This window comes from Alexandromys fortis, unplaced genomic scaffold (assembly GCF_014885135.2).
Source record: "Alexandromys fortis isolate MF-2015 unplaced genomic scaffold, M_Fortis_MF-2015_v1.1 scaffold_170, whole genome shotgun sequence".
In the NCBI taxonomy this organism is placed as follows: Eukaryota; Metazoa; Chordata; class Mammalia; order Rodentia; family Cricetidae; genus Alexandromys; species Alexandromys fortis.
Window position 1 is genome coordinate 491,174 of NW_026068084.1, and position 140,916 is coordinate 632,089.

General features: G+C 41.8%; 3 protein-coding genes and 1 long non-coding RNA gene across 10 annotated transcripts; 2 read left to right on the plus strand and 2 right to left on the minus strand.

The window, feature by feature from the left end:
- Positions 1–24,855: 24,855 nt before the first annotated feature.
- On the plus strand, positions 24,856–32,745 carry Ccdc179 (coiled-coil domain containing 179). The gene is made up of 5 exons (XM_050122127.1): positions 24,856–24,911; positions 25,676–25,720; positions 26,990–27,094; positions 31,895–31,975; positions 32,668–32,745. The coding sequence occupies exons 1-5, from the start codon at positions 24,864–24,866 to the stop codon at positions 32,743–32,745; spliced, it is 357 nt and encodes a 118-aa protein (XP_049978084.1). The 5' UTR covers positions 24,856–24,863.
- A 2,949-nt stretch (positions 32,746–35,694) lies between these two features.
- Svip (small VCP interacting protein) lies at positions 35,695–46,556 on the plus strand. Of its 7 annotated transcripts, XR_007588737.1 has the most exons (6): positions 35,784–36,083; positions 36,986–37,177; positions 37,698–37,748; positions 38,195–38,305; positions 43,016–43,184; positions 45,460–46,556. XR_007588737.1 is itself a non-coding variant. In XM_050122107.1 (5 exons), the coding sequence occupies exons 1-5, from the start codon at positions 35,837–35,839 to the stop codon at positions 43,096–43,098; spliced, it is 684 nt and encodes a 227-aa protein (XP_049978064.1). In that variant the 5' UTR covers positions 35,822–35,836; the 3' UTR covers positions 43,099–45,739. The 7 variants fall into 7 exon arrangements, 6 of the variants coding, with proteins under 6 accessions (XP_049978065.1, XP_049978066.1, XP_049978064.1 ...); XM_050122107.1 differs by having other exon boundaries at positions 35,822–36,083; positions 43,016–45,739; XM_050122108.1 differs by lacking the exon at positions 38,195–38,305 and having other exon boundaries at positions 35,695–36,083; positions 43,016–45,743.
- LOC126488567 (uncharacterized) lies at positions 38,261–43,006 on the minus strand. The gene is made up of 6 exons (XR_007588741.1): positions 39,236–43,006; positions 38,959–39,018; positions 38,862–38,881; positions 38,685–38,801; positions 38,431–38,527; positions 38,261–38,390 (listed from the first exon to the last, which is right to left on the minus strand). It is a non-coding gene; the product is annotated as an uncharacterized lncRNA (long non-coding RNA).
- A 3,078-nt stretch (positions 46,557–49,634) lies between the features above and the next one.
- On the minus strand, positions 49,635–120,266 carry Gas2 (growth arrest specific 2). The gene is made up of 7 exons (XM_050122128.1): positions 120,222–120,266; positions 119,081–119,222; positions 108,043–108,106; positions 100,665–100,806; positions 93,766–93,873; positions 80,645–80,698; positions 49,635–51,402 (listed from the first exon to the last, which is right to left on the minus strand). The coding sequence occupies exons 1-7, from the start codon at positions 120,264–120,266 to the stop codon at positions 51,184–51,186; spliced, it is 774 nt and encodes a 257-aa protein (XP_049978085.1). The 3' UTR covers positions 49,635–51,183.
- Between the last annotated feature and the right edge of the window lie 20,650 nt (positions 120,267–140,916).

The following is a 140,916-nucleotide window of genomic DNA, read 5'->3' on the forward strand; positions in this document are numbered from 1 at the left end:
TAAATTTGAATTCCCCTCAAGATGATACTGCTTTTTCCTAAGATAAGCCCCAAGGTCCCTCTAGGGAGAGGACAAAAAATGTTAGTGGGTAAAGCTTGAACCCCCATTTGGGCTATTAAGACTGCTCAGGCAGAGGTCCAGTCCTGCACTTTCTGGGGTGGCGTGGGCAAGATCTGCAATGCAAAAGGATTGATCTGTGGAACAAACTCGATACAGCCACTGATGGGGTGGGACCTTCTGACTCCTGGTGTCATTGCTCCATACAGTGGCGTTCTGGGGCACTGGAAACAGGCCCTCTGCCAATTTCCCTGCTGTTGGCCTTGGACAGGCAAAGGCCTTCCATCTATACCTGTCTTAGATCTACAATCGTTTGCCCAATGGGCTCCCCTTTTGCATTGTGGGCACTTTCCTGGTCTGGCAGTAGCTCCTGAGGACATTTCTTTTTAAAATGTCCAGGGGCACCACAGTTAAAACAGGTTTTATGTTGTCTGGGGTCCTCGCCAAGGCCTGATGACAGTGGCAATCACCTGGCCCTGAATAAAGTGCCCATTAATATCCCTGCAGATCCGGATGTATTCATTTAAGCTTTCTGCCTTATGTGGCCACAAGTCTTCCTTACAGTATTTATTTGCATTCTCAAATGCCAGCTGCTTAACTATGGGCATAGTTGTGGTCACATCACCAAACAATTTTCCTGCCAATTGTAGCAACCTATCCGTGTAATCCTGGAAAGGCTCTGAGGGCCCTTGTAATACCTCAGATGCCTGATCCCCTGTGGTCTTGTTTGGCAGGGATTTCCAAGCTTTGGTAGCCACAGTGGCTATTTGGAGATATATGGCAGGATCGAGCATAATTTGATTGGCCAAGTCAGCATAAGCTCCTGCTCCAGTTAGCATGTCTAGGTTGTGCTGTGCCTGTCCCACTTGAGCATTTAATCTAGCCATTTGTAAACAATTTTCTCCATAGTCTCCACTCCACAATAAGTAATCTCCTCCCAATAGTACTGCATGGCATAGCTGCTACCAATGACTAGGTGTAAGTTTCAATGCCCCAAAAGATTCTACCATGGCAAGAGTAAAAGGGGTCTGAGAGCCATATTCCACCACAACCTTTTTCAATTGCTTCATGTCCTTAAAGCTCAAGGCCACATGTTTTCTCAGTATCTGTCCTGGATTATTTGGATCAGGTACCTCTATGAGCGAAGCAACTATGTGCTGGAGATGAAAACAGACACCTCCTCTTCTTCCTGAGCCCTCTTTGGTCTCTCATTCATCTCTCAGTCCCCAATGAGCCTCCATCCTTCCTCAATTCTGATTATAAGCAGGCAGGGCTAACGGCACACATAAGGAATTCTTCGCCTTACAGAGCTTCAGCTTTTTCTGAAGTACCTTAATTTCCTGTGTTAGTTGTTCTTCCTCATCAGATAAACTATCCTCTGCACTAGAGCTGAGGCTGTCTTCCCCATTTTCTGACTCAAAGATTATTGCTACCTGGTTTTGCACCCCAAAGTGTGCAGACTTTGATGCTAGCCTTGGTCCTGCGCCAGATTCCAAAGTTCCCCCTGGTACCCCTGACTCTTCCTTTTGGTCCCTATGTGACTCCTTTATCGATCCTATGGACTAGCGAGTCTCCTCCTCTTGTATTTCTTTAAGCATTTCTTTAGCCATGGTGACCTCCTGTCTTACTTTCACTTTATCAGTAAGTAGGGTGTCACAGACCAGGCGCCATAGCAAAAAGATAGATATAGAGAAGCTATTGGCACCCTCCTTTTGCAGTCATTTCTGCAAGTCTCTTTTTACCTGTTCCCAGTCTGGGTTGTTCAAACCTCCACCTGTCAAAAACCATGGGCTTGCTGCAGCTATATTCTTAAGAAAATACTCTATAGTTCTCTGTTTGACCACAGTTCCTCATTGCTCTAACAATTTAGATATCTGATATATCAGGTCTCTTTTACTGCTAGTGGATCCCATTTTACCCCAATCCATCCTTACTGGCCTAGGATGATCCTGTCCATTACCTCTTCTTTCTCAGATCTTGGTGGGACCTCCACTTGCTATGCGAGCACAGCAACTGTAGTTCTCTGAGCGAGGGACGTCAGGATTAACACACAGCACAACTTCAGGTTCTTCAGGCAAGCCTTTATTCCACTTTCTCACACAGTCTATATAGCCCTCAGCAGAAGAGACTGAGCCAACAAAAGCAGGAAGCTCATCACCATAACTCACATGGCTTAGGGGTAAACATCCTTCAAAATATTGATGAAAACAACAGGTTGTTCCTGTTTTTGTTCCAGTTTTTAGAACAACCAACCACAAGAGTGCAAAACAGATCATGTGGGGGTGCAAAGGCCTGTCCTCAAGGGACCCAACATTTTCCAACCAAAAGGACCAAAGAAACAAGCATTTGTAGCTATCCTAATACCTGACAAAATAAACTTCAAACTAAAATCAATCAGAAGACATGGAGAAGGACACTTTATATTCATCACAGGAAAAATTCATCAAGATGAAGTCTAAATACTGAACTGCCGTACCAGCACAGCCTGGATGCCGAGTCTGAGTGGAGGACATCAGGATTGATGAAACATGCACTCTGGATGTTTCAGAATCAGAAGCCCTTTATTGTACATCACCAAGGAGGTTTTATACCTAACCCAGACAGGTGGTCAACAGGATGGAGACCTCATCTCCAGATCCTTGGGTTAGGCTAAGGCAATATGTACTCAGGAAGCAGAGTTGGTAAACAACTCTAAGAGTACAGAACTTGTAAGTTTCTCAGAAACCTAGAACAATAAGGGCAAGAAAGGTCAGCAACAGGGGAGGTGAGTAGGAAGGCTAGGACTCCATTAGGTCCCAACACTGAACATCTATGTCTCAAATACAAGAGCACCCACATTTGTAAAAGAAATATTACTAGTTGGGTAGTGGTTGTGTATACCTTTAATCCCATCACTCAGGAGGCAGAGACAGGCAGATCTCTGTGAGTTTAAGGCCAGCCTGGTCTACAAAAGGTATCAAGGTGAAAATTCCAGTTCTGAAATGAGAAAAAGCAAAACAAATCACAATCAAAAAGATATCTTTCCAAATCTCTTTCGGCGGGGCTGCGTCCCCGGCACCCGGCCGCCCGCATGGCTAGTTTATACCCAGAAATAATTACACGGAAACTGTATTCTTTTAAACACTGCCTGGCCCGGCTAGGTCCAGTTTCTTATTGGCTAGCTCTTACATATTGTTCTAACCCATTTCTAATATTCTGTGTAGCCCATGAGCTGGCTTACCAGAGAGGATCTTAACCTGCATCTGTCTGGAGTGGGAGCATCATGGCGACTCCTCCTCTAACCTTCTTTCTCCCAGAATTCTCTTCTGTATACTCCGCCTACCTAATTTTCTATCCAATAAAATGGGCCAAGGCAGTTTCTTTATTAGTAAGAAATCATTCCCACATCATTTCCCCTTTTTCCGTTTAAACAAAAAAGAAAGGCTTTAACTTTAGCATAGTAAAATTACATATAACAAAACAGTTATCAAGTAAGAATTACAGTTACAATATTTATATCTATTTTATCTCTTATCATAACTAAGGAAAACTATAACTATTTATTCTTCAACTCCATCAAAGACTCCAGAAGGATATAATATTATCTAAGTAAACAAGAAATAAGAAAACTCTAGAAATGACAGAGACATCTCGCTGCCTGGACAGTCACCCAAAGTTCCTCTGTACCGTTGGGGCATCCATCTTCGGCCTACAGGCCCATGGTATCCAGATACATTTCCATGAAGCAGGAAATTTTAAAGACAGTTCAGTCACTTTCTGCTGTGTTCTGTAGAATGTCTTGTAGACTCTTTCATGAATCAGGAACCCCGAAAGACCATCTCACCTTTAGGCAAGTTCAGCAGTCCTCTCTCTGAGGGTTCTCTGTGTCCAGTTTATGCAACAGTCCAGGCAAGAGCAGTTTCTTGCCCAAATGACTATCCAACTCCATAAGGATCCTCTTCGATGCCCATCTTCCTCTTGAAGTAGCTGGTGCTGCCAGGAGCAGACGTGTCTCCTTGTCATGAAAAGTCCTAAGTTATTAAAATATTTTAAATGCCATATTCTGCAGTCTTTGAAAGATATGAAGAATGCCTATCTAATTGAAATATATCTCTATATATCTAGAAAATCTAACTAACATGACTACAAGCTTAACTATTAGCAATGATTATCCATTAACAACCTATATTTCCTAATTATACATTACATTTTAAGTGAACTACATAATCACAATACCTTAATCAAGTTCAAAAATACATATACATATAACAAAATTGACCTTAAAATCCATACCAATGCAAATTATTCATATCTATATCATATCCCCCTTTAAATGTAAAAGAACATTTATAAACAATATTTGGGAACATGGGCGTAGTTTTTTCTCTCCAAACTGCTTCCTGCTGAATGGGGGCACTGTTAATCAGATCATTTAGGGTGTAACCTGTGTGTCAGGTTCATCTCGGTTGGCAGTTGAGTGAAGTAATTTTTTGAGGGTGTTCACAGCAACCTTTCAGGAGGGCGTGGTCTATCATACCATACCGGGATAGATGCAATCCATAGGGTCACATCCTCTGTGGAAACAAAAGAAGACCCTCTCCAAAGCATCATATCCTTAGATCCAAATTTTGAAGTCAAGATACCTTTAGAACATATGTGCAGGTTCAGCTTAGCAGCCCATATAATAAAATGTCTCTTTGTACTTAGCTCCTTCACAGTCAAAAATTTTAAAGAAAACACAATGTACATAATCCAGACTCTCTGTGAATTTTTCATTTTTACGTGGCTTATTTTTCTTTATTTCTCTTAATCTATAACTATCTGTACTTCTGTACTCTGTCTCTTTAAAGACTTTACCCTTTTTCTTTTTAAGACATTAACTTTATTCTTTATATTCTCTTTTTTTCCCCAAGCCTACGTACATTCATCCAACGGTGTCTGAATCTGTTTTACTGTGAATCTGTATTTTTTTTTTTATTATCCAGGAGCATTTCTTAAAATGTTAAGCATTTCTTAAAAACTTAAGTTGCACCATGTATAGGTAATACGGTACTGCCTGTGTCCTGCCCAGTCTAAACCTTAACTGCACGGTTTTAAGGTAATTACGGTAGTTCCTGCCTGAGATCAGCACAGTTCAGCAAGGAGCAGCCGCTCCTGCCTCAGAGTCATTTGGTGCTTTTGAGCTGAGCACAGTTACAGGCAAACAGCAGTTTACATTGGAGCCGCAATCAGCAATTTAATTTTGAGACTGAGTGTGCAGCACAGAAACTCTTTTTATCCAAGTTACAGCCAAATCTGACACGCAGAGCACTGCGCAGTCTGAAAACGCGTCTCTGTATGGCAGCAGGAATCCGCCATGCTCTTCCGCCTGCCTAAGCCTGATTCCGCCATCTGCCCAGGTGTAGGCAGGGAACGCTGAGCCATCGGCAGGTCTCAGAGCAATCTCCTCCGATCCCAAGTGGGAACAGAAACATCCAGTCCCATAAAAGCCTTGAAATGCTTTAAAGCCAGAGTTCACGCTGGCAGCATAGCACCAGGAAGCCGCGCTTTAAAATGACGCAGCTTTTTTTCTCTGCTGCTGTTGCTGAATCAGGAATCTCTCTACAGCATGTCACCAACAAAACAGCAAAAATCTGTGTTAAACTCTGTTTCCCTTATTTTTAAGCCTTCTCAGGTTTTTAAGTGGATTTAGCCCCACGTTGGGCGCCATCTGTTGAAATAGGAGCGGCAGGGCTGCGTCCCCGGCACCCGGCCGCCCGCATGGCTAGCTTATACCCAGAAATAATTACACGGAAACTGTATTCTTTCAAACACTGCCTGGCCCGGCTAGGTCCAGTTTCTTATTGGCTAGCTCTTACATATTGTTCTAACCCATTTCTAATATTCTGTGTAGCCCATGAGCTGGCTTACCAGGGAGGATCTTAACCTGCATCTGTCTGGAGTGGGAGCATCATGGCGACTCCTCCTAAGCTTCTTTCTCCCAGAATTCTCTTCTGTCTACTCCGCCTACCTAATTTTCTGTCCTATGAGGGCCGAGGCAGTTTCTTTATTATTAACCAATGAAATCAACAGATAAGATACAAGACCCACCTCCATCACCTCTCTCTTCTCTTCATCTTTCTTCTCCTCTTTTCTCCCTTCTTTCACTTTCTTTTCCTACTCTCTGGCCTCTCCTTTCCATGGCCTCTCTCCTCTCTTTCACTTCTAAATCCCCTCTTCTATCCTCTTCTCCTTTCTTTCCTCTTCCTTGCACAACTCCTTATCATTCGCAGACATTGTGGAACAACTCCTCCTCAACAATTACTCTCATTGTTGTTCTGTTAGAACTTGTCTTCTTTGTCATAGTCCTAATCACCCTCCCTCCTCCCATCTTTCTTCTCCTCCTCCTCTTCTTACCCTTGTATGTGCACCTCCCTCTCTGATTTTCTTTGGATCCCTTTCTTGAACATTGCCCTAATGATACAATGAAATTCAACAATAGAAGAAAAGGGGGAAGAATCGAGCAAAATGTTAGGTCTGTTCAGGTCAATCATTTTGAGGAACGTGTGTGTGTGTGTGTGTGTGTGTGTGTGTGTGTGTTTGTGTGTGTGTGTGTGTGTGTAAAACCAGGGACCCGAGCACCTGTGAGACAATATCCAGGGTTAAAAGTTATTACAAAAGAATTCAGGATAATTCATTGCTTTCCAAACACTAGCTCTGCTGAGGAATTCAAAATACTATGACATTGGGGACATTAAGAGATGGCAATCATGCAGTGTCCGATATGGAAATTCTTCAACCTCTGGTACTTGAGGTCACTTATTGAGGGTTTGCCTTAGAAACCCAGTAGTAGTGACACAAAGTCTTTTAGGAGTATCTGGTGTTAATTAGAATGTACAACTTAAAGTGAGTCTTTTATAGCAATCAGTTAAGATACTCTGGGTATGACTTAATTTTTAAAATGTTCTGTGCCATAGAACATTTTGCTCTTGTACCATTCATACCTGAATCCTACATACTCACTGTTTGTATTTTGGTGAGCACACAACTGCAATTAACTTTGACAGCATTTATTGGTAGCAAAAAATGTGTGTGTGTGAATACACACTAGACAAGAAGGCTGGTTGGGTTAAATGGGCCTGAGAAGACAAAAGAAGTCAAGACTTCCCAATTAGCACTATCCCTGATCCACCAAGAAAGCTTCAAAAACTGGCTCCCACTATGATTCACCAAATCATGCCAGGAAAACAATCTGATCTGCTAGGTGGAGAAGGAAGTGGGAATGATCTCTTTTGTCCTCCTGATACATAAAAGTTTAAAGGGGTAATTACTTCATAGCTGGTTCCTCACTGAGGACAAGGTTTCTTTATTCTTCCATACATATTTATACTGGATGTCTAAATATTAACAATTCCATTCTTTATCCATCATCTTATAGCCTGCCTTTGTTTCCTTCCTGACAACAGGAAACTCTGATTCCATCTTCACCAAGAGTTCCCAGGAGTTTTTTAAGCATCAGTTCAACAGTCTCTCTGGGTCATAAGCCCCCTGCCTTCAATCTAGCCTCTGAGAGCTGTGTGATTTTTCCCTTTTGAAGAGAAGACTAATCTGATGTAGTACTGTACATACTACTGTGGCATTATCTTACCCCTCTCTCCTTCACTTATCTCCCTCCCCTCCTTCACTGGCTCACCAGGTGTAAAGACCCATCAGAAAACTGCATGCCAGGGTGTGAATGAACTTTGCAGATCTTAAGCCAACCAAGTCAGATATAAAAGTCATATATCTTATCATTGTATTTCAAGACACAAGCAGAACTGTAATACTGAAAACATGAAAAGAGGCACACTTAAGATTAACTCTTAAGAAATTGTAGAAGAGATGGTTAGTGCAAGAGTGAAAAATCTCAGAGGAAGAAAGTTGGAAAGCTGTACCAGGCATCCAACAAGTTCCCGATTCCTTCTCTAAGAGGTGTATACACATATATGTTTCCTCAAGGAGGCATTAAACTACACTCTTCATGTATGTAGACATGCAAGTAAGCTATATTTTAAAGTATCAAGCTTTGTTAAACTAAAGGAAGTGAAAGAAAATGTAAAATAAAAAAAAAACAACTAGACAAAATCATGATCAAACTATTTCCCAGTTTCCATACAAGTCAAGGCTCTAGACTCTGTTAACCCAGTTCTGCAAAGAATGGTCTCATCACTCTTTCTTACCCTACTATCTAGGGCCTGGACACAAGCATCAATATGATGGTCCATAGACACTGCACAATAGCCATAAATTTATCACATGATTTTTTGAGCCATGATTTTCCCATATTCCACAGGCTGGTGCCAAAGGCACCATCCAGAAGTCTCACCCGTCTGAGTGCTAGGATTCCAGGACTGTGCCAGTACACCCGGATTTCTATTGCTTCTTTAAATCTTACAGTCTCTGAACACCATGACCTAAAACTCATTAGCTAACACCCTCAATGAGCAGCACAAAATCTGAATCCTCTTCCTTGATGGAGGCTGTTCCTGGGTCACATCATGAATAATTTCTCTCGGTGTCCCTATGTGAATTCTGTGAATCCCATAACCAGTTCTCCTGCAACCTTGTCTCTCTGTCATCCCCCTGTGTTCCTACTCCCTTAATTAGATCTCCTCCTCTACTGTCATTAATCTTCTCTTGCAGACACCAGTACCCAAATATCATGTTTTCTGGGCCAGCTTCTTGCAGAAGCATCCCAGGTCCCTCTCCTGCATTCACTTGGCTTCCAAGAACCTCCTTGTGACAGCCAGCAATGATCTCACAGATGAGATATCTCACCAGTGCTTTAAATTCCACATAGAATAACAGAACCCCACTTCCAAATCAGTCATTCTCTAAATGCTTATCAAAGGATCCCTGCCATCCCTGTGAGCCAAACTCTAAGCTTTCATGCTCATAGACTAGACACCCTCTATTCCTCACCTCCTGGATCTCTGAAATCACACATTCCAGAATACATGGCCATCACCCTCTCATTATCATTGGAAGTTAGTAGCTCCCAAACATCAATTGACTTTCCCACTCTAACCAGTCTTAAAATTCCTTCATTTAGGTTCTGGACTCTGGCTTTGGTCACATCACTGTTCTGCTGAAAATAACCCAAAGAGCTCTCCCTTTCCTCAAAAGGACCACTGTTCTTCCTATGCACATGTGACATTTGAGAGTATGCCCCTGAAGGGGCATGTCAACAAGAATTTGCTACCCTTTTCCAATAGCAACCATAAGTTCCAGCCAATAGGAATGCTCCCCCATGAAGCGCTCTTTTGGTCCTTCTTTACTAGTCATTACAAGTCAGCTCAGGTGAGACTCCGCTTCCTCTGGAACCCACAGTGCTCTGCGTTTACCTCCTGGAGAATAGGGCAGACTGCACTCTGCCCCATGGGAGCTGGTGTTCCTTCTCTATGTGATCCCCCACTTGTGTCCAGGCACAAAGGGCAGATCTCCATCTGCCATGGCATATTATTGTTAGGCAAAGCAGTAAAGGTTTATGCAACTGAAGCATGAAGACACAGGAATCTGTCTCCAACATCAGAATTTCCCAAGTTGTGGGGGAAAAGGTACTTGAGATCTCTCAAAACCTAGAAATAAACACGTGATTGTGGCTTACCCCAGTCTCATTTCAATTTCTGTGTGTTTTAGGTTTTGGAAATGAGGGAATCATTTGGAAGCACTCTCTAGGGAAGGAACTGTGTTTCTTGAAGATCACCACAAGCCTGCACATCTTTTCCAACCACTTGAAAACCCTGCATGAAGGAACATTTGGGTGTTCACAGACCAAGTGTTTCTTCATAAAGACAAAATTCAATCATTAGAAAGAATTCTCTTGACTTAGTTAAAAGACTTCCATTCATAGGCTTTAGCTACATGGTCTCTGCACCATGTTCTCTTACATCCTAGGGAAGCTACCATTCTCCACCCACTCACAAGGAACTGGAACTTTGAAGAATTACTTCGAGTAAGAGACAGAATTAAGAAAGCTAGAAATGCACCAGGAAATGCACCATTGCCTCAACCCTGGAACACTAGTGACTACATGTGCTCAGAGCTGGATGATCTGGCATGGACTGACTCTGTGCACAGAAGGATGTAGGCAGCACAGTGAGAAGAGGGTCCCGCCAACAGGGAGGTCAATTTGCTTACATGGATCCAACCTAGCGTTATAAAGCCCAGTTCTTGAAGGAATAAAATTTCTTCCTTGTTTTGGGCTTAGCAATAGTCAGGTCCTCTGTTCTCCATGGGAATTACTATGTGTAATATGCTATATGGTTCATTTTCCTGTCAAAGGAAAGAAACTGGTTATAATTACCTGGCACTGTCAATCCCCCTTTCTCATAATACAAGGAAGTGAAGCCCCCACCCCAGTGAATGACTCTCTGCCTCCTCCCTCACCTCAGGGTCTCATCACCTTGACTGCTCCAGTGCTTTGCTGGGGTACTGTTTAAAAACACAAGTAATGATCTGAACCTGGAACATCCCTCTTAGCACATCCTGGGCCTAGGGTCTTCCCTGAAGCAGCCAGTAGGTCTCCTCAGAAATCTTAAGGTGTTTAATGTATATTCCAAGGCTTACCACACAGTAAGAACACAGACCAGGCCACAGAAGGAACTGAGTCTTCCTCCTTGTAGAATTAGTCAATTTGCATGTCTCCAGGCTTCATGTCTGCCTTCCTGCCTGCAGCCTGCCTGCTTTTACTTGTGTCTCACTCTGTATGTGAGCTTGGTTTGAAATTGTAGGAAGCCTCCACCCTCAGTTTGCAAATGACTGAGGTTACAGGCATTAATCACCACTAGAATGGAAATTCCCAACTACACTGTTGAAGTCAATTGTTTAATTCAAGGGACTCTGAAAAGTAACCAAATAAAAGATCATCAAATTCAAGGTGATCAGGCCTTGTCACCCATGGTTCCTTCTATGGAGTGATATGTGTGGACACAGCCTGGATGTTTTCTGGGAGCCATTGTGAACCAAGGGAGAAAAAACAGTCTCATGTCAGGAATGAGTTTTCATATCATATACCAGTTTACCACATTTTCTTTCTTTCTTTCTTTCTTTCTTTCTTTCTTTCTTTCTTTCTTTCTTCCTTTCTTTCTTTCTTTGGTGTTCTTCCATGAGAAAGGAAGAACTGCTGGTACAGATCCTTTGGAAGGACCCCATGAAGGCAGCCTTTGTAGTACTGAATTGCAATGGAAAAAAATAGAAAAGTCTGAGGTTACAGGGCTTGGTGTCTCTGAGCAGAGCTCAGCCTGGTGGCCTGGAAGGAAAACACAAAATCTTTGGGATTCAGTCAACATGTCTCCCTCCCCATGGGTTAACAGGGTAAAGCAGGGATGGAGTGTCATCTCCAAGGTCTTCCTACAGCTGAATGGGAGCTGTATGCATGGACTTCACTATCTTCACAATTGGAGGGAACAACATATTTCTGGGTGTGGTCATGAAATTTTTATGTGGGTTCTCTGACTCAGTGGGAAGAATCCACTCTTAACTCAGTATTGCAACATGAAGCCATCTGGGACCTAAACAGGACACACACATAGAGAAAAGGTAAAGTTCCACTTTGTCCCTTATGAGACAGACATGTCTTCTTAATTCATGGTTCAGACATCCAGTTCTGCTAGACTCTGTACTCTCAGGTATGGATGGTTGTTTCTTGCATAATCATGGATCTTCAGACTGAGTCTCCCAAAAGTGGCTTCCATGGGCTATGCCTTCCAGACATAGACTGAGCCAAACTACTAGTATCCAGAATTTTCACCTTGAAGAAAGCCTGCTGTTGGCATGCTTGGTTATGTAGACCATTTTCCCCAAGAGCTGTGTGGGGACAAAATAGCCCATCAAGCTTGAAGAGATTGAGTTTCATGGAAACATACACAGAGACTTTCTCAGTGTCATACCATCATAAATAGCTACACATGTTGTAGGGATGGGGGAGATGCCTGAGACCATAGACCTATAAGGTAATCCATGTGCACATACAACTTAAAAAACCTGCAGCCCAAGTTTTGAAGTGTGAGTGAAGATGGTTTGTTAATCCCAGCAAAGTCCCCAGGACAGGTTATTCAACTTAGCTGGAAGCAGTCATCTCTCTCCTGATTATTTCACCCAGTCCTATAGGAACTGAACAGCTTACCTCTGATCCCTTATTATATTGATGTGGGTGGGTCTTTTGTCTATGTGTTACTTTCATTGGTTTAATAAAGAAGCTGCCTTGGCCTTTTGATAGGCCAGCCCTTAGGTGGGTAGAGTAGATAGAACAGAATTCTGGGAGGAAGAAAGCAGAGTCAGACAGATGCTATGATGCTCTGGCCTGAGATGGACATAGGTTAGAATCTTCCCGGTAAGCCACAACCCCATAGTAATACACAGATTATTAGATTAGGTTAATCAAGATGTGAGAATTGCCAATAAGAGGCTAGAACTGATGGGCCAGGCAGTGTTTAAATAAATACAGTTTCCGTGTAATTATTTCAGGTAAACTAGCCGGTCGGGAGCCAGGTGGTAGGAAAGTGGCCCGTGGCTCCTTTAACATTATATTTTATGCAGATGTGTAGATTGTTGTGTGCATAGGCTCAAGGCTGACAAAGTCTGACTCTGCCATCTCTGTCTAATTGAGACAGAGCATTGCAATTTGGCTTGCCCCACCACCTCATTCAAGAAGAGAATTTGACTCATGCCAGATAACACAAGAACCAACCAATACTTTAGAAAGTTCTGAAAAGTCAACCCTGGTGACATAGACTTGTAATTCTGGCATTTGTGTGTTGAGGAAGGAAGATGTCAAGTCAGGAGTATTCAGGCTGTAAAGCCAGAAGTTACAAATGAAAAACCAAACAAAAATTAAAAAATACATAAAACAAACGAGGTAAGGTATTTGAGAACTATACATACTGCCTTAACAAATCGGAAGAAGAGCAGCCCCTAGAGACATGAGCACCACCTGTACCAACTAGAAGAAGAGACAGGTAGAGGGCAGTGTAATAATACATTCAACTATATCAAGAGCAATACAGCAACACCAGAACCTAGTGTTTCTACAACAGCAAGACCTCAACAACCCAACATAGATGGAGAAGAAAATGACCTTAAAAATAGCTTTTTGAAGATGATAAAGGCCCTTGAGGAAATGAGAAATTCCCTTAAATCAAATGAGGACAAGACAAACAAAAATTGGAAGAAATCAATAAATTCCTTAAAGAAAGCCAAGAAAAAGCAATCAAACAGTTGAAATCAGGGCAAGACTTGAAAATTGAAACAGAGACAATAAGGAAAACACAAACAGGGGGAATTCTAGAAATGAAAAATCTGGGTAAACAATCAGAAAGTACAGAGGCAAGCATAACCAAGAGAACACAAGAGATAGAAGAGAAAATCTCAGGTGTTGATGGCATGATAAAGGAAATAGATTTCTCGGTCAAAGAAAATGTTAAATCTAACATATTCTTAACATAAAACATTCAGGAAATCTTGGACACCATGAAAAGACTGAACCTAAGAATAATAGAAAGAGAAAGGAGAAGAATTTCAGCTCAAATGCTCAGAAATATTTTCAACAAAATCATAGAAGTAAACTTTTCCCACCTAAAGAAGGATATTCTTTTGAAGATACAAAAAGCTTACAGAACACCAAATAGACTAGACCAAAAAAAGTCCCATTGCCACACAATAATCAAAACACCAAACATACAGAATAAGAAAGAATACTTGCTGTGGGAACTCCTTCAGCCAACAACCTTTAAGATATCTGTCACTTTGGGCATGGTCTCATGTATTATAAATGCAGACAAAAGTGTGTGCAGCCCCTTCTTAATCTGAAAAGATCACTTCTTTTACTGAATATAAACATGCATCTCTGCTCTCTACCTCTCCTGTTACATTTGCTTCTTGTCTGAGTTAGTTTACACTCAGCTTCATATTTACATGCTTTTTCATTTCCTCTTATTGAAAATGGATTTTTCACACAATATATTCTGATTATTTCCACTCCCTCTACTCTCTCAGTTCCTCCCTACCTTCCTTCCCACCAAGATTCACTCCCTCTCTGTCTCTCATTAAAACACTAGCAAGTTTATAAGGGGTAAAAAAATATAATAAAACAAAATCTAAGATATCTGAATTGGATAAAACAAAGAGGAGAAGAACCCAAAAGAATGCACAAGAAGCAGAGATCCACTAGTCTACACATTCAAGAAACCCATAAAAACACTCAACTGGAAGCCATAATCAATACACAGAGGACCTGGTACAGAGCCCTGAAGAACCCTATGCATGTGGCCACAGTTTCTGTTAGTGCATATGTGCTTTGGGGTTTGTTCTTTTGGTGTCCTCCATCTCCTCTGGCTCTTACACTCTTTCTGTCTTCTCTTCCACGGGGTTCTCTGAGGGGAAGGTTTTGATGGAGGCATCAAGTTTAGAGCAAAGTATTCCAAAGTCTCTCACTCTCTGTATAATACCTGTCTCTCTGTATTTGTTCCCATGAGATGCAGGAAGAATTTCTCTAATGATACCTAATAATGCCCCCCCAAAAAGCAATGATCTATGAGTATATCAGAATGCCATTGGGAGTTATTTTATTGCTGTTTTCTGTTTTGTTTTGTTTTTTAGAACAGCAATATTTTGGTTTAGTCTAAGTCTCTTGGCTTTCTCATCTCAGGTTTTTGATTATTCAGACAATGTTAGGTATGGGTTCCATCTCAAGGAGTAGGTCTTAGGCCAAGTTAGATATTAGTTGGTTATTCCCACAAACTTTATGCCATCTTTGCCTTCACACAGCCTGAGTTCTCAGCCTGAGACTCTTGCCTTTTAGTCGGTCACATATCAGATAGATATATGATCAGATATTAGATATTTACATTAAGATTCATAACTGTAATCAAATTACAATTATGAAGTAGCAATGGAATAATTTTATGGTTGGAGATCACCATAACATGAGGTACCTAATAATATTATTATTATATTAATTATATTATATATAATATATTAAAGCATCACAAAATAGGAAGGTTGTGACTACCTTAGTATGTCTTGCAGGCAGGACACCATCGTAGAAGAGAGGGTTATGGTTGTCTTGGTGATTATGTTTCCCTTTTAGTGGTCTGCAGAGCATCTTTCTGTACCAAAAATGCTAGAATATTGGGTGAAGCTCTATGTGGACACCAGCTCAAACTCTTCATGTTCAGTGAGTTGTATGTGTATTGTCTTCAGCAATGGGCTTTGCTGTCAGTTTGTGGAGAGCAACCAATTGTTTTGGCAACAGTCTTGGTTGTTTGGGAGCTCCTATGCGAGCACTTTGGTGAACAACTCAATTTATGTAACCAAATCCCAATACTAGAAACTTCATTTGGTTATAGGACATGGGCAGTTGTGACTCTATTGTTCTCATTATTTGACAATACAGTTAGATTGTCTTCTTTGATGTATACTTTAGAACTTTCTACTGTATTATGTTTTCATTGTTGGAAATGTGCTAGTTCCTAACTATTATGAATAGAGCAGCAGTGTACATGGTTGTGCAAGTGTCTTTGTGGTAGGTTTAATTGTCCTTTGGATATATGTCCAAGAGTGATATAAATGGATCTTGAGATAGATAGATTCCTATCTTCCTCAGGAACCTCCACACTAATTTACACAACTTATAAAGCTTGAAGCTTGGGGTGAGTGAAATGTTCGTATTTGGAAATTCTGGGTTTGTTTTCCAGGCTAGGAACTGGGCAAGACTTTATAAAATCCTCAACTTTCATCACATAGTAAACTGATAATGAACCCATGAAACAGAAGGCTCACTCGTACTTTACATTTGTGGATAAAACTGAACATGTTAACATATTTGAAATGCAGAATGTAGTCCTGCACTCAAAATAAGTTGAACATGTTTTATTAACCAAGCCCAAAAATATCATCAGTTTATCAGTGAGGCAGAAAATTTTAGAAGGAAATGGCAGTCATCTGAAGTGGACAGTTTTAGTGATCAGAGGAACATACCTGAGCAAAGACGCTGGTTAACACTCTCTCAGATGGTGTCCTATCAGGGCAGATGACACTTGCAAACCAGAGGCCTTCAAAGTCCTAAACAGGTTAATTCCAAGGCTCTACAGAGGCTTCCCTCACTCAGCACTGGCCTCCACATAATCTCAAAGCACAAAGAGACATAGTAGCTCACCTAACGGTCCCTCTGGCTTCAAACGCAGTATTAATTATCCATGAACACCTGTGGTTACAATCCCTTCATCATCTATCACAGTTTGTTCTATTTTTATATATGTAGTTTATTTTTAATTGTCAGATTAGTTCTACATATAAACTCTGATCTTAGACAGCCCTTGGAGACAAGAAAAGTAGACATCATCGCCCTTCTGACAGCCTTACAGGTACCTGCTGACAGCCACCGTCTGCAACCTGAGTATTCCTGTAGGGAAAACATCCTGTTAATAGAAGACAGTCTAACTCCTACAAATCAATCCCATGCTAGAATCCTCTAAAGATTTCTTTTTTATCCATTCCATTAGGTTACCAACATTTGTCATGGCCAACACACTTACCATGGGAATGTTATAGTTGAGTACATACTCAGGCCTATGGTTTGCTCAAGAATTTGGGCAAGAAGATTGGGACCAATTCTTTCCCTTCACTTGGTGTGTTACAGAGGAGTGTGCCACTGAGAGTTTCCTGCATCCATAGGGGTACATAGCAGGGGCTCTGCTACAGACACAGCCACCTGGTGGATTTCTGTGGGGAGATTCCTGCATCCCATATGAAGAATGTAAGATCCAGGTGGAAAAACATTTTCAGCAAATCAAGAAGAGCATGCAAAAGATTTTTAGGCTAAGGGAGCACCTGAGAAATGTCCCAACCCAGAATGTAGACACTGGCAAAAGTGACATGTAAGAGGCCCAGAGAACTATCTTTGGTGTGTGCTCTGAGCTGCTTCTTTGGGAGCACTGGGAGCTCTCACAGTGCAGAGATAATGGATGAAATTATCAATTGTGCATTGTAAAAGGCTTTTCAGAACCCACGACAAGAGGTGGGAGCATGGGAAACACAGTAGGATAGTGTCACAGGAAGGCACTGTAAAGTCAAGTCAGCAGTTCGGTCTAGGGTCACAGGGACACATGACTGCATCTCAGATTTTTAGCACCAAGGTCCTTAGAATTACAAGGTCTGAGAACTACTTTCAGAAAGTAGAGATTCTGCTAGTAAGTATGAAGTTTAGACATTATGGGCTATTTTCACAGTTCCCTATTGAAATGAGGACTTGATTGTGGTATAGAGTAAGATTTAAGAAATAAAATTGACTAGTACAATAGAAGAACTTTCCAAGATGATTTCCTCATTGGGACACGTCAGAAAGTGCAACTGCGGGCTCTCAGAGTCCCTAAGGGCTGGCTTGTCACCCTAAATGTCCCCAAATAAAGAGAGGAAGGGACAGGACAGCAGAGTGAGGTCCTTTAAAAGGTATAATCGTGAAAATAGAAAAAGTACAATGAAAAGTTAAAACGTTTTCTTCTTTAAAAAGACCACTGGTAATGAAATTTCAAGTAGGAAAACATTTATTGATTTAATCAGGTGGATCAGACTTCATTTGTATTCAAAGTGATACAGTTATAAATTTCAAGATGCTGAAGGCACATTCTGTTTGCAATGCTTAGATGATCAATTTGGATTCAGAAGAATTCGTATACCTTCAAATGTGATGCATGTGTGTATGCATATGTATGTATATGTGTGTGTATGTGTGTGTGTGCGCACGTATGTATATATATTCTTTCAAACATTTTCCAAGTGCAGTTTCCCCTCCCTCCACTCCTACTTTTCCTCACACACCCAAGATCCACTCCTCCTCTGAGCTCGGTCCTCTGCATGTGTTATGGTTGTGTAGCTTGGTTTTTTTGTAGGACTCTTAATAGTGGGTGTCCCTGACTCTTTTACCTGTGCTTGGGACCCTTTTAATCCTACTGGGCTGCCTCTTCCTGCCTGGATATGAGGATTTGTGGCTAGTCTTATAGCAACATGTTATATGATGTTTCCATGTTTTGTTGATATCCCTGGGAAGCCTGATTTTTTTTTTCTGTGCAAAGGCAGCTGAAAAATCAAACAAACAAAAGAACCCAAAACAAACAAACAACAAACACACACACACAAAAATCTTCTAGTGCCACCTTCTGGCTAAAAAATAATTTTATTTCCTCCAGGCCAACAAAATTTTACTTCAGTAATTTTTGTGGCTTTGGTGCCACCTGCTGGAAGCACTAAGAAGATACAGTAATCAAGCTAAGTACTTGGATGTCTCCAGAGAAGACGTTTGCCACCTGTTTACGGAAGCAATTGGTATCTTCAAAGTAGGTAGATTCTGACTTCTAAAGAGTTTTGAAAAATATTCAAATATTCTCAGGAATTATTACAAAGAGACTTTGTGCTTGGGTGATGTGTTCCTCTCTTTATTTAAACCTGAACTTCAGGGAAAAAAATCACCCTCACAAAATTTAACAGAAAAAACAACATTTGTACATGCTTGACTAGATCAGTCCTGAAATTCTACACAGCAGTATAAGCCCCAAATTACCATCTAAAGATGGAGATGCAGTGTATCTATCTAAAGCAGAACACAAGAAGATACTTAAAGGAGCTTGGGAGATGGCTGAGCAGTTAAGAGTACTTATTGCTCTTGCAAGGGATCTGAGTTCTGCTCCCAGCACCCACACAGTGGTTCACAACTATGTATAACTCAGGTTCCAAAGGCCTGGACACTCTGATCTAGCCTCTGCAGGCTGCTGCTTGCATTAGGATTACATAATTTATAAACAGATACGAATATGTAAATTAAGTTGACTTTTTAGACTTTGAGCTAAGAAAACTCTTCCATACTGCAAGTCTGGCTTCTCCCCTTTATCTGTTTTCACTGCTGCTTAAACCTGGGGTAATCATGGACGGCATATAAACACAGCGCTGTGTAGCATATGTAGATTCTGCATATTTTTTCTTGTTGTCAAAATTAAAACTTAGTGTAGAAAACAATATGGCAATCAAAATTAAAGAGTATCTGAATTTTTAAGAGCACAGTCTCTACACGTGCTAAGTGGGACAGTCTGTGACACATGAGTTTCAATATACCACGCTAGTTCTCACCTCATCTTCTTCGCAATTTGAGATTCTAAGAATGACGAGAATTATAAAAAAGGAGCTCTTTTCATCACTAAAACTTAGTTAAAAGTTGTCTTTTTCTCAAATACACGCAAGACTAAAGTGAACAAGATCTGGGAGGAGTCAGGGGAAGGAAAAATATAATCAAAAGGATTTCAAGGGAAATCAAATTGGAAAGGAAGAAGTCAAACTTTTGTTATTTGAAGTTGATATGATAGTTTATATAAGTGACCCAAACAAACGCTACCAGAGAACTCCTACAGCTGATAAATACCTTCATTGATATAGCAGGATACAGATCGACTCCAAAACATCAGTAGCCCTCCCATATACAAATGATAAAGAAGCTGAGAGGAAATCAGAGAAACATCACCTTTAGTTACAAATAACATAAAATCTCTTAAGGTAACTCTAACCAAAGAAGTGAAAGACCTATTTGACAAAACCTTTAAGTCTCTGAAGCAAGAAATTGAAGAAAATACCAGAAAATGAAAAGATCTCTCATGCTCTTAGATGGGTAGGATAAACATAGTAAAAATGGCAATCTGACCAAAAGCAATTTATAGATTCAATGCAATCCCCATCAAAATCCCAACACAATTCCTCACAGAACTTGAAAAACAATAATCAACTTCATATGGAAAAGCAAAAAACCCTGGATGCCCAAGACAATCCTGTACAATAAAGGAACTTCTAGAGGCATCACCATCTCTGACATGAAGCTCTATTACAGAGCTACAGTAATGAAAACAGCTCGGTACTGGCATAAAAACAGTTGACCAATGGAATCAAATAGAAGACCCGGATATTAATCCACACACCTATGAACACCTGATTTTTGACAAAGAAGCCAAAATTATACAGTGGAAAAAAGAAAGTGTCTTTAACAAATAGTGCTGGTACAAATGGATGTCAATATGTAGAAGAATGAAAATAGATTAATATCTATCCCCATGCACAAAATGCAAGTCCAAATGGATTAAAGACCTCAATATAAATCTGACCATTCTGAACCTGATAGAAGAGAAAGTGGGAAGTAGTCCTCAATGCATGGGCACATGAGACTACTTCCTAAATATAACTCCAGTAGCACAGACACTGAGAGCAACAATAAATAAATGGAACCTCCTGAAACTGAGAAGCTTCTGTAAAGCAAAGGACACTGTCAATAAGACAAAAAGGCAACCTACGGAATGGGAGAAGATCTTCACCAACCCCACATCAGACAAAGGTCTGGTCTCTAAAATATATAAAGAACTCAAGAAACTAGACATTAAAATTCTAAATAAACCAACTAAAAATGGGATACAGAACTAAACTGAGAATTCTCAACAAAAGAATCTCAAATGGCCAAAAGATACTTAAGGAAATGTTCAACATCCTTAGCCATCAGAGAAATGCAAGTCAAAACAACTCTGAGATACCATCTTATACCTGTCAGAATGGCTAAGATAAAAAAAAAAAAACACCAATGATAGCTTATGCTGGAGAAAATGTGGAGTAAGGGGAACACTTATCCATCGCTGGTAAGAATGAAAATTGTACAACCACTTTGGAAATTATTATGATGGCTTCTCAGAAAATTGGGCATCAACCTACCTCAGGATCCAGCAATACCACTATGGGAATATACCCAAAAGATGCTCAATCATACTTCAAAGGTATTTGTTCAACTATATTCATAGCAGCATTATTTGTAATAGTCAGAACCTGGAAACAAACTAGATGCCCCTCAACTGAAGAACAGATAAAGAAAATGTGGCAAATTTATACATTGGAGTACTACTCAGCAGTAAAAACAATGACATCTTGAATTTTGCATGCAAACTGATAGAACTAAAAAACACTATCTGGAGTGAGGTAACCCAGACCCAAAAAGATGAATATGGCATGTACTCACTCATAAATGGATACTAGCTATAAACAAAGGATATTGAGCCTATAGTTCATGATCCTAGAGAAGCTATGTAATAAGGTGGACCCTAAGAAAAACATATATAGATCCACCTAGAAAGCGGAAACAGACAAGATTGCCTGACAAAATTGGGAACATGGGCGTTACGGGGAGAAGGAAAGGGATGAGGTGAACTTGAGGGAATGGGATAGTCCAGATGGAGGAAGGATAGAGATGAGAGCAAGGAAAGACATACCTTGATTGAGGGAGCCATTATTGGCTCTAGAGAAATTGCCAAGAATTCACAAGGATGACCTCAGCTAAGACCCTAAACAATAGAAGAGTGGGGCCCGAACTTGACTTGTCCTGTAGTCAGACTGATGAATATCTTAATTATCACCATAGAACCTTCATCCAGCAGCTGATGGAAACAGAGGCACAGACCCGCACTGGATCACTGTACTGAGTTCCCAAAGTCCAGTTGAAAAGTGGGAGGAATGAGATTAATTATTACTTTGGTATTTCTGGCCTTAGCACGGCTAGTTTCTAGCCAGTTTTTCTAACTTAACTATCCAACTTCTCTTTATCTACATTTTTCCTCTGGGCTTTTTACCGTTCTTTATTCTATGCATCTTTCTTTCCTTCTTACTCTATATGTGACTGTGTGGCTGGGCATCTGGTCCTTGGAGTCCTAGCCTCCTTTTCTCACTCCTCCTCTCTTCTTCTTTTTTTATTCTACCTATCAGTTTTGCCTGTCCTTTCTCCTGCCTAGCTTTTGGTCATTCAGCTCTTTATTAGACCAATCAGGTGTTTTAGGCAGGCAAAGTAACACAGCATTACAGAGTTAAACAAATACAGCATAAAACAATGCAACACATCTTTGCATCCTTAAAACAAGGATTGCACAGTATAAGTAAATGCAGCACATCTTAAACACGACATTGTAGAAATATATATATACATATAATCATATATATGATTAATTATCTTGTAGAATATTGTAGAAATATCAGTGAGGAATTATCTTGCTGTTGCATACTTGGGAAATTGCCCTGGAAGAAAGTAGACTGAGCATGAGGCAGGGAACAAGCTAGTAAGCAGCATTCCCCCATGCTTTGGTTCCTGTCTCTAGATTTCTGCCATGAGTTCCATTCCTGATTTCCCTCAACTGATGGGCTGTGATGTGGGTGTGTAAGCAAATAAGACTTTTCCTCCCCAAGTAGCTTTTGGTCATGGTGGGTCCTCATTAGTGTTCTATTGATGTGCATGCACCATGACAAAGGAAACTTGTTTAAAAGAAAGCATTTAGTCGCTGGGCAGTGGTGGCGCACGCCTTTAATCCCAGCACTCGGGAGGCAGAGGCAGGCAGATCTCTGTGAGTTCGAGACCAGCCTGGTCTACAGAGCTAGTTCCAGGACAAGCTCCAAAGCCAAAGAGAAACCCTGTCTCGAAAAAAAGAAAGAAAGAAAGAAAGAAAGAAAGAAAGAAAGAAAGAAAGAAAGAAAGAAAGAAAGGAAGGAAGAAAGCAAGCAAGCATTTAATTTGGGGATTGCTTACAGCTTCAGAGGGCTTCAGTCCATTATCATCATGGCAAGGGACATGGGAGCAAACAAGCAAAAATGATACTTGAGAAGTAGGTGAGTGCTTTACATCCTGACCCTTAGGAGTTACGCAGAAAAAGAGAGACAGTGAACCTGGTGTGGGCTCTTGAGACCTCAAAGCTCACCCCCAGTGTTCTAACTAGTTTTACGTCAACTTGACACAAGCTAGAATCATCTGAAAGGGACTCAATTGAGAAAAGGCCTTCATAATTCAGCTGTAGGGCATTTCCTTAATTAGTGATTGATTTGGGAGACCCCCGCCCATTGTGGTTGATTCTATCTATAGACTGGCAGTCCTAGGTTCCATAACAAAACAGGCTGATGAGAAAAACTATAAGCAACACCCCTCCCTGGAATCCGCATCAACTCCTGCCTCCAAATTCCTGCTCTGCTCAAGTTCCTGCCTTAGCTTCCTTCAGTGATGAGCTGAATTGTAATGTAGAAGTGTAAGTCAAATAAACCTTTCCTTGACAACTTGCTTTTTGGTCCTGGTGTTTCATCACAGCAATAGAAAACCTAAGACACCCATTAACACACCTCCTCCAACAAGGACGTACCTATTCAAGGACACACCCCCTAAACATCCCTAAAGAGTTTATCAGTTGGGAACTAAGCATGCAGATATATCTGCCTATGAGGGCCTTTTTCATTTAATCCACGAGTTGGTGTTTATCACAGCAACAACCACAAAAAAACTGGAATGAGAAGTTTGGGGAGAATTCTGCACAGCACAAATAGAAAATTGTTGGGATCTGTGTGGCTTAGTTTGGGGTCGGCAGATGAATGCTTGTCCAATGAGTTTCCATGAAACAAAGTCCACTGATCAGGTCTCCCTCCTGGCAAGAACCAGTGGGCCTTAGTAATTTTGAGTACACAGAGTATTTCTGGGACCACACAGACTGCACACTCTCTTCTCTCTCATAATGTTGATGATTCTCTTGGTGGTTTTAGTTTCACTTTGTCAGTCATGCATGAGACAGATGTCCAGATTACAGTTTTTTCTCAAAGATTTTCTCCTAAAATTCTTTAGGAACTGATGCTTCTCATGTTTCTTATCTAGAAATAACAGCTGTTACTCCAGACCCTGGGAACTTTTCTGATTCAGCGCTAACAGAATCAGAGGCAATAAAAGTTAATAGGCACATCAATTATGACTCCCAACTCTGGGAAAAGGCAGACATTAGTAATGGTGTGGCATGATGGAAAAAGAGTGCCCAATCAAATTCGCCCTTTGTAGAGAGGCTTAGCATTGCAGGGCCCTTTTACAGGACACAGGAACAGTTAGGAACATACAAGCTCACTCTATGCAAGCAGCTTATGCCAAATCACCCCTATTTCTGTAAATATGCTTTGTTGTGTCTAGTGATATTGTTGTTCTTGGGAATGTGTGCCTATGTCTATCACCGTTTAGCTTTTATAAAGACAGGATGTGCCTGGTTCTATATTTAGCCAAACTCGAAAAACACTGAGCATTGTTTTTGGTTTAAAAGTTGTTTTGAACTGAAAGTTTGGAAACGCACTTTTGTTTTTGAAGTATAAATGAAGACAGGTCAATCTATTCAGAACTTCCACTTGTGTGAAATTCATCTGATGGTAAGATGTTTCTGTGTGCCCATGCTCTTAGCCCTGGCTCAGGATTTGAGCCCAGCTGCAGCAGGACAGCAGAAAATGCCTAGCACACCAACATGAAGTGGAGAGCTATGCTGAGGACTCACCTTGGCAGAAAGCGTGAGCGCAAGGCAGCCATGTTCACCACACCCCAATCCTGGACCACTTTCCACTGAAAGTCACAGGGGGTCAGAGGTAGGGAGCAGGACTGGTCCAGCTGGAAATTGTGATGGGAAATAGTGAGTAGATAGAATTAAGAATCAGAACAGAGAGAGGCTAATGAGACAGACACGGATTAGATGCATTAACCAGGGGCTTGCCTAGAAAACAAGCAGGTGATTTCTGTGACTTTGGAGCACGTGGAATAGTATACAGGGAATGATAGCAGCTTGAGGTTTTGTAGACAGGCAGAAGCTGTGTCTCAGCCTCCTGGGCACTGGATTTAAGTAAAGGGTGGGTCCCAAGATGAGAAAATAAAGAGAATTGTGATGGCAGGGTGGGACAGGGCTGCAGGGACATGAGTGGCCCCATCTTTAGGCAATAGGTGCCTAGGCACCCTACGGCTCTGCAGCATGTGTCTGCCACGTGTTCGAGATGAGGAGCCCGCCCAAGTCTACCCAGTGAGTCCTCTGAGGTCTTAACTCTGTTCTAGCCAAATTTGCCCTATCCCTGCACCCCAAGCAGTCAGCTACAGCCACCAAGGATCCAACTTGAATCTTGAACGAAAGAGACTAGACTCTAGGATCCTAGGAAGACCCCTGAGGAGGAAAATGCACCACAGTGCTTGCTTGAGTTGGGCCTGATCTATTAGTTGTGTTGACTGACACACTGACCCACAGTGGAGGATGAGGGATGGGTGAGGGATTAGAGAAAAGAGGAGCATGGGAAACATGCACATTCTCAATACTGAGAAATGAAGTGGACATTTACCTTCAAGGTTTAAGGTTATAGTTGGATTAAAGTTGGGAAGAGAAGTATTGAAAAGACACTTTATGGGTGGGGCAGGTGGGGACTCCTGAAGAACACCCACTCCTCCCTGTGCCCCATGACTTCAATTGCTCCAGTTTTCTGGATTTGGGAGCCAGATTAAAAAGCAGACCCACTGTTCCATGCACTCAGGGTGGCTGCTCAGAATTCACATGCTGATGCAATTGTGACACTCTTCGGGTTTCATACATCTTCTCCTTCCTGGAATGAAGCCAGCACTCAGCTTGCCCACTGTCATATGGCTCACAGTTGGCTCTCCATCCTCTTTCAATTATGCTCGGTTGCTTTCTCTTGTCCTGCCTCTTGCCTGCAATGATACCTAGAACACAAATTTTAAAGAGGTGTGTCTCTTCTCTGCTTTATTTTAACGTAGTGTGCATTTTTACAAATTGCATAGGAAGGAACACGAAGGCACCACACTTCAGATGTTTCTGCCAGGCAGGTAAATTTTGTTTGAAATGTTTTTAACTTATGCCTGCATGTATGTTTGTCAATAATCAGACACATCGTCAATGCATCCCTCAGACAGTTAGAGTCCTGGGACTACTATAATAGGTCTTGATTAGGTTGTGTGTGTGTGTGTGTGTGTGTGTGTGTGTGTATAACTTATACATGCTTCATTATATATATATATATACAGCATATATAAATTGTAAATTAGAGTAATAAAACAGATATTACTCTTATGGAATTGAAACATTGTGAGTGTCCCCAAATCCACCCAGAGGCAACCTCCATTTTAGCTCGCTGTATCTCTCCCGACATAAACATGATTTCGAATATTTTTCAGCCACTTGCTTTTAATATATTGCCATGTATATGTGCCTCTTTAAGTGCACTGGTGACATTTTCTTAGCTTTGAATTTTATAAATATGATTCCTTAGTAAATGCTGTGCATAATTGCGGTTCCCTCATTCCCATTGCTGCTTAATGTTTTGTTGTGGAACAAACCACAGCTCATTATGCCTTTTCTTGTCTGTCACATTGGGTTGGCTCAACATCCTTCTACAATGGACAGTGCTAGTGTGAGCATTTGAGTACATGTGTCCTCCCCATGCACAGAGGATCTTCTCATTACTTACACAGGAGGGTGATGTTTGGATCATGGGGAAACAAACTTTTCATTGATTTGGGTGCCTGTCACTGTGTGCAGAGCATCACACTGACTCTTCCATCAGCAGTTGTCCCTATACTGTACGCCATCTCTTCAAGGCATTCGATTTTCATTCTTTGGGCTTATGGTACTCACAGATGCCACACAATGGTGACATAAAAGGCTGGATTTTGAAGCCAGATTAAAAAGTAGACCCATTCTTTCATGGACATGGCGTGTGTAAAACGAAGCATGTAATAAGACTATCCATTTGAACATTTGGAATGAAATTACATTTAAAATAAAATTGAAAATACATGACCATGAATCTGGGTTTATAGAAACTGACATAGTTTAATTAATTAATGGGAATCGAGTGAACAAGGCCCTCTGGCAGTCCTCCTGATGCTACAGAGGGTGTCAAATTGAAAAGAAATAGCTTGGGGTTTTGGCTTGTGATTCTTCCCTGCCTCTATTAGCTAAGTAGACTGTGTGTTGCTCTGATCATGTCATTGACACAAACCAAAAATGAAGCACATGTTAGCTTCATATGATCTGAAAAGTTCTTTTTGGGTTTTTTTTGTTTTGTTTTGTTTTGTTTCTCAATGTTCCTTAAGTCTTTGGATAAACGTATCCACTACATGCAAAACCTAAGGAAGGAGAAGAGGAAATTGGGAAAAAGGTTTGCAAGGCCTGCCCCCGTTCCAGATCCAGGAATTATAGTAAGTGTCGAGCATTCCCAGAAATGGACAGTCCTCACTTGCTACCAGCATCCTGCTTTTTAGTGCACCCGATCACTCTTTAATTTTCTCTGCAACAATTTGTAATGCCACTCCAGGCAGACCCTTAATATTCCTTTTACCAAATTATCATGGTTTAAATCTACTCAGCAACTGTCTCCTGCTGAGAACATGGAGTTTGAGCTCTGAAGACATGTTGTCTGTTTATTGTGTGGTCTGAGGTTATTTGTTTAAACCTTAAAAATGAATTACAAAATTTCCTAAACAATAATTTATTTAGCCTATAATTAACACTTGAAATTTTAGAAAATTCTCTACACTGACTGCAACTTTTTAAAGTTTAGAGTATGTATTTATATACATATATACTTTATGTGAGTGTGTCTGTGTGAGTAGATGCTATGTGTGTCCCGGTCCCCAAAGAAGCCAGAAGAGGCTATCATGTCCCCTGGCATGACAGCCACCTAGTGCGGGTACTGGAAATCTAAGAGCTGGAGCCATAAATGCTGAGCTAGCTTTGGGCCTTGATATAAGTTTATCAGGAATAAATGCTTTCAGAATGAGGGCTACATACAAGTCACTTATAATGGCATTAAACTGCTCATTCTGTGGGTCACCAGAAGTCTGACGGCTTTCCCACTTGACAGTCCCTTGGGTACCTGAGGATAGCTGTCACTTTCCTACAATGTCAGAATTACTTTTTGTCAGATTGAAAATCCAGTTTTCTAAAATCTAATTTGCTTTCTGTTGACTGGTGAGCCCTGGCCATCTTCAAACAGAGGGTATGTTCCATACATAAATTTTTAGTTATTTTATCAGTTCCATGCACTTCATATACAATATAGTATTCTCTGTACTCCATCTCAGATCTCAGCCATTTCTCCACATAGCCCTTAGCAGATTGTCATGTAGTAGAAATCACCCAGCATGCAGCTTTTAAGAGTGGCTCTTTTCACTTAGTAATATACATTCAAGGTTCCACCACATGCTTTAATGTCTTGATAATCCAGTTTTAAATGTAAAAATTATTTCTTTATTGTGGAATATACACATTTGGATGAACATGTATGTGCCAAGGGATATATGTGGAAGACAGAAGACACGACCGTAGAGAAGTTGATCTTCTCCTTCCCTCATATGTGTTAGAGGGATTAAACTCAAAAGTCAGGTTTAGCAGAAAGTGCCTTTATCTGCTGAGACATCTCATTGGCTCAACCGATTTTTTTTTATCAGTGAACACTATGTAATTTTCTGGATATCATGTAGTGACTGATTAACACACTGAAGGATGCTTGTTGTAATTAAGAACTGTTGTATGCAAAACTGCTTGCATACAAAGACTTCAATCTTAAGAGTGAGATAATTGGTAGTTTATATAAATTTTTCTTACATAAATTTTAATTCCCTTTTTCTTTTTATCTGTGTGTTCTACTCCTGCTTAGTGGTCATCTGAATAAGCCTGGAGTCTTCTAGGTGAACCTATTCTCTAGATGAAAATATGTGGAATTCTGACATTGAAAAACAAGTCATGGCTTGGCTCCATCTGGAGAATAAAGGAATGTTCCATCATTCTGCAAAATAAACACAGAACTTGCACTCAACAACCAGGCTGTGGGCTTCTAAATTTTATTAAGTTTATAGCTCATCACTGTAGATTTTTTTTGTGGTAATCTGGTATCTCAAAATGTAAAGATTTTGCAAATATATTTGTGTTTCAATTGTTGCAATTAATTAGGTATATAGTTTACTCAGATATTGGGAGTGATCCTTCAATGTTAGGAAAATAACAGCATAATATCCCCTCTAGATTTACGATGATTTGGGTTGGTACTTCAAATAAAGTGTAATATAAACAAAATTGTCACTTAAATAAAAATCCACAGAACATTTTCTATGCAGAACTGAAATGAAGTTCTATTTTGACATGAAAAATAAATAGTAACTGCATCTGGTGTAGGAAAACGACGCTTTTTGGTAAGTAATGTCCAACTTGAAAATGGAATAGTGACTGTTGTCTAAACTATTCACAGCTGTTCAAAGTCAGCAATGGAACTGGCCAGGTTTCTGTAGTTTCAAAAGTGGTAAGTGGGACACAAGGAATTTCATTTTTAAAAATATAGACAAAAATGAGAAACTATGATAAACCGCCAGAAGATAGAATGGAATATCTAAAAGTTATAATTTCCAGAAATTGAACAATATTAGCAAACATGACATGTTTTTCAAGAATATAAGAAGTAAACTTGATCTATCAGGTTGTACCACAGGCTGCCTAGAAGAAGGTTCCATACTGTGCTACAAGCCAGGAAGGGGAGCCTGGGCAGAGCTGTAGGAACTCCTTTAAGTTACCAGCCCACTTGGGCACGGCCTCTTATAATATAAATGCTGCTGTGAAGAACGTGCCTATGCTCTGTCTCTCTTCTGGCTGCTGGGTTCCATTACTGTTTCCCCATCAGAGGACTGTGATCTGTGAGCCCACCCCTAAATAAATAACCCTTTATTATACTCACTTCTGAGCTAGTGTGGGCTTTCTTTTTAGGGTCCCTCTTCAGAGCAGAGTTCATAAATTTCCTGAGTTGAGGATGCACTGAGGCAAACAAGAAATCAAGACACCTAGTTTAGCTGCTGTTGACGGGACAAGCTACAAAGTGTATCGAGCAGGCAGATAACTCACACTGACTGCTGGGGAATGCGTAGCTGCATGTGTGAGGCCAGTCAATACAGGTCAGACTAGTAAACTCCACAATCTACCACATTCGCCTACCAGCAGCATGCACAACCCTTGTTCATCACACGGGGCATTTAGCTGACAACAGAGGAATCAGCTGATAGCAGTAAGCTACTCCCAACTCTCCAAAAATAAGTAACTCTCCAAGACTAGGGTATGGAAACTTTACAAGAAGTTTGGACCTCACCAACCCCCTTACCACTGAAGAGGCAATGCAAGGCCCTCAAAGGACATCTGGATGTGCGCTTAGAGTACCAAGGTATGCAAAGTCTACTTTTTTCTGCATGTGTATGGTGCGGGAGAATTGTCTGTATTCTGTCAATCATGTTTTAAATAAACGCTGATTGGCCAGGCAGGAGGCATAGGCGGGAAAACCAGACAGGAAGTAGAAATGATGCCAAGAGAACAGGAGAATTCTGGGAAGGAGAAAGTTGATTCCCACCATTCCTGCTTAGATGTGATCTGCCCCACTGAAAAAGGTACTGAGCTACATGGCTAATATAGATCAGAAAAATGGGTTAATCAAGATGTGAGAGTTAGCCAGTGAGAGGCTAGAGCTAATGGGCCAATCAGCTTATAATTTATGAAGACCTATGTGTGATTTTCTTTGGGGTTAAACAGTTGTGGCATACCAGGCGGGACAAAAACCCCAACAACAAGCAGGCCCCCGTTCGTGTTACATGTGTACACCCATATCATAAGTTTAACTTACAAATTAGAGAAAGATTAACAACCACATCTAATAACATAGAACACAACAATATGTTGTAATAAAAAATGCTGTGGTTGAGATCACTCCAGCTTGAGAGAGTTAGGGTGAATACAAGTCTGTTGCAGACCACAGGGACCCAAAAGGCACAGGAGGAGGTCTTCAGGAAACTGAGAGTGTAAGAGTGTAAATAGCCTAGGTAAAGAGATGAAAAGGAATATGAAAGCAAAAAGGGTATCTGGGAATGGGAATAGTGTCCTCCTGAATTTTAGAATCTTCTCTTATAGAACACATATTGGGGAATTGGCTGGGGTCATTAGCCAACAGCTGAGAATAAGATCCTTTGACCATAATCCTTGATATCAAGGGAGGGTTAGGTACTAATGTCCAATGACTTTCAGCTTGGCACTACTTAGAGTCAGTGTAGTAAGCAAAAATAGAAGCAGGATCGGTGCTTGCTGCCATCTCTTGTGCCTGCTCATTTTTCTCTGCTTCCTTGTTGGCATCAATTGCCCCAGGTCTGGTGAGATGGATGGGGATCGAGTGTAAGCTGCAGTACACTTTCTGGAAAGACACAAGCAAAGTCTCCCCATGATAAGTAATGGGCTGGTGATTGCCATTTATCTGTTATCCCATCTTTCTGCAGCATCAGAGGTTACCTCACAGACCCTGACAAAGTGTCCAATATTTATGAGCTGCAGTATTTTCTTTGTTAACTGTTTTCAAAACATTCAAAGTCAATAATGCCATAGTGGTAAGATGTTGAGGGGGAGGAGCCTTATTCAGACACATGTTCCCCACTCTGCATTTATCAATTTGTTCTTTGAGTTACTTGTGTGCTCTCTGCACTACAGCTTGACCTTGGGGATTTTAAGAAATCCCAGTAACATGTTGATTTTTCCACTGGAGACAAAATTGTTTAAAGGCAGGGAAGGATCCACATGATACACAAATGCCTTTTAGTCTGGATTCAAATATCTGTAGTTCTTCTTCTGTCTCTCAGGAGACTATGAGAGGAGTGTGCAATGCCACCTCTCCTTCACTGGCATTGGGTATTTAACTTTAGGGCTGCTGCAAGGGCCTCTGCAGACATTGCCAGCATATATCTAAGTCCCTATTTCTTGACATACCAGGATCCAGTCATCCAGGGGGACATTCCTTATCAGACCGAACAGCCTCTGTATCTCTGCTGTGGCTCCATCACAAGCAAGCTGGCATCACAGTAGGCTCCTGTCTCAGCATGCTGCGGTTTCCACTCCATGGAACTTTATACTCTAGCTAGAAATTTAACAAAAGGCTCAGTAGGTTCCTGTCTTAAATCTCTGAAACTTTCTGTGCCCTGCAGAGGGCACATCCTCCTAAGCCCTTAGAACACAAAGATGAACATGGTCAAAATACTGAGAAGGTTCAAGATCTTGCTCAGCAGGTGATAAGGTACTCAGCAGCTGATGCTCTTTCCTGAGTAATGTATTCATATTTAATGGGATACCTGAGTTTCTTTTCTCTCAGCCGCAAGTTCATAGTGATCATAATTATATGCATTCTAAGTAAAAAAGCCCAAAGGCTAGTACATGCTCAGCTCAGCTGTTTATAATCACCTGACATATTTCAATTCATGCCCATCAATTTATATAATTGCATTACACATGGAGAATAACGTCTGTCATCTCGACAAGCAGTCTGAAGGGGCTGGATGGTTGTAAGGTCATGTGGATTCTATGCTCAACTCTCTTCTGGGTAGGATTTATATTTGGTGGAAAAGTTGAGACTTTGGATTGCTGATTCTGCCAGCAATCATCATGCCTTGCCCAAAGCTGTGAGAAAAGAGAAGAATGTGGAGGCACCTGAGATTCTTCACTTTCTAAGCTTCACTGTTTAAGCAATGCATTCAAGGATAGGTATAAGGTTGGCATCGAGAGGAGGTCTTCCATCCCATCACACTTTTGGTGCCTTACTGACTTCCTCCTTCTTGTCAGATGCACACTCTTTAGTGGCACAGCAAGAATTTGTATCAGTGCCATCTTGATTCCCTCCCTCCTCTTCCTTTTCATTCTCCCCATCTCTCTCTGCCACTAGGAAAGCTTGTAATGGCTTAAGAGTTTTCTCTCCCTCACGTAGGTGCCTAATATCGCTGTAATAATAGGATCGAAAGAGTCAGACAAGGAGTGTCCAGTCCTAACTGTGATACAGCTCTGAGGAGAAAGGCTTCCTCAGTACAAGTGTTGCAGCTCTGAAGGGAAATGCTTCTCCAGTGGAAGTGTTACTACTCCAAGGGGAGAGGTTTCCCCTATGTGTCTTAGTCTGTTTTGTATTGCTATAATAAATACATGACTCAAAGCAACTTGGGAAGGAAAGGGTCCTATTTCAGCTCACAACCCTGGCTATTCTCTATGACTGAAGGAGTCATAGCAGGAACACAAGGCACAAGCCTGAAGGCAGGAACTGAAACAGAGGCTGTGGAGGAGTGCTACTTACTGGCTCGCTCCTCTTTTCTCTGTTTGTTCAGCCTGCTTTTGTAAACATCCTAGGATCATGGGCCTAGGGGTGGCACTACCCACAGTGGGATATGCCCTCTCCCACCAATCAGTAGTCAATATAATGCCTGTTAGGTTTGTCTAAGGACAATCTGATAGAAATATTTTCTCAATTGCAGTTTCCTTTTCCCAGATGCTTCTAGTTTGTGTCAAGTTGACAAAACTCTAACCAGCACAGAGAAGGAAGCAGTTGTGCCAACAATGACACTGGGCACACATGGGCTTGTGTCAGAGCTCGACAAAGCCTCATGTTACCTAGCAGGTTAGTAGCTTATCATCCCAGCCTTCACTCTGCTGTACCATTATTTTCCTAGATAATGGCATATCCACCTTACAGAAAGCTCCTCCAAGTTTTCTCCCATAAAACTATCATATAACACTTCTGTGGACTCCTTCATCTCAAGTAATGAAAAGGTTGGAAGTAGAATTACTTTGCATTGCAAATAGTTTCCCTCCACTTATTAAATAAATCTCTCAATTACAATATATCAATTGAAAAACTGATATTAGAATTTTAATAGAAGTGAACAATCAAGAAAATAGAGCTTAAGTGCACTGCAATAAAAGATTGGAGTGATATGCACACCTTGAAATTACTCTTGGTTTGCTTTCCATTGCTGTTATAAAACACTGACTAGAACCAACATGGGAAGAACGGGTTGACTTCATATAATAGCTTGTGGTTCTTCATCATCTAGGGAAGGCAAGCAGAAGTCAAGGGAGGAACTTGAAACAGAAACCCGGGAACTACACTGCTTATTACCTTGCCTGGCTGAAGCCTAGCTATTCTTCTTGCACAAGCCAAGCCCTCCTGGCTAGGGAATGATAGTCCCACCCACAGTAGGAGAGGCTCTCCTATATCACTTGTCAATCAAGAAAATGTTCCAAAGACATGCCCACTGGCTAACATGAAAAAGGCAATACTTAATCGGGTGTGAAGTTGGCAACCAAGATTAGCTGGCACAGGAACCAAAGGGAAAGAAGCTGAATGGCCTCAGGATACAGGATGTCCCATGCCCTTGGACCACCTGCCTCTGCTGACTGGCACTCAGACACTCAGGGCTTCTACAGAGATGGGGAACTAGAGGTGATAACCATTTCTGAGTGTTGTCTTTCAGAAGTGACACTCTGATCCTTGCTAAAGGTCTGGGCTACAGAGCTGCTAAGAGGCTAGGAGGAGAACACCTTAAAGAGGCAGAGAAATAATTTAACATGGAAAGATTTCTAATGTAAACTCTAAGAATAGGGAGGTCAGAGATGAATGACTAGGAAGAAATAGGGATTTGGTTAAGCTGAAGGAAACTTGAGAGCCATGGTCATCAGCAACCTTACGCTTGAGATGAATTTGTGTTAATTGTATGTTGTAGTTCCATGAACTTATTAAAACCTGAAACTATCCAGGTGTAAAAATTCTTAAAAATGGAAGAACTGAAAGTTCCAAGTTGATAATGTGGAAGTAAATTCTCAACATGTCTATAAGAAATAAAAATTGAAATATATTTGTACTATTTTGAAGCACAGTAACTTCAAATAATAGTTTCTGTGTGCTTACCCAAGAAATTGGAAGCATTTGTCCCCTCAACCATAATGTGTAATTCATGATGAAAGCAGAGAAATAGAACCAGACAGAAAGAGAAGGCTGGGAGAAGGAAGAAAAGAAATAATGAAAACAAGAAATGGAAATGGCACCAATTTACACAGTCCAGAAGACAGAACGTATACATACATAACTACTGTCAACTGTCCCATCTAAAAGAAAGAATACACGCGCCGTGTTTGAGTGCAAACAGCTGCATTTTGGAAATGCCTTAAATTTGCAGATTAACTGCAAAGCCTTGATGTGAGGAGACATGGGCTGGACATGAATGTCAGGTGGGCCCTAGCGTTTCTAAATCTAGTTTTAAGCAGTCGCCAGGGGAATCTTACTGTTTGGAAATCTGGGCCGCGTTTCATGGAAGTCTTTCTGGTTGGACTGTATTGCTTTCCCATGAGGGAAACGCGAGTCGCCCGCATCTGTCTCTGAGACGGGAAGAAGAGGCGGCTCTCTCATCCTGCCGACTCCGCGATACAGCACTGACCCCACTGAGAGGCAGACAGGGCAGCTGACAGCAAACTGGACTGCGGGTTTCAGGGATCAGAGGCCACAGTTCCTGCTCTCCCAACTGTCTTCTCAACAGGTGCCTGCAAGAGCATAAGTCCGCATGCGCAGAGCTCCTGGGGAGGGTGGGCTGGGCTCAGACCTGGGCATTGCACAGCCTTAGAGCCTGAGAAATCAGCCTCGAAGGGTGGGGCCTCGAGAGCCGAGGGTGGGACGGGGTGAGAGTGGGGAGGGAGGAGTGAGGGCGGTGACGGAGGGGGTGTGAGGGGGACGGGTGGGAGTGGGGCGTTCTCATTTGGAGGGGCTGACAGCTAAGTGGGTGGGGCGGAGCCGTGGGTCAGGCGGAGCTCGACTGGAAGGGGCGGAGCCTAACGATGGAGACGCAGCAGGGGCGGGGCTTGTCGCAGATGGGTGGGGCTTTGCCAGAGTGGGGATTCAGGACCCAGAGTGAAGACCGTGGGTTGGGCTGTTGTTAAATCCTATTGGGTGGGGTTTGCGACAGAGGCGGGGCTTGATACTGGACCGGATGAATGGAGATTGCCGCCGGGTCAGGTGGAGCTAGTTCGCACTGGAGGCGGGGCTTGCGGTAAGCCTGGAGGGGCGGGGCTTGTTGCTATGTCGAGTAGGATAGGGTTTTGCTATAGGCCGGACAGGGATGGTGCTAGCATTTGGGCGGAGCTTTGGGGGGCGCTGGCCTGGGGCGGGGCTTGCCCCTCAGGTGGGGGCGGGTCTCGCCACAGGGCGGGACTTTGCCGCGGGTCAGGTGGGGGCGGGGCTTGTCGTTGGGCGGGGCCAGCCACAGCCCCCCTGCGAAGATCCCCAGCCGGGCCAGAGGTGCCAGCGTCCCCATGGGGCTGTGCTTCCCGTGCCCCGCGGAGTCCGCACCGCCATCCCCGAGCCCGGTGAGTAGCCTGTCTCGCCCTGCTCCAGCTCGCGGCGGCCGTTGTCATGCAGCCGGGCTGAAGGTGAACCTGCCGGGCGGCCGGACGCTCTCCGCGGCTGTCCTGCGGACCCGTCTAGGGTAGGACAGGTGGGGGCTGGTCTGTCCCCAGGGGCTGCTCTCGACGTGTGCCTCTTCTCGTGTCTTTACCAGCTGTACAGAGAAGGTCCTGGACGCGCCGCTGCCCGTGCCATTTAGTGGATATTTTATTAACCGGCGGCTTGCTTTTACTCAGTTTGTAACAGCTGGGGGCCAGCCCAGCTTTGAATCACACATAAACAAGCAGTACGTTTTAGGTGTAGAGGTTTCCAGTACTGCTGTATTTGGGATATATTTGTGTGGAAGCAGTCATTATTTTTTTTTTTTTTGAAATTAGAATATAAACAAGCCTTATGCTCCAACTGTACGCTTGTGTTAATATTTTTGCCTGTATTTGATCACATAACATAAATTTTTTTTCTCCCTACATCGGTTCTTGATGTGGCTAAAAATTAGTTGAAGCAATGAAGAATTTAGGGAAGTATATTAGTCCGTTAGCCACTAGGCTATAGATACTACCGTGACTGTTTAGACGATGTGGGAAAGTTCAGCTTTCCTTTGTGGCTGTTGTTGATTTTAAATGTTAGTTTTGTTTAGCTCAGAGAAAAGTATCTTTCTGCCAGCGTTTGTTAAGCCATATATCCCCAACGCCATCCTCTTCCCTTAACCGCTGGGCCCACTGGTGTATTTTACTTAGCACCTAAGATTTCCCTGCCCTGGCTGTGGGTCCAGCAACCCCCTGCCACCTCCTTACCCACTGTGATCATTACATCTCTCCCCGAGTACTTACTTTCTTCAGACACACACGTGTGTATTTGCTTACAGAACTCAAACTTTATGTGCATGGATGTCTGTATTTCATGGCTGGCTTCCTAGTGCCTAGAAAAGTTGGTGACAATCATTGGGATGGATGGATGAGTGTACTTGGTGTGGAGAAGGAATGGTTAAAAATCACACCCATGAGAAGTCCCAAGAGAAGTAAAGGGCAGAGAAAAATACCGCATGGTGCCTGCATAGGTAGGACAAGTGCCCCCTGAGTTTCTTGTCTTGTCTTCCCCACTCTACATAGCAACATCAGCCCATTGGTTCTAAATGGTTCCCCTAACTTCATCCTGCTTCATTGTCCTTTTGAACTAAGTTCCAAATTATCCTCAATTTCTACGTGTGCTAATCTGGTATATTGGTCTATAGAGAGAAATTCAGAAAGTCAAATATTTAATAAATACTGTAATACTTGTAGAACTCGGGATTATTCTGATTTATTTTGTTCGGGTGAAGGTGTATTCTTGCCATGTTGCTCAGGCTAGTCCTGAGCTGGGCTCCAGTAATCCTACTTATAGTCCCTCACATTAGTATCTAGGACTACAATTCCAGCACATCTTAGTGGGCTCTTATAGTGACTTTCTATATGAGGCTTTTACACCCATACTAAGTTTTTACAAACTGTTTCAATTTACACATTATTTATTTTTGTTGCCTCTAAAGTGAAGGTGTGTGGGGGTCTGTGATGTTTGGTTTTTCTCTTGAATTTTCTTAGGAAGAGAAAAGAGCAAAGCTGGCAGAGGCAGCAGAAAGAAGACAGAAAGAGGTAAGAGCACGATAGTTTGCCTGTTTGACAAGCGGTTGATTTCACTTTCTACAGTCTACCCTGCTCCCTTGCTGGAACGTGCTTGATGGCATTCACGGCTTTATACTCAGGGATAACCACTCTCAAAATGATGTCCAAGTGTCCAGGAACTGCATGCATTTACATTGCTTACTGTGAAAATAGCCCCAGATGGCTTTCACACTTGAGACTGTCCTCAGGATAAACCCACCATGATGATCAGTGTGAATGATCTAGGTTGAAGGAGGAATTCTGTGTGCTTGAAAATGGCCATGTTTTATGCAAGGCTGTTGTAGCATGCTGCCCTGTTACCCGAACCAACCCAACTTCCCAACCCCAAAGGAAAATCTAAAAAGCAAAACAGGCACATTCAGACACCAGATACTTTTGTTTTCCCCTGTAATCTCCCTTGGTTGAATTTCTTAAAGGCTGCATCTCGGGGGATTTTGGATATCCAATCAGTGGAGGCAAAGAGGAAGAAGAAAGAACAGTTAGAAAAGCAGATGGAAACATCGGGGCCACCAGCAGGTGGACTCAGGGTGAGTGTCACCTGGTGATTTATAGTGTCACCTGGTGGTCCATAGTGTCACCTGGTCCATAGTATCACCTGGTCTATAGTGTCACCTGGTAATCCATAGTGTCACCTGGCAGCCCATAGTGTCACCTGGTAATCCATAGTGTCACCTGGCAGCCCATAGTGTCACCTGGTCCATAGTGTCACCTGGCAGTCCATAGTGTCACCTGGTGGTCCATAGTGTCACCTGGCGGTCCATAGTGTCACCTGGTGATCCATAGTGTCACCTCACGGTCCATAGTGTCACCTGGTGATCCATAGTGTCACCTGGTCCATAATGTCACCTGGTGGTCCATAGTGTCACCTGGTGATCCATAGTGTCACCTGGCGGTCCATAGTGTCACCTGGTCCATAGTGTCACCTGACGGTCCATAGTGTCACCTGGTGGTCCATAGTGTCACCTGGCGGTCTATAGTGTCACCTGGTGATCCATAGTGTCACCTCACAGTCCATAGTGTCACCTGGTGGTCCATAGTGTCACCTGGTGGTCCATAGTGTCACCTGGTGGTCCATAGTGTCACCTGGTGATCCATAGTGTCACCTGGTGATCCATAGTGTCACCTCACGGTCCATAGTGTCACCTGGTGATCCATAGTGTCACCTGGTCCATAATGTCACCTGGTGGTCCATAGTGTCACCTGGTGATCCATAGTGTCACCTGGCGGTCCATAGTGTCACCTGGTCCATAGTGTCACCTGACGGTCCATAGTGTCACCTGGTGGTCCATAGTGTCACCTGGCGGTCTATAGTGTCACCTGGTGATCCATAGTGTCACCTCACAGTCCATAGTGTCACCTGGTGGTCCATAGTGTCACCTGGTGGTCCATAGTGTCACCTGGTGGTCCATAGTGTCACCTGGTGATCCATAGTGTCACCTCACAGTCCATAGTGTCACCTGGTGGTCCATACTGTCACCTGACAGTCCGTAGTGTCACCTGGTAGTTCGTAGTGTCACCTGGTTATCCATAGTGTCACCTGGCGGTTCATAGAGTCACCTAGAAGTTCATAGTGTCACCTGGCATTTTATTCACTAAGTCCCTGGAACTATCTTTGAGAAAGACTCCAGGTAACGTGAAAACACAGGGGGCAGAGATTAGAGGACATGTCAATTTATTTTAATATTGGGATAGGTTTGCTTTTTTTCCCCCAAAATAATAAGTTTTCCTTCTAAGCACATTATCTTATGTTTTATATGTAATGCTAATCATCAATGTGTCAGAAAAGCAAGCAGTATAAAAGACTATCGAAAAGGCCAAGCTCCACCCAATTCTGCCATTTTGACAAATGTGTCAAATATCTATCTACTTGTATGTAAATCATGAAATTGAGTTTTTTTGAAACTTCTGATGTGTAGTTTAATGTCCTCACTCTAGGGTTTGAGATCTTTGGTTTCATGCTTATTTGGTTTTTTGAGACATGGTCTCCTGCAACCCATGTTAGCTTTGAACTCACTACATAGCCAGGGATGGCCTTCAGCACTTGATCTCCCTGCCTGCACCTTCTATTGAGCTCATCCAGGCTTTAGGAACTTTTGGTTCTTCTGTTGTTGCTAATTGCCTTAGTTATGAATATGTGAGTTTAGACTGCGGTGTGTGCAGCAGTGAAGTGGTACATATTTCTCCCAATAGCTATGCTTCTGAATTGAGCCTGGTTTGTCCTTGGTGTACCTGCTAAGTGACAGAGGTCCTTCATCCGCAGGCTGTAGTCTAATGGGAGTTATCGTCTGTGTTGCTGCCCAGGAAAACAACAGTTCAGATACTGTGACTTCACAGGGACTCTTCTTTCAGCCTCAGGATAATTGGGGAAAGCATAGTACCCTTAATTGCTTTCAGCTTTTTAGGTAATTACTCCTTGAAGTTTCATTTGGGTTGGTCTCAGAACCACACTCACATACATAATCTCAGGCATTTATGTCTGTATGGCCAGATGTGGTGGGCAAGAAACGAGGCCCTCCTAAGCGGAGTCGATTCAGGCCCAGGAGAGCCTGTCAGAGACAGCACTTATCTCTGCTGTTTACCACAGTGAATTACCTCATCCAGTTTCAAGTAATGAATTAAATGAAAAGAAAAATGTTTTGCTTTGCGGTGGACCTTAATGATTAATAAAATAATTGGGTTTAGCATTCATCTATGTCATGTCGCCATTTTTATGAATGTCATTTCCTAGACTTGAAAAGAGGACAGAGTATATCTGGTGTAATTTTAATAGATAATGAGATCAAATCATTATGAAAACCATGTTTTTCTTTTTCCTATGAAGTTAAAAAGCTGACACTAAGCTCAATTCCAATTGTGTTCTCAAAAACAAGAAAGATACGGAGTAAATCATAGCACTAGAAAGAATGCTGAGATCCACCCATTCCTAGCAGGAGCAGAGGTGCAAAGTTCCCAGAGAGTGCTAGGCGCTAAGTTTAGTTGAGCCAGCTATCCTACCTGTAGTCAGAATTAAGAAAGCATTTCTTTCACATGTTATAGCCTAGTAAGCCCACTCTTCAAGCCTAGGAATCAGGCTTTCTTCATTAAATCTGCAGCTCCCTCATTCTGAGGCCTGTAGATTGAAAAGATACTAGGCCTCGTGTTACTTCTAGGCCTCATGTTACTTCAGGCTTCTCTACGGAGCTCAGAACAGAAGCATTTCCATGGTTATCCTTCCTCATTTTGTGCTGGTTCTTTTACAAAATCTGATTTCTTAGTCATGAGCATCAAACTGCAAAGCTGCTGCGGAGTTTTCTTAAAGGAAAAATCACGCCCACACCCTACTACTGCTGCCCACTGTGTGGTCGTCCTGGCCACTCTTCATCGGCAGCCTTGGGAGTGTGTCTTTGTCTCTGTAGCCAGCTGGCCAGTGCTCAAAGCACGACGTTCAAAAGGAATGCATTGTGGCCCCAGGAATAACAAAAGGAGCAGCACAGCGCAGACAGTGGCTCAGGTCTAGGCCTGGGTCCTCCAGTGTCTTGTTCCGTGCACAGCTTGGAGGATCCTTCAGACCAGGAAGATTCTTGTCATGAAGAAAATGTTTCCTCCCCATCATCATATATCCAACATCTGCCTGTCTCCTGGGGTAGCATAGATAGTGTTCAAGGTTTTATAGAAAGGGGCTTACCTAACCAAGGCTGTGACACCCACTCTGAGGTCGTGCCCACACCAAGGACCGTGACCCCACCAGATCTATAGCAGACATTCATGCAGGAGCAATGGCCAAGGGGCAGTCTTGAGGTCTCAGTGAGGGCTGTGCCTGTTAATTTGAAGTGTCCCCAAGGGTGGAGTAGTTCACAGAGATATTTATTTTCCCATTGTAGTTTCAATTTAAAGCCTGATTGAGATTTCCCAATGTTAAATTAACACTAATCTTGATGTCGAACAGTCTACAATACATTTGGGGTATATTCTGTACTATCAAAGATTTTTAAGTTTTTTTTAAGATTGGATTTTTAAAAGGTTTATTTTTATAATTTTAACTACATATATGGTGATGGGTATGTATATCTAGGTGAGTGCAAGTGCCTTCACTGGCCAAAGGCGTTGGATCCCCAGAGTTGGAGTGACCACCCAGAGTGGGTGCTGGGACTGAACTCATGTCCTCTAGAAGAGTGGTGTATGCTCTATACATTGGGCTCTCACTCCAGCCTGTACTTTTCTTTTGCAAACTATGAGACACATGATATTTAAGGCTCAAAGAAGTCGTGTAATAAAGAAAAATGAGTTATCTCCTATCAACCCTTAATTTTCCAATGTATTGAAATAGTGGTAAAAACATCTTTAGCACTAAATATTTCTTGGATACAGTTTGAAATACTACCTAGATGACCATGAATACTTATCGTCCTTACTTGAAGGATTTTCTAGAACTTACTCTCAAAGATTTCATAGACTTTGCTAAACAAACTGACACAGAGTGTTTTCTCACTCAAGAAAGGGAAAGATCTTAACACAAAATTATTTAATAACTACTTTTTTTGGGGTCCTGGCTCAAGAAGAAAAGTATTCTTTTTGTTGTTGTTTTGTTTGCATTTCGTAATCTCACTGATGCTGTTTTTCCCCTTACTGTGTTGTGTGTCTGGGATGTAAGCTAATGAAGCTTACTCAGTGTCTGCCAGCTTCTGAGTCTGGTGAAGAGCCACTCACATATATGACCAGGTACATGGCATGGGGTTATTGCTCATGGACAAGCTTCACGGGACAACAGAAGCCTGGGGATGACTTCTGAGTCAGGGTAGCTTTTCAGGTCAATGGAGTCTGCCAAGGAAGGGCATTGGAAAGCAGCTCACTCTGGGTCCCATTTCTTGGAGACAACATAATGCATGTAGTAGTGTACCATTGAAGGATATCTAGGGTACCAACTCTTCTGTCCAGTCCTCACTCCCATTCCAGGATATTATTACCATTCCTAACTCTGACAGATTCTGACTGATCACGTGGGAGCCTTGGGCAGTCCAAGAGACTGGGCACATTTAAGGTCACCCTTTTATCTCCTCCAAAACATTATCTTTCCTTTATTTTTAGGCAGCTCTCTTATTTCATATTTTTGTGTATAATATAAAATTGTATTATTCATGGATATTTGCAAAGAAAATTATTTTGACCCTTAATTTTCTTTCTTTTTGTCCATTAGAATATCATTATATAATCTAAGTCAAAATGTATTGACTGATGCCTGTCTATTTTACCTTTTCTAGTGGACGGTGTCATGAAGCATCACACACTGCAGGAGTGCTATGTCACTAACTCCAGCATCAGCAGTCAGATGGATTTCAGCTGAGTGTCTCTTCTTCAGACTGATGAAGAATCAGACTCTGTATCGTTAGAGCCCTTGAGAGCAATGTGAAAACTATACTAAAACTATTGGTAAAATTTTTGATTTTCAAGCTTACCAAATGACCCATCTTTTCATTCAATTCCAATTTCCCTATATTTATTTTCTCTTCTTCAAGAAGTAACTTTCCGTTTTTGTAGTTAAAATATGGATCCAAAAGATATATCTGTGCATGCTGTGTTCTTGTCCCACATATATCTTCAGTGTTGAACTTGCTTTCTAAGTAACCTGGCTACTTAGGGCCATGTGGCACAGCCTTCTGTCTGTTTCTGTTTCATTGTATAGGAAGACTTCGGCTTCAACTCCAGACCTAGTGCCTTTAAGCTGATCATCAGGGAAAATCCTAAGGATGTATTTTAGAAGGACTTTAGGTGAAGGAATTCTTTATTTTTATAGCCCACTGAGAAATTAATATTTGTAGGCAAATGTTGACTTTCTGCTCATGTATCTTCTGTACTTATGGCATATCATACTAACTTGAGCTACGTGTCAGGGGTCCACCAGAGTACAGTGGGCTTCTGATGTGCCCTACCAGAGGCATGAGGGTGTGTGCAGTGACTGGATGAGAGCAACTGAGAAGCAGGTTAGTGACAATAGATTTGTTCAACTTTCACGAGCATCTTTATTCCCCTGCAGTGTGGAAGGGTAGTTGTAAGATGAACACAGACAGGGCATTGCCAATGGAAGCACGACAGAGAAACACATAAGCTCTGTACTTGCGAAGGTCGCCTTCATGTGTACAAGGATCAGGAGACTACGTGGTGTGATAGTCAGACAAGAGGTCTGCAGACCTCTGCTAACAGTAGACCTGAGGGGTGACATTGTAGCTTGTCTTCTTTTTACTGCACAGTAAGCGGAGATGCAAGGATGCTGCAGCTATGGGCTGCGATGCCAATACCTGATTCCCTCCCATAAAACGTATAGATTCAGGAATCTCAGTGAATTAGGCCAGGTCAAGCCACAAAAGGAAACTGAGCCACCAGCTCGCCTGTCCCTCCCACAAAGTATTTGACAGTGGGTCGAGCATGTTCTTTTTAAAGAGTTGACCCTATAATATAGGTCTCATCATGGCTGAAGAATTACTTTTCTATTGTTCAAAAATATTTCATATCTAGGTAAGACATATGACTGTATCAGTATACTTTTCTTCATTTGTAGATTAGTGATATTTTCCTTCATCAAGGATAGTAAAATCAATAAATCAAATTTTAGAAATATTTTAGTGTATTTTGGTAATTAACTCTAACATAGGAAGGCTCACTGGATGGGGAGAGAAGCAGCGCACACCATCCTTCATTATTGCAAGCCTTCCTCTGGTTAGCACAGGTACCCCATTCTCTTCACTTCGTCTTTGAGAATGGAACTTGAGTTGTGCATAGAGAAGGCTCACTTTCTAGAGGTAGTGCTGCATTTATAGCCAACTGGCGTTCTGACCTACTCCTGAGGCACACGCGATGTACAGGTATAGTGCTTGCTTGGGATAAGTGGGATACACTGCTTTTGCCAACTGTGAGCTGCCTTTGCCTTTCCAAGGCCATGTGCACGGCTATGGCCTGCCCAATAGACATGATGTGCTCAGCCTTCCCGAAGGCTATTTATGACATAGGTACTAAATGGTGATTTGAGTCTCATGAATGTGATTAAAAAGATGAAACAGGATGCTTGATAAGAAACTAGGAAATGGTTATTAAAAATCATACAAACGTAAACATTTTGCTTAGATTATGGATAGTCATATAGAGGCGTGATTCTTATCATTTACAGCTTAAATAACAAAAATTGTAACATTGAATAACATCCTCCAAACGTTATGACTAGTAAAACATAAGAGAAAGCATCAGATGCAGAAAGATAACCAATGTATGCAAACTTCAGTATTAATTCTAATTCTGAAACTGATGTAGCTGTTGTTAAACGAGTTTCATTTATCATTCCAGAATGCCTCTGTGACACATGGCATGTTTTGGGAACATCCAATGGTGGCTCTTTTATCCAGTTGATGTTATGATTATATCTGGAATATGATTTATTAGTTTTCTAATTATCATGAGCTCACATGTTATGTATTCTGCATTGTCTTTGGGGATATGAATATACATCTTTCTATATAAAAGTTCCCTCTGGCCATTTTAAAGTGTCTCTACTCCATCTTAAAGAAATTAGGAATGTCTTTGCAGTTAGGGCCACTTCCATGTCTCTGGGATTAATAATGGAAAGAGAAGAAACAATTCTCTGGAGGGGGGAATGTCTCTTGCTTCATCTGTGAAGAGGAAATGTTATTATTTTGTTATTACTTCTGTCTTTTAGGATAAAAGCATTGCAAAAAGGCTCTGCAGCATCCCAGAACCCTGGAAATTGATATGAAATTTGAATTTATCCTTTATCTAAAAGTTTGACTTATTTTCACTGAAAAGAATTATACTATATCCTTGGAAGATGAAAGTACATCTTGTCGGGTTTGAATAAAGTGTAATTTAACAGATTTGCAAGAGTTAGGTGGATGTGATGTGCCTGCCTCCTGTTTTGAGTGAAAAGGGACATTTCTTTTTTAAAATAATATTTTTATTAATTCCTTGAGAATTTCACACAATGTACTTTTATTGTATTCACCCGTGTCCTCCCAGATCCACCCCAGCTCCTATCCACTAACTTCATATCCTCTATCATTTCTTCCCTTTTCTAACCACGGAGTCTAGTTTGTGCTAGTCCATTATTCTTGGTTGTGGGGCAGGACGTGGTTGTCACACTCTTAAAACTGAGTCTTCCTCTCTCCCGGCATCTATCAAATGCTGTTAGCAAGGGCTGGGACCGTGTGCTCACCTCCCACTGTGCTGGGATTTTTGTCTAGCTTGAGATTGCACATGTCTTTCTCACAGTGCCACTGCAAGCTCGTACGTGCAGCTGCCCTGCTCTGTCCAGAAATGTTTCCTTGTCCTCAAAACCACCTCTGGCTCTCACTCTTGCTCTGCCCCTCTTTTATGGTGATCCATGATCCACAGGGGCAGGCTGAAACAGACATATTTACAGCTGAGCATTCCGTGGTCTTTCATTTTCAGAATGTCAACCAGTTACCAGTTGCAAGCCTCTTGGTTAATCACCATCGATTTCCTTAACTTCTTATCTAAGTAAACATCTCATATTCCATCTTACACACACACACACACACACACACACACACACACACACACACTGTAACCTGATTCAGATATAGTTATGAGTCCAATGCATTGATTTTCTAAAACCAGCCAATCAAACATAAAAGAAAAAAACAGCATCACCAAAATAACAAACAAACAAACAAAAAACTTACCTAGAAAAGCCTGTATAAGTGTGTATAGCAGGTTGTGGAAGTAGTTTCGTTTTCGTTGCAGAAGTTTGTGTCACCAGCCTGAATCTTCAGTTCTCCTTCAATATGGCTTTTTACTACACTGTTCTGTCTTTTGTGTGTGTGTGTGTGTGTGTGTGTTTTGCAAACATTACATCAAATCTGACTACCACAGTTTAAGAACTAAATATACATAAACTCCTTGGCCTGAACATGACACTTACTAGTGGTACAGCCTTTGACTTGTATATGAATTTTAAGGGAAACAGGAGAAATTTTCTTCTTAGTGACACGCTGTCCCACAATTTATGAAGTGAGCATTACAACTTGGGAAATTTTTCAATTTTTCCTTTGAGTTACATTGATGGGTAGAAATTTCTGCTCATTGACCCTGCATCTATTCTTTTGGCTAACCACAAAGCAATAGCTAACCAAGACAGCAAAGAATTCCACAGCACATTTATTGGTGGCAACGATGAACACCTGGAATCATTACTGCTTCGTTGTCAGTTTTTTGGGTGCCTTTGCCACACATGACCCGCAGGGGCCATCCAGGTCTGCCACCGTTCCATACTTCTGAGGGTCTCTTGAAAGCTGCATTGCCACCTGGCTATGGCCTTGTCTCTGCTTGCTTACTTGGATGCTGCTCCCTGTAGTATTCCAGGAATACTTGGATTTTTAATCCTTTATCTCTTTCCTCTCATCTTTTTCTGGATGGTACCCTAGCTGAGAAACAGATGCCAGACCTCTTGAGTCTTCACATTCTCAGGAAGAGCCATCTGTATTTAGTCATGTCCTTCCAGATGCAATCCTATTTTTCCATATCCGCCAGCAGCTAGTCGATGTCAGCTTTGAACACGTTCTTAGATACACTTGGAAGACCACAGTGGATATTCTATGAATCTAATAATCCTCCAGGTCCCCCAAGTATGGCCATGCTCTAACCTTAGCACTCAGAGTTGTTTTGCCTTACTAAGGTATTTTGAAAGGTTAACAGAGGTAAAGCTGATTTCATCACGGTATTAGGAACTGAGGACTTTTCCAACTGCTGAGCAAAAGAAGAAATGCAAAGAAAAGAGAGGGGTCTGAGTGATGTCTTGCCGTGTTTCCGGCCTTGAGCCCAGGATTGCAGGTTGCCTCTGGATGCTAGAAAAGGCAAGAAATGGGTTCTCTTCCTGAGGTCTGCAGAAAGAATCACTGCTGTGAGGACACTTTCGCTATTGCTCACAAGATCATGTTGAACTTCTGACAACAGAATTGCCAAATGATAACTCATGCTAGAATGGGATCCATATCATTTTTGTTATACTGATTTCTAAGTCAGTTTTTATTATTGAAAGAAAAATTTGGATGTAGGAGAAAGTTTTGAAGGAAAAATTGTCAATAACAACGAAGAACTTTCATTAATACTGATTTTAATTGATGAAGTAAAGATTAAGTTACTAAGTGTCATAAGTTTGAAAAGACACTAGAGATATTCATTTATCAAGATCATTTTACCTGGCACAAAAACTGTAGGTTTAATCTATTTTTAGTTTTGCACTAACATGCTTTTCTAGACCCATGACTGACACATTCCCATTACCACTAACCTACCACACTATGCCCTATAAACAGGCGGGATGTTTGACTGAATTGATCACGTGACATACAGATACGTCCTCTCTGAGATTTTGGAGCAAGAAAGATAAATTTTTCTTATGGGAAAATAGTGAAATGATGAGTTAACTCCAACATTAAAAAAAAAAACCCTCAAGCCAGGCAGTGGTGGCACACACCTTTAATACCAGCACTCAGGAGGCAGAGGAAGCAGATCTCTGTGAGTTCGAGGTCAGCCTAGCTTACAAAATGAGTTCCAGGTCAGCCAGAGCTATTACATATTCAATTCTCCCCGCAAAGTAAATAATAAATAAAACAAAACTTTTCATAGTAACAATGTCTCGGGGTTTCTATTGCTGGGAAGAGACACCATGACCATGGTAACTCTTTTATTTTAACTTCTTCTTTACTACTCTCTGTCTTTCACAGCATCTATCTTGATCCTATTCATTTACCTATCCCTTTGTATGCTGTCTTCTGCCTCTGCACCCCCTCACCAAAAATAAAATATAAAAGAAAAAATATTTTAAAAATCTCATCAAGAAGTTGCAGTGTGACACAGTGAGTCGTGCAGTAAACACCTTTGTCCACGCATCTTTATTAGCAAGTGCTCATTGGTGGTCTGGCTCAAGGCCTCTGCTTTCTGCTACACTATTAATGCTGGGCCCTCACTAGGACTCTTCTAGGATATCCTGTTATTGCCCTGTGTTGTGGAGATCCTGCAGCTTAGGGTCTGTGGCTCAGGTCCCTTTATGTGCTCCGGCAGATCTTAGATGGGGTGGATGTTGGGATGAGCCAAGGCATAACCCTGATTCTGGGCTTGGACAACTGTGGAGTTGGTCTGCCAGTCAGTTCTCCCCTGTCTTCACCACCAGGGTGAGCTCTCCAGCATTGTTCCAGCTAATTCACCCTTGCAGCAATGAGCAAGGGGTGGGGTCAGTTCTGCTTTCAGGCCCTCAGGATCTGCTCTTCCCCCATCCACACCAATAGAACCAACCCTCCTACTCTTAGGACCCGGGACCAGCTTCTCTGCCTGTCTCAGGAACTGATGGCTGGGAGGTGGGGAGAGGACATCTCTCATCTGCCCATTCTACCATATGTCAAATGAATAATGGGAACAGCTCTCTCTTGCTTATAACATCAGAGATGGGTCACCATCACCTCTGACTAGCAGTCAGCTCTGCTGTTCTGCCTAGGCGACAGGCAGGGCCCAGTTCCCGAGTGCTGTAGCTGGTAAGGGGGAAGGGGTACAGGGTAAGGGAAGCATCTCTCACCCTCTCACACCACCATATGAAAGATGAGTAGTGAGACAGTTCTCCCATACTTACAGCTTTGGGGTTGGTTCACCCACACTTCCAACAACAAGGCCAGCTTTGTTGTGTTACCCAGGTGAGGTGCAGGGTCTGCTCTCCCAAGTGTTGCAGCTTATGGAGTTTAGGGATAGTGTTCCCACTGTTGTGACCTCAGGGTCAGTTCTCATCCCTCCTTAGGCATGGGGGGGGGCAGCTCCCTCCACCCATGTTACCACAGGACAGATGAGTGATTGGGACATCTCTCCTTGCTCACACTTCAGGGCTGGCTCTATTGTGCTGCCCTGGCAAGGTACAGGGGCTGCTCTCCCATCTTCTCGGGCACTGATGATGGTGGGGACAACTCTCCCCACCCACACAGAGCAACTCTTATAAAGGAGAACATTTAATAAGAGATGGCTTGGCTATAGTTCAGAGGTTCAGTTCATTATCATCATGGTGGAACATGCCAGGGTGCAGGAAGAGATGGTGCTGGAGAGGTAGCTGAGAGTACTATATCTTGCAGACAACAGGAAGTGATCTGAGACAGCAGAGCCCACCTCCACAGTGACACACCTCCTCCAACAAGGCCACACCACCTAATAGTGCCACTCTCTTTGGGTTTATGGGGGCATTACATTCAAACTACCACAGGCACGTAAGGTCCTTCCCATGGTCAAGTCCACACTCGCTGCTACTGAAAACAAACACTGCTTCCATTAGCCTTCCCCAGGTGAAGACATTCTACACAACCATGACTTGACACTCCTCATATTTGCTAGGAAATTAGTAGTTTGAAGATTAACTTTTATTTTAGGTTGAAGCACTGATACAGAAACAGATAATGTGTGAGTTTTTTTTTAATTTTTTGTTTTTAATCTTAATGTGGACAATATCTTGCTGTTCATTGGTACAAAACAGCCCTGTCCTGGGTATACAAGTCTGTAACATCATTCACTATAGTGAATTTACTTCATGAGACAGCATAGAAGAATAGGACTAACTAAGACATTTTAATAAGAAAATGCTTGGGGATGAACAGAATCACAAAGTTGATGAACCTTTGCCATTTGTACGTCCAAACATGAACGTGTGCCACGTACATGTAGCTCATGCATGTGAATTTCACTAAGTGATCATCCTAAACATAGCTACTGTGTGTGTGCATGCGTGCACACATGTGTAAGGTGTGTGAAAGGTACCTGCTATTCCTAAAGGGCTGCTCAGGCAACATCTGAAAGTACCCCAGAGGTTGGTTTGGTCAGGGATCAGAGATGAGCTTTAAGGCAATCTTCCAAGTGAATGTAAACATCTCTGAAGCGGCCTTTCCAGTTAAGTATGGCTGTGAAGATTCTGTACTGTATAGTGCTGTCAGACAATTTTAGTAGCACATTATCATATTGTCATTGTAAAAAATAGCTATAAAACTCCGCCATTATAAAAGTGTCTGGGGTGCTTTAGCTCATAGACATACAGCAGGCACTTCCTGTTGACCTTTTCATACATGCTAAATACAGTCTCCTGGGCATGTTCTCCTCCAATGGCTGTACCTAGAACTGGGTTCCTAATAAGGTTTGTTCTAAATACTATGTTCACATATTGAGAAATAATGATTTGCTTACAAGTTGTCTGATTTTGTTCTGAGTTTAGAATTTTTCCCCTTAGGTGAAGTTCTACAGATGCATTAAAAATAAATAGTGCTACCTTTAGAACCTTTTCCTGCCTGCTGACGCGTGGTTCTCAGAGCATGTGAACTACACTGGCTACACTATAGAACAGACACAGGCCATCACATGAGTCTCCTTTCAGAGACCAGCTTCATTTAATCTCCTTCTTAGCCTTGTAGCTGGCAGAGACCACCAGGTAGTTATCTGGATTCATGTCCTTGAGGGTTGGGGATTTGCTCTGGACAGGGGACGTCTTGCCATCCACACGAGAGATCTGCAGCATGCGACAGGGGTCATGCTTGAGCAGATAGCCTGCGAAGGTCTCCCAGCCTCCGCCCACACGGACCATCACATGCTTGTTATGCAGCATCTGGAAGGAAAGACCAGAAAGCAGGTCAGGTTTTGAGAGTTTGCACCAGATCTCACAGCAAGTTCAGGTCTAGTAGACACAGCATGGCTTGCCTTACTCCCCTGACCCTTGTTTATCCAAGTGGCACACAATGTCTGCTTGGGACAAGGCTTGTGAAGGAAACCTTGTGTGCAGATGAATCTTGGGAAAACATCTGGCATCTAACTTTTGGTGTGTCACGGAGCATCTATGTATACTTCTCTGAAGGATGCATGTGAGAGCTTCCCTGAGATGCACAGTGGACCACTAACACGCCTCACTGCCTCCGCTCACATCAGTGGTCCATCCTTCCCACTGGCTCATTTTCCTCTCAGCCAGAGCTGAAGAGACCATGGAAGTCTCTGGTATTGAGTCAATGGTAATAAATGATATTAAAAGCCACACATAATTGCTGCAAAACACAAATGAAATGCACTCAGAAAAAAATAAGATGTGTTCACGTCATTGAGACTTTCGGGGAGTGATATATTCATTTTTCTGTGACACCAGTCTTCTCAGAATACACCTATTAAAACAAAAATAAGTACACACACACAAACCCACCCCCTAAAAAATAACAAAAGCAAAATAGTAAAGACAGTAGCAGAAACTTACCTCCAGGCAGGGAGCCATCCAGAGCTCCAGCCTCTACCTCGCCAGTGCTACACTCACGGCACACTGCCACCACAACTGGGGACACGGTACTGGAAACTGAACCCAGGGCATTTTGCATGCTAGGCAACTCAAACTGCATCCCCAGACCAAGTGAACTTTTAGCTCTTGGAGAAAGTGAGAAGCCTCCTTCAGCCTGGAGTCTTCTCATCACGAAAACACTCTGGAGGTCTTACAAGCCATCCGCAGAAGCTTGCAAACTAGAAGTATGGGATACAGTCTACTGAGTGTGAAGACCACATCACACAGGGAATAGTTGTCCTCTTCTGCAGCCTATGAACGGTGAGCTGAGCACAGTTTTGTTGCCACAGCCAACCGCTCAGGATTGCCAGGAAATACTCTTGCAATTCCTCTAGGTTCACCCTTCTGACTTGGCCAATGGAGACTATCAGAGCTAACTACTTCCGCGAGGAACCCAGGGTCCTCAGCCTCCTTTCAGCAGAGGAAGGCGGTATCAATGACATCATAACTGAAGCAGTCAATCAGGTCTGGCCAGGTTCTAAAAATATTGATTAATGACTGTGAGAATTTGGGGGATGGGCATGTATATATTTCCTCAGTTTGAAATCTGACCCTGCATTCCTGTTTATCTTGATCTTTTTTTTTTTATTGCATTCTGAAGGCAGTTGCGGGAAAAGTGATTCCACAGACTGACTGGCCAGCCTCTTTGCTCCTGAGCCACGAAAGGAAACGGTGAGCAGATGCTTCCGTGTATGCCTCCATTTTAACTAGCTTACCACAAAATTATAAAAGGATTCTTCCCTTTTAGAAAACAGATAAGACTAACTGCCCACTGAATATTTTTACGGATCTATGTCAGGAACATGACACTGCGAGTATTGTTAACCCAGGGGTCAGTAGCATGGTTTTCTTTCTTAAAAAGTATTACAGTTGCTTTTATACTTTTTCTTTTCATTTCTCAGAACTGGGAAATGCTTCTTTTTTGATTGGAAACTGTGTGTGTGTGCACATGTGCATGTTTCTCTTCTGCACGACTTAAGCTATAACACAAGTAACAACAACAAAAGGAGCGCACGAGCAAACAGCAGCAGCTCTGACAGCTTCCTTGCACAAGTTCTTATCAGAGCTCTGAGCACTGCTGAGCCTTGACACACATTTTATCCTGCATACTTCATACTTCAGAGAATACTGACTCCACACTGAAGTGGGGGGGGGGGGGCGCTTGGGTGCATTATCTCTCTCACGCCTCCGTTTCACCACACCTGGGAGTTAGAGGATTTCTCACACTATTAGGTTTCCATGGAAATCTCCACCATCACATACTGAGATAAGAGGCTCAGGACTGTCTTAAGGGAAGCATTCTTACATTTAGACCTTATAGTCATGTGCTAAGAAGTGTGTGGTCAATCTTGGACTTTCAAAAATGGATTAATGTATTACATTCACAGTGCCGGATAGGTGGTTACAGAGATTTGAATCCCATGCCCCTTTAAGTGTGTGATCCTGAACAAAACCCCTATGATTCAAATTAAGAGCAAATTAATCTGCTATGAGCCCAATTACTCCAAACTTGTTCCTCCTGGGAACTCTGGCCTACTCCTTCAATGGATTAATCATATAATCATATAATTGTTGGGAGGTGATAAAATACAGGAGATGGGCCTTTTAGAAGAGCTGGGCCACTAGGAGCCCCTCCCATATTCCCTCTCTGCTTCTGTCCACCATGAAGCGAGCAGTCCACACACTCCTCCCGCCATCGTGCTCTGCCTGACTAGGGCCCAGTTCAAGAGACACAAGGACTACTCACCGGAACATCACAGGCTCTGAGCTAGAAGAAGCTCCTTCTATAGTGCTTCTCTCTGCTGTTGGCTTGTGTGACAGAGGGCAGCTGACATGCATGTTCCCGTCACCCGATTTACACAGTCTTACAGCACCGCCAATAGCACACTCTCGCAGGCTTTACCCACTTTGTTTAAATATTGATGCTGTTAGCAGAATGCCTTCCTCTTTATAGATAGGAAAGCTGAGGCTGTTAGAAGGCAGGCCACTAGTGTAAGGTCATAGACGGGGGAGCAGCAGCAGAAGCAGGAGCCCTTTATCAACACATTCACTGGTCCTGCAGTCATGCCGTCTAGTCACTGGCCACTGGGAGGTAGTAAGCCATCACCAGCATCATCGATCTCAGCACAGCGATAAGCAGTTTGAGCAGATTAGCTGAGCCCCCTTAAAATAATCTAGAGAGACACCCAATAAAGTAAGTTTAATTACAGAAGACTGTGTGGCTATGGTTCTAATTTTTTATGCAAACTTTATTCTGAACCAAGTGTCTCACGTGTGGTGACAGGATGAAACACATTCACAGCCCCATGTGTTCATGCCTGTGCCCTTCCAAGGGGCCCAGTGGAGAAAGGAGGCTTCTCCCTCTCACTGCCCAGCCTGGAGAGGCAGGCCAGCAACAATCGCATTATGTGTAGGTACCAAGAGTTTCAGCAACGAGAAAGGCTCTTCTCCCTCTTCTCAAAGACACTAATTAGTACTTAGAAATAGAAGCAGACCAACTCACTTGTCATTTAAAAGGGAAAGTCTATATTTATGTAGATCACAGATAATGACGTGTTTTACTAAGTGACAAAACCAATCACACAAAACATCTAGAAAAGTATGGGGGTTAACTAGTAACGCACTTGTGCTTCAAGGTGACCAGGCTGTGTGCAGCTATGCCGCATTTCATAAAAAACAAAATCGCCTCAGAAAAAAATGAACAATACCAAGTGGGAAACACTTTTCCATGAGCAAAATTTAACACTAAGGGCTTCATGCCCTTATTTGATAGATTTGTTTAGTGACATCTCTGGCAGAGGTCTGCATGAGTGACCATGTCTGCCCCAGTCCCAAATCCCTATGCAATGCTTCAGGTGCCTTCTCCTCTTGGGGTTAACTGCCAAACTGGCGCCTACCAACATCCCCAGCAGAGGGAGGGCAGCTCTTTTCCCCATCTGCCTTCTCTCAGGTTTGCTCTCACTAGTCCACACGCTGCCCCAGAGGCATGGGAGACTTCCTAGCAGGAGCATGTCCGCCTTACTACTGCTCCTGAATCTCTGAGAGTGGCTCTTCATTGTCTCTGTGGGGCCACCTGAGGCCAGCCCTCATCCTCCTTAGAGCAGCAGGCTTGCAGCCAGGCAGGGATGGAGTGGCATCCACAGGGTGGCAGAGGCTTGCACGGGAGTCGCCGAAGGGGCCAGCTGCCAGTTCTCTCATCCTTTCTCACTGCGTCAGATTACCACGAGCACAGCAAGTCAGTGGTCTTACTTGTCTTTGCTAGAGCTTAAACTACAAATTTCCTATATTATTTTGAGATATTCAAAATTTCACACCCCTTTCTACATATACATAAGTGCTCCACATTTTCAATGTGGAAATAAATGAGAAATAAAGTCCATTCCTTCCTTAGACCATTGTCTGAGTACTCAGCAGAGCCCTTGGGACTCTTCACAGTATTAGGCACACAATGCTTATCAAATGCATTTTAAATGCGTATTGAGTGAACAGTGAATTAAACAATTATGTATTAACTAATAATGAATTAACCAATTAATCAATGAATTAACAAGGTTAATGCTTTATACTGCTCCATCCAAGTATCACTCTGCCTGTGTGAAATATACCTGTATTAGTCATGGAATAATGGGGAGGGAAAATGAAACGATTGGTGTCCTTTTAGAAAGTCTCGGTGTGTAGAGAGCGTCCCTGAGAGAAAGACAAGGCAGACAGGGTGAGAAGGAAGACTCTTGACTGGGTGCAGAGAGAAGGAAGTTGCTGTTCTTTGGGATGATTCTTCATGAATCCTCCTTACCTCTAACACACTTTTTAAATGACAAAAAGTAGTAATAACTTGTTCATCAAGGTTTCCTACTCATGCCCTCTATTATACTTGGGGGAGCAAGTGACTTTTAGCCTGGGTCACCAGCCCCTCTGTGGCCCCCATTAAGCCTTTCTCCTCTTAATGGATCCAGAGGCTCAGTTTCAACACTGTCTGTTACCTGCTCTCCACTGCAGTGGGAGGCAACTGCTCGACAGGACTGCCTACATTTAGATCCTGATGTGTCAAATGCTTCCGGACACCTAGTCAGCCCCATCTCCATGTGTTTTTACAAGGCATCATAACGTGAACACAAATATTTTTTTTTAGAAGGCAGTCATCTGTTCTCCAGAGAAGAACATTCCAGTAATTTATAGGCCTGCAGGCTTGATCATAGTTTCCTATCACGCTAAAATGGCATATGTTACAATGGGACAACTGGGAATTCAGCTGTCTGCCTCAGTCCCCTGACACATTTAGGGACAAGACAGCAGATGTTCGGCAGATGGCTTGACACCAGAATTTTCAAAACAAGTGATAAGATTCTAAGTCTGCCAGGCAAACCTAGGCACCAGTGAGAACACATGGTCTTGGACACCGTCCTTGCCAGAGCCGAGGATTTCATCTTATGGTTTCCTAAAACAGCTCATCACGGATAAACAGGCTCATGAAATCAGCCCTCCATGTTTATTACCTCATTAACTCCCCAGTGTGCCTTTGGTGCATCCCACCCTGTCATAAACCCCGTGAGCAACAGGGATGAGAGAGGAAGCTATCATTTGCTCAGTCTCTACCAAGAGTACCAAGCTGTAACCACCACTAACTCTGTGTGATCTTGACAACTGCACATATTCTCCATGGGCCTCAATTTTCCTTCTGAGCAATGGATAGTTCCTTCTAGATTCAGTGAGACAGAGGTATTGATGTGTAAACATGAAGACACCATGCCTGGAACACAGAAGACACTTAACAACTGTAGCAAGCTGACTGCTTTGTTCTGGCAACTACAGAAACCCACTCTATCAAGATACCAACCTGTTCCATTCTGTTATCACAAGGCCTCCACCTTGGCAGGCTGGTATTACTTACCTCTATCTGGAGAGAACTGGAGCCTCAGGCATGAATTAGGACTCACAGCACACTTGGCTTCTGTTGACCAATGGTGTGGCCTAGCCTCTTATATAGAAGTATATATTGGGGTAATGTAGCCTATTTGAAAGCTGAATTATTGTAGTGCCCCAAATGGTGAGAGCCTGTCTCCCAACAGGAATAGGCCTCATGTCACAGAGATTCTACTGAGACTTGAAATAAAATATTTCTGGCCTGTTATTTCCTTCTGAGAAGAAATTTTAATTTCTGAGACTCATTTGGAGACACATGGCTCCAGAAACTTCTTTCTGACAGCAAGTATGAGACAAGGAACTCACAGAAGCAGACAAGTGATGGATGGGAGAATGCTCCCGCTGCATCTGCTGGAGACAGTGTGGGAGCACAAGCACCAGCTCCTGTCATTTACCCTTGCCTCCCTATGTAAGGTGTCCTTTATCCCAGCTGTGTTCCAGATGCAATTAAGAGGGCTTAGCTGCAATCTAATTACCCGCGGCAGAGAAGACAATGTCATAACACATATTTGATAGGAGAGTCAGCACAGTGAAAGCAATGAGGTGGAAACATCACTGGAGGGCAAAGGGAAGGGTTACCTAGAGGAAGGATTTGGAGCCAGTTTATTCCAGAGTTGAACAGGAATCAACTGCTGCAAAGACAGAAATCTATTCACAGAATGGAGCCAGGCTCCAGCAGCAACACGTGCGCACGCACACACACACACACACACATGTACACACACACAAATCCACGTACACACATACACATGCACACACACAAATCCATGTAACATACATACACATATACACATACACCATGCACGCACACACAAACCCATGTACACACATATACATACACATAAATCCATGTACAAACATACACACACAAATCCATGCACACACATACACACAACATGCACACACACAAATCCATGTACAAACATACACACAAATCCATGCACACACATACATACATACACAGGCACGCATACACAAATCCATGTACACACATACACACAAATCCATGCACATACACACAAATCCACGTATACACATACACACACAAATCCATGTACACACACAAATCCATGTACACACATACATATTCATACACACACACACAAATTCCCTGGATAACACTAGGTTTTGCTGATACCAACCCAACTCCATAATCTCTTCTAAAGCCAGCATAAGACAGAGAAAAGCCAAAGTCCCCCAGTGCTGTGCAATGTTGGTGCACAAGGATGGTGCCCAGCTGGCATCCCGCTGGTTTTTGAATGGTAACAGCAGACTCTGTAGACCAGATACTCTGAAAGAACTATGGACTGATCAGTGATTTAGTCACTAGAGTGGACATTTGGGTACTTCTGAAAGCATCAACTCCTTGCTCTGACAAAATGTTTAAAAGTGCCCTTCCCTCAATGACCCATGCAAATAAAAGGCAATGAATAAAATGCTATAAAGTCAGAGGGGGGAGGGGAAGGAGAGAAAGGAAGAGGGATGGAGGGAGGGAGGGAGGGAGAGAGAGAGAGAGAGAGAGAGAGAGAGAGAGAGAGAGAGAGAGAGAGAGAGAGAGAATATACAGGAACCAGAGGAAAAGCGGCAGGTGTAGGCAGTGGCAGAGCGCTTGTCCAGTGTGTACAAGGTCCTGGGTTCCATCCTCAGAAGTGCAAAAAGAATTTCATATAAAAGGATGAGACAGGTGGTGCTACAAGTTCACAGGGGTGACTTTCCAAAAGAAGCTAGACAAATAACTCCTGGAAACTACAGAAAACTTCGGTTTCAGAGTGCCCTGTCACCTCCATCAGATGAGCACGGAAGGGTGGCTAAAATGATGATGCCGTGACACCTGTCTAAGGACTGTTAGTTCCCACAGACTGGATGTGCTCCACCACAGCAGGAGAGAGAAGGGCAGCATCTGCACAAACTGAACCAGAATTACTCCAAAGTGGGATTGGGTAGGTGGAAGATGGACTGGGGACACGGAGACAGATGCAGTCAGACGCTCACTGCCTACCCAGAAAGTGGTGATGTGGGTCTTCACTGCTTCGCATGTTAAAGTTTCCCACAGAGAGTGTTGGACGGAAGACTCCAGCTCCACAGCTGCGGCCGTCTCAGGCCAAGATCCTCTAACCTTACCTGGGTTGTCACAGCCACCTCCGTGTCCCTCTGGCAGTTACAATAAAGATGCAACCCCCTGGGGTCACCACGGACTGCTGATGATACTGGATTCCCCTTTAACAAACTTGAAGAGTTTTGGATAATGGAACAATCTAATCACCTAATCACAAATCTGTTTAGCAACAGGTTACTGGAATTTGTGGTTATAAAATCCTTTCTGACACTGCTTAAGTTTATTTTTAATATTCTTCATCATTTGAATTTTCCCATCAGCACAGAGATGACGTCAGCACCTTCAGACAAGTCCTTGGAATGATTTGATGCTTGTATACCCTCCTATTTTCTGGAAGATGCATCTTACTTTATACGCTCAGATCTCCTTCCAGCCGCCTTCACTCCAAGACCAGGGTTCCTCGTTCTCCCTACTCTGTCACTATGTCTCCTTTAACGCTACTGGGCACCAAGGAGCTTTCTCAGGGTCAATGTTGTCCTTTCTGTCTAATTCCATCTCTAAATCATTTTCGGTCTATAATCTATTTTTGGCGGATTCTTACGAAGTCTTACTGACTAGATAGTCCCTGAGATTAGATGAAATTTATGAACCATTCTCATTAAGTGATGCATAGGTAAACAATTCCTTTGTATATATGACATTTCAAAAGCACTTTTATTTTTTATATTTCCTACCCAGCTGTAAGGCTTATGAGCCATAACAATGGCCAGAAAAGCAAGCTGTACCAAAGGACAGTGCTCATTTCTTAGGGTAACCAACAGCTGTCCACCTGTACTGTGGGCCTGCTCGGTAGGAGGGAAACCATGCTTGGCACTGTAAACTTGACCAACTGGCTGGTGAGAAGACCCCGCTCCTGCCACTCTGCCACTTTCCTTAACCAGTACAGTTCCAAACTGCATTCTAAATACTTGTCTCTTCACCCACACAGAAGTGTCTCTCAACCCCTCACCACAGAAACATTTTCTTTTCGGAGTAGCTGGAGACCGCCACAGAAATCCACTTCTGGGTGACTGATCAAAATGCCTAAAATGACTGGCCACAGGGTGGACAACCCTAGATGATAAATGTACAATAAAAGTCCTTTGTTTTCTTCTTCTACACAGCCAAAGTCATTGTCTCATCTGCATATTTTATCTGTTCTGAATCAAAAGTCTATTGAATATTCTTATCTTGCCATTCATTCTCCACAGGAGCAGGTAGAGACTAAAGGGCTCTCCACAATGTTCGGTCTTCTTGCATCTGAAGCACAGAGAGCTGAGAATTCATCCCTGTCTGCTCTTGCAACACTGGTCACATGTTAGCATGTAATGAGACTTCTGTTCCACAGGGCCCCTCACTCCCCCGTGGGGAGGAGGCACAGCCTTGTTTATAATGCTGCACAAAGCTAAGGCCCTGGGAGCATCCCCAGAAATACAGTGTTCACTTTTCCCACATAGACTCTCAGAATTGCCACACTACTTTTGCTCTGGAATTTATTTTCACCTTTAGAAATTCCAGTCATTGGGCAGGGAACCTGGTCTGCTCTTCAGGCTGATGAGAGAGGGGGAGTTGATTGGGGGAGGGGGAGGGATACGGGAGGCAGTGGCGGGGAAGAGTCAGAAGAGTCAGAAATCTTTAATAAATAAATAAATGAAATTCCAGTCATCATTTTTATCTAGATTTGTTCATTTTTCATCAGGTCTTCTACTTTGTAATAACACAATTTTTCTTTTCTGTATTCTCCCATCTACACTTGTGCCCATGAACTCAAATCTTTCACGTGAGCACATGCAGTCATGTGACACACACATGTGAACTTACGGAAAGGCTCCACATACATTCCACTTCTCCACAGTGAACATACACCTGTCCCCCTCCTCTACCTTTTCACTTTATCAATTATTAAAGGGAACATTTTGTATGTATTCAACTCTGGTGGGCCAGCACGTTACAAGTACTTTCTGTTTTTCATTCCACAGCTTCCACAGGATATGTATTTCATGATAAACTTCATGTTATGGCGGGCTGGAGCACTGGCTACTCTCACAGAAGACATGGGTTTGATTCCCAGCATCAACATAACAGCTCCCAGCTGCCTATTAACTCCAGTCCATGTGATCTGACGCCTCTGCAGGCACTATATGTATATGAAACATAGACACAGATGTAGACAGGATATCCATATACACAAAATAATTAAAAAAATACATTTCCACTTTTAGAAATTAAATCTTTAGAAAAAATATATTTTACATTTAGTCATGTGCATATATGTGTGCATGAATACGTGAGTACAGAGGCCCTTGGGTGCCAGAGAAAGGGTGTTAGATCCCTTGGAACTAGAATTAGAAGCACTTGTTATCTGCCAGATGTTGGTGCTGGAAACCAAACATGGGTCCTCTGCAGGAGTAGTACTAGCTTTTAATGGCAGACCCAGTTACAAATCTTAAGGCATAGTTTCCTCACCCATTTCCTTTTCTCCCCCAACAACCTGCTCCATGCCACAAAAAAATAGGTTCCTGTTTGCAAAGCCTCAGTAACTGCCCTGCGCAGGGCTCCATCCCACACTGTCAGTGGGAACGGCCCTGCAGGGCTCTGCCTTCCTTTATCTGTAGGAACATCCCTGCAGGGCTCTGCCTTCCTCTGTCAGTGGGAACAGCCCTGCAGGGCTCTGCCCTCCTGTCAGTGAGTGTATGAACTTTCGTGTGTCCTGTTCACTGTACTGCTAAGAAGGCACACTCACGCTTTCAAATGACTGAGCATGTTCGCCTGTTGTGCTCCGCTTCCAATTCAGCTTGCCTTCAGCAGTGTGTCTGTTCACTTAACTGCCTCTTACAGAGAAGCATCTCTAGCTTGTTAACAATGAAAACACACCCTTCTCTGTAGCAGAAGCCTTGGGTGAAGATGGCAATGGGACCAACTCCCTCTGATCTGTCCTCCTATTGTCTCTTTAAATTTATTATTTTTAATTATGTCTGTATGTGGGTACATGCATATAAACACAGGTGCCTGCAGAGGCCAGATTAATTCGCCTGACTTCTGGAGCCAGAGTAGCAGGTAGTTGTGAGCTGCCCAACACAGGTGCTGGGATCTGATCCTCTGCAAGAGCAGTAAGTGCTCTTGGTCACTGAGCCATCTCTCCTACCTCCCCTTACTGTCTCAAGTGCATGCTTCTCTTTATTTTGGTGCCTTTAAGTTTATTTATGTAACATTATGAGTCATAATGTATAAGTATTTAGCCAGCTCATACAACAAAATAAAAAAAAATGTTTTATATTTCTGTTAAAGTCACTTTGATGGTTTCCACGCCTAAGGTCTCTTCCTTTTTTCTTCTGGACATACCACTATTAATACAGATTTCTGTAATGGGCATGGCTGTTACATTCTTGGGCCACTGGTTCTGTTATGATTAACATTATAGCTCTTGGTCCACAAGACCTCAGCCAGGGGATCTGGTGGCTGAGATGTGACTCCAATGGAGACCTACAGAAGGGGCCTTTATTGTGTGGCACCAGTAGCTACCATGCTTCTTCCATTTTCCTGGTGTCAATTTAGAGGATGCTGCCCTTCTCCATTTTTCCCCAGCTCAAGCAGTTCCACAGAAATCCCCCTTGTGGCCAGGCAGTGGTGGTGCATGTCTTTAATCCCAGCACTGAGGAGGGAGGCACAGGTGGATTCCTCTGAGTTCAAGGCCAAACTGGTCTACAGACAGAGTTCCAGGATGGACTTGGACTCCAAAAGCTACACAGAAAAGCCGTCTTGAAAAACCAAACCAACCAAACAAACGAAGCACAACACAACAAACAAACAAACAAAAAACATTGTGTAGTCTCTCAGTGTCTCTTCATCTATTCATTCTCAAATGTCAACCTTGCCAACCTTTCTTCCACATCTCTCCCATGCCTCATGAGGCCTGTGGAGAGGATGTTAATTTTACCTGGTCTACCTTTCTTCCCCTTTCATCGGGAATCTATCTGATCTCTGGCAGTTGTTATTTCTGCCTGTGTTTCTCCAGCATTATAGTTTTGTTATTACCTCTGCTCCTGATGCTATTTTTATTTCCCCTCTGAAGTTCATTTGTATGGATGTTTTATTTCCAATTTTCTTTGATATTATATAGCAAAAGTAGGTCTTCTCTATGTGTATCATATTTTATATTTCTTTTGATTGTAACATAATTTCAATCATCCCCTGTATACACATGTCAAACTTGCTCTGATAAACCTTTGCACAGGAAGGCACTGGGAATGTGTTCAGATTAGTCTGTGAGGGTAAAAGGTCCTGTGTGCAGAAGCTCCAAAACAGAAGGCAGATCAGTTGAAAAGGAGACACCAAGGATTCAACTGAATTATGTCAACAGAAATATAGAACCTATGGCAGAAGATTGAAGTCCACAGGGCTTGAGGTGGCTTCTTGACCTCTTTGTCTTCTTTCCAACCTGTGCAAGAACCTTGTTCAGATATATGAATTGAGACATTCTACAAAATTCCTCCATTCTTGACTCAGACTTCTAATAATACATCTACAAGAACAAACTCTTCCAAATCTTAGGATTCCATAGACCAGGAATGGGGCTGTATTTCAAGGTCAGGATTTATAGCCAAATACTCCTAATCTTACGTTGTGCATGACAGCCAAACAAGGGTCAGGGGATGGATAGGCAACTTACGTAGTTCCTGGGAGATGACAGCACGGCAGGAAGGTCACTGAGAGGCATTGCTATCTTTCATCCCAAACTTCAGTCAGCCATTTCCTTCTCTGCTGCACCATTTCCTCCTCCTCTGTCAGCCATTTCCTCCTCTGTCAGCCATTTCCTCCTCTGTCAGCCATTTCCTCCTCCTCTGTCAGCCATTTCCTCCTCCACCAGCCATTTCCTCCTCCTCAGTCAGCCATTTCCTTCTCCTCTGTCAGCCATTTTCTCCTCCTCCGTCAGCCATTTCCTTCTCCTCTATCAGCCATTTCCTCCTCTGTCAGCCATTTTCTCCTCCTCTGTCAGCCATTTCCTCCTCTGTCAGCCATTTTCTCCTCCTCTGCTCTCAGCCACTTCTTCCTCCCCTGCTGCACCATGAGGTGGAACTGCCCTCTACCAGAAACCTTCCACACACTTTCTCTACCTTAGGAAAGAATGTTCTTCCTGTGTGACAGTCTCACTTAGCATCCTGATCACTCTCATTCCCCGCCTGAATAGAATACAATACTTCCAAGGTCATAGAGAATGATATGAAATCGATTTATGCCATATTTATTTATTCTGTCTATCTCCTAAGGGAAGATGAAGACCACAAAGAAGTGATTATTTATACGGAACACATAGGTCTATTTATCTAATGTCCAACATTAGGTGCCTCGATCTTTACTCACCCTTCAAACACTACTTTCCAAGTCATTGCTCATCAGATAGTATGGTAACCCCTAGCCTACCACAGAGAAGCTGGTAAATACATCTTCATTTTTGTAGATGCTAACAGTCCATTACATAACAGACTCTCAGCAAGTGGCTGTGGGTGGCTATGAGATGAGACTCAAGCCTTAAATGCAACTGAGGGTCATAGTTCACACCCCCATATTAATGTCCTCTCATCTGGTTTCTATTCTAAAGGAGAGGATGTAAAAAGACTCAGTTTCTCAGATTTCCTTGTAGCTCAGTAACTATGTGGCTCTCATCATCCACAAGGAGATGGCTAGAAAGGAAGTCCTGGGCATCTCTACTCCTTTTTTCCATTCTGAAACTCAGATGTGGTGACTTCAGCTCTAGCCTGTATAGCCACATAGTGGGCGTAAAGAAAGGAATATGAAGAAGCAAACATTGAAGTAAGAAGAGCAGGACAGTACACAGATAGGTCCTTTGTCTCTGATAGGACCCTACATCAAGGAACCTTGGCAACCATTACTGATCTCTGAACATTAGTGTTATGACATTTAATCACAAGAACAACAACAAAAAAATTTGTTACATGCAATGATATGAACTGTGTTCAGTGGAAACTAAAAAAGTGCAGTGAGCACCAAGCAGCTGTGTACAAGAGGAATATTTTCTTTAAACCAGGCTTTACGGAAGTGTATGTGAGACAACCAGGCACTGGGACGTGGCCAGAGGCATGAAACATAACTCTGACAGGGTGTGTTGGGCTTGCTGAGGATGATACAGCAGTATGCATGGTGATTGTGACCAAGAGAATGAAGAGACCTTATCATCAGAGGAGCCAGCCCATGGATGGGTGGAACCCTGCAAGCCTAAATTCACCACCTGGTAGCGTTTGATCCTGACTCTGTCACTGGATCATGCAAGATGTGTCCCCAACTATTGCAAACACTAAACTAAAATATAAAAATTAGTCTTTATATATCCTTATCACAAAAAGATTTTGTATTCTGCTTCTCAGCCCAGGGACAGTTAGAAACTAATCAATTACTCTCTCTCTCTCTCTCTCTCTCTCTCTCTCTCTCTCTCTCTCTCTCTCTGCCCAGTTTGTCCTCATGTTTGCTATGTAGTCAAAGATAACTTCAACTCCTGATCTTCTTGCCACTACCACCCAATTTCCCGACTGCAGGTGTGTACCACCATTCACAGTTACACAGTATTATGGATGGAACCAAGCCTTGGTGAGTGCTAACCAAACACTCCGACTGATCCGTATCCCCAGACTGGCGTTTAGCAGTATCTGGAATTATTTCTTGCTCTTCCAGTGCGGGTGGAGCAAGAGATGTAATGGTCTAACAAGGAAACATCTGTATGTCAACAGCTTCAACTCCCACTTTGGCTGCTAATGAGTGCTTCATACGGAGGATTAAACTTTTGTGAACACCTTTTCTGAAAGCACACACAACCTACACCTTAATCATTTCCCAACCTCAACCATAATTTTGTTTCTCCTGCTTCCTAGTTCCCCTTTGAGGGTCACTTGTACTCCTTAAGATAATTATCATGCAATATAAAGTAACATTTCAATAACAGCAGTGGGAATAGAGGGGAGGGGATAGCATGACCCTTTCTGAAGTAGAGCAGGCAGGCCTTGCCAGAAGGAGCCTTCTAGTTGTAAGGAGATGTGTGCTGTTTCAGAGTCACTCGGACTCTGAATGAGTCTCATAAGCAGCAAGAAGCCAATAAATCCTCCCATTGAACCAGCTGCAGATTCATTACTGCATATTTTAAAAGGAAAAGGGAATCAATACACTTCAGCAGATTTATCCAGCCAATGTGAAAACTGCTTCAAAAAATAGCAAGGTAAAATGTCACGTGGTAAGCCATAGTGAAGTCGGGAATCAAAGAAAATGGCCTAGTGTGATGAGTGTATACTAATAACTGGTTTACTGGCTTCAGTTTCGCTGAGTTGGGTGGTGCTTTGTGGCTTTCATTTGTAGTAAAATTCAGGGCCTCATACCTGCTAGGTAAAAGCTCTACCAATGAGCCACACCCCCAGGCCAAATAAGAGACATGTTGCATTATAGAAGTAAGGGGGGGTGGCATTACTGGAGTTGACAACGGAGAGGAAAGGTTGTATACGACCAAAATGCATTGTGCTCATGTTGGAGATTCTCAGTGATAAAATAAAATTATAGGAAGGATGGGAGGGACGGAGGGAGGGAGGGAGGGAGGGAGGGAGGGAGGGAGGGAGGGAGGGAGGGAGGGAGGGAGGGAGGGAGGGGAGTGGGAAGGAGGAAGACAAACCCAGGGGCTTTCTGACCCACATGATCACAGCAGAACTGTATTTACTGAGTCTGAGCACTAGGGGGCAGCAGCACATAAGTACGTGGGTTTGTTCATGCACATAAAGAAATTAGTGCTGCTTTGTTGAAATATTATCTGTGCAAAAGAAGCCAACAAGAATCACTCAACACCTCTCACCAACGCATCACCTCTTGTACTTACTGAGCTCAGAATTCTTAAACTGCTGTGCTTTCAGAGTCCTGAATATTTGTGTGAAAGCAAATTATAAATAAATACAGATGATGTGGCTATAACTATATATATATATATATATGCAAATGTATGTAAATTGCACACATAACACTTCACTGTGTGAATACATAATTAATTTTATAGTGAATGCAGTACAGTAACTGCAGTATGGGTTGCTTTGTACAGAGCACTGCATCTTACCCACGGCTTCTGTCACTATAAGGGAAGGTAGTCGCTGTTTCGTTGGTGGTTTGGTAGCTAAGGGTCAGAGTTATGGAGTAAATTGATCAAGGTCACATGCTGTGATTAGATACAGCACTGGGATTCAAGACTACACACAGTTCAGTGTTCTGAGCAGCTGGGGATGTTGCTCAGACCCACAGAACTTGCCCATCATGCACGAAGCCCTGGGGTCCACTCTCAGCCAAGGGATACAATGTCCTAGATACACCTTTACGTGTAAGTTATTAATTAGTATAGGTAACTAACTTTACCTATATTACTCTTCCCAAATGCTAACCCTTCTGTATAACAGACACATGATCGCTTCTTGCATCATGAGTAAGTGGATGTCTGCCTATAAGACAGCAGACAAGTGGGCTTAGGGTAACTTAGTAAGCAATGAAACACAGGACTAATCTGATTGGTTTATCATGAAAACCCACCTCAAGGAATTCTTAGAATGTCCACTGGTGTTTTGAAGGCTCCTGCTTTAAAATAACCGTTATAGTGTTAGTTCCTTTGTATAATTTTGAACTAAGCCAGTAGGAATACAGATCTGCTTTCGGAAATACAAGGTAGCAAGCATGATGATAGTTGTAAAGGAACAAAGATGAATGATGAATGTTTTAAGCTGCTGGGGGTAGAGCTCTCACTAGCAGGATTTATCTTGGGAAAGAAAGACAGACCATAAGTTTGTGGGGGTGTGGTTTGGTTTGCTTTAATTAAATCTCTCCATGGAAAACTACCTCCTGAACATCTCAGAGTAGTCTTTTTATGACTGTAATCCTCTTTGTTTAGACTCAATTATAGGCCAGCACATATAACATTCTCAGTATTACCATACAAGCCGTTCCCATTGTGTGATATTTCCCCCACAACACTAAATCAACCCTTCACAAGTTCTTGGCTGTCTACCTTCCTACAGACTCTTATCCCTGAAGAGGGGAACTGGGCAGCTTTCTAAATCTCCTTCAGGTAGAAGATGGCCCTTTGTTCAGCACTTAGGTTAGCAGAAGTCTGAGCCAAACACCCAAGCTCTGCAGAAGTGATCACAAAGCCAAGATGGAGGCCTCTGTCGCAAAGAACCTTGCCATTCACACAATCTGCCAAGGCATAGCTGTGGAGGTGCCTAGGCATCCCTCTCCACCAACAGACAACAAAGTCCTAAAATCAACAAGTCCACTGCTGTATGCTGGCCTATCTCATTCCTGAAGGTTAAACCTCTGGGGCCAGTGCCCTCTGACACTCTGTGATTAGCTCTGCTCTGGTAGAGCAAGCTGTATCAGCAGAGAGAGAAAGCAGTTTCCAATGGGGTCATGCATCAGCGTGAGTCAGAGCACAGACTCTCCCTCCCCCGGGATGAGTAAACGAGGAGGTGGCGGAGCACCAGGTACACTTGACCTTCATCAGCTATGCAGGCTAGAGGATGCGCTTTGAGTGCAGTGGACGTTTTGTTAGTTGTTTTTCTGACTGATGTTTCCCCCTGGTAATAATGTAGTGATTCACATAGGCTGTACTGGGATGAGGAGGCATTCCCAGCTTGCGTCAACAAGGTGTTCTGAGTGTTCTTTCAATAGAGACATAGCATTTAGAGCGGTGGTTCTCAACCTTCCTACTGTGGTGACTGTTTAACATAGTTCCTCATGTTACGGTGACCTCCAAATACAAAATTATTTTCATTGTTACCTCATAACTGTAATTTTGCTAGTTATGAATTGTAAATTACTGATATGTAGATGGTCTTAGGTGATCCCTGTGGAGTATCATTTGACACCCCCCTCCAATGCAAAGGGGTCACAACCCAAAGGTTGAGAACCACTGCTTTAGGCTATGATGGAGTTTTTCTATTCTTCTATTTTCCTCTGTCTATGAGGGTATTCTCATAATGTGGCAAGGAATTTGTTGTGTCGGGCCTACTGCAACCTCTTAGTCATCCTAGAAGATGGAGTAGTCAGAAGATACATCTAAACCATGACCCTAGTCCTAGCAGTCAGAGGCAAGAGCAGGTATGGGAAATGAGGGAGAGCAGATGTAATAGTTAAGGGCTTTACATGGGAGGAGAAGACACCCAGAAGAACATTTTAGGTGGAATGCTATTCTGAGATTCGGACTGAAGGAAAGATCCAGAAAGTTGGGTATCCACAATTGGGGTTACTAGCATGGTGAGTAACCTAGCAAGCTTTGCCTGTGAAGAAGGACCAAATGAATCTAAAGTTTAGATGATGCGGCATGAGAAATTCCCATAACACGCCTGGTTCTTTATGCCAAATAATCTGGAAAGATGCCATTTACGTATCTCTTTTATAAATAAGAAAACCAGGTTCCAGAAGATCCGTGGTCTGCCACACACCACTGTGTACGGCTGAGTTGCAGATACTGATGGGAGACAAAAAAAGGTAAGCTTTCTGAGCTTGAAAGTACCTTAGATACCAGCCAGTCAAAGTTTCCCGCTGACAGTGACAGTAGGAGTCCTTCCAGGGTAGTATTCCCAAGCTGACTTTTCAATAGAGATCAAAACCCCAGACCAGCTGGGTCTAAACCTTATTGAGTAATAACAACAGTTATTGATTGGCTAGGAGCTAAGAGATCCTTCTACTCTTTCAACACTGGGTTTTGAAGGAATAAGAAGCTAGTGATTGTGTGATGATTATTATGGTGGGGATGGTGATAATGAAATGAAGACACTGATGGTGATGATAATGATGATGAGGGTGACAGAAGTTATGATGGTGATGATGATGGTGATGATGATGAAGGGATGCAATGGTGATGGTGATGATGGTGCTAACTGTCCTTCATTAGAGTCTTGTGAGTAAAGCTACAGGCTAGTATCTCCTCTAATTTTCACAACAGTATGTCCTAGATATGATGAATCCTTCTCACAGAAGATTTATATCTTAGGTTGCCAGATCTACATTACATTGTAGTATAAAATTAGTGTTAGTCTGCACTATAATACTGAAAGAATTTCTCAGCAAAATTTACTGCTTAAGAAATAACATAGTCCCTTAAATCAATCAAAAATATGCATAATGTAACACTATGCAGAATATTAACTGACTTGCATTAAGAATCAACTGTTGTTATAATATGACCTTATTTTCTTTTTCACCCAAGCATCCTTGTCATTGCAAAATACAAATGACTGTAATTTCTAACCTAGGGTCCCTACTTCTTCAAGCTCAAGACCAAGACTTATGGAAGACCATTATAAAAATGATTGCTGCTGATATTATGTTTTTGACTTGATAATGCATTACAGTGAGTTAAAATAAAAAAAAAAAAAACCTTGATGCTTATCAGTTCCTTATCTTCAGCCCTGAATCCAGACCACCAATTACGGTTTTCTTCCTACTGACATTCCCAGAACAAACCTACAAGTTTTTGAAAAGATCATCAGAGCCCTCCTACAGAAACAAAGGCATCACAGACACATGGGAAGGGCTGAGCACCAAGCTTTTTTTTCTCTGACAGAGAAAAATTACAAAATAGAAATGATAAACAGCTTTTGCTAGAGATTTTAATTAAAGCTTGAATAAGAAATTCTAGATCAGGCCAAGTGGCAGCTGCACCAATTTGACCTGCTGCAATAGCCCCACAAGGACCTGTGCCAGGAAATATCCTGTGAAAGGGGCCATCGTGCCCTTGCATGCAATTTCATCTAGCTCTCTACGTGGGCTAGTTCTGAAGAGCCTTCAGGGAGACCTTCTGCCTCTGTGAATAGCTCAGAATTCAAAGCAAGCTGCACTTGGTTGCTTAGTGACAGCCCACTGTAGACCACAGGATGTTTTAGTGCCAGGGTCCCTTATTGATCAAAGAACAACATGCTCTGCTACTCTGTCCCTCGATCTTTACTGCAGTTGTTAAGCAAGATTCTCTTCGCAGCCCGCCTAAGAACTAGCTACCATGTAAATACCATAGACTCTTTCCCTCCTAAACTGCTTGCTTCCTAAGAAGGCTACAGAACATGTGTCACCCTTTCCCTCCATCCCCCAGGCTTCCCCTCAGGCTTGTCAAAAGGAAGAACAGGGCGTTAATTCCTCATGAACATGGTTCAGTCTTGACCCTGCCACTTACTGATCACTTGTCTCTAGGCAGATTGCTCATATCTCAGGCTTTCCTATGTAAATCTATCTGGTCTGAAGGAGACACTGCAAAATAAATGCTCTAATCTGTAATGCTTTGAAAAGCATTAGACATTATATAACCATATATTTTCATTAAAATTCTTTTATTATTTCTTAATCATATTATTTCATTAATATTCTCTTTAAAAATTATAGGCACAGATGGCTGATTGAATTTAGCTTTGAGTCCAAGTTATAATTAAGTTGCTTATAAGAGAATACATTTTACAATAAAAATATATTAATCCTCATTAAAACCATCCTTGACTGGTATCTGTTCTACATGTAAGCCGCAAAATAGTAAAACAAGACAAAAATAAAGAAAAAAATAGCACCCAGGGGACTGAGAGATGGTTCATGGGTTAAGAACATGTACTGCTCTTCCAGGAACCAGGTTTGGTTCCCATTACCCATGTTCAGTGGCTCACAACTGCCTGTAACTCTAACTCCAGAGTAAGCTGACGCCCTTCCAGCTTCTGAGGGCACTGCACTCACATGCACAAACATATCTCCACATATGTACACAAAACTAATAATGAATAAACATCTACAAATAACACTCAAAAAATTTAGTATTAGTAACTCTCACCCTTTCAATTTCTATCATCAATCACAGGGTCAGAGCTGTAACTCCAGGGCTCGGATAATGTTCGGTGAGCAGGTACCTACTCACTGTGGTGTGTTTCAGAGACTTCTGGTAAGAACCAGCCAGCTTCTGCCATCATTTCTCTTCCTACAGTGCAGAAAAAAACCTATTTTTTACTTTTAAAGTTTCCCTATGAAGTCAGCTAGATATGGTCACGGGCTTTAGTTACAGTGAATTAGATGTAATCAGAAGAGTGAAGCGACATTTCCAGAACTTTCTTCTGGGGCCCACATGTGCTCTCATTTTTCATCTTTCCCTGTAGACACTGCCACTTTGGGACATATGTGTCTCTTAAGACCCCCCCCCCCCCACATACCTCTGCAGAGTATTGAGAGGGAGAAACTAAGTTCCTGGATTCCCTGGGGAACAGAATTACAGAGACGCCATGATGAAAAAATACGTTTCATCTTCTCTGAGTCACCAGTAATTCATTTATATATATCTGCCAATCCTGACCGCAGTCATTGACGTGACTGCCACATCTTTATCTCCAGAGCTTCAGAACTGTCAAAAATTCTACACTGCATCAAGTAGATGTTGGTTTGTTTTAGCACAACTCATTTATGGTGTGGTGAATGTCCAGGGGTGCAGGGAGCAGACACTGCAGGAGAACAGAAACTGGTGTGGTGAATGTCCAGGGGTGCAGGGAGCAGACACTGCAGGAGAACAGAATATTTATCACGTGCAATGAAAACTGAGTCCTAAGGTCTGCAATACTGAAGAACAAGACACAGCAAAGATGAACTGCAGCATCATGAGTGCCCCCATGTGAAGGGGGCGGGGTCTACTATGAGTAACTTGGGAGCAAAGACTACTCAGAGGAAGGTGTAGAGGGCTGATGGGTTGAAATAACAGTAATGCTGGTGACACTGGAGTGCCAGGACATGGGCAGACAGAGGGGACCCTGGCAGAAAGACCTCCCCAAGGCCCTTCACCTGGAAACAGCACAGTGAGATGGATGGAGCCACCGGCCACCCGCTAGCACTAGCGCAGAGCCAGGGTCCCGAGGGTTAATCTTCCCTTCTCTGCCTCCGCAACGCCTGCCTTCTCCAGCAGAGGGATGGGAACAAAGGCGAATGTGAACCAGGGTGTGGGACAGAAAGCATCCCAGACTCATTCTTCACAATCTTTCTGTGGGTGCGGAGAAAGAATTTATACCCACACCACAGAATAAAATTATTCTCTGAATCTAGGGTGGTTTCTTTCTTTTTTTTATACTGCCAAAAGAACAAAACTAAAATGAAAAACAGATGAGCCTTAATGGGACCATTGTCGCCTCTAGTTTACATAATGATCACACCCGGACTGAAACATGCAAGTCATCTTGCCCAACAGGGCAAGCTCTGTTCCTGCTTCCAATCCCACTCGGCTACGAAAATAAATGTATTTTTCCTCCTCAGCAGTAGTCGCCATCCCGGAATTGCTTCCCATTTTTTCTCCTACAGTACGGAATATGAATGAATTTAATAGAACAAGCAAGCGGCAACACTTCACTGTGCTCCTCGGTACAGGAAAGGGAGCAGAGACCAGCCTGCGAATGTGTGTAAGTGAGCACAGGAGGCCACTAGAGGGCAGTGTCGCTCCTAACGCCGCAATTTCTAATCTCAAACCTAAAGTGGGTTTGCAAGCCTTCATTGATGGCAGGGCCCAGAAATGCTCAAATACAAACTGCAGTCTTCAGATAAACCAATCAACCTGAATCTTCACTTTTCTTGTTATATCCGAGCTTATTTTTTTTTCTCCTCAAGCCCCTCCTCAGCACACTGGTACCCAGCAGACCACACTTACTGGGTCACTCTAGAGCCCATTTCTCATTGAACAAATACTCCCTTTGACCTTATCAGAACTGCAGTACCTTCTGCGTTTGCTCCCTCATCTGCATCCTGCTAGAAGAGTATCTCTTAACTAGAGCCCTGTTTTTCACAGCTCAATTCTTAGGAACCAAAAGATGAATTTGTAGATTGTTGCTGGATGAGTAAATGACCAGGCCTCAGCAAAAGGGCGCAGCAGTTCGCACCAGAGAAGAGCCGCAGTCAGACTGACAAGCAATCGGGGCAGCGCAGCAAACAAACGGCAGCACGGGACCCCAGACACCCAGCTTCACAAAGCGTGCGCGTATTTATTTGTGAGGGTGGTATGAAGATACACACGCCATGGCACACACTTGGGAGTTAGAGAAGAACATCTAGGAGATGGTTCCCTCCTCTACGGTGTAAGTGTTGGGGACTGAACACAGGACACCAGTCTTGGGGACAAGCATCTTTACCTGCTGAGCCATCTTGTCAGCCCCTGAACTATAATTTATACACACTCCTGTCTGGTTATTTTCTTTAAGCTTCTCTCTAATTGTGATGCAAAATTCACAATTCAGAATGTCATTTCTTTGCTTTATGTCTAAAAGCCACTCATGAGTAAAGCAAAGAAAAACCAGCCTACAGTCCACAATCCCAGAGAACCTAGATAACAAAGAGGACCCTAAGAGAGACATGCATGGATCTCCACAGAAAGAAGAAAAGGACAAGATCTCCTGAGTAAATTGGGAGTGTGAGCGTCATGAGACAAGGTAGAAGGGGAGAGGGAAGCGGAGAAAAATGTATTTTTAAAAAGAAGCCATAGATTTGAGAAGGAGAAAGGGGTACATTTGAGGTGTTGCAGGGAGAAAAGTGAGAGGGGAACAATGTAATTGCATTGTAATTTAAAAATAAAATAATTGCTTTACATCAAGGTCCTCTACAATTATCTCTAATCTATCGTTTTCCTTGCTATGGTGTTTTCTGTCCCAACTGTGTTATAAATATGGTGGGGTACTAACATGGTGGTGGTGTTCAGAGGACAGTCTTTTCCAGGGTAGTCAGGTTAAGGTCTGGTGACCTGGGAACCAATACTCGTGGCTTTCTAAGGGAGAGAGAGGATGACACACGTGTGAACGTCCTGATTCCACATGGCACTGTCCTACCAGAGGTGACCCCTCCGCCTTGGGTCTCCTGAATTACGAGTGAAAGGAAGAGGCTGTTTTCATTATAACTCACCTTCACTGTGACACTGTCACCAGCAGAAACGACCAAGACACAGCAGCCTTCTCTGAATTCCCTCCTGAGTTTCACCAAACTGGCCACCACTATCCAAACATCTGCTGCACTCTGCAGCTTCCGTTGTTGAGTTCGTCCACTCCTAGGACACACACACTTCACCACCCTCTAAAAGTTCTCTTCTGCATCAAATCCCCAAGACACTGATGGATTTGGAAACCTTTTTTGGAAGGGTTTCCAGATGAATCTTCTATACTTTGGTCTCACATGTCTAAGTCCATTAATATCTAACATGCACCAAGTCTATTATAAATCCTCAGCAAATTTTGTCAAGAGAATTAATGAGTCTAGCTCAAATCAGCCAGGCACCTTCACTCTCCGAGTATTCTGACGTTGAGGAACTTACTTAGCTCTTTACCCTCAGGAGGTATCTACCGCCCGCATATGCAAACCACCTGACACAAATACCGCACTACGTTGTTAGATGGAAACCCTTAGCTTTGTTCACGGATCAGTGGCCGACAACTGCACCCCCAATAGAACTCACCCCTCAAGTCTCATCAGAGAGACGTGTGAGTTGCAGGAGTATGTCCTTTCTTTTTATTAGTTAATGTGACATACATGCCCAAGCTAGCCTGGACTGTGTGAAGGCAGCCACCACTCTGAGCTCTTCCTAGAATCCTAGCAGTGCTTCCTTTGAACTTTATGATCCTCATGAAAGGATGACACGATGATCAAATATGTCAACTACAGGAGAGCAACAAATGAGGCCGCCAGGATGGAAACCATACCAAAGCCTGCCACATGCCTCAGGTCCACCATGATATCAGAGCAGAAAGAGAGACAGGTTGTGTGGTCTTGGTGATCGTGAGAACCCCTCGTTCTGAATGCAGAGCTAAGCACGGTTAGTTATGACTGCGGCTGCATAGAGTCTTATTTCATGACATTCTCTGCAGCTACAGAATAATGCTCATTACATCTCTGACTTTTCCACATTTCGTGGCTCCGGCCTTCTCCAATTTTTCTGTAGTGTCTAACTTTCATAACTATACCTCTATTTTGAGGGGAAAATGAATGAGCAGTGTTGACAAAAGTTCTTTCTTCATGTAGTCACACTGCAGACCTCCAACCACCAAATCTGTGACTTTATAACCAAACCACCCAATCAGAGTGACTCACAGACCTCCAAACCACCCAATCTGACTGGCAGTGGTTGGTTCTTCTGTTCCTGTGTCTTCTTTCTTATTGGCATTTAAGATGGCATTGGTCAGTGATCAGTCAGGACATAAAAAAACGATGGTCAGAGAACCAAACTGGACCATCATGCTGTTTATAAAGTGCACGGCCATGCTTACTGATGACCGATTATAGTTAAAAAAAAAAAAATGGAGAAGTAGGGCCAGAAACCATGGGCTTTAAGGTGGAAATCATTATATCTGGACTTTTACTCTTTGCATCTGAGTGTCTTTGCCTTGCCCTTCTCCCACTCCCTGGAGATGGACATGCCTTGCTCACTACCCTGCCTGTATCACCCAACCAGGCACATGGGAGGTGCAGAATGTCTGCAGGTTATGAACAATTTGCAGACTTCCTAAGAGAAAAATGCATTAGCGTCTATGTGAAGCTCTCAACTCAGCCACACATCTGGAACCACTGCTTCTGGGTGTGTGTGTAATGAACTCATGTCGAGAAATTTGTAAATGGCTGGAGAATACACCAGAGAGGATTTTTGGCACAAGGTGCAGTTTTAATATAAATGCCACGGGCTCACTGTGGGGCTTAGAGGGGGCAGAGAAGCACATTTTTATAGCTGTGTTATGCTGAGTGAAACACATGCTAAATCACCAGGCAAATCAGAGCTGCAGGATCTGGGCAACATCTGGAGGAAAAGAACTCAGAGTAAGAAATGTCTGAAAAGTTGTTGATAGGAATATCACTTTATGATTTTTGTCAATTTATTTGACTCTTCTCAACTGATATTACCAAGACATTTTTTAAAACACCCTACTGCTATAAAGAATAAAAATGCCATTTTCTGTCCTTCTTTTTTTAGTTTTTGTGAAGAGTCTACAACTCTACTTTGTGAAAAGTTTCACCAAAGCAACTCCTTATTAACAAGAAGAAATCACAACCTACTGGAAATCACACTATGCCAAGCAGATGCATGAAGAGGCAACCACTGCCAGAATGTCGTGTTTAGCTACTGCTGAGGAGCAAAGATGGCCTTAGTGCCTCCGCTTTAAATAACCTCCCTGGCCGCAGTGATACCACACTAAAAAACCCCAATATTTAGGGGAAAGCTGAACCTATGCGATTGTTCAATAAAACCAACGTGTGTGTGTGTGTGTGTGTGTGTGTGTGTGTGTGTGTGTGTGTGTGTGTGCATGCATGTGTGTCCAGGCATGTGGAGGTCACAGGACAAATTGGTTCCCTCTTTCTACCTATGGGTCCAGGAGATCAAACTCAGGTTGTAGTTGAAACTCACGTCATTAGTCTTGGCAGCAAGCACCTTCCCCTGCTCAGCCACCTTGCTGACTCTATATATCAGCAGAAGATCCTGGGCACATGGTCACAGACCTGATACACACATTACCCAGCCCAATACGGTTGGCTAGCATTCCTCCAGTCCCCACACTTCTGGAACATTTTCTATAATGCAACCAGACTTATAGACACTGTCGTGTGTTCATATTTTTCTGATTCTACAAAGTTCTCTAAAAATCTCCTTATGCTTCAAGAGAAAGTCAATGTTCCTATGGCAAAGGAAGCTGTTTGTGAGCCTCCATGTGTGTCTGCCTGGCTCTTATCTCCTTTCCACACTAGCCTCTCATCAGCCCTCCTCCTCTGTGCTCTGGGCTCAAGGCTGCTCTTCAACAGACTTGATAAGGTCTGATTATATCTTTGTTCCTTCTTCCATCCTCTCAGGTCCTGACGGGTCTTTATACATGACATTTCCAACCCTGATGGGAACTGACTCTTCTATGATTTGATTGCCATCTGCTTTTTCCTCAAGCATATTTCTAGGCTTCATCTTTTTCCTAGTGGCCTTTCTTGATTCTTGATAAAAACTCTTCTGGGACACCCACCAGAAATCTAACCTCAAGAAATGCATCTCATTAAAGACTAATGAAGACACATCTTAAGTTTAACTGTGGGATGTTATATTGATGTCTCACCCAAGAAAACAATGGTTCCTGAAGTCAGTGTGCAAATACCATTGTACACACTCTCCCAAGAACTTCAACTGTGGGTCTCCTAGATAAATATTAAATGTTCTGTTATCCAATCATTTGATCAAAGTACTTCTTAATTTATATTAAAACATATCTTGTAATGAAATCAAAATATATCTTGTTATGAAAGCCATTCATATAAACAAAGTCAGTTAGAACAACGTAAAGATAAGCCACATGGCATGGTTTAGTAGGGCAAACAGCACAAGAGATTCTGAAGAACCACATGAAACACAGAAAACAGACCATTAATGTGCTTAACTGAGAATGTCTGGGCAGCAAGAATTCAGCGACAGGGCCATTTCCTGCTGTATCAGCTCAAAGGAGCGTTGCTCCCCCAGCCATATACAGATGCGGCAAATTCACAGTGTCCCAAACAAGAGGAAGGGATGCTGAGGGGCACAGGACATCAGCAGCAAAGGAGTGAAGTGAATTCAGTCTGTGGAAAGTGCTTTAACACGAAGCACAGAAAAGAAGCAAGTGGGTAGAAAAACGTATGAAGACACAGAAATGAAGAGAGCCTAATAAGGCGCCCACAGAAGCTAGAGAAGTCCAGCGGTCAAGCCAACTCCAGGACACAGTGCAGGTGCCCATGAAGAACAAGATGCACTCTGCAGCTTCCAGGAGGAGGAAGAGTCAGGTGGCTGACTCTGTGCAGACTTCTGCACAATTAATTTCATCCCTGGGCTATAAGGTGTGGCAGACCTTCATGACCATGTCTGTTGCCCACTGTGTAGGAAGCTCATGACATTCCAGAGAGAGAGCTGACCCAGGAAGAACTGCATTCACTGAAGACGTCAGAGTGTTGCAGGCCTAAAAAAAGGGCCAGCTCTTGAGTCTCACCCACATACACCTTAAGTGAGCATCGCAAGGTCTCTGGTGAGAAACAGGAAACAGCCTTGCTTCTGATTGCAGTAACGTCCACAAACACACCACTGTGATCATCATTCTGTGTTGTGTTTAGAAAGAACAATACACAGACACCCAAATGGGAAGACATCCCAGAAACTTGTCAGGGTGTACCCTTCTACCATCTTCTCTGGAGGAAATGGTGGCAGAGAAGCAAGAGCGCAAGAACAAAGCAGATTCTGCACATTGCTTAACGCTTCCGAAAGGGAGCCAACATCCACCTCCATTACGAACGTCCCATGCACAATCCTGCTGCCTAAGAATTAATTCATTCAAAGATTATCTCTAAAATGGAAAAAGTCCTAAGGTTTTCATATTATATTCTATCTCTCTAGTTCAGTACACACGCTGTCTAAAAAGACACAAAATCATCTACACACATATACATACATACTCATACATGAATACACACGTACATATACATGTACAATGGATATGTACAGCCAGAGACACACACATGCATATGCACACACATGAACACATGTGTGACACACAATCACACACACAAAAGCATACATGCATATGTACACACCCATGTGCACATATACACATGGTCAGGCAAGCATACAACCATGCATATGCAACACATGTACACATGAATATATATACATGTGCACATATGCATATGTGCACCCACATCCATTAACACACACGCCTGGACACACACACACACACACACATATATATGTACATAGGCATGTGCACGTAGAAACACACATATGGTAAGCAAACAAGAATATATGATATATGAGAGATGCATTTAACTGTTCTCTCTAGAATTAGTTTTCTCACAAATTAGTTCTGAGACACACCAACCATCTCATGAAAAGAGAAATTACAAAAGAGTTTCTTTTAAATGTATTATGTATTTCTGTGAATGAGACAAAGCTCTTTGAAGTTTACTGGTTTTTTTTTTTTTTTTTTTAGATCATATTCTCGTCTAGAAGAATAATACAGAAAATGAGTCAGGCCTTCCTTCTATGTGTGCTGGCAAACTCAGGACCTTAAACTAGAAGCTGCCTCTCCCGTGTAAGCGACACTACAGACAGACCAGGGTGTGTGCTAACTGGGAAAGCATGATGGGGAGCATGAGAGCTGCAACAGAACGAGGACGGGTGCTGCACAGAAACGAGGCCAAGCCACATGTGTGCTGAACTGCAGAAGCCAATTTGTGCACAAGAGTAGAGCAGAAACATTCCAAAATTGAAAGGCGTGTAATTCCTATCACAAGAGTCTCTTACTTAAATGTAAGCAAAAACTGTATTTGTAGAAATTTCAAAAATTTACTGTAGGTAGGTAGAAGGCAGAAAATCAGGGAGAAATAATGTTTTATATTTTACTAAAAAACTATGTGACCATCAACCCTGATGCCCAACTGCCCTTGTTTGACTGGAAGTCAAGGCTCTATAGTGGAGGCGAAGGGGAGAGGTCTAAGCATCTAGGAAATTACCTTCAGTGTCTGCTTTGCTTTGGCTGTGGAGACATAGGCACAACCATGAAGACCCTACTGAAACAAGAAGATACAGGTTCATAAAGCTCTCTCCATCTCCACTGCAGATGGTGAACCGGCAGCACCTAAAAATGCAAACTGATCCTCTGTGACAAGATTAAAGGAAGCTTTTTGTTAGTTACGATAAGAATGACTATCTCTTTAAATCCTGAAGTGGGGGATGGTTTTCTAACACTGGGGTGCACAGTGTTTGAGACGAGAGAGGCACACATCCTCTGGGAATTACACACTATATCGGGTCTTGGTGTTTCAAAATGCAAATGTCAGGATGGTCCCTTATTTTAGAGTCCTGAGGTCTCCTGTTCCAAAACAAAGGAAGCAAGTGAGGGAAGAATTTTCCCGGGGGATAGACACCAGGTGCAGCTCTCAGTTCGCACAGAATGCCACAGCCCAGAGGATGCCTAAGAAAGTCTAAGAAAGATGTTAAGCAAAGGATCCTGCTATCCTGTCCCACCATGGCGGGCTCTTGCTCGCTGACAAGACCCCACACCACAAAGCTGTGTGCCATGCAGTGTGATCTCGCTTTCATGTCCTTCCGTTGTAACCAAATATGTACTTTGGGACAGTCCAAGGTCATGGGGCTACAAGGAGTCATCTGTTCTATCTGAGGGACAATTCAGTAAAGAGTTCAGAGGGAGTGGGAGTTGCAGTTTGCAGCCCAGGCTTTCTGCACAGACGCAGTGTAGGAGGCAAGCTGAGTCATGTCTGGGAAGTAAGAATTTCCTTTACTATGACTGGATATCAACGTGGCTGCAGTTCTCTGGTTGGCTATCTGCCCAGGTCATCTTCCATTTTGTTCTTAGAGTATTTCATCTCTAGTCTTCCTTCACTGGAAACAGGCATCTATATTACTCAGCAGATCCACTAGAGTTGGGCACCAGGCTCTAAAGAGCCTATTCCTAGCTTTGGTGCTAAGATAACCTTGAAATTCCAGTTCCTCTGGAATGCTAATTCTGTTGTTGTTACAAGATGTTGAGGAAATACATATGTGACGAATGTGATCCCTGCGTGTGAAAGGAGATCCTCCTTGCTTAAGACCCCGCGTCACTTCTCATGCTGGCTGTGAGCTTGAGCAGACGTTCCCTAACATCTGTGAGTGGAGCTTTATAGCATGTGTGCACGGCTGTCTGCAGGACTTCCTTCTGTAAGCTACAGTCTGGCTTACACTGAGTCCCCTAGGAACACAGGCAGTGCTGCTTGCTTATCCTTAGTCCTCTCGGGCAGTGAGGCAATGTGTCGCCAACAAAGTCATATGCCCAAAGAGAGTCTACATTTCCCACAATAATCCAGAATTTCAAAGCACCCTCAGTAAGTAGCAAAAACAACCCCCAGGCTGGGCAACAGCCACGACGGGCCCATGTGTAAATGGAGACAAGTTAGCATAGTGCTGTGTACGGTGTTACTGCTGTGCTCTGGAACTCTGGAGACTTTCTGCCCTCCGCAAAGGTTTAAAGACAAACATGAAACCTAATCTGCACTTCATGTGCTTTTCAGTGAAGCCCGAGAAAGACTCCATTGTCTCTGCTCTCCATGGTCTGTGAGGCTGGATTGCAGGGAAAAGGCTACCCAAGAGGACTGCCGGGAAAGAGACAGAAACATCAGATAGGTTGTCTTCAAAAATAATCTAAAGAACCCTTTACCTGGCTGCATCTCAAATACAATTATACACTGGATTCGTGGCTCACTAACTGTTGTTTACATCACAAACTATCATAAAGGAACTCTGGGCTAGAATAAGGCATTTCAGTGGTGTTGACAAGGGCTGAGCCGGTGTGCAGCTGTTGGACCACAAGCCTCTGGGAGACGCTAACTGACAGCAGCTGGCGCCACCAAGAGGGCTGCGTTCAGGAGAGGGTTCTTTCATGCAGTGCTCACCTTTTAATGCTTTCTGAGGGGAAACCGGCACATCTTACTTGTAATTTTTTTAATTTTGTAATTTCAGCAATTTTAAGAAGCTCAATTTATCATAAGGACACCTGACAGTGAACGGCAACTGTCAACGTGACTGGCAGGAGACACACCTCTAGGCACACCTGTCCCACTGCCTGGGAAAGCAGACTGCAGGACTGAATTCAGCGGAGACAGGTGACGCAGAGCCGGCCTCCAGCGTCGAGTCTTTGTGCACCCTGCTCCTGCAGTCGCCACCCTGCCTTCTCCCCAGGGTGGACTGCACTCTTACACTGCAGCAGAAGACATGCTTCCTTCCTTAGGTTGCTTTGTTCGCCATTTTATCACAAGGAAAGGAACACACTGATAACCAGTTCAGAAGTTCTATACCTTGTTCTTCCCACAGTCTAGAGCAGGGGTTTTCAACCTGTGGGTGCTGATCCCTTTGGGGGTTAAACGACCCTTTCAAAAGGATTGGATACCAGACAGCCTCCGTATCAGATATTTACATTATGATTCATAACAGTAGCAAACTTACAGTTATGAAGTAGCAACAAAAAATAACTTTATGGTTGTGGGTCACTACAGCACGAGAAACTGCATTAAAGGTCACAGCTCGCAGCTTTAGGGAGGTTAAGAACCACTGAGGAGTTCCTCATATTCTTGCTTCTGACACTGCGGTAGGAGACTATTTTACACAAAACGATGTGCTACCAAATTTTAAATGATTACTCCCATGTATTAGTTACTGGCGAAGTCAAAAATATCAATTAGTATGATTAATGCTATGGATGTTGGAACGTGCCCCTCCAGTGAGCTGGGCTGCAAGGCGTTGTGATTAAGGGGACGGCACCAACTGCCTTTAGCACAGATAATACAGTCTTACCAAGAAGTGGAAATGAATAAAATCTCTCAAGAATTAGAGGGAAATGTCAGGCAAGGACAGAAGTGACCAGGCCATACAGAAATCTGACTTTTCTATCTGCATAGGAGACAGTATTAAATGAGCATACTGTCCCTTCTTACTGGAGATATTGTACTGCCTCGCCTGTCCGTGCACACTCACTACAAGCTCCACGATGGCCCAGCGTGGATGTATTTCCTCATGGTCTGCTGTGTTCTCTTTATGCAGCCTGAGCCCACGAGAGGACTATGCCGGACTTATAAAGACAAATAATTCAGTTTCTCCACCTCAGGCTAAGCAAGTCTCATCAATAATTCAAGAGCACAGAATGTTGTGTGTAATTGCTCCATTCCCTTCATTCCTCTCCCCTCTACACAACTCCCATTGGACTAGCATAGATGACTTAAACCAAAACTATTCTTGTTGGGAAGACTACAAAAGGAAGAAAAAATATCAACTTACAATTTCACATTACTGTGGAATGTTCATTTTATTCTTTTTAAGGCAAATGTCTGACAAATTTTAGTTTTATTGTTTTGTTATGTTTTGTTTTTTTGAGACAGAGTTTCTCTGTGTAACAGCTCTGGCTGTTCTGGAACTCTTTTGTAGACCAGGTGGGCCCCAAACTAACAGAGCTCTGCCTGCACCTGCCTCCAGGGATTAAAGGTTTGTGTCACCAAACACAGCTAAGTATTATCATCTTAAAGAAAATGTAAAGGAGAAAATGTATTATGTAGATTTAAAACTTACGAAATTCAGATACCATAATTTTGTAATACGATTTAAACTGGGTTTATTGCTTACTGTCTGGATGCCCTCTGCAAGGTCACTAAACCTCTGCTAGCTAACAGTGGGATGCGTAAATTAAAAATCACATTGGCTTTTTTTGAAGAGTAGCAACAGTACTAAAATGAGATCGTGTATAAGCCAATGTCTTTGATAAGTCCTGTCAAAATAAGAATTATCTGAAACTACTGGCGGAGGGATGTTGGAACTCCTGAAGGAAGATGTGAAAGTCCCATCACAGTGAGCAGACCGTTGCCACTGTGCAGGGACGGCACACCGCGGAGGGACGGCACACCGCAGAGGGATGCCACACCTTGGAGAGTCGGCACACCGCGGAGGATGCTATGACTACTCCAGGGAGGTTTGTCACAGTTTCTTGGTTCCCCTTTCAGTTGTGTGCTTCGGAAGCATAAGCTGTTGTGCTGAAGGCCGAGTTGTGCTCAGCAATGAGTTCACACCAACCCACAAAGCCAACACCATCTGAGTTCTTTCAGTTGGGGGTAACTCCTTAAATAATTATTTTTGTATTTTTCTACCACACATGACTTCCTCAGGAAGAAAGGGCTAACAGGGTTTATTATCGTTTGTTAGGTGCCAAAGAGCCATTCCTGCCAGAGTGCCATCTACGCCCTGTTGTTAGCACCAATGAACATGGGTTAATACCAAGTTCAAGTTCTTTAAAGGAGCAAACACATTCTCTAAAAGAAGGTAATGCAGAATTTACTTTATTCAGCTAAGTGTTTTGGGCTCCTTTGCCTAAACTGATGCTGTGCTGGGACAAATGGACCAGAACGGGAGGTGTTCAAAAATGTGCCTTTTCGTTCCCATGGATCTGGGCACAGTAGCCATGTTCTGGGATTTTATGTACATAGATGGAAACAAGGCCCAAAAACAAGCATAACCCGTTAATCTGGTTTTGAAGATAAAATTGCCTCTCTCATGACTTTCCAGGGTGGATGGATGGGTACAAACACGGGTTTCCAGGTGCAGGGTAATGGCTGCTCCTGCAGTGCCTGAGACAGACAAGCGGAGGCTTTACTCTGGCTCCCTACTTATTCACAACTCTGCGTTTTTGCACAACAGCCCATTTTTCATCACCAGGAGAAGTCTGCAATTTGACTCTGGCTATTTGTTACTCGCAGTAAATCAATATGTGTCAAAACAGCAGCAGGTAATAGGACTCTCTCATTGGACCTCCCCTCAGAGTCCCAGAAGACAGTGCCAGGGTCGGTTACTATGGCAACAGATCTAGGTACCTCTCAGGCTTATCCAGCCATAGTGAGTTGATTTTCACCACACAGACTTAATATTCTGAAGAAATTTTAGGACAAAGAAAAAAATCTCACGAAGTCAATAACAATGTGTGTGACCTTTTCGTTGATCCAAGATGAGTTAATTCAAAGACAGTTTGCAGAAGGTGTCTCTGCAAACCCTTCTCCTGACTGCCAGCTAAATTATTTATTGTCTTTTACTTAGGGCTCCTGGACATTCACATTTCTTAAGATGAAAGACAAAAGGCCTGGAACTATGAGATTTTTAAGATGGAAGAGCATTAAGTTGAACAAAATGCAGAGGTATGCTATGAAAATGTCTCAAAAGAAAGCTGATGACTTCAGAGTTTCCAGCAGTTACCAGTGGAAGACTCAACAAGATGATTCGGGCAATCAGAGAATTGTCTGAGTTTTATTACGGGATTCAAACAGATAATGGCGTACCTTAAGTTACACAGAGCTCTGACTCATTTTGACACTGGAAGAAGACGCGTTTTCAGCCACGCCGTCTGGTGAGCATCTGTAGTAGTCGTACAAACTGTGACTGATGCAGACAAGGGACAAGCTGCATAGACAGAATGAGCCCTGTTGTTCACGTAGGGGAAATGCACTCTGTATTCTGAGAACTTTAAGGGAAAATGGCACAGGGTGATTTATTATAATCGACTGTAAATGTGCCATAAAACTAGACAGATCATTTAAAAAAGGCTAATCTAGTTGGAAACAGAGTCTCACATTTCCTCGGCTAAATAGCAAGTTTGAGGATGACCCCCAGCTTCTGACCCTTCTGCCTCCACCTCTGTCCCAGGAATGGACCACCTTCCCCACTCTAAACGACTAGCATTTGACAGCCAGCACTATAGGAGGCTTGAAGTGGAGTGTGCTCTTCCAGGAGTCTGGACTTGAATTTTATGTACCTAACACTTACTTGAAATTGTAAACACGCTTTTAGCTATAGGAAAGATTAAAAACAATTTCCTAGCTATCTATAGGAAAGAGTTGAATCTCTTAGACAAAGTACTTTGGGAAATTCCGAGCACAAATGGCACCGATTAAATTTCCGTTGTCTTTCCTACAAAGTCTCTGCCTATTTCCTTGGGAATCATTTCCAGACAAAACTGAGTACAGACCCAGTATTTACTCTTCATTAGCAAGGGCCTTGAGATACTTTTTATTTTTTTAAACAGTGGTAAGCAAGTTCCAGAAAACTTGTATTTCAATACAATTCTGAGTTTTAAATAATTTAAAGTTTTGTTTCAACCCATAGTATCGTTTCTAAACAGAGTTCTCCCTAACTTAAGATGACACTCTAAGAAAAACAAGGGACGGGGACCAATTCTAAGGTTGAATATGCTTGGGAAAGACTCTTCCGGACTTTCTCTCTAGAAGATTAGAGAATGAATACTGAATGCTCCAAGAGCTGCAGGTAAAGAAATCAGCATCACTTACTAGTAAAGGGTTAATGTAAAAGTTGAGGGTTTGGACCCAAGTTTTACCACTCATTATGGTGTTTTTTTTTTTTTTTTTTTTTTTTTTTTTTTGGTTTTACGAGACAGGGTTTCTCTGTGGCTTTGAAGCCTGTCCTGGCACTAGCTCTGTAGACCAGGCTGGTCTCGAACTCACAGAGATCCGCCTGCCTCTGCCTCCCGAGTGCTGGGATTAAAGGTGTGCGCCACCATCGCCCAGCTTCATTATGTACTTTAAAGGATTTGAAAAGATTGAGACTCTTTCATTTTGTGCCCATGGACTTTAGTTTCACTATGTGTCTCAGGCTGGCCCTTTTCCCACAGTCCTCCTGCCCCAGTCTCCCAACACTGGGACTGCAGGCATGTGCCACCCTCGTCAGATTGTGTAACTTCAGAAGTCACTCAAGTCCTGTCTGTGTCTTAGCAGCAAGTTTTCTACCACTGTGGTGAGGAACTGCAGCAAGATATGCAAGTGTTCAGAAAAGACTACTAAAGTCAACTATTGTCGGGGAACTTTTGTTTATGTGCATTTGTTTAACTCTGTGAAGCTGTGCCTGTCTAAAGCACCTGATGTCTAATAAAGAGCTGAATTGTCAATGGCAAGGCAGAAGCACGGACAGGCAGGGCTGGCAGGCAGAAAGTATAAACAGAAGGAGAAAGGAATAGAGGAACAAGAGAGAACAAGGAGGGTAGGATGGTCAAGGGTCAGCCACTGAGCCACCCAGTCAGCCACAGAGTAAGAATAAAGTAAGATATACAGAAGTAAAAAAAGAAAAAAGCCCAGAGACAAACGGTAGATGGGATAATGTACGTTAAGGAAAGCTGGCTAGAAATAAGCCAATTTAAGGCCAGGCACTTATAAGTAATAATAAGCCTCTGTGTGTGATTTATTTGGCAGCTGGGTGGTAGATCCCACCACAGAAGCCAAAAGAGTAAATAAAGCATCATACCACAAACTATCGTGATTTAGAGTCATTTAACAAGCTGGCGAAACTCTTTACTGTCAATCTCTACAGATGTCTTCACCAGTTTTCACAATGCTTGCTGTTTAGAATATACTTTGAACAGCCCAAATTATTATTATTATTATTAATTCCCATTATTATGGGAATACATTCTGGTTAATTTAGAAAACTCTCACGTTCATGCTTATGTTATCTCAAAGCATATGATGCCCTGCTCACAACACTAGAGGAATGTTGCTAGGTGTGGAGATTTTGCCCCATGGGAAATCTACTGGCTCAGCAGGGTAGTTTGTGACTATTTCATACACAAGTACAGATTGTTCATACTGGTCTATTATTCTGGTGTATTTCCACATTGCTAAGTTTTACAGGGATGAGACATCAAATAACTAAAGCATTGATGATTAAAGCGATTGCAGCTCCAGTCACTAGTGAGGTCTGCAGAGACAAAACACAGTACTCAGAGAGGGAATTGATATTTGCGAGTTTCCTACAGATAATCATCAACAAAGTAAGATTTCAAAATAGAAAGAATTGTAAACAAAATCAGAGAAGAGCTTTATCCAGGTGCGAGCTCTGTCAGCAGAACTAGATTTGGGATCACCAAGGAGACACAACCTGGACATGTCTGTGAGGGTGTTCCCAGAGGCAAGGTCCAGCCTGAAGTGAGCAATGCCATCTTCTCAGTCAATGGTCACATCCCATGTCACCCATGCCACAACAGGCCACATAGTCTTAAACTCTGAACCATAATTACCCCTTCCAATAAGCTGTCTTTTGCCAGGTATCAGTACTGAAAAATATGTAAAAAGTTTGAGTAGGATAATTGTCTGTATCCTGTCAATCATGTTTTAAATGAATGCTGATTGCCCAGGCAGGAAGTATAGGCGAGTCAACCAGACAGAAAGCAGAGGCGGGGCAATAACAGGAGAATGCTGGGAAGGAGGAAGCCTATTCCTCCCAGTCCTGCCAGACCACCGAAGAAGCAGGATGTGACCTGCCCCACTGAAAAAGGTACCTAGCCATACAGCTAACATAGATAAGAATAATGAGTTAATATATGTTACGAGAGCTAATAAGAAGCCTGAGCTAATGGGCCAATCAGTTTATAATCTTATGGAGACTTCTGTGTGATTTTCTCTGGGACTAAATGGCTGGGGGACCGGGAGGGACAGAAAACCCAACAAGCCAGTCCTCATGCTACAGAAGTTTAAACAAACTACATCATCCATCCTGGCCCAAATAACAGCAACAGAACTGCAATGCAGCCCCTTGCCCTCCTCCAGAAGAGGTAAGCTCAAAGAAGATCCATTAAAATGAACAGTCAGCTAATTAAACAACAGGTTTCAAAGGACCTTTAATTATTTTAAATTTATACTTGTCCCAGTTTGCTGACTTCTCTTGGGTCCTATTTTAATAGTCTTCATCGGTAAAAATAAAGAAGAAAACACTTTCATGTTCATAACTCTATGCTCTCACAGCATATAAAAATGGTCTTCAGTTTTCACCATTTTATTCATTTTATCTATATAGTTATTTCCATATAAACCACTTCACATGACTGACAAGCTTACTCTTTATGATGTACATTAGCCACTCCCATGCAATACACAAATGTCTTCAAAATATTCATTTTCTGGAAGCTGGAGAGATGGTTGCTCTTCCAGGTCCAATACCCAGTACCTATAGTGTGTCTTACAACCACAGTAACTTTAATTTCAGGGAATCTGATTCCCTTCTGGTCTCCATGGCTACTATATACACATGAAGCACAGACATACATGCAGACAAAAACACCCATACAAAGAGAAAGAAAACAGATGTTCAAATGGAATGAAAATTTTCTGTACCTTAAGGTTAATGTTCTTTTGTAATGAGATGTGTGTGTATTTCTGATTGTGTGACCCTCCTCAGGGACTCTCCTCCTATATGGAGTTCTTTTTCTCTAAAGATATGTGATTTTCAAGCTCCAGGACACATGCTGACTACTCACAAACTTGTGAAAACACAAGTTGTTTGACCTGAACCTTAGAGTTTCTGCTTTGCTCTGGGAAGGTGCAAGAGTCTGCATTGTACAGGGTTCCCAGATGTTGATGTGGCTCACCTGGGGACACTTTACAAGTCACAGTAAGACTGCACAATAGTTATCCCACTGGGGATTCTGAAATCATCCCCCAAGCTTACACACAGTGCTGCAGATGAATTTTCAATATGGGAGGCCCCATTAGAATGCAGTAGATGGAGGGAGAAAGGGCATGTAGGAATCCAGATAGCAGCCAGGAGCCTTGTTTGGCGGACTGGAAATATTAATACCTCTGTTACTGAGAAATTGTTAAAGAGATTTTTGGCATGGTCATCTAAATCCTGAAATAAATGAGAGATTTACCTTCAGAATAGATGCCAACTGCTTTTAAAGAAAAACAAAAACAAAAACAAAACACTAAAAACTCTATTGCAGACTTCTGGCAGGGGTGTGGGTGAGAAAGACTTAGTTTTCTTTAAGGAGCTGGCTACTAGGATTTTGACCATCTCCAGTGAGTATATGGGCAATACAAATTGGACTTGTGGCTTTTTTTTATTCTTCGTTTTTCAGGGGTGGGGAGTCACAAGGCAGAAGGCAGACCTGGGAGGAATGGGAAGTGCATATGGTCTGGGTACATGATGTGAAACACCTAAATAATCAATAAAAATATTATGATGGAAAAATACGTTTTGTGTATATGTTTGTGTGCATGAGCACATAGGTTCTAGTGTGCGACCACATGTGCATGCATGCCATAGTGCACATACAGAAGTCAGGGAACAACTCTAGAGATTTGTCCTTGTTGTCCCCCTTCTTAAACACGGGCTTTCTTTTGCATGTTACTGCTGCTAAGCAGGCTACCTAGCCTGCAAGTTTCTAGGGATTCTCCTGTCTCCACCTGCTGCCAAGGTTACAAGTGCAGTTTTCCCTGGATTCTGATGAGCCCGGTCCCCATGCTTGTGTGGCGCATGCTTTACGTGGGGAACCAACTTCCCGGTCTAGCTCCCCAAAACAACCCCACAGTTTTTTTCATGAGAAATATAGGCAAAAATCTGGCATTGGGAAATTGTTGTTTATCATGTAGACACAATTATTATAATTTTTCATTTGTGAGAAGATTACTAAGATGTAGTAGATTAAAACCAGAACTAAAAAACTACAGAGGTTTGTTCACTGTACTAAGGGCTTTATTTTATTTGAGTAGAGACTAATTCCAAGGTTCTCAGCCTATGGGTTGCAACCCCTTTGGCAATCCTCTATCTCAAAATATTTACATCAAAATTCAAAACAGTGGCAAAATTAATTTCATAGTGGGTCTGCAGATCACAACTCCTGATCCTCAGACTCAGGAAGTATCATGGAAGGGGGGTAGAGATGGGAAGATGGAGAGGAAGGCTGTGGAATGGTGTCTGTTAGGTGCTTCATGGCCACTGGGCTTGTGAACTCACAACAGCTCTGACCACACACACACAATCAGTCCAGTCAACAGCTCAGCAAGGATGAGGGGAGGGAGCTGAGGAGCTAATGGAAGCTATGGATACTCAGGGAAGGAGTCAGGTATTTCCAGGTAAGTGCATCTGGAGGGTTGACCGTGTTCCACTGGATGGTCCAACACTCACGTATATAAAAGCAACACACATCTGAGTCAATGGGTTGTTAAACAGCAAAACACATGAAATTGGAAAGAGAGATGTAGGGAGGAGTTAAAAGGAGAGTAGGGAAGATATGATGAAAATATGTATACATGAAATTCTTAAGAATAAAAATATTTAAAATATCTGTGAAAATGTGTTCATGGGACTTAGCTTTGTAAACACAGATTTAGTTTTCAGTTTAAGTAGTGATACAAAAGCTCCTTAAAACTATACTTTTTGAGAAAAAAATCAATTTTCACATGATGTGACAGTGCAAGGTTTATGGTTAAATGTCACTGAAAACTGCTGCAACCACATCCTGCCAGCCTGCTGCTGCACCTTGCTCCCAGTCGTGAGCCAACCCACTGTGCGGCATGATTTTACAGGCTTGCCTGCCTGTGCCACACTAAGTGAAAACACCACCACTCGGGAACTTGATGACTTCACTCACAATAAAAGCCTGAATTCTTCTATAAATGACAGAATAAAATTAGCAGAAAAGAAGCATTTCCTGAAAAAGAAAAATGACCGTCAATAACTAGCTCACCTGGTAACTGTTATAAAATCTTATGCTGTCTATACACACGAATATCAGATTCTCTGGCAATTGAACAGATACGAAGAGCAGACAGACACAATTAAGTATGCATATGGATTCTTTTGCCTGGAGATCCTAGGTGACAGTGGAGGAAACAGTGTCCAAGTTATTAACATTTCTATCACAAAAAGAAAGGCTGTTTAATAAGGCCCTGTTTTGATTGTAGGCTCTGGGGTCTCATTCTAGGGGAGGCTAATTCTCAACTGAGCCATCAGCCTGGGAAAATGTTAATGCATCCATAGAGACTCTGAAGCATCGTTATTTAATGTGGTGATGTGCAGGCAGGCAACTGAGCTTTAAAAGGCACCTTATCCTTGCAAGGAAAAGCAAGGCAACAGCAGCGATCTGGGCGCCTGCTTTCCCCACCTAGGCCCTAAATCCAGGGTGATTCACGGACCTCTAAATGGTCTGTTTATATCACAAGCAGAAAAGCTATTATTACCTGCATTTGTTTATACTGAGTCAACATTAACCTGAAATTAGGTAAAAATATGAAATGATCGAAAAAGTTTAAGATAAAAATTTCTTTATCCATGTTTCAGATTCTTAAAGAGGCCTGCTGTCCTACTACATTTCAGCTCAAGTTGAAATGAATAAAATCTCACAGAGTTTCCTGTAGGTCATCTCAGACAAGTGTTTGCTGTTCCTCGATCTTACCTGATACAAACGTTAAGATGCTTCAGCTCTACAAGGTGATCAACATGACACTTTTAACAGGCTCTAACGAGAAAAGCGTGCTTTCCTTAGGAAGGGCCCAAAGGACACAGAAGAAAAAACAACTTTTCTGAACCAAAGCTTTCAAGGGGTATATATGAGGTTACATTTTCATTAGCTTTAAAGAAGTTTTGGCCTTCGCAAATATCACAAACTTGTTTTGAGACACCAAACTCTCTTAACTGTTAGCAAAGCAGATTTGGAGTAAAAAGCTTTAAACTCAGCCTTACAGAGCCAGTGTCAGCCCCCAAGGACACCGGTGATTTAAGCTGGAGCCATTCTCTCTTCTAACCCAGATGGAAAGTGTTAGTCACTGTTAAGACAGGATACTGTACTGAGGGTTTTTTTGTGGGATTTTGGGGATCAAACCCAGGACCCCGGGATGCAAGGCAAGCCTCCTTCCAACTACACTCTATCCCCAGTTTCTGAGATAGAGTTTTTCATCTCATCACATGGGTCTCTAATCCAGACTTGTGAAAAACCCATGCTGAACTAATCTGAAAAGCTGCCCAGAACCAAAAGGGTGATGATTTCTTTCCACACTATGATATATGGAAGGTCCTGGAAGGGCACATTTTCATTCCAGTCCAGGAAACATAAATGGCTACCTTGCTCCATGGGAGCCGAAACCTCTGTATGCATAAAGACATGCTCTGTTCACCCAGCCTTCCACAGCATATTATCATGTCCACTCCCTGCAGAAGGTGTTTCTGGCCAGTCACATGCCATAGCTCCCTTGACATTTTCTCTGATTACTCGGATTCGGAAAACGTTCCCATAGGACGAGAGGAGAAGGAGAAAAGAGGACTTTACCCTGATGAAGAGGATCTTCTCTCCCACTCGGTATCGACCTTGAGAGAGTCGCTCCACACAGAACTTAGTTGGGCACTTGCAGGGAGGATCTTCAGAGATTCTTTTTACCTGAAATAGAGTAGCACATTCATTGTCCCCAATAAAATCATATGTGACTATTCTCCAAGCGTTCAAACATGGCCAAACTTAATCATCTAGACTTGTTCTATATCAGAAATGATGTGGGCACAGGGACTGTAGTGGTGTGAACATGAGGGCATAGGGAATGGCATCATTAGAAGATGTAGCCTTGTTTGAGGTAGTGTGTCACTGTGGGAGTGGGCTTTGTGGTCTCACACACTGAAGCTAGGCCTAGTGTGACAGCCCCTCTGCTGCCCGAGGATCAAGACGTAGAACTCTCAGTTCCTTCTCCAGCATCATGTCTGTCTGTAAACCACCATATCCTGCCATGATGATAATGGACTGAGCCTCTCAAACTGTAAGCTAGGCCCAGCTAAACATTTTCCTTTATAAGAATTGATGTGGTCATGGTATCTCTTCACAGCAATAAAACCCTAACTAAGACAGGGACCCTGGCTGAAATGCAAAGACCAGGGTCTGGGAGCATCTTCTGAGGTTCTGAACATATGGCTGATGATGACACTGGTGGGGAGGGAGGAGAGCAGATGAGATCAACTGTCATGACAGCAGCCATAAGCTGGACAGCAAGAAAGACCATGTGTGAGGTCCCCACGACAAAGGCAATGAGTGGTAAAATAAAGCATGCAGAAGCTAACCATGCTGAAAACTAGAGAGAATGCACGAGACATGGAAGGCTTCTTTAATACAATTCCACTATAACTTATTTAAGTTTGAAACAAATGATGACAAAATTATTTGTTTTTGGAAACTCTTGTTTTGCTTGAAACACTAAGATTTCCCCCTGAAATTTCACCGACAGATCACTCATATTCATCTGTGTTCCATCCCATCTTAGCTACCAAATACTGTATTAGCTGGCATTTAAAATGAGAAAATAAAACATGACTTTGATAAATATTCTTTTGGAGAGCTCATAAACAGGCATGAACCCTGCAAATCTTAAAAATATCTCTATAAAATTAATTGGTTTTCATAATCCATGAAACGTCTAGAATGTTTTTTTAATGAGGAAGCTATTTCAGACAATCCAGAGTAACCCAAATATCTCATATGTTCCATGTCAAATACTTCATCCATAATTTCCTTGAACTATAATCAGCTGTGAGTAGCTACCATGTTGTAAAGTTAAGATTAATTCAACAGATAGGAAAGTTAGGATACTTATGGCTGGCCATCAAGAAATCCAGCCATTGTTTATTTATTTATTCATTTACTCTGTGTTTATATGTATGTCAGTATATGGTATATACTTACAAGTTGGTGAGGTGTGTGTGTGTGTGTGTGTGTGTGTGTGAATGTGTAGGAGGAGGAGGACAGTAGGTGATCTCAACCCTAACCCTTATTTCCTTGATACTGAGTCTCTCACTGAACCTGGAGCTCGTGACCAGCAAGCCCCAAATATCCTCTTGTCCCCATCCCCACAGCACTGTGGTTACAGGACAGGTGGGGCCACGTTTTGTTTATATGAGGGTCTTTATGCTAGAATAGTAAGTACTCTCTACCCTGAGCTATCACTCAGGACTTCAAACATTATTTTTAGTGATATAGTGACTCAATCACTCTTTTGCTAAACAAAATCCATAAGGGGAGTAGTTTATGAACTCCCTTAACTTTTATTATAAAAGAATTATATAATGGTTTTGCTAGAGTATGGAAGGTTCCTGACAACAGAGTAAAAAACCAGGAATGGAGGAAGAATGCAAGAAAAAAAAAACCTTCCTAAGAACAACCGAACTGTGCCTCAATCACACAAACAAAATAGCACTATTTTGAAAGCGAAAGAACTAACTCAGGACACACAGATCCATTCGCCTCTTTTCCCAACCTATCTTTTTCTAACAACGCAAGCCTAAGATTCTGAGTCATCACTGTGACGGGAGCCTAGTGAGGCAATATTGCTCAACCTTAGCATCTCCTTAAGGGCTAAGATAATATCTTACCTCATCTTAAACCCTAGACATAAAGCATAACACCCTAATGAAACAGAAAGGAGCTCCACAGATGGACACTGGACACATACTTAATCACACTAACAATGGGATGAATCTTCATAGGACACACAGGAAAGATCACTGGAACAAAAGAGGCCTGGCTCCAGAAAGAAATCACCAGAGCAGAGGGAGCCTGATCCAGACAGGCTTAAAGATGACTTCCACTGAAGAGTGAAGGAACATGTGCTGTTCATTTAGGAATCGGGCCATGGATTTAGTGGTGTAAATGATGAGGAATGGTGAAGCCATCCCTTACAAGACAGACTCCCATTCTGAACCATGAAGTCAAGTGCACTTATGCATTATCTTCAGTGTTCTTCTGATCTCTTCCTACAGACGTTTGTAAAATATCATATATATATATAATCACCCTTACCACTACCAGAAGGGCTTTGAAGAAAAGAGTAAGCATGACATAAAGGAGCTAGGAGGCTAGGAGACAGGGATGAGATCTTTGTCATCTAGGAGATTAAAGAACAACAGAACTCAAGGACCAAGGCATTGTAACTTACTGAGCAAATTCTCTATTGACAAAAAACAATCCTAAGTCTGTGTGGGCAACATCTCCATCTTGCAAGTTCCTCAGAAAAAAGTACTGATCCTATTAATGGCAAATTAGCGTGAGAAACATTTTCTCAAGCGGCCTGTCCTTTGTTCATGCTTTCCTCACTACAAAGATAGACTTATTTGTTTGTAAATCAAGGGCTTTTTTTTTTCCATTTGTGTCAGGGGCAGAGGCAGACCAGGGGCAGTGGAAACGGACTGTTAAGTTAAGGGTGGATGATCAGAGTCCTGCTTCTGACATTACCAAGAGGTAACTCTGTCTGCCAGGTGCTCTGTTCTTGGCTCAGAACCCAGCCAGTTTGCAGCTAAAATGAGATTTCAAGAGGGGCCTGGTTACTCAGAATTACAATATCTTTCATCCCCAGACTGAGGAAGTTGATGAAGAGAAGGGAGACAGTAAGTCATTTCTTAGAACTGCATTCAGCTCCCTGTGAGAGCAAGCTCAACACAAGGGACGGCACAGAGGAGCACTCAGGCAGACCTCGCTGCCTATCATAGCTGGATCGCAGCCTCAGGACATAGGGAATAAAGCTTTGGAAAGGACACCACTGTGTTTCCTCTGTGAGATCTTGATTAAGGAAGGGGATGTATTGTCTACATAAAAGGTCGCCTATTTCCATGCAGTTCCCCTAAGAATCAGACAAGAAAATGTGAGCAAACAAAGGGGGCTCCAGTCCTGGCTCTTTCTGAAGTCCTACTCTGGAAGACAATCATCTTGGCATGGGAATCCCTTTCTTTCTCTGTCTTCTGCTTCTGTCTCTTTTGCTTCCTTCCTTTACTCTTCCATACCTCATCTTTCTTTCCTTTGGGGGAGGCATACAATAACTCTGCATAAAACAACCCACTGCTAATTACACACACGGACTTTCAATTCCTCTTCTCCATATATTTATTGAGTTACGTCAAGTTCAGTTCCAAACAGCTACATGTTCCTGATGCATGGTAAAGCAGCTATAATGATGGCTATTTCCTTTTTACCTTAGATCAAAAGGGTCTGATGTAAACCGTTAATGAGATTCAAATTAGGTTCCCTTCTGTCCCACTGTCTTGGGGATAAAATATTTCAGGAAAATAGTGTCGCTTAAACACAATGCAAAAAAATTCAGTGGAGTCTACAAGACTGAAGAATGGAGGAAACTGTAAAGAAGGTTTATGTTCTAGTATATTTGAAAAATGCTAGGTCAACTAGATCTTTTAAGAGAGCTCAGCAGCTGTGTGATGCTGGCAAGCTCTCTGAATGCCAGGCTGAGACAGCGATACTTCGCATTTCCTATGTTAACCGACTCTTTCCCCACAGGAAAGATTGTAGTGGTAGTTCTTCTGTAAGCATTCCTTAAGGTTTATGGGACACAAGAATTCTCACTGCTAAGAGGTGGATGTGTCCACTTAGCACATTAAATGTGTCCACTACCACACACTCCTCCATTACACCAATAGTTATATGCTCGAGGTTCCTCTCAAGGGTCCACACAGCTTTGGGCTGGAAGAACAGAATGTAGAGCCACAGCTTGAGGGTCCTGCCTTCTCAGGTCTCTACACCACTAGTCCTTTAATCTGAGTTAGACTAATGATGAAACAGCCTCAGATCCCTGTAGGAGTTATTCTTCACCTTGGGGGTTCTCTTCATATGTCTCTCCTTCCCAAAAATGAGGAATGGCTAGCCAAGAGACAAAGTGGTAAAGAAACAGGAGCCTTCTTGTTCCTTCCCCTGGTTCTGACACATGATCTCAAATGGCAGCACCTATTCTAACAGACAGAAAAGCACAAACGGCACATGTTTCAGAAGAGATAACCAAATACAGAGGATAGAGAGGAGGCATCACACTGAGCATTTATACCAGGAAGCTGGTTAGATGTAGACCAATAAAGCACCATACTTGATTGTGGAAATTAGACTGTCCCTTGAGAGGAATGGATATTTAGGCCTCGCTGAAAACTGTTTCATTGCATACTTACAAATACCTTAGAGAACAATAAGCAAGCTGTAACATTGTTGAAAAATGCCAAGAAAAATCTTCATGTGTGGGCTGAGGAAATGGCTCTGTGGGTAAAATACTTGGCATACAAATATGAAAACATGAATTTGGATCCTCAACAGCCATGTCAAAAAAAAAAAAAAGCCAGCACATGTCTGTAACTGGGGGAATGAACACAGGAAGATCCCTGTAGCTCTCTGGCCAGCTAGTTGGCCTGAAATGGTGAGCTCCAGGTTTAGTGAGATGCCCTGTATAATATTTTTTTAAAAAAATAAATTAAATTAAAAGCTAAAGCGCTAAAAATAAGAATTCCAAGACAGGCCTCTAGGCTCTGCATGCATGAACATGCATGTGTACATTAATAGCACTCCCACAGGTACACATGCACACATGTGTGTGGAGGTAACACAAACTCAATATTAAAATACATTAAAATATGTATTTAGAAAAGAATCGAGAAATATGTTTATAAAAACATAACAGCTGCTACCTCGATATGAAAGAGGTAGTTCAAAGAAAAAAGGAATGGAAAGCACATTGGGCCATAACAAGGAGGCCTGGGAGGTGTCAGCTGGGCAGGGCTTGGGGGTCCCAGTGGATCCTACAATAATTCTAACCGTCTGACTGGCATTCTGTCACAGTGTGCTGGCTGCAGGGATACTGGCAGAGAAGAACTCCAGGAATCTAGTGCTGAAACAAAGCTACAGTAAGAACAGGCATGAGCCTCATAAAGGAAAGCTGAGAGCTCCCCTGGCTGAGCCAGGGAAGTGACAGTAACACTAGCCAGACACTCTACAGGCCTGGCACCATGGTATAGGGAGGAGAGAATGTAAGTCCATGTCACGACTGAGATGGGAAGGAGTAAGAATGTGTATGGTGGCCCAGAGACACATTTGTCGGAAGACTGAACTCATGCTGAATCTAAAGAAATAGCATAATACACGATGAGAAAGTGACTCTTTATTATTATACAGCATTATCCAACTACTGTTCAGTGTTTGAAAATGGAGCTTTATGAGACGCAAGGCATGGGACTCACCCTAAAAGCATTCCCGAAACACCTGCCGTGGGATGAGAGCTCCCTGACTATTTGTACATTCTGAATGGAGTGAGTGGCTATCAAAGAACTCAGATTAAGATGTACTGTATAAGATACCTTGGTGAGACAGGCTTAAATTTGCTGCCTTTGTGGAGACCTACAGCTGCTTAGGCAGTTAGTTAAGTTTCTGCTTTTTTAAAATTTATCATGTGGAGAAAAGCAAAAGAAAGGTGCGTGTCTTTTCCTGAATCTCCTTCTCTTTCTCACTCAGACGCTAGAGAAGGAGGCCTGCAGTCCTGGTGGCCTGCATCCTGTCAACAACCAGCATCAAGGTTGCTGCAGGCTTCCAAGGACTTTGCTCGCTCTGCCAAGACATACTTCAGTCCTATGCTCTCCCACTCTCGTGTCCTCTAAGTTTGCAGGCAATTATAACCCCTAAATGCAAACTTTGCACAGGCTATATCAAGAAAACGCCTGGCTTCTCTCGTTTATTAATATCTTCATGCATATAAGACACAAGCACATAGCACATGGGAATATTTGTCCAGCACACCACTGCCATGAGAAAGAACTGCTTACTATACCTAGAAACTGCTTATCCTGAAAATGAGGATATCACTGAAGTATGACCTAATCACCAGAACCGTGTGCCTAGAGGACTGCAGAGTGCACAAACTCCAGAGTTAGACAAACACCCGAGGGAACCTAAGCTCCTCTCCTCTTGGCATCACACAGCTTCCAATCTCCCCCTCTGCAAGCAACCTTCCTTTCAGATGTAAGAGCTCTTAAGAAAAAAAAAAAAACGGTCAGCTCTAGCCCAATACCCGGCAATCAATAAGTACAGTCATCTTCCTGTCAGACGCTGTGTCCCCTTCTCAACAATCCTCAAGATTCTGTGTCTCCAGTTTATATCCAGGAGAGGAGGAATCGGGAGCGAAGAACAAGGTTGAAGTTCTTTCAGAAACCGCTTTCAAGGGGTTGACTCATTTCCTAGGGTTTAAGACACTGCGCAATGGAACTAAGTGGCACTTTATTTTAAATCCCTGTTTTGGCTGTGAGTTTCACGATGAGCTGAAGGAGCACAGATTTTTCTCGTTGGAGTGAAAATGAATTCAAAGAAGCTGAAATGCATTAAGGCCAAACTGATGCGAGAAGGCAGGGAAGTTTAGTGGTAAACTCCACACTCACTGCGTCGTCCAGCAGGTTCCCAGTGCTCTTCTTTCCTGAAGACTTGGATGAAGGAGAAGGTGAAGGAGACGGGGCAGACAGGGTCTCTTCTTGTTCAATTTCTTTTTCCAGCTTTATCAGACCAGGAGGCTCCACACCATACCTTTCAAAAGCATGACACTGTTATCACAGACACATTACAACAATGTAATAACCATGTGACATTCTGGACTGTGAGCGTCACAAACTACTGCCCTTTTGCAAGGGCATGGACTCTCGAACACTGAAATGGAACTAGTATTCGGGAATTAGCATCCTTGGAGCAGGGCCAAAGCACATGTAACTACTGTATAGAAGTGTACATGCATGGAGGCACATGATGGGAGCAGACTCAGTTTCACATATCACTGTCCCAGCAACATGAACACCCACCAGGAATTGATCTTGAACATTTTCTTTAACAGAATTGACAATATTAGTGCTATAATTAAAGAATTGTTTAAAATATAAGTTTGTTAATAATAGAGATTAAAACAGAGAGTTGATATCAAAATTAAAACAGCAGAATCTTAATTAGGAAAAGAAGTAACTGGTTCTACAGAGCAGAGATTCATTTCTTACACACAAGAGCAATGCATGTGGCTATACAACATTACAAGCTAAGTCCTAAGGAATAGCACAACGAAATCATAAACACTATTCCAGGGACAGGAAACAAGAATGATCCAGCACACGTTCAGGAGACTTGGAGGAGGAGGAGGGATGGGCAAGAGAGAAGGCAACAGTGTATATCATCGCTGCATCTCCCACAATCCCGTTTCCCTTAATTAAAACTTAAAGACGTACTGAGTTTTATAGGTCCATATCAACTGTGCTTAGTAGGGGACACCAAAGATAATTTTAGACCTTGACAACTATGTTTAGAAAAATAATTTAGGCATATACTTTTATTAACAGAAAGATAAATGTCTGTTGAAGACTGAGACAGGACAGAATCTCAAATACGGCCCACTGTTGTCAGTTTGTCTACACTTTTTGATCAGATGATTGTTTAATATAAAGGAGAGAAAACACATGTGCTTGCAAGGTTGTTGTGAACCGAGTGTGGCACACCTGTGACCCCAGCACTTGCGAGACAGAAGCATGAAGATGTTAAGACTGTGACCAGTCTAGGCTAGTTGAGGGACCCTGTCTCCAGACAAAACAAGAGAAACAAAATCATAGGTTCTAGATAAGATGCAATACAAACAGTCTATGAGCAGAGAATAAATGCTACACTGCTTACTACTTTGTGTTGAGCACTGTGCCAATTCAGCAGTCAATGTAAAACTCTGCACGTGTCCTCCTGCTGTGATTTGCTGCTTAACAAACATCACTGCACACAAGTGCAGTGCAAATTTCTAGGGAGGTAGTTTTCCTCCTGGTGATGTTTTGTTCTGACAGAGGGATCCAGTTGGTTCAGTTCCTGGCCTCTTAGTTCATTACCCCCTCTTCCCTCTGAGATGAAAGGACATGGTTATGTTGAACAGGCTTGATTTGGTTTACACCTCTAGGAAGAAGGACCCAGTCATCAAAGAAACACTTGATGTTTCATCTTCCCGTCTTCTTTTATTTTCTTTTTTCCCCCCGCAGGATTGGGAGAGTGAGAAGCAATCTGAGTATCAGATGTCTTTATAAGAGAGCTGCGAAGCTTATGTAAGAATTCAGTACAGTACAGCCTCTAATCTATTAAAAGTCATTTTTGTTCCCTAATGAGAAAACACTTGCTATAGAGATTTAGTCACCACATTTCATATTTATAACCTTTTGCATTAGAAACCAAGCAATGCATTGTTACAAGACACTTGATGCACTACAGATTCTATCAGGGTAGAGAATGTGATGGATGATTCACAGCAACCTTACTTTTGCTACTAACAGGCCAGGGACTTGGGAAGGCCACACTGCACATCTGTGGATTCTTAGCTCCATCAAGGTGTAAAACATGCCTGTGTTGAATGGTCTCAAAATAATAATATAAACCTGGTTGTATGTTGGAGGAATCTAAAACACTGCAATCAAAGCCAATTCTATGTAATTTTAAGTGGAAATATCATATTTGAAAATATAAATTAAATAGATTGGAAAATATTTTTTACTGCAGGTAGATGAAGGTTGCCTCCCAAAAATAAGATACATATACTTTATCTTAAAAATAAAAAAAAAGCATTAACAAATATGCTATTAGAGTAGCAAGAGGGTCAACTCATGTCCAACACAAAACAAACAGGCCAGCTTTGAATAAAACTGGTAATAGACGCACACATGAAAGATGTTCCCTTGGAGTTGCTTCTTTACCTGGGAAACTGAAAGCTAGCTGTGCCACTGACATAGAAAGGCAGCACTGAGTCTGCAATCTCTGCTTATTTTGGCTTTTGAGTTCTTCAGGCTGCTCAGGGTAGAGTCGGCCAGCACTGGAATGCACACTTGAATATGACTCATTGGCTTCCTGTGGGTCTCGGAGGTGTCAGCAGGCTATAAATCATGACCCACCTCCAAGGATGGAGACTTGCACCTGCAGGCTAACTTAGTCATCAGATGCATTTCTTCAAGTGGCTACCCTGGCTTAGCATCAGTGATAACTTCCATACCTCTGCACAGGTCCATTCTTTCTATAAGGCTTTCACAAATTAATGCTTCGCCTTCTTTTCAAGAACAAGGTGTTTGAACTTTGGGAGTAGAGGGCTTTCCTTTTCCCAACCCCAATATGGGTTCAACTGCAGTCATCAAGATAGCTGAGTTCACTAAAGCTAAGTCCTGATTACTGCAGAATCTAGAAATATAGACATAGTATTTATATCTCAGAGGCTGGACACCTACTTTCATCTCATTAAAAAGTAACAAGCTAGCCAGTCTTGGGATTGACGACTGTATGGGGAGAATACAGTAATGGGCCTTTCATTTTGCTGGCACAGGATGTGGTGTATGGGATTACGCTAACTGAAATTAATGTACCACCAACTCCTTCCTGATGGAGACAATATATTCGAACTATTTAGTAGATGGTACTTTCCAAGAAAAGACATCTGTGCTTCATTGCAGTAGGGTTGGGGGACAAAGTTTATAGACTAATGAAACTCTTTCTTTCTAAGGCATGCAACAGATGGTTTATAGATTCTTGCCAGGTAATTTTGCCCCATTTTCCCTATTTTAAGGAATGTAAACTTAGATTTATATGTGGAAAATGCCCTAGCCATGGGAAAGGACACATAAACTCCCAGCAGTCCTTGCAGGTCTCCAAGTGAATCAATTAGTGATCTTAACACATGATCACTTTTCTTTTAAGTAACATTTCATTACACTAAGACTGAAATAGAAGATGGATTGCAGAGCACCAGAACGCAAAGCCATGAGACGATGTGGCGTGCTGCATCCTTGCTATCAAGCTTCCACGTCAGAAGCTGTCACTTTTATTATGAAAATAACCTTCATCCTGCAGTCTGAAAGGATGTTGAAATCATCCATTTATTTCTTCATTTTGTGAAAATTAATACTAAAATATTGGTCAAAAGAGTCTTTTGGTTTTGTTGAGTTGCTTTGGCCATTGTCATAACTTTTACATTCAGAAATATGTTTTTCTGAAATACTAGCAGAGAAATTTTACCTTCCAACAATGATAGCTTTGTTTAGCTAAAAACCAAATTTTGCCATGAGAACAAAAGTACAGTCACCACCACAGAGGCCAGACTGACTCAGGTTCTTGAGGGAGTTCTTCTGAGTGTCTCCAGGAAGAATAGATAGAGCAGAGGCTCTGAAGCACTCGGAGAATCATTTATCAAGTGATATTGGTGTTTTTAGGAGCATACATGTGGAGTCTGGGGGTACCATTTAGAGTGGGATATAAAAAGGCATCCCCTCTCAATGCAAAAAAACACAAAACTCAGGAGACTTCAGGACATTTGGTAAAACCAAATGCATCTTTATGGGAGAAGACGAATGTGGTTTCTGAGTGTGCTCTAAAAACCACACTCCTAGTTTGGGTTGAAACTGCTCAAATGTGTTAATCTGATCTCCAGGAGTGGACACAGGGGAGGAGGGAGTGACCTCAAGCACCTAAATCTAAATCAGAGGCAGAGTTTATATGTGAAACGAGACTAGATGAGGGATAGACATGCTATTCTACTTTAGGAGCTTCCAGCAAAACCAAACAAATAGTTCAGATGTGTTCAGAAAGAAACAAATAGGAATTTTTACCTGAATAACAGTTTATCTGACTGGCATCCATTCAACTGTCTAACTAAAGCAACAGCAAGAGGCATGCACTACCCCCTTTCCTTCTTTACAAAGTATATAGTGCTTCAAGACCCACTCAGTTGACAGAGGCAGAAATACAACCTACAAGGCTGCAATGCTGAGGTGACTGAAATGTCAACTCTGCCATGAGATACTGCCTTCCATGGTACAGGTTCTGGAATAAATTCAGCCTTTATCTTACCCCACATAGTCATAAAATGTGGGTGTGTACAGAGCAATACAGAATAACCACTGCCTGAAATATCTGTGTTGACTTTTAGAGGTAGCTCAGTCCATAGTGTCTGCTCAACATGCCAAAGCCCTGGGATTGGTCTCCAGCACCCTATGCTCCTCCTGGGAAACTGGAAGTGGGACACAAGGGTCATTCTCCACTATACAAAGAATGTGTGGTATACAGGAGATCTGGTTTTAAATAAACTAATTGATTGACCATGTAATTAATTATTTGTAGTGAGAGAGAAACTCTTATATGTCATTTTCCATCAGAATTGAGAAGAATTACTCTCTTCTTTAACAAGATGTGTGTTCGTTTTACACGCCTGCATTATGGTTAACTGATGCCAGATCTAAAGCTGGGAGCCAAGCTTCACTTATGGTGTGATAGCCATGGCTAGAAATGTTCTGTCTGAATTAAAATAGTTATGTAATGACAAACAGCTATGAAATAAACATTTAAGAGCAGGAAAATGATTACCCTAGATGGGGGATGCAACACCCCCTGCTACTGTATGGAGGCAGGCAGTCTTCCTGTCGTCACTTTCCCTTCTCAAAGCTTGGCCGGCTAATGAATCCATTTGTACTGTTTAAACACAGAGTAGAGTCCAGCATGGTCCTCATATTTTATCCATATAATTATATCACACAGTATTTCCTTTACAGATCTTCTAGAGTCTTTAAGTTCCTTCTAGTTGAGTATCTCCGAGATAGTTGTGGGTTGACTATGCTTTTCCTTAGTGTCTGCTCCTTCCAGGAGTGAATGTTGTCTCTACCCCAGTCCACCAACACAGGCAGAATGTCCAAAGCTAGTGGAGGAGGCTTGTCTCTGAAAGCCGCAGTACCTTTGTCCCACTGCCTCTTCCACTCAATTTAAGGATGTGGTCAAACTGAAGAGGCTGGCCAACAGATGCAAGCTTGGACTGTGCCTGGAAGGTGGATCCATGAGTATCACCCAGAGCCTTTAAACAGTTATCTGGAAGTGGTGTGAGACTAGGGAAATCTTCAAATATCTCATCTTTTAATTCCTTATTGGGTAATACACAGTAATATTAATTTTAATTAAAAATATTGAAGCAATCTTTTTCACTGTAATTATTGAGATAAAATAAAAAATCTTATATATTACTTAACTCACTAAAAATTTATGGGCTATGGTGATTTAAAGACCTCAGGATTACTTCTGACTATTAAAAAAAGAGACATTTACTGGCAGTGTTTGTTACTGAGCTAGAGTTTTACAATGTAAAAAATTGGTGTTTTCTTTCTCCTAATTTCGTACATAAATTCTCCACCTAACCTCGTGCATTACTATCTCTCACTGCATTTTACTGGCTCATGTGATCTCAACACCTACATGCACATGGTGCACATACAGACAAGCAGGCACACAATACAAGCATAAGTAAACACACGAACTTTAAAGGCACAGAAATTTTCACTCCATGACCATCAAGATAAGAAAGAAAATGCATTTAATTAAATAGTATCAATGATGGCTTAAGCAAAGATCACATGACTTCAGTGTTGGGAGTGCTAGAAGCATACGTTTAATTTTAACCCAGATCTGCATCAGAAAAATGACTAATTAATTGAACATTTATTTGCCTCGAGATCTCTTCAAATCTTTCCATCTTGATCTCTCCTTCTCTAGATTTTATACAACTGTCTCATGGCCTTGTCCAGTGGTTGGCAAGGTTGTAAACAGGGAAGCATGAAACCAGAGCAAGCTGGTTTGGCTAACAGGGTCCTTGCCTCAACTTACTTAGCTGTGATCGCTAAAAATTACCTGTTTTTGTCCTTTTGGGCACAAAAACTTTTCAGAACACCTCTTTCCATAATCATAAAGGGGCTAGAGAAATGGCCCAATGGTTAAGAGCATGTACTGCTTTTACAGAGGGCCCATGTTTGGTTCCCAGCACCCACACAGGGTAGCACACAGTGTCAAGTAGGAACCTGTAGAGATGGCTACTTCCTACTTTTGCAGAGGGACCACACTAGGCAGATCACAACTGTCTGTAACTCCAGCTCCAGGGAGCCCAATACTCTCTTTGGGAGTCTGCAGCACCCAAATGCATGTCAGGAGCCATTTCAGGCTCCCCTTTCTCACATCTCACAGGGCCTTGAAGTAAAAATCTTGAGACAGAAAACTTAAAGTTAGCCAAAACATTACGTGCTGACCATGGAGACTCAAGCTCTGGAAAGCACCACAGAGTGTCTTCACTGCTTGCTGCTTATCACTAACAGCAGGTGTTCTAGCCACTGACCTTGCAACTGCCCCGCTTAGCTGCCAAACTGCCCCCACTTAGTTGCCTAGCTACCGAGCCCCTCCTCCCCTTCCCCCTTTCCTCAGTTCCCCCTGCCCAAGCTCCTTTCTGAGGAGAATTTAAGACATGAAACTTGCTTCAATAAACGGAATGCCTTTACAAGGAATACTGCTTGGCGTCCATTTCTCTCTCCCCCCCATGTCTTTCAGATAGTGCCTCTTCAAGACCCTGGAATAACTTAGGACCTGCTGGGCGGGTCACATGCACATGGTACACATACAGACAAGCAAGCACATGATACAAGCATAAGTAAAAATAAATACATAAACATTAAAGGCAGAGATCATTCTACTCCATGCTCCATCAATATCAGAAAGGAAATGGATTAAATGGTATCAATGAAAGCTTAGGTAAAGCCTGTCCTTGCCTCATGCCTGCAGTGTTGAGAATACTGGAGATGTACTTTTAATTTTAACTATGGCTCTCAAGATGATCCAAGCAATTACATTTGCTAAATGGTTTCTTCACATCCAGTTTGAATTTCAATGGTGATAAGCCAGCATGTTTTTGTTGCCTGCGGCTGAGATATGTCTCTTCCTTGACATGATCGAGGAGGTCTTACCTACCTGGCTGCAATCCGGCCAAGCTCTAGTAAACAGAGACACACTTCTCGGGGCTGCTTGTGCAGAACTGGAAGACAAGACAGACGTACATACCTTTACAACAGAAAAGACTGTAAAGTGTCTATGGGTGACGGCTTGCCAATGATTCCCCTTTAGCCCTGACAGTCAGGGATGAGTGGCTTCTCATTCTGGCATTCATAAGACTCATCCCAAACCCTCAACCGAAGATGCACAGTGCTTTCTGAAACTACACCTGTGTCCCAATGCCCACTGATCCAACGAACTCACTATAAAAACATTGCCTTCAATTAGTTAATATTAGTAGGTCCATATTGAATACATACGTAGCAGTAACTATAAGTGAGAAACTTAAACATACCACACACAAAACTATGCAGTAAGGATTAACTTTTTGAATATACTGGGTACACACCTGGTTCTTATATGAAATTGAATTAATAAGTATAAAAATTTATAAACAAGCTTCTTTGTTCACCTCCAAATAAAGGCAGATGTCAAACAGGACCTCCAACTTGATGTTCTCTCCTAATCAGTAATTGATACTTTAGAAAGAGACACACTCCACTGACCAGATTCTTAAGACATGGGAGTATAACAAGGTCCCATCAGTCAGCATTGTTCATGAAATGTGCCAATGAACAGCCTTTATGAGGTGCTATTTCTATATTACATGGCAGTATTTCATAGTATTAAATTCATATTATATGACTAGGCTTGGGTAGCTCAACATGGCAGACAATACATATTTGTATTTCTGAGCCCACTAGAAGAGTCCATGTTGCTTGTTCTATTCTTCTAACCAAAATTGTAATATTCAACATTAAATAAAATAAATGTAACAAAACTAGGCATGGAGGAAAGTGTTCAAAAAGTTATTATTCTAATAAAACTATATATGTATAATAAAAATAACAATCTTGCTCTAATTCATAAGGCTAGAATTTTATAACAATTCAAGCCCCACTATTTATTTACTTAATCTAAATATTCTAATGTCTCCACTAATAATGTATCAGTGATATTAACTCCAAAGATAACAACAGGATTTGTTTGGAGTAGATATGAATATTAAACATATATTTAGTTGGAATATTAAAATTTGTGACTTCATTTGGCTTAAAGGGACATTCAAACTAAGTATTATTATTTGGTTATAAAATGCCACTTTTAGACTTTAAAAAAAACATCAGAAATGCTTACTAAAAACATAATTGATCATGGAAAACCTGAAACAAAAAATATTCCCATTCCCAGTAAGCAAAGCTTAGTTTTAGGTGACCAGGGGAGAACTGTCACAAAGCCTAACTAAGGGAGCCTTGCCTAGTTTCTAATTAGGTAAAGAGTCTTTAAATGAGTGAGAACATTACAACTTCCAGCTGCCTGGCTAGAATGACAGCCATCTCATGAGGCCTAATGTGTTAAATCAACTTCAGTGCAACGATCTGGGGAATGTGACGTTACACCGTAACGGACGCCACAGAAACAGGAGCAAAACGCCAAAATCAATCTAGGTCATCAATTTTCTAAGACTCTAACTTTTTAAAATATGGGACTAAGATAACAAAATGGAGCTTTGAGTGGGAGAAAGAACAAAGCGAGTGAGGATAAGAAGACTTCTAGCGCCCGGCTGATTCACTATCTTCTGTAAAAGCTGTGTGAAAGAGGTGGCCAAAGCTCCAGGAGCTTTAGCTATGACGTCATGCATTTCTCAATGAAAACAACACAAAAACCCTGGCGGCCAGAGGAAGTGGGTCCATTCACAGGCAATGACTAACTCTAACAAGCAACAGCGGACACAAATGGCATGCTTCTTTAGTGACTTGGTGTATACTGGTGTGCAAACAGGAACATTACACAGAAAATGAAATCTGTTGGGGATAACATGAGGAGTTTGACATGAAGGGTACATCTCCATTATGCATCTCCTGACTTCCTTGTTGTCAAAATAAAATATTTTGCATGCCAAACTCAAATGTAGACTCCACGTAGACATGTGAGAAAATCAGTTTGAGAAACTAGAGTAAGTTCAGAGCTCCCATTATCATCTTTACAGAACTGGTCCAGAGACAAGCGAAAACAGAACTCTCTCAGATGGGAGAGGAAGATGGGAGAAGCGGATGAATGAAAACACAAAAGGATTGTTACATACATGTGTGTGAATGTATAATAAAACCTATACCTTTGCATGCAAAATTAAAAATTAATTTAAAACAGAGTGGCATTTCACAGAAGGAGGAATCTCACAGAAAGAGTGAGTTTTAATCTCTAGTTTCAAAGGAATTACATCCTTTTTATAGCAATAGTAAAATTCCTTTAATTTTTATAGTTATAAATTACTGTTTTCTATTATAATGGCCTTGCAAATATTGACTAGACTCTGCTTAAAATGGTCCAAAACAAAACAAACCAACAAATACAAGCAGACAAAGAAAACACAGTGAACGATGACTTGCAGGCCTGGCTGATACGTCGAGGTGCACAGTCTTCACCACATCTGATTCCTCCACACATTATGTGTTAGAACAGTCGAGTGGTGAGAGTCGAGAGAAAGTCAAACGCTAGAAAGATGATATTGCCTAGCATTTCTAGAAATGACAAGAATTTAGCTTTGAGGTAAATGCTTATTTAATAAGCAAAAAACCACTTTCAGCACATCACTGGAAAATTGGATTTAGAACCCTTCAGTAGCATAAGTGTGTGTATTAGACCCAGGAATCAACCTTGATGTTTATGCCACAAGGAGCTCTACTCCGAAGGCAGTAGGCGGAAAGAGGGCTGTGGGTGGGAGTGTGAGGCCTCGTGGGTATTATGCGTTATATGGAGAAGAATTCTGTAAGTTCTCACCTCCCTATCTCATAACTCTCTGTGGTGATTAAATAAAATACAGTACTGAGCATAGCACTTGGAAAACAGGAAACACTGGCCTGAAGGCAGCTCTCCCCTTCATTATTACACGCTTGTTGTTATTAATGATTTGCTTAGGAAGATCATTTGTTTGAGTCAATTAACATTAATCCACTTTTGTTTGTTCCTATGACCATTTTATTGTGCCCTGTAGTGAACCAGTTATTATATTAAGTGTTAAAAAATATTCTAGAATAAAAAAAGAAACTTATGGTGGGGGAATTCTCATTCAGAGCATCTTATGACAATGAGTATTTTTAATTTTATGAGCTGATATAAATTTATAAACTTTGGCTATTACAAGGTTGTACCAGTTACAAATCTGAGTAATAATTACATTTATAGAAGTCGTGTTTAAGACCTAAACACCTTGACACTGATTTTTCTTAAGAATGAAACTGCTTTTAGTTTGATGTTGATTATTATATGAAAGGCTGCAGTATTAGGTTGACACTGTGCTTCCCTAGGAAAAGGAGCCCGGACAACAACTCAGGATACATTTGAAGCAGGAATGGTGGTGCACACCTTTTTCCAAGTACTTGAGAGGCAGAAGAAGGCATCTCTGTATATTGGAGGCTAGCCTAGTCATCTAAAGGCCAGCCATGACTACATAATAGTGAGAACCCCTCCCAAAATAGTTTATAACCTAGATGGAAGGCTACTCATCCAGGAATAGAACCTGATTTTAAATGTCACAGAATCTTCAAGAACAAAGTATACGAGACTGTGTATGTGTAGTTTGGCTACCTATATTAACCTTTAACAAATGAACAAAGAAAGAAAAGTACAGAAAGTTTGATGTTCACTTGGTTTCTATATAAATAAAGGCTATAGTATTTAGCCTTGGAGAGCAAGGTTTAGTATAATTTAGAAAAAGAAACTGTAAAAGAAAAGTATTGTGATATTGTTTTAAAATTAGGAATATATCATAAATTCATGGCCAAATATCATCTCACAGGAGATAATAAGTCCTAATAAACCAGAGGGGGAAGGTAGGGAGAGGAACAGACTGAAAGGCAGAAAGGCGGGGTCTCTACACAAGGCTGCTGCTGTGTCTTCTACTTCTCTTCTTCTAAAAGAATCTCATGGCTCTGAATCAATACTACTGTCAGTTCCTTGATAGTGAGATGGGGTCCATCCAGAGGTCAGCAGTAGAGTTATCATGTGGGAGGCTTTAGGAACATCCTACCCTTACTGATCAATATCTGTTCTTCCTCACACCTTACAGATGATGATTGGCATATCTGAAAACAAGTGTGTTAGTCAACATGATAATATCTTTCATAACTTCTTTCTTTACTAAAAATGTGTAAGTGTGTGGTGGTTTTATGAAGCATGCTCTACTAATGTGAAATGCAGGTAAGGGTGAGTATGATGACTTGGTGGATTTGGTGGACATTTCTCTCTTGGTGTAGTCTATATAATCAAAGACTGAGGGCCAGGAAAGTGGAGGGTCAGCTACCAATTGTTCCTTGTGTGTCATTATTCTGGGAAATCTAATTTAAATATAAGAGCTATCAAGGGCAGCCATGTTTGAGGTACAGAACAAATCAAAGGGTTTAGTGCCTAGAACTAAACCTAGAATGGAAAGGACCATTCTCTGAGCAGGAATTCAATAAGGAGGACAAGCTGAGCATAGGCAAGTGTGCATTAGTTCATAGATCTCTGATCTTGACTGGATAGAAAGTAACCACTTCTCTCACGTTCCTGCCTCTGTGACTTCTCTGCCATGTAACCTAAAATTCTGAGCCGTCTCCCTTAGTTTGCTTCGGTAAAGGTGTTTTAGTACCACAACAGAATATTAAGACATAACAAGGCTGAAGATTTCTATCAACTCAGTGGTTTATAAAACAGAATGAGGCATCCACACCAATAACACAAAGACTGTGCTCACACGTGTTCTCATCCTTGGGGGAAGCATGGTAGGAGCGAACAAATGGAGTAAACTTGGATGAAGAAATGTGCCAGAGCACAGGCTTTCTTTCTCCAGCACGAAGAATGCTGATCAGGGAAGGGTATCTAACTTGGTTTTATTTACATTGAGTTATTTTCCTTTTACTTAGAATAATCCCATACAACTTTAGAAGCTTGTTCAAATTATTCATTTCCATAAGGGGTATAGTGTTTGGAGGTGAAGAAAGCAGCATTTGAATCTTGGACCAGCCACTTAGCAGCTGTAACTTGGGATAACAAAAGATTTGATTCTCCCTGTCACAGGCTTTTGTTTGTGCAATGACATCGGCTGGCAAAGTACAGAGAGTAACATGCGTGCTTTGCTTAGCTGCCCTTGATGAGCACAGAGATATAACCATCAAACCTGGGGCAGTGCAGATCCCACCCTGCAAGAGTTGCAGCTGCCCACTGTCCTTTTGGTTCTCTAAAGCCCCTGAAAACTGCTACCCAGGAAGCAACTCAACAGTTTCCATCAACTCAATATTATTGTCCTGGACATGTTCCTAGGCACTGTGCAGTCAGCTAGTTCTGAAAAGGGATTCCTGGGTTTAAATAAAAGCTAACTTGGCGATGGTGGTATATGTCTGTAGTCCTGGCACCTAGAGGTGGAGGCAGGAGAGTTAGAAATTCTAATCATTCTGAGCTACATAATAAATTCCGCCAGGTTGGCTTGGACTACTTGAGACTATTCTCAAGAAAGAGAGACAAAGGCAAAAACAAACAAACATAACGAAATAAAGACATGGTTAAAATTTTAAAATGGTATTTTTTTAAATAAAGAATTTTTTGAAAGAAATCTAACGGAAAATGAGCCTGGAGAAGAAGAAAAATTAATGTAAACAACTTGGAGCTAAATCAGTACCAGGGACTTGCTATCCTGCACTAATACTAAAAACTAGCAAATAAGAAAATTGGTTTGACTTAACCCATAGTTTAACATATTCTTAAAGTTTTCACTACAGACAAAACAAGAACAAGGACTGGGGAGGAGGGCATATCGCACAAGGGATGCAGGCATCAAGTATTTTTCTGATGCAACCAGTGACCAGGCAGTGGAAGGTGGGGAGGTCCATTTCAATTTAGTGAAACCATAGGCTTGCTACGGAAACAATCTGGAACCACAGAACCCTGCTAGTCACAGTGGTGCATGGAAAGAATAGGAACCACACGAGCACAGACACAGGGAACCAGAATTAGAGCGACAGTCACACGAGCCACACAGTACATGCTACACAGCAGACAGCAAACCCGTCTCTCGGTGGGCAGATTCTTTCTCTGAGAAACAGATGAACAGTCACTGCGCTCCAGGTCCTACAATCAGCCAACAACATGTTGATATTGATATAAGTATGTCAAGCAAAATGTGTGCTTTTAGAATTCCCTGACCCTCCCTCCATTGCCCAGATAACAAAAATGTGTATGAACAGAGCAAATCAAACATGTTTACAGAAATAAAATTAATAACTTAATATATCCTACACCAGTTTGCTACTGTGGGCTGCAGATGCTCCTTACAAATAAAAGCATCACTAGTAAAGAAAATGGACTGTACTTTAAAACCTGAGAAAAGCATGTAAGAGCATCAATCTTAAGACAAAATTTAAAACATTTTAAACTTGGAATAAATAATATATTTCTGACATTAATTTAAATAACAAAACAAGACCCATAAAAATAACCAGTGTCATTTTAAAGGTGGTTAAAATCCTAAATTAACATTTGAAAATTCATTGATTACTGATGGAAGGATTACTGACCAATACAGTCTAATAATCTTTATATATCTCTGAAATTAAAAAAGATACTTTCACCCCTTTTGTGTTCTAAACTGTGTAACTGTGTTTATTACTCCATTATTAAACACACACTAAAAGGAGAAACGAGGAATTATTCTGATTATTCTGATACTGAGCTGATGAACAACAAACTTCTAAATTCAAGAAAATCTCCATGGCCATCTTTTTCCATGAAAAGCACAATGGTAAACACTGAGAGGCCGAGTCACAGAGGAGTATTGGCCTCACTGAGGTATCACATGGAGACAAACAGAGCGACAGCTCTACAGAGTATGCAGAGCCATGGCTTCTGTGCCATGGCTCCACGCAGTTCCGTCACCTGCTCCGCACAGCCTGAGTGGAAAGGCTTTAACAGAGTGTGACTGTATGAAAGTCATGAATGATCCCAACTTCTTTAAGACACACTAAGCAAGTCCTCACTGTCTCCAAGCACAAGCTGTGACTTGTCAGTTAGGAGGCCTGGTGTGTTAGTAAGTGAAGCCCAAACCACTTACAACCCACTAACTCTCCATTCTCCTTCCACAATATGAACGTGACCTTCTTTGTTCTACACAGATAGAACCATGTCTAATATTCACTGTGGGAGCCTTATGTCCCACTCCTTACATGGTCTCAAGAAAATGATTTTGATTTTGATATCTATGGACCATGATAGTTTGTTCAAAATAACATCTAATGCCAGGGATACTTATTTTTATTTTTTAAAATGTCTCAATGGACACTAGGGTTTCCCTCTAATTTCCTTCAGAGAAGTCAGTAGAAATTTAAAAAACTTGTTAAAACTGTGTTACTGTATCTAGGGACAAGCTACCATCCTAACTTTCTTCAGAAATATATTCTCAAGAATCCTATATGCAGGTGTTTCTTAACATTCATTTACTGATATCATTTCAGATCACATGCATTTATTCCCACCAGTGAGGCGTTGGCAGCATTGTACCAGCATGCCCAGTGATTTATCTCAGTTAACTAGTCAACTTAGTCTTTTTTTCAGTAGGTTCTTCATTACCTTTCTCCCTGTTTCTCTTTTCTCATTTTTGAAGCAATATTTGAACATGGGTTATCTTATTATTTAAAACTGACATTTATAGAAGAAATTATCACTCAGAGTTAAAGAAGAAGTCAGTATTTGGCCAGCTGAGAGGGGACCAAGAGTTCAGGGTCAGCAGGGTGGAGGTGGAGCACATCTTTGATCCCAGCACCAGGGAGGCAGAGCTGTGCACACAGATATCTGTGAGTTCAAGGCCAGCCTGGTCTACAGAGCAAATTCCAGGGCAGACTGAAATCTACACAGAGAAACCCAGTTTCAAAAAGCAAAACAAAAACAAAACAAACAAACAAAAGGTCAAGGTCATCCTCAGGGACAAAGCAAATTCAGAGCCAGTTTGAGTTACAAAAGTCAGTGTTTCAAAAAAGAAAAAATAAAAGCAAACCACAAGAGGATGACCTACAGGTCACACCCTGCCTGTGCAGTGTGCTGCGTACAACGTTTTCCCAGAATGAGAAAGGCAACCTGGGAAACACCTGGTTTTGGCAGCTGCCACCCTCCCAGTTCTCCCTACAAGTCCCCACCACACCGCCATGGAGATTTCCTGACATTTCTGCTGTGGAAAGACAGCAGATCAAGTCAGCTGAGAAATAAGTGCGGGCAACACTGCTGCTGCACAGAGCAAGCAACTACTGGCAGCCGCGAAGATAAGGAGGCTTTCTCTGTGCAGGCTCAGCCCTCGGAGCAGTGTGAACAGAAGCCTCTTCACACAGGCAGCACTGTGATCTAGTTTATCAGTCACTCAGACACATTCTGCCCTTCATCGGGGCATCTTTTCATTTTGCTTTCTGTTCAAAACACTGGGGCACAAAGGATGTTCTTCATCACACACCACTGAAACGAAATCTTGAGGTAGGGCAAAAAAAGGAAAAAGAAAAACCTTGCCCTAAATTCCCTTTCAAAAGTGAAGCGTGAAAGACCTCAAGCAGAGCACACAGCACCATTGTTGTGGAAAAGGCCAAGGCCAAGGCCGGCAGCATGGCTCTGTAGCATCCTCAACAGTGAAGAATAAATAATAAAAACACCCAGGGAGAAAGGCTCCTCTGGGAAATGAGATTTTTTCTTTGTCCTTCCTCTTTATTGTCATTAATATCCATGGGCCCAGCTGTTTCCTTTCTCCAACTAATCCTAAATCAATGCTATAATCCTGACCCTCTTCACTGGGTCCCTGGGCCTATAATATACCCCCGTATACCCACTCTCACCCCCTGAAATTTCAAATGTATTTTTAATTGAGCAGCAAACAGAGAGCCTGATTATCTGGTTTTAGTTTGGTACTGATCTTAAAAATAATCTTTAAATTTTAGAAGACCTGAAATCTTGGGTTTATTGAATCTACTTGAACATTTAAATACATTTTAATTTAAAGTTAAAGCTAAGATACATCAAAATTAAGTGTCTAAGGAACAGAACATATAATATTTCTTTATATATAAATTATCACAAACTTTCTTTTGATAAAGCCACCTTGTTTTGTAACAGGAAGATGCAGGCTGTCTAATTTTTCTTTACTTAACTATACGGTTACACACCAAGATCATGAAATAAATTTCTTTAGTGTCTACAGTTTCCAGACAAAATATATTATTTATGAGGTAAATTGAATTGGACTTTCCAGAGCATAAAGGTACACCACAAATGTGAATTGCAGAGGTATTTCCAAGGAGGAATCTGGTACCACATTGACTCCTGCTGGATTCTACGGAAAGTCCTATTAGTCCAGACAACAAAAGGACTCAGATTTGGAGAAAACCAATGAAGACCACAGCAATATGCAGAGCTATTTATAACCCATTTGTACTAAATTTTACCAGTAAGTTAAAAATGCATCTTTAATAAAACCCTGCACAATAATCAAATTCATAAATTAATGCAGATCTAAAGCAGTTCTCCTGTGTGGCCATTCTTTAAATTATGAGGTGGGGATCACCTCATAATTTAAAACGTGATGATAACTGTCCCCTTCCCCGGGTGAGACATAGGATGTCCTCATGACTGACACTTGACTGACTGTAGCTACACGACAGACATTGCTAGACATTAGGTTTGCTTCCAAGTCACTCCTCTTCATTTCCTTCCTATAATTCTTCACGGCTAACCAGACACCCCTAAAAGTTAGAAATTATCTGTCACATCGCTACTGGGCTGAAGGGGAGCCATCTCCAACAGAAGCTCATACCTGTCACCAACAATAGTCAAAGCCTGCTCATTCAATGAGCCTTCAGGGAGGCACTGCTGTGTGTGCCATACAACTGTGTAACTACCCAGCTTCATGCTTTCTCTTTCTACTTTAGAATACCCTCCTACACTCAACTGATATTAGTCTCTTCTCCACTGAGGAAACTCCCAGACTGTGAATGGCCATCTTTCTCTCATCTTATCCCCTCATCTTGGAACAGACACAAATGGTCTCAGCATATGAATTGCCAAGTTCCCATTATTGAGTTTTCTGGGTTTAGCAGAGAAATAGTATTATCCAAGGCTCAGGGACAAAGGCTCTTTCAATTGTTTGGAAGGTTGTTTATGGACTCATTCTCTAAAGGATGCTTGGCTTACTTGAATGGTAATAATTGGTATTATGTGATTTTGTAAATTGATTTTTAAAGCCCTAGACAAACAGAGCCAAAACTTTTCTTTTTCCATAGAAGTCTCCATTCTTGACTTTTCTCCATTTCTGTAAGGGTAGCTTAGTTCCAATATTCTTCAAGTTAGAATTACACTGTAGGGGGACTTCTGCAGTAACTTGGACATTTAATCCCAGTGTGTCAGGCAGTGTGGAAACACTCACTAGTTAAACATATCGTATGTCTCCTTCCAAGAAATTAAAAATCTCATTGTGTGGTCTGGAAATGGATTGCCAAAATTCAATCAGAAGAAAAAACACCAGGAAACAGCAATCTGGGAATGTATTTTCACTGAGGTGTCTGTCTTCTGAAGTTACTTCAATACCCCAGACACACCTGACTTTTAACCCTAAAAACAGTTAAATACATAAACTAGTAAACTTCAGTCTCAACAAAGAAAAAACTTCCTTCACTGAAGTTCTCCCTTGATGGAGCGCAAGCACTTAGCTTGTGTGGATAGCGCTCAGCTCTGGCTGTGAAAAGCCCGGCCCTTTCTGCTCCTGTATTATTTTATCACCTAGGTGGCCAGCAGTAAGATGGCAGACACATTTTTCTACCATGACTTGTTACAACTAACTCCCACTTGTTTAAAATAATCTATAAAGCAGCAGCACACAAAACCTGTAGGTGCACACCAAGGCAGAAAAGGCAGTAATCATAACCCCCTCCACAGAAGTCGTGACAGAAATACATACCCAGGCCTTCAGATTCAAAAAGACAGGTTTCGTCCACCCCCAAGTCTCGGCACCAGGATAAGAAATTGGCTGTGTTGTCTCGGGCAAAAAAGGAGCCTGAGGGTGCACTGGCTTTGCAGGGAATCTTCTTCAGGGGCAGAGTCTAGAAGATAAAGAAATCTCAGTCAGGTGGGGCTCTAGGCAAGGTCATCTCAGAGACACATTAAAAATGCACTGTGCTTTCAACAAAATGCTTTGGAATTTATCCTGTGCTGACAAATACGCTTGTGAAAAACACAGGAAAAGAATGTGAGGATATGAAAACTCAGGAGAGGGAAGTCTATGCACACACCCTCCTCTCAGGAACACTCACTGAGAATGCATAGGAGCCCTTTCCCTAACACGGATGGATTTTTCTTTTTCTTCGGTGACTATTTTAGTTTGTTTCATCTAAATAATTTAGCAATTTTCTCACAAAATGTACAAAATGTATTTTACATATCAACATACAAATGAGGTGAATGTATCCTATGATGCATGCAGAAATAGCATCCAGTTCACAAAACACAGAAAGTGTGCAAGAACTAAACCCAAAAGGCAGCAGAAGAGATCTCTACCTCACACCTATCCACGATGGTACCAAGAAGTTATATACTTGAAGTCTTTAGAGATAACAAGCTATAGAAATCCTTCTAGCTTCTTTCTTTAGACAAATACTACAGCTTGACCATGTGGAAATAATTCATGTCTTGAGCTCAAAGGGACTATTTACATTCCATGTCGTGTCACTTTTGATATAAAAGGATTTGCTTAGGATATGAGTGCTTGTGGACTGAGGAGACAATCCTGCTAACATTTTCCCAGAAATCTTAGCCAGGACTTTCTGCTTGGGACTCTGGCAAGTATAACAGGCTCTTCCTTTCACAGAGTAGAACCAGTTTCCAAACACTACACAAAGCCAAGGAGTTTGTGTGATGTCAAAGCCCAAGTCTGGTAGATGTGAGCTACTGTGACCTTGCTGAAAGAGCAAAAAGATTTAGGGCGAATATTTTGTCATTTAGACTCTGAGAAAGGCGTGGCCTCTACTCTCAGAATAAGCAATGTGCATGGATTGCTTAGTTCATTTACAGGACACTGTAACAACATGAAACAGTGACCTGACCGAGTTAGTGAAGTCCACACAGTTCTTCACATCAAGAGGCTTCATGGCTATGTAATAGAAATGTCTGTTGCATGGCACACACCTTTAATCCCAGCAGTCGGGAGGCAGAGGCAGGAGGATCTCTGTGAGTTCGAGGCCAGACTAGTCTACTAGAGCTAGTTCCAAGATAGGCTCCAAAGCTATAAAGAAACCCTGTCTTGAAAAATCAAAAATAAAACCAACCAAACAAAAAGTGTCTGTTGCTGTAGCCTGGCAGGGCCTGCTACCTGAGAGGCACATCTTTCCAACGCAGATTAAAGCTGATGCAGAATCACAGCACTGGCATTTTTCCATGAACATACAAGCATGCCTATGTCTTAGGCACCACTGTCATACTAAACTATATGTACATATATTAATATGTATTATATATGAGGCTGCCCTACATGGCAATAACTTTGTTTTTCATTACTATGTGTTGATTATACAAAATATTGAGTTTTGCTGTGACATCTTCATACATGTGCACAACACACTTGACCACATTCACATCAGGCATCACCCTATTCCCCTTCCCTGAGTGTGCTTTCTCATCTTTAACATCTTTTCTACTTTCACATCTTCTTTAAAATCTGAACACCACGCATGCAATATGTATCTTTCTGAGTCTGGCTTATTTTGTTTAGTACTAATGATCTTCGATTCCACCCACTTCCCTGCAAATGATATAATCCACTCTTCTCTACGTCTAATTCTTCATTGTGCAGCGTACACCACATTTTCTTCAATCACTCCTTCACGCCCTTGGTGGACACCTCTGCGGAATCCCTGGCTTGGCTGCTACTAATGTAGCAGTATGTATGGCCATCTGTGTGCTATGCTGACTGACTCCTTCCAGCAAATACCCAGGACCATTTTAGTTGTTCAATTTTATTTTTATAAGGAATTTCCTTACTCATCTCCACAGTAATTGGACTGACTTACATTTAGCACCAATACAGTATACTGTTCTTTCTCCCTACCCCACAACCTTATAACCATTTGTTGCTTTTTACTACATAATACGTAATATCTTGTTAACTGATCTAGTTCAGGTATCAGCAAGGGTTTTGAAAGAAATGCCTCCACATGAGTCTCAAAACTAATCATACATATCGCCGTGTAATGTTTCCTTTATAAACTATTCATGAACATCTATTAGTATTTTAAGTATAAAATCAAAATATGCGTATTTAAATCCAGCAATTTAGTTCTAAGAATATATACTATTCAACATTGACTAAGTAGGAAAAATAGAAATAAGAATATATCAGGAGAGAGCTAGTAGGGTAACAGAGTACACAAATGCAATGGAGTTCATGTGATCATTTCAAAGGAATAAAACATATATCTACTGAGGCATAAATGTGATCAGAACATATTCTTAGACAGAAACTAATTTACATGTATGTACTATGACTTGTGTAGGTTTGCACAGATGCCCTAGGCATAGTTTAAATTTCATATAAAAACATTATGAATTGTATATTTATGAAATAAGAATTATAAATATGTCAAGAAAATATGCATCAAATTGAAGAAGATGTTGGGTGATTAAATAAGATTTTGAGTGTTGTGAGTGTGGCAAGGAAATCAATTAATTTTTAAATTTTGATAAGCTAATTCTAATAGGCACATGAGGATAATGGTCATTATACTGAATAGCAGATTAGATGAAAAAGCAAAGCCTTTATCTAATGTTTCATAAAACGTATTCGATACTTGTCTACTTTCCTTCAAAAGAAAATAATATCAACATGCATTCTAACCCTTCCCAAACAGAATGTTTCCCATGTATAATAAAGATATCCAATGGTACAGGTCAAGGATTTTACTTGAAGAATGAACACACAACATAAAAATGGAATTGTTCCAGTGTCAGTGTGCTTAAGCTTCAAAGGGAAGATTGTCGCAACTCTACGGCATAGCATGTATAGCTTATACATGGGGCGGGCAGGATCTTGTCCAGTAGTACACTGCTTCTCTGATGCCCACAGTGGCCATGCACAGGAGGGACTGGCCACTACTGACACAGGGTGGCGTTAAGAAGGAGTAAGCCAGAGTCTACAGTGTCTATCACAGTGGAGGTACACGGTCTATGTTTACGTATGCTCTCTCTACTGAAGTGTCAATGCACAGCACCTTGCACTGAGTGACTGAATAATACACAGCCTCTCCATCGTCAGGATGAAGAAGCTGAGCTTGTCCACAGTTCAAACTACATCACCCAGTTTCACATGCGTAAGCTTCAACTATTCCATGATAGATCAGATTTGACTTGAGCCCAGTGTAGTTCAGCATGTGGTACTTCCCAAGTTTGGACCAAGAAAGGTTAAAGAATTACATACCATCTGTCACCTGTTCCACATATTAAAAGGAAAAGTCAATCAAAAGAACTAAGAAAATGCTGTCTTCAATTTCCTTTACATTGTTAACTGAAATTTTAATTCGGGCAGTTTAAGTAAGTCTTTTGTTCACAAAAGCTCAAGGCAGACTCCTATTCTTAACTACATCAAGTAGACATTTCAGACATAAAGCAGAAGATGACTTGGTACTGGCCAAGAAGTAATATTGTTTCTTTTCTAAAAGGTATGTGGAGTGTGCTGTTCAAATATATAGGCAATGAAGTCACTTTTACCACAGTGGAAATAACGTTTCCATTTGAATCCCTGTTGCTCTCTGATTCCCTGTATACTTTGTTGAAAAGTAATCTCTCTCAGTAAAAAAATTTTTGCTTACATTTAGAGTATCAAAGTGTGTAAATTCAAACACCATGTCACTTTAGAAAGGATGAAAATGAGGGCCGGCAAGATGATTCGGGTGGTAAAGACACTGGCCACCAGCTGTGATGATGCCCAAGTTGTACATGACCAGCTGATGGGAGAAGGTTGTTCTCTGACCTTCTCACATGTATAGTAGCATATGGACACCCACGCTTATATACACACAATAAACAAATAAATGTAACAGCTCAGAGATCAGGAGCGTTTATTGCTCTTGGAGAGGACCCAGGTTTGGTTCAAAGCACCCATATCAGACAGCTCCTAGCCCACCTAGAACTCCAGTACCAGAGACTCCAATGCCTTCTTATGTCCTTCCTGAGCACTACATGTATTTGGTGCACATAGAGTTACACAAGCACATACACATAAATAATAAATAAACCTAAAAAACCCACCATTTTTATAGAGGTGAAATATGTTCTTTAAAATAAAAATTAAATTAAAATTAAAGAGAAAACTTAATAATTTTGCCTTTACATCTTTTTTAAAACTCAGTAATAGAACCTTGTACTTCAATATCAATTTAATACAGAAGCAACTGAAAGCTTAAAGCTGGAATACTAAATGGAACCTTCACTTCCTCTCCTAGACAAATTTCACATGATAGAGATCTGGCTGTTGATGCTAATTCTGTTATGGCCATCATGTTGTGATATCACAAAAATACTCAATGACAAAAAAATATGGAGCTTTCTGACAGCATTGGCTTGCCATAACTTTCATCCTAGAAAATCCTGAGGAAAATTGCTTAAAAGGCCCACCACACTCCAGTGTAAGGTCCCACAGCAAGAAGTATATGGAATAAACAAACTGGAATCCAAGAGTTATGAATTTAAAAAATAAAAATTACAAAGTTGGAGGATAGGGAGGTGGATCTGTGGGGAGCAACAGGAAGGGGTTGGGTAAATATGATCAAAACACATTGTAAGAAAATTGATAAAGAACTAATAAAATATTAAAAATTAGAGTTAAGTATATACATGATCCCTTTTAGTTACTTGGAACAAATCTCCGTTATTACGTAAAGTGATAGAAATTAAGATCAAATCTAGAGTCAAACTCCACACTTAAAAGAGAGATAGGCAGTGGGCACTAAAGGAGTATTGGTGAGTTAGTAACCTCTGTCTGCTGAAGCCCTGCCCTGGGGCTACAGAGATCATTCGGAATTAGTAACAAGGAAGCAAGCGAACGGCTTCAGGAGCTGAGGTAGGAAATGAAGTGGTCCTATGGCAGGACAACAAAATATTAGCCCGTGATTAGCAGAAATAAGCCGTGGAGAAGCACATGCTAACTTATTCAGCTCCGTCACAATCTGCAACAGGCAAGGCTAGGAAACAATGAAAATATCTGGGAGACTTGACAGGGTACCTGATGATGAGTCATGAAGACATCTGACAGCTTCCAATCATCTCTAACTCCAGTTCCAGGGGATCTGATGCCCTTGAGTACCCAAACATACATATGTGCACACATTCATACAGACACGCGTGTATACACTTATATTGATACAAACATGTGGACCAATGAAATTTATTTTTTTTTTAAAAATCTGGAACAGTTGGCATGGGGAGAATCTTAGGATTCTAAGGCCAGTGAGACTCTTCTGTAGGGTGCCGTGTTGATGGACACCCGTCGTTATATACTGTCAGAATTCATATGCTGAATGTGCAACCAGAAGAGCAGACTCGAGTGATGTTGTGTGCCGGTGAAAATGTGTCAATGAAGAATCACGGTGGAAACAGAGGCACCACCCTGATGAGCTTAACACAGAATATTAATTTACACCAAAAACATCTGTAACGTTTATAATCCGTAGCAGCCAAACTCTTCAAGCAGAAAGTAGAAAACTGGACCCTCGTGGCTTCGGGGGAGGGAGGGTGAGAATGGGAGACATGGCTTAAAGAACAGAAAGTACAAGAAATAGAACTGATAAGCCGACATGCTCACTAATAGGCTATGCATTTGAAAGCCATCAAGAGAAAGGATCTGCCATGTTCTTGCTGCAGAACATGATTATGTTCATCATATTAATTTTAAAATTCAGTGTGTACACATCCATGCTGTATAAGTCACAAATATGTGCATTTTTGCCAATCATACCTCAGTAAAGCTGAAAATAATTATTTCTATAATATGTTTTATGTTATTAAGTTTCTTAAGAAGCAAAAGATACTTTCCAAAGAAGAAAAACAGTTGTTTTTTGTTTTGTTTTGATTTGTTGGTTTGGATGCAGCAGGAGATATATATAAAGATGATAGATAGATAGATAGATAGATAGATAGATAGATAGATAGATAGATAGATAGAAGATAGACAGACAGATCTGACAATAATAAAAGAAAACAATTTTATATACTTTGGCAAGAATACATTCTTTCAATTTGATTTTTTAAAGTCGGGTATTTCTATTCTGTAGACCTGGCTATCCTGGAACATACTATGTAGACCAGGTTAGCCTTGAACTCACAGACACCTGTCTGCCTCTGTCTCCCAGGTGTTGGAACTAAAGGCATGCACCACCATGTCCTGCTCATGTGGGACTCCTTATCCAAGAGCTGTCTGTAAAAATCCTTCTGTTCTTCCCACTGCTTATATATGGATCAAGAAATCAGCTTAAAAGCTCTGGAAGTTTAACTCTGAACTTAAAATCCAGTTCATTGAGGAAGCTACTTTAAAAAAAAAAAAAAAAAAACTCAGTAGACATTTAACCTAATTCAGCTCAATTTATCCTTACCAAACCCCAGCTCTGTGATAGCTGTCACTCTCCCTGGTGAGAAATGAAGGACAAACAGATATGACCAAGGTTCTTCCTACTTGTCACTCTTGCTGAGGAGTCAAGACTCAGATGGCACCGGAAGAATTAAAACAGACGTGCAAGCCATGGCTTAAACTCAGCTCTCTGGGTCCTTAACGTTCAGCGCCTAGCTCTGGGCAGAGGCTGTCCGAGCATCAGTAGAGGAACATCTTCCTGATGATCAGCCACATACAGAGCTCAATGACCGCAAGGGCACCAGAGGTCAGTGCATTCCAGAGAAACACTGGTCAAACTTGGGCAGGCTGGGCATTGGGAAATGAGGACACGACATGATGGAACTAGAAACGCTGACCAGGACGAAAACAAAAGGTCTTCATGCCAATTTATAAAAATTGGATGCTCAGCCAAGGTCACAAGCTCCTGATGGGCTTGCAGAGGCTGAGGTGAATACATAAAGAAAAAGATGGGAATGGCTGGCTCTGAGGTGCTCTGAGGGGGGGGTGACCCTGGGAAGTGGAGGCTCACCCAATAGCCAGGAGGGTAGCCCTTTTCATTCCTGTACTCATTGTACCCACAGGGAACTATGGCCCCAGTAAGGTTCTAAGTTTAGAGGGACATCAGAAAATGCAGGACATTTTAATGTAAAACTCCCCTGAACAACTGAATATGTGAACAGGAGCATGAGGCTGCAAGTTGACAATCTCTATCCATAATGAAGAAGGGGTTGAAACTCAGAAGCATCCCAAATACAAGTAAGTTTTAGAAGATAAAGTGCTATTTTTCTCAAGAAAAGATTGAAAGATAAACGCATTTTAAAAATAACTTATAAAAACCAGACATTTCTTTCTTTCACTACCTTTGGAAAACTTGTACATCATGGGGAGATCATTGAGACTGCATGGGTGAGATACAGGTGGAGCCTGACAGTTACTCAGAGAAGGACAGTTTGGATACCTGAGAGACAGGTCCCTGGGCTCTCAACAGAACAAATAATCATTAATTATGATGAACATGGCAAATAATTGGCAGTTTTTAAGTGTTTTCATGAATAATATACATCTATTTTCTGTCATTCTTCCAAATACAGAATTAAAGACATAGGCTATAAAATTCCCTTAAAAAAGATATTAAATTTCTCATTTCCCACTGTGCATGCTCTTAGATGCAACGATTTATAAACATTGGTAACAAATTCTGAGTTAACAGTCAGTAATCCTATTGCTTTTGTAAAAGTCTCTTCTCAGCACCAGTCTCAAAGCACTCAAAACAGAATTCCATCCTCAGCAGTTCCCAGCTCTTCTGGGGCTGTGATCTGCAGCCAATGCACATTAGTGAGGCTAGTAAATTCTCAAACACGCTCAACACAGGCTGTGTTGTCCCCTGTGTATTCCTTAATTTTCTAATTTCAGTGCATTGCAGAATATTTTGGAGGCATACCACATGGGCCCATCAATCAACTAGATGGAACCAAGAACAGATATTTAATCTATTTAACCTTTTTAAAACTAGGGTCCAACATTTGTATTGAGGATTAAATGAGATAGCATGAAGGGTACTATTGTAATTCCCATATTAAAACTTATTTTCAATAGTGATATTTTTCCATGTACATGTCTACACTCAGGGCCATTTACAAAATACATAATAAGGATTAAGTATTATTAATACTATCAAGTCTGTAATCACCATAATCAGCTAACATATAGAGAAGAAAAAATGAACTTTAAAACAAATGTTTTCTGTTTATAATAATTACTTACAATTCACTTCTTCCTTTTGACTTCTTCTGTTATGTTGTCTATTAATCCCTTATTTCTACTCTGATCAGAGGGAGGTTTTCAAAGGGCAAATCAGATTGTTTCTCATGCTTAAAATCTTCAGTGACTCCCTAGTGCACATGCATGGCACAAAAGCAAACCTTTCCAGAAAAGGTTTCCGCAGCTTGCCTGGACCCTCCCACTAGGAGAAGGTTTTCTCTACCACCAGGCCAACCCTTAAGTGGGTGGAGTAAACAGAACAGAATGCTGGGAAAAAGAAGCTGAGTGAGGAGTCGCCATGGTTCTCCCACTCCAGACAGACGCAGGTTAAGATCCTCCCTGGTAAGCCACCTCGTGGGCTACACAGAATATTAGAAATGGGTTAGAACAATATGTAAGAGCTAGCCAATAAGAGGCTACAGATAATGGGCCAGGCAGTGTTTAAAAAAATACAGTTTCCGTGTAATTATTTCGGGGCATAACCTAGCCATGCCGGGGACGCAGCCCTGCCGCTCCTAAAGCAACATACGCACACATTCACATACTTATGCATGAATGCTCATGCACAAGCACACTTATGTTCATATGTGCACACCCCCACACATGCACACTTTGCACACATATATGCATGCATATACACAGGCATGCATGTGCTCACACACACATGCTCAAATCAGATGCAAATTTACACACACACATGCACACACAAACATGAAGATAATATTGCCCAGAAAGCTTAGGGCTGTTGTGTTTTGGATTTTCTTAGATTTCATGATATATTCACAGATATGAGAGGTTTTTATATACTGAACGGAATTGAGTATAATAGGTTGAGCATCCATGTTTCATATACACCTCATACATAATCTTTGTTGCTGTGGAATATTAGTTTAAGGTGTGTTACATTTGTTTATGCTGTGTAGCATTTGTTTAATGATGCAAATATGTGTTGTATTTTTTTATGTTGTATTTGTTTAACTCTATAAAGCTGTTAAACTGTAATTTGTTAAACTCTGTAAAACTTTGCCTGTATAGAGCACCTGGTTGGTCTAATAAAGAGCTGAAAGGCCAATGGCTAGGCAGAAGAAGAATAGGTGCAGCTGCCAGGTGGAGAGAATAAATAGGAAGAGAAATCTAGGCTCGAAAGAAAAGGAGGAGAGGAGAACTCCAGGGGCCAGCAATCTAGCCACATAGCCAGCCACAGAGTACGAAGGGGGGGAAAGGATATACAAAATAAAGAACGGCAAAAAATCCAGAGACAAAACAAACAAGAAGAAGAACAGGTTGATTTAAGTTAGAAAAGCTGGCTAAAAATAAGCAAGCTAACGTCAGGCATTCATAAGTAAGAATAAGTCTCCGTGTATTCTTTTGAGAGCACAGTGGAAGGTCCCCAAAGAGTAAAAAGAAATACTGAACTTTGTAATTGCGATTTTACTCTTTATCTTCAGGGCTCCTGCTGACCGATTATGACCTGTGGATATATGTGGGGTCTTTTTCCCCTATGACATCGTATCAGTGTGGAATGCTTCATTTCATATGTGAGAAGCACAGTCTCTATGTTGACACATACACATATATACATACACACTTATATATAGACATATATGTAAATATATTTATACACACATATATACTCACAAGTACACAAATGTACACATACACATATACATATATACACACATTAAATAAACACATGCATACATATATACACATAAGTATATTTACATACATATTCACATACATATGCATATACATATAAATATGCATAAATATGAATGCACGATACACATATATGTTCACACATTCTTATATATTTGCATACTTATGATATAGTTAAAATTTCTAAATTTGTATTTCATCATATAAATCTCTAACTGTTCTCATTTATTCTGTAAACTCTGTCTGACATAATATTTCTAGCAGCACTCCACATCAGATAGAACCATGGACATACTCCCAGTGTGCACTGGGACGACCCTCAACTGGAGATGAGCAGAACTGCCTTTATTTTACTAAGCTCTAGCGAAAGTTTACTCTCCAGTGTAAAAAGGAAAAACGTGCCTTCTCATCAAGTGAAGATGTGGGGTTTGTTTGCAAAGGAGCAGACATTTGAACATATGACATACTGCTCAACTTTAAAACTGTAGATTAAGGTTTTCAAAGGCAAGCTTGTTGCTTCTGTTGTGTTTCATGTTTATTTTTATTGTTGTGAAGACGGTTTCCACTCCTAGGATCTATTTCAATAAATTGGTTTGGCTTGTGCTGTTTGTGCTGGTTTTATTTCATGAATTTAAAAACAACATCCCAAGAGAATTTGGACTCCAGCCACGGTCAGAAGCATGATACAGGAAGGATCTGAAGGGAAGACTTGGGCATCCCTCACTCGATGGGACACAGAGTACACACTTCCTGCAGTCATCCCTAGCATAAGGTTCTTTTCTTCCTCTACACCTGGAGGATTTCATTCTTTATTAGAAGTCATGACTGAGCCAGTTTTCTTGAAGTCACCCACCGGTTTCAACGTATCACTCTATTACTTAGTTTTAATGTGGGGCAATGATTTCAATATATCCAGCAGACAGGCAGGCTGTGCTAGTGTGAAATTAGACATGACCAGGGAAATAATGCCAGCACAAAACACATCCCAGACAGCTTCATGCATGATATAGAATGCACGTCCAATCTGCAGACTGAAACAAAGGATGCATTCACACGACAGCCCCAGAGAACTCAGGAAAGCGCTGGAAGCTGGGCACTGTAAATTACCTCATCTGAAAATACCGTGGCGGCTCTGTGATGCAGCAGAGGACTTTCCTGGGCCACACACACAGAAATAGCATGAGCACTCACATTTTAAATTACCCAGAAATCCCCAGACACTTGTAAATGAAGAAATACCTCTTTTCCTTAATTTTCACCTCCTTGCAAAAAGGGCTGTCATTTTAAAAACCTGACTATTCCTCTTTTTACAAAATAACTTGCAAAGTCACTATTGATTTGTTCAAATGCCTTGAATATCTCCAAAGCATTTAGAAACAGCCCATTTTCAAACAATTAATTTCTCATTTTCCATATGGGGAGAGTTATTTTTCTTGACACCGTACTCTACATTCTCCTGCCTTGAAAGCAATGCCTAAAATTAGTGCTATCGGATATCATGGAAATACTCGATTCTCTTGCCAACGGGCCTGACTGTGGTTAAGGCAGGAAGTGAGCCTGAGGCTGAAGAGATGATGTCATTGTGGAAAAATTTGGTAGATTTATTTCCTGCTAAGGAGCAAACTCTACTAATGCTGAGAGGTTACACAGAAGAAGTGTGTGCATGTGTGCTCACGTGCCTGCTTATGTGTTTGTGTGTGTGTCTATGTTTTTCTGTGGGGGGGGGCAGTGCATGTGCTTGTATTGGCCTGTGTGTCCGTCTGCATGCACTTTTTTACATACACGTGCATATGTATGTTTGTGTGTAAGTCTCTTGTACATGCATTTGGGAGCTTCAACATATTTAACGGTCTTCCAACTTATAATGGATTTGAATTGTTAAGTTTTCAGAAGCGTTCATTTGCTTCGTTTTCTATTCCACACGTTCTTACTGGAAGTTATTTACACTAGCGAACAAGGAACACCTCCTGAGAGGCTGTCCTTTCCCAGTAGATTCATGTAAACCTGCATCCATCGGCAGCTTTCTAGGGCAGATGTTGTAGTTGCCAGCCCATATCAGTCCTTTTCTCCCCCCTTTTTTTTTCTGGGAGAGGATCGCAGCTACTGAAAATTGACAGCCGATAGCATTCTGAATTGCTAATGGTTGATAAAATGGGGGCCTGGCTAGGCTACATATCCTCTGGTCAGCTACCATTAGCCAATAAGATACATTCTCAGAGAGTAGACAACAGTGTCACACGCTGACCTGAGCAGAGGTGTTCTCGGGCTCTCGCTTGTGTTCTCACATTCCTCTTACCTTGATTGTTAAATGGTGATTGGGTAGATGGCTAATTGGGACCCGAAAAAGAAACAGCCTTCTCACATTCCCATCTCACTCACTATTTTATAGGGCAATCAGGATCAATTATGGAAAAGGTATAAGAAAAAAATATGACTTTGTGTTAGGTCATCTTCACAGCTATTCTGGCTGCAGGCTGAACATGCCTGGAATCGGGACTAGCATTGTCCTAACATTTTTACCAGAGAGCAGGACACAGACAGGAAGACATGGAACTCAGTTTCTGGGAGCAGGAAGGTACTAGGAGGCATGCTCACTACTGCCACTCTCCTGACCCAGATAAGAAGAGGGCATTCATTATATCACCGCTACCTGTCCTTAAACATCTTAGCTGGACACAGATCTAAGAACCTACATTTTAGGCCAGAGATGACAAGCTCACAGGTGTCAAAACACTGCAATGTGGCGAGGAATGGATTATATTTCATCTCACAGCAAGACTCAAAAATTCCTGGCAAGTGAGTAACACACCCTCAATATACACTTAGACCCTCAAGCACCACAGAGTGTCTTTCTGTACCTACGAATAGGATCCGAGACTGAGAATCTAAAAACAAAAGCAGTGGTTGTACAACCAGAAGAGCAGTGAACTATGACTGAGCCACGGGCTGTCCTGAGAGCACTGCCCTTCCAAGTGTAGTCAGTGATGGCCCACAGGCCCTCCCTAGACTAGCTAATAGCCATGCAGCATGGAAGCTGGCACAAACTTAGTGCCATTAGTTGGTGTCCTAGTGGAGAAAGAACGCCAACATCTGGAAAATGTAATGTGACCGTCAGAGTACAGTACGTGTGTCACCTGGGCGTGGGTTTGAGGTCAGTCGGTGGGAACCAGCAAGATCTGCTTTAAGGTAAAATGTCACAGTAGCTGCTTTTCTAGTGCTGTACGCAGATGACTGACAAGGAGCACTCTGGGGGCGGGGGGCGGGGGGGTTGGCTCTGGCTCAAGGTTTATGCAGAGATAAAGTCCATCATGGTTGGGAAAGCATGGCAGTCTGCCCTGTGTGTGAGTGAGGCAGCTGATGACATGTCTCCACAGGGAGGAGGAAGAGAGGGAACAGGAAGTGAGTCCAAGCTATGAGCATCAAGGCCTGCTCTCAGTGATGCCCTTCCTCCAGTGAGCCTCCACATCCTGGGATTCCAAAACCTCCCGAAGAAGGACTACCTGCTGAGGGTAAGAGCTCAAGCAGGGGATCCGGTAGGGGACACCATATTAAACCAAAGTAGATACAAAGAACAGGATCGTAGGGATGGGACAGAGCTTTGACTAAAATAAGTTCCTTAAATTTTAATACAATTGGAGTGTCTCAGATGGGGAGAATTCAGGGAAGTGCATGACTCTCTGGATAGGGCTGTCAGCACAGAATTAGGCCAATGGACTGACTAAAACAAATATGCTTTAGAAGCAAAGGCCTTTAGATGTAAATTAAAAAGCCAATGCCCTAAATTGCTCCATACCACACCAAAACAAAGGGAAGATCTGATCTCCCAGCTGAGCCCCCAGGCTAGAGCCCATCTGAGAAGCCTGCATCCAGCAGTGGACAGGCGCCAACACCACTTCCAGTCTCTATCCCAAAGCTTCTTTCCGGGTCTTATCTGTTCCCTGTCCTCTAGGGACAGAAAGGCACTTTGTGAGGACCAGGAGAGACAGCTCTTCCTCTAAGCATTCAGCGTGAGTAGAATACTTTCCAGTGCAACGGGTTGTTTTGCTAGATTTTTCTGAATGCGAAAAGCAATAGATAATCCCATTAGCTGCCAAAATTCTTAAGTTCCTGACACATTAATAAGTTCTTGTTTTTTATGTTATTTTATGTGTATGAATGTTGGTCTATATGTATGAATACATGCCACATGTTTGGGTAGTGCCTGCAAAACCAAAACAGGGCACTAGACCCCCAGAAATGGAGTTAGAGGCAGTTGTGAGTCATCACATGGGTGCTAGGACAGAGTCCTCTGGAAGAGCAGCCAGTGCTCTTACCCGTGGGGCCCCTTCTCTGACCCTTAAAATAGTTCTTACGTGGTATGAGGACCAAATAATATTGCACACCCATAAAAATAACAAATTCAAACTACTACCCATCATATGAGCTGGGAAGAAACCTGCATCTATCATATCACCCTGCACCCAGAGTCAGCATAAAAGATAAATGGAATTAAATCACAGGAAAAGACATATAGCAAAATGAGATTTTTTTTTTTTTTACTCACAAATCAACCAATGCCCTGTTTGTTACTTGGCTTCCATCTATTAGGACATAAAATTTACATTTCTTAAGTTTTGTAAATGGAAAGCCCAGAATCCCATTTGCATATGCTTAACAGAGCTCACCTTATCCTGCACACTATCTCCAGGTAGGTAACACATAAGACCACAGGCATTTCAGCATCCCAATGTCATAAAACTTCTGCTCCACATCTCAATGTTTGTTAAGGAAGCATAAGAACAAGATAGTTCCACAAAACACATGCATTTCAGGGCATCGTAGTTGAGCCAATGGAAACCCTAGAAGGGCCGTAAATACATGCAGGAGAAGAGCTGCATGGGAATTCAAATACAGCACGCAAACATTCACCTTCCAGCTGTTCTCTGATGGATGTTGAGTTTCTGCCATGGAATACTGCAACCTTGAACCCCTGAAAAGCCCTCTTTCTATATGACACATTTGACCATATTATTTTTTAGGAATTAATTTATTATTTCTCTTATGCTTATGGATGTTTTGCCTGCATGAATATCTGTGCCCTCAGAGGTCAGAAGAGGTATCAGATCCCCCGGAACTGGAGTTACAGGCAGTTGTGAGCCACTATGTGAGTGCTAGGAACTGAACGTAGGTCCTCTGGAAGAGCAACCAGTGCTCTTAACCACTGAGTCATCTCTCCAGGCCCTGTCATCATGTTATTTTATGTGTCCTTACATTCTTTTCTAATCTGCCATTATTCCCCCTATTAAGGAGACTTTAATACACACTTCATGGCTTAAGTAGGTAAATATGTATTTAATATCAAATGTAAACATTACAGGCATATATATACTGAAATATTCCTATAATTATTTCACAACTCCATATGTATATAAGAATTTTTATGCTGGAATTGTCAGTCCTTGCTGACCCTGTCCCATGCCAAGCTGGTTCCTCTCCCCAAACAGCCCTATCTTCTGCTTTCATGTCACATGTTCTGTTTCCTCCCCATTTCCCCCTCCATTACAATTCATACTTCTGTCTCCTGACCCCCCTTCTAGAGCTTCATGACATGTAAACACCACACACACACACACACACACACACACACAATCTAGTTCAGGCCACTTTCCTTTAGTTGCTATTTCTTCAGCTCAATCTGCACATGTGCAGCCCTTGTATAATCAGCCGGGAGTTAAACACGCCAAACTCCTTTGCACACTATTCTTATCCCTCTCTGCAGCACAGACCCATGGACTTCTTAGCTCTAAGTTCCACCTCGGCATCTCTCTGTAAGGCAGTCAAGATGGAAATACTCCTGGTAAGAAAAGCATCAACCCAACCAGCAGCTGCCTACATGACCATGGTCAAAAATTAAGAAATTAAGAAATCAGAAAGAGAGAATTTTAATTTATTGGAAATTATTGACTTCAGTGTACTTATGATACTTCTACTTAGAGAATCTTGAGGAATTAGAGTTTATCACTAACTTTTCTACTCTATTATTTTTCTCTCTGCCTTACCCCCACATAATTGTTCTATGCATATTTTCACCCATATTCCTTCCAGATCATCATGGTTTATTTTTGATCTGTTTAGTCCTAGTATATCTTACTTTGGAAAACATTTTTTTAAGTTTAAAGTTTTTTTTATATATTTGGGGGTTGGTTTTGTGTGTGTGTGTGTGTAAAGTTTTGCTGGAGTAGTCAAATCTAAGGGTTCACATATAGTAGTTAAGTTCTCTTCAACCTAGCTACACAAGCAACTAAGATTATATATATTTTCTTGTCAGAGTTATCAAAACAAGCCTCTAGATTTTGTCACAGTTGAAGACCTCACAGGAGGGAGCTGAAGCATGGTACCAACAAAAAGATGTTCTGTAAACAAAAAGAACAGGTGGCTGTTTTTATCTTTCAGAATGTTTTTATTGACAGTTTCTGGAGAAGTGTAAGGCATGTTCACAGGCTCTGAAGTGACACAGAGTTCCTTCTCTCAGCAGCAACTACAGTCTGTTCCGGATACTACAGTCTGTTCCGGATACTACAGTCTGTTCCGGATACTACAGTCTGTTCCAGATACTACAGTCTGGCCCTGTGCACTTGAATGTGTTAGAGCATGCAGACCATGCTCAGGGACCAAAAAAGAAAGTGTTCATATTTACTGCTTACTTAGCTGTGGGTGCAGAGAATCCTATGGTAGTGGTATCCTGCAGCTTAGGAGTCCAGGTTCTCTGTGTAGGCAGGGTGTGACAAAAGTCTTATCTGACCAGGGTGTTCTTTCCCCTGAGCAGGGATTAAATGTGCCTGTGATGCTCATTTCCTTCTTTGGACTTACTGCAGCCTTCTACTAGGTAAAAGAATGTCACCCCTCCCCCTCAACACACGCTTCAAATTGATCTAACCACCTGGGATCCTCTGAAGTCAGAAAAACACCGATGTCTGAGGCAACAACTCTCAGAAGAAATGAGATAAATGGGAAAAAATGTTGGGAGCAAAGGAGACGGAACCCTTTGAATACCTTGCTCCATGACAACACCCCATAATCAGTCTTATGCACAAATAAGTAGAGTTGTGACTGGTGGGAAGGAGCTCAGTAGACACACAAGGAAAGACTGTCTGGTCCAGGATGTACAAGGATCATCCTCTTTACTGGATATGACCTGAAGTCAGAAAGCATACAATCTAATCAACAAAACATGGGCTTGTCATCCTGCTAATTTCATCCTAGCAGAACATTAGAGGGGTTGAAAGATGGCTCAGTGTGCAAAACTCAGAACTAGCATGAGCATCTGACTGTGAGCGGCGGCATCAATGTAAATCCAGGTAGGCATTATAGTATACCTGTAATCCCAGATCCTGGAAGTCTTATGCCCTGGGTCAAGCTAGCTAGCTACACTAGCTAAATTGAGGTAAGCTCTGAAATCAAGTGAGAAACACAGCTTTGTCAATACACAAGGTAAAAAACCATTAAAGAAGACAGGCATGAATGTCCACACATGTGACCATGCTAATACACACTATTGACACTGCACACGTATACACAAGCAAAACCAAGATCAGAAATATAGGATAGTAGAAAGATCAGGTTTAGATTTTTTTCATCATTCAAGAACCTCAAATCCTATCATGTTCAGGCTGATATTAGTAGTAAATTTTGTCATGTTTTGATACACATACTAATTAAATCAAAGTTTTCATTAAACTGTTATAGACTTAGCTCAGATATTTTATACATTTACCATATGATTCTGTTATCTCTGTTGCAACCACACTATGTAAGGAAGTTACCTATAAAGCAAAGGTAAAACTTTTAACATCCTAGAGAAGCTGGTTCTAAAGCGAACATATTGAATTACAGAATCCAATTTCTTCATAAGTGGAGTGTCTCACCAAATGAAAGCAGCCATGAAAAATTCTCAGTATACAGCTGAAAGATGTTCTATAAATTGCCTATCATAACCCAAACTTGATTTCAGCATTGAGCATTAAATAATTCTTAATACAGAAAACCATGAATGTAGCAGATTTCACACACTTGCTAAAATATGTTTGCCCAGCTATAAAATTCCAAATGAACCATCAATAAAGAAAAGTAAAAGTAATGCTTGGAAAATGAGAAGATGAAATTAAAACTACTAGAAGAAATCATTAAGGCCTTCATGGATATGATGTCTTTAACTAATTCAGAGGAAAAGCTGACAAGCTCGTCTATTGTTATTGTCATTGTTCCTAAATTCAGTATGAAATATGGCATAGTCATCACACACACATACATATACACAATGCACGAACACACAAATACACAGATACATACATGCACACATTGACTTATACATTATGCATACACATACACACATACACATTGACATTTACATTATACATACATGCACCAATATACATAAACTCACACATGCATGCATATAAAAACATAAAATATACACCGACATAAAACACATATAGACAGCACATACAAACACACACTAACATACACAAACAGACATATGTACAGCATACATAGGCACATATAACATGCAAATATACACAGACTGATAAAAACACACACAGAAACATGTATATATATACATACAGACATGCAAGACAGAAGCCCAAAGACACACACAAACACTGACACACACGTAGATGCACATACTCTCATACACAGACACATAACTACAAACACAAATACATGCATGTGTGCAGAGTACATATACACACTTACACAACCAGACTCACACATATACAGAGACTCATACATGCACATATATACAACACATGCATGCACACAGGACATACACAGAGACAAACACAGAATAGACACAATGCTGCAATAGTTAGATATGCACAACTGAAAGGGTCTTTTTCCCTCTGTAAAATATTTAATGTATTCCTAACTCATAGGCTTTAGTAAATTCATTTTCATTTAATACAGGCCTAGATGGAATAGCAACAAAATGTTATACAATCTTAAGCAATCAAGCTCTGTCTCTCTCTCCTCTCTCCACTTTTCTTTCTGTCCACCTCTCCCCATCTCTAAGGAACAGTCTCACGTAGCCCAGGCTGGCCTTGAACTCGATATACAGTAAGGATGACCATGACCTTCTCATCCTACTGCTTGCACTTTCCAAGAAATCATTATAAAATACATATATTCTTCCAAAGATACAAAAGAAAATTCAGCCAAGAGCTCTTATGCCAAATGAACTCAAATGAGCTTGGGTGCTCAAGCAGCAGAAGTGAAGCGGCACCACACCCTAATCTTTTCTTCAAAAACCAAAGCTAGGTTTGTGTACTAAAGCAAGCTTATCATAGCCACAGTCAAATTTTTGCACTATATTTAACTAAAAAGACTGGGGTTAAGAAAATCCAAATTTTATAAAATCTGACTTCAGTTCTTTAAATTTGCAAGAAATTTTTTATTTTGTTACTTTTTGCTTAGTAGTTTTACTATAGAAATAGAGGTTTTCAAAGAAAGAGCTGTAAAACTCGACCTCCACACGTCCCACATTGTTTGTGCATTACCGTGACGACTGAGACGATAGTCTATAGATGTGTTCACAGTGACTGTGATGCTAACTATGGATATTTACAAAGCACTACTTTTCTTCTGTTAATCTAAAATATTCACTAAGCATCTAATAACTCTCCTTCATGTATGGAAGGGATGTTGCTGGACTGAAAAAAACAGTTGTTAAATAAAAGCATACTCATGAATAATAATGGCCACTATGATATCAACCATTTTGATTTTCATCTTTTGAAAATGCTGTATTGTTCACAAGGTATATGTTATTTATCCAAAGCCGTTAATTACTACATTATAAGCAATTACTACTAATTCCATATTACAGATAAGAACTAAGATTTAGACACAGCCAGTTAACAGATATTACAAGCTTTCTCAAGCTAACCCGGTACACAGGCAAAGTCTCTAAACTCCAGGCCCATGTTCTGAACCTGTTGCATACCTCACTGTCCCATAAATACAGCTCTGTTGATCTTTCTTTCTAGTTTAAAAAGTCATCTTCCAAAACAAACAAAAACAAAGAACTCTACAGTATTCTTAGTAGGGTTTTCCTCTGTGTGATGCTGACCTTGGGCTCTGGTCAAGAACGGCCAAGGAAGCCTAGTGGCTATGCCATTTCCCCCTTCGCTGATTGCTTTAAAGTACAATTTCTGTACAAACTGGCGTCTTTTTAGCATGTGCTTTCTCACTGCTAAACTAAACGAGGTGAATTCCATTACAGTAGAGATCCAGTATAAGGACACCTGTCTAACGTGAAGCTTTACATGAAGCATTTTCCATGCAAAGCAAGGTCATCAGGAACTAGACTTGGAGTGTGTCTGTTATGTTCCTGCTCATATGCATCCTAGCCAGGGGAGCTGTATAAATCCCTTAGAATCTGCAACCTTCCAACAGAGAGAGAAGTGGGAAAAGAAAATGTACCAGTCACCATGCATCCCAGAGCAAGGGTCTCCTGGATGGCCTTTGAGGAATGTGTCCAGGAAGATCTTGTAGGGAAGCAGACAGCACATTCAGGCAGGGTACAATCTAATGGCAGTCAGGTGGTACTCATGGTAAGAGAATCTGGAAGGCACTGGATTAACTGACAGCATCACAGAGCTATAATTTTAAAAAAAAGCTGGAGCTTGGGTTGGTTTCGTACACAGTAGTTTAAAGAATGATATAAAATAAGAAAATGTCATAGTGAAACCAGAAGGATGCATTAATCAACATCTGTTAATAAAAACTTGAAAAGGAAATCCTAAATAATAGAAGAACTATATTTACATAGTAATCAAAATAAAAAACATCACACTAAGTGTCTGATGACAGACATGCACAAGCACTGCGCCGCTGGTGCACCACAGAGGCAGGAACCGTTTATAAACTGTGTGTTGCATCCCCCTTGAAATTGTCTTCAACATTGCTTTAATTTTTTCTTCTTTTCCTTACACATTATAAAAGTTTTATCTTATTTACTCAAAATTAACAAATATGATATTTTCTCAGTGTACTTATAACAGCTAAGAAAAATAGAACTAAGACACAAAAAGAAACTGAAAAATAAAGAAAATAAGGTAATTTGCCTAAAGTTACTTTGTTCAAAGATACTACTCATTAAAACACAAAAATTGCATTCCAGATAGCTCACAGCATTATTCTGACACACTGCTTTTGAAAACAAGACCTCTTCAGTAAACCTTTCTGCTCATTTTTTTTACCACTGCCCGATGACACAATTATATGTTTACTATTTTTTGACAGCATCTCAGATGAAGTTGTTTGTACACAACACTCTCTTGGAACAGCATCCCTTTTCCATAAGCTTTCATTTAATTAGACTCACTGAAAGGATTATGCATTTTATATAATTAAAAGAGAGGATACATGTCCAATGATTATAAACTTGCTCCTGTGCTTTGTTGCTACTGCAGACCTTGATGTGTTCATTCACACCCAATTCTCACACTGAACTGTATTCATAAGTCACTGCAGAAATAAATGTCTGCTCTCAGCAGTGCGGTCTGCACAGAGACCCAAGATGCAGGGACCCGTCTCTCACCAGTGCCTACTGCACGGGGACCCTCCACACAGGAGCACCCATCTCTCGACAGTACATTCTGCATGGGGACCCTCCACACAGGAGCATCCATCTCTCACCAGTGCCTACTGCACAGGGACCCTCCACACAGGAGCATCCATCTCTC

Excerpts from the sequence above, each read along its gene's own strand:
- Gas2 (XM_050122128.1), bottom strand. The coding sequence starts at position 120,266 with ATGAAGCCTCTTGATGTGAAGAACTGTGTGGACTTCACTAACTCG. Across the intron at positions 119,223-120,221 it reads GTGTGGACTTCACTAACTCG|ACTCTGCCCCTGAAGAAGAT; the intron begins GTCAGGTCACTG and ends TTTATCTTCTAG. Across the intron at positions 51,403-80,644 it reads AAGCAAAGCAGACACTGAAG|ATGCTGCATAACAAGCATGT; the intron begins GTAATTTCCTAG and ends CTTTCCTTCCAG.
- Svip (XM_050122107.1), top strand. The coding sequence starts at position 35,837 with ATGGTGCTAGCATTTGGGCGGAGCTTTGGGGGGCGCTGGCCTGGGGCG. Across the intron at positions 36,084-36,985 it reads CACCGCCATCCCCGAGCCCG|AACTCAAACTTTATGTGCAT; the intron begins GTGAGTAGCCTG and ends ATTTGCTTACAG. Across the intron at positions 37,178-37,697 it reads ACCGCATGGTGCCTGCATAG|GAAGAGAAAAGAGCAAAGCT; the intron begins GTAGGACAAGTG and ends GAATTTTCTTAG.
- Ccdc179 (XM_050122127.1), top strand. The coding sequence starts at position 24,864 with ATGTGTCTGCCACGTGTTCGAGATGAGGAGCCCGCCCAAGTCTACCCA. Across the intron at positions 24,912-25,675 it reads AGCCCGCCCAAGTCTACCCA|GAAGGAACACGAAGGCACCA; the intron begins GTGAGTCCTCTG and ends CAAATTGCATAG. Across the intron at positions 31,976-32,667 it reads TTCAAGATCTTGCTCAGCAG|GTGCCTAATATCGCTGTAAT; the intron begins GTGATAAGGTAC and ends TCCCTCACGTAG.